General features: G+C 37.6%; 1 protein-coding gene across 1 annotated transcript; it reads left to right on the forward strand.

The window, feature by feature from the left end:
- The first annotated feature begins 43,718 nt into the window (after positions 1–43,718).
- Positions 43,719–88,900, forward strand: Npffr2 (neuropeptide FF receptor 2). The gene is made up of 4 exons (XM_042678330.1): positions 43,719–43,821; positions 79,277–79,611; positions 83,699–83,798; positions 88,098–88,900. Exons 2-4 carry the CDS (start codon positions 79,284–79,286, stop codon positions 88,876–88,878), a joined length of 1,209 nt encoding a protein of 402 aa, XP_042534264.1. The 5' UTR covers positions 43,719–43,821; positions 79,277–79,283; the 3' UTR covers positions 88,879–88,900.
- The last annotated feature ends 41,315 nt before the right edge of the window (positions 88,901–130,215 follow it).

A 130,215-nucleotide genomic window follows, 5' to 3' on the forward strand; every position in this document is an offset into this window, starting at 1 on the left:
GGGTTATACTGTGGGGGAGGGACATACAAAGCAACAAAGAAATAATCTTATAATTGCGTTAGAAGCAAATGCATGAAAGAAAAAAACATTAAAATACATATCTAAGGGTTCATTTTCCTGACATCACATTATCTGACCTTTTCCGCTTGACTCATACCTATACTAGATATTGCAAATAAGGGAAACCATGGGACCTATGTTTCTTTGGGCCTGGCTTACTTCACTTAATATAATTTTTTCCAAGCCTTTCCATTTCCTAACAAATGGGGCAATGTCATTCTTTCTGATGGAGGCATAGAATTCCATTGTGTATATATACCACATTTTCCTAATCCATTCATCTACTGAGGGGCATCTGGGTTGGTTCCATATCTTAGCTATGGTAAATAATGCTGCAATAAACATAGTTGTGCTGATAGCTTTAGTGTGGTCTTGTTTGTAAACATTTGGGTAAATGCCCAAAAGTGGGATTGCTGGGTCATAGGGGAGCTCTATGTGAAGTCTTTTGAGGAACCTCCATACTGCTTTCCAAAGTGGTTGAACAAGTTTACACTCCCACCAACAATGAAGTAAGGTTCCCTTCTGTCCACATTTTTATGGATAGCTTGGTTCCAGTGTTTTAAAAGTAAATTACCGCATTGCTATGATTGGGATTCTTTCTCAAAATTCATCCTTTGAAGTCCTTCCTCCCCATGTGATGGTACTTGAAGATGAAACTTTCTTTGGATGGTCATTAATTTTAGAGGAGATTATGAGAGTGGGGCTCTGGTAATGGGATTAGTGCCCTTAGAAAACAGAGATGGGGATTGCTTGATTGCTCTCTCTGCTTTTTGAGGGAACAGCAAGATAGCCATCTTCAAGATTGGACAAAAGCCTTTAGCAGAGTCCAAGCATGCCAATACTATATTCTTAGACTTTGCATACCTACAACTGTGGGAAAATAGGTTTCTGTGGTTTGAGCTACATAGCCTATTATTTTGTTATGGCAGCCTGGGCAGACCAAGGCATATATGGATAATCCATTAAAGGATCACATAGGTTTCTATTTGGCTCAACTATTTGAAATCTGTAAAAATAGAAACCTATGCATACATTTCTTACTGCTTCTAGAATTATAAAACACTATTGAATAAGAAAGGAAGAATTTAAAATGCACATACATTGAAACCTGACACGATTTAAAATTAATGTGATTTAAACTGAAAAAGGACATGGTTTCACTCCAATGGCAATAACTGCCTGCAATGCGAATTCTTTTCAATGCCATTTGTTATAATTTGGATCTTGAATGGCCCCCCAAAACTCATGTTGAAGGCTTGGTTCCCAAGCTTTGGCCCTATTGGGAGGTGGTGAGACCTTTGAGAGGCAGGGCCCAGAGGAAGGAAATTAGAGCCCTAAGGACAGGTTCTTTATTTGGGGGGGGGGGGGGCAGATTTCAGATTTTTTTTTGTAAAAATACCATACAGAGGGGTTACAATTACATGGGCAAAGTAATGAGTACATTTCTTATCAAGCATTGTTGCCTCCTCCTTTGTTTCCCCTTCCCATCCCTTCCCATTTCCCCCCCCCTCCCAAAGTTGTAAAGTTCGTTTTTCGACATAACGACTTGTACGTCTCATTGTTGCAATGGATCCACCTGTATCCCTATTTAAACGATATGTTTTTTCCCTTCCCCTCCATATGCACATCAAATACAGTGAAAGCAGGGGTTATACTGTGGGGGAGGGACATACAATGCAACAAAGAAATCATCTTATAAATATGTTAGAAACAACCGCAAGAAAAAAAAACATTTGAATCCTTATATTAAGTGAAGTAAGCCAGGCCCAAAGAAACATAGGTTTCATGGTTTCCCTTATTTGCAATAACTAGTGTATGTCTGAGATAAGCAGAAATGGTCAGATAAGTTGATGTTAGGCAAAATGAACCCCAAGATGAGGACAGGTTCTTGGCCAATCCTGTATCCACTGTTACCTTGTGCCGCCACAGGCCCAAAGCAGCAGGGCCAAGAAAACAGTGCATGAAACTTGGGGAACCACAAGCCAAACCATATCTTTCTTCCTTGTAAAAGGATCATCTCAAGACTTTGTTATAGCAACAAAAAACTGACTACATACTGTATGTGTTTGTTTAAAATTGCTTTGTGGTACTGGATACTGAATCTAGGGTCTTAAGCATTCTGGTAAAATGCTCTGCTAATTGAACCTCACCCCAGCCCTTGGTTTTGTAAGGTCCACACAGGGATACCTCCTTACCTCTTGGCTAAGTTTCCGCCCAGTGTCTGTTACTCAGATGGGGTTTTTGAGTTGGAAATGTTAGAATTTCCTAACCACCTCTTTTCCAAGAACCAAACTGCCTTGAGACACCACACAAGACTTTTCACCAATACCATTGCTGGCCTTCACATCCACGTCCACACCACTTCTCTACTCTGGCGAGTGAAACCATTCTCTATGGTTCTCTGTTGCTCAGTCTCTGTTTAGATGTGGCGCTATGCCAGAGAGCTCCTACGGCCTTTAGCCGAAAGGCTGGTCCCCTCTGGAGCCAAGGACGCTTGGTTTTGGGGGCTTGGCCATTTCTCTCTAGAGGGCTTTGGGGAAAGTCAGGACGCCGCTGCTGCCTGGTCAGCTCTCCTTCATTTACCAGACTGACTCTCCTACACATTTAATGGGGTGCTGCGAGTCACGCCTGAGCCGTGAAACCTCTTTGAAATGCCTCCTGCGCTCCCTGGAAAACCAGATTGCCTAATTTTTATGGCATTCACAGTTTTAAACAGTTTTTGCCACTGCACTGGTAAATGGTCAGAAGTCTGTTTACTTTCAGTTCTCTTTGCTCTCTCTCTCTGCCAATCATGTCTAACTTTCCCTATCTCTCCCTTTCTCTTTTCTACAACATTTTGGCTTGTGACACAGGCTGGGCCCTGGGGAGCCCCTTCTAGGTTCCCTCTCAAAGCTAGCTACTCTAGTTTTGTTCAGGTTTTCTTTGCACTTTTTCAGAAATTCGCCATCTTGAGTTTGACATCTTGGCCACCTTCGGGGTTAAGGGTTTGGTCTAATCTGACCCTTAACCTTCCACCAAGCTTAATGAGTTTGTCATTGCAGAATACTTGTTGGTCAACTCTTGATAAGGACCAGGTAAGTTCTAGTTATTCTATTTGATCTCCTAGTTGCTTTAATTGGAAATAATAAAGGGGTTTTGTGGCAGAGATTGCAGTTCAAAGCCAGCCTGGGCCAAAAAAATCCCTGAGACTCCATCTCCTAACTAACTGCAAAGAGCCAGGCTGGAAGCTTGGCTCAAGACTTTTATCTCCAACCAGCAAACACTGCAAGTGGTACTATAACTGACAGTGGTAGAGCGTTAGCCTTGAGCAGAAGTGCTCAGGAACAATGCCCAGGCCTTGAGTTCAAACTTCCTTGAATACCAACTGGGACAAACCATCCCAGCAATGAGCACCTAGACTCAGCCAGTCTGGGGAACAAAGGACCATGGAGAGGAGTAAGAGGAGATGATGTCACATCAGCCACTTTGTGCCTGCCCTTTCAAAATTAACCAGAGCCGGGAGGTCAATAGAAGTAAGAAGCTTGCACATCTAATGTCCAACCTGTCTACCTTTTAACTGGACAGGAATTTACATTCTTGCCTTTGTTATCTGACATTCTCCCTACCTAGTTGCCAGATGTCAGAAGTAGCTATGGACATTTCCACCAACTCCAGGACAGCCTGGAATGCAAGAGATAAGAACTAGGCATTCCAGTCAAGTCATTCAATTTTTAATTTTCTGCTCTAAGCCCTTCCTCTTGCCATTTATTTGCTTTCTAGTATTTTTTTTTGTCCAGCCCCTCAATGCCTCATGAGACTTCCTCCAGACTTCATCCAAGAGACTTGCCTCCTCCAGACTTTATCTAAGAACTCACACCTACCAAGTGACAGCTGCTGCTTGCTGCCTTCTCCCAGAGGGGTCCACATCTCAGCCTTTTACCCCTACAGTCTATGCCCCTTGCCAGCAGGAAGTAGCCAGAGTGACTCTTCACCCTTTTTCATAATTATCAAAAGGCTGGAATGTAAGATCTGCACAGGGACACCTCCCTACCTCTTGGCTAAGTTTCTGCCCAGTATCTGTTACCTAGGTAACTGGCAGACCTGGAAGCAGTCACCTTCCCCTCCTGCTAGGTCACATCCTGGGCCACCTCTGGTCACATGCCTCCTATCTGACCCTCCTTAGGAGGGTCCAGACCCTGAGGTCACATCCAGATCCAGTGTGGCCACACATCTCCCCCACCTGGCCACACCTCTTCCGGTCCCTGGCCTAGGTAAGTCCTGGCCTGGGAGTGGGTCACCCCCTTCCTTTTCAGCCATGCTTCTCCACCATGCATGGCGGGAGCAGCAGTTCTGTAAACTTCTTTTCCTGCCTGAATAGCGCATGGTGTTCTCTTCATCGGCTACCTTATGAAACCTACCTCTTTATTATACCTTACAGTTTTATGTTGTTTTGAGATAGGATCTCTCTAACTTTGCTCAGGCTGGCCTTGAACTCATAATCCTCCTGCTTCCACTTCCTGAATAGCTAGACTCTATGTGTTCTTAAACTTGGCTTATTGATAGTCCTTTGTACTATTTTAATATATATTAAAATGTGCCTTCTACATTTTAATTCTTTTTTCCTTCCTTCCTTCCTTCCTTCCTTCCTTCCTTCCTTCCTTCCTTCCTTCCTTCCTTCCTTCCTTCCTTCCTTCCTTCCTTTCTTTCTTCCTTCCTTCCTTCCTTCCTTCCTTCCTTCCTTCCTCTCTCTCTCTCTCTCTCTCTCTCTCTCTCCTCTCTCTCTCTCTCCCTCTCTCTCTCTCTGTATTTATCTATTTTGTGTCTGGCCTGGGGCTTTTATTCCTTCAGTCTATGTTTACTTCTTCAGATTCCTCTAATAAATAACTGCTTTGCTTTTCCCTGTCTCTCAATCTGACCTCTTTGAAATACCTTGCTAAAAATAGTCTGTGAATATTTCTACCACAAGGCCTCTGTTTCTGTGTTCTTATTCAGCTTCCAAATATTAGCTTAAACTATACCTATCCAAGGAACCCTTTGCTGACCTCCCAGATTAGATCAAGTCTTCTAAATATCTCCATGAATTTTGTACTTCTTATTTATTATTGATCATAATTATTAATTAGATGTTTGTGTAATAATTTTATTGTTGCTTTCTTGAGGTCTGAGACTGTAGATTATGTGAACATTATATATATATGCATATATATGTATGTATATACCCATAGTGAGTAGTGGATCTTCATGTGTTTCATGGCTGATCAAGTGGATGAAGCAATCACAGATGTGTACTGGGGAGTTAGTGTGCTCATCTCTGTTACACCTGGCCATACAGGGAGAGAGATGGAAATAGCTCTTGTGGTCTTTTTCCCTTGTGAAGATTACAGGATACAAAGACAGCTGAACATAACAATCTACAAAAACATTTATTTATTTCTGCTGGGCTCAGGGATGCGAGAAGTACAGGTGTAACCAGAGAATATAGGCATATGTATGGAGCGGCAGGAGAAGTGGGGATGCTCTCTGAGGAAATGACTTTTAGCCTAAAATCAATTAAGCTAATTACAAGTTAACTAAGAAAGTGATTCAAAAATCAGGGTTCTGGGTCTTCTAGGATCAGAAAGAATGGCACTGCCCATTTGTTAGGAAATGGAAAGACTTGGAAAAAAATTATATTAAGTGAAGTAAGCCAGACCCAAAGAAACATAGGTCTCATGGTTTCTCTTATTTGCAATAATTAGCGTAAGTCTAGAATAACCTTATCAGTTAAGCAGAAAAGCTCAAAAGCTATGTACTTAGGACCATATAAGATGATGCTAAGTGAAATGAACCTAAGATATGGATACAAGAGGTTTTTCTTTGTTGTTGTTGTTTTTAATGTACTATGTGTTTTTTTTTTTCCTTTGGTATGTTCTTCCTTCCTCCTATGGTACATCCCCTGTTGTCACTCTATTTGATTTTGATTCCTTGAATCTCCTATATGCATTTACCTAAATTAGGGAGGGGAAGGGGAATAACAAAATGCTGAAACAAGGATACAGGATGACCAATGACAACAATGATACTCACAAGACACTAAGTTGGAAATGAACTTTATAACTTTGGGAAGGGGGAGAGAGAAAGTGGAGGATGGAAGGGATAGTAGGAGAAAAACAAAGGAGGGGTAACAATGCTTGACAAGAAATATACCCATTGCCTTACTCATGTCACGTAACCCCTCTGCACAGCATCTTTAAAATAAAATTAAATTAAAAAAATTAAGACCTACTTTTATATGACTGTATATTCATATGTACTGTCCATCCACATCTGTATCAAGGATGGCATAAATTTATACCACTTGCCCTATATCCCACTTGTTATTTATGCTTCAATTATATCACCAAGATGTTGCCTGGTCTCACAATGGGATCACAGATCTCAATTCAGTCCTAAGATGATGCTAGATAAACTAATTTTTCTAGTCAACCTACTTTCTAATCTTCCATGTCTTTTTCTCTCTCCTAAGTCTGAAACACTTCCTTTTCATCTGATAAATCTGTGTCCTTTTTCATCAGGGAAATAGAAATATCATGGAAGATATCATAGAAATGCAAATAATGCAAAGAGAATGCCCACTTCCCACCCCCCCCCCATTAACCCTCTCCCCTATCTCAGGCCATTACCCATAGCATCTATACTTAGAGGCTCTGCTCTCTTCCTGTTTTTCTGAGTGATATGCAGACATTCCTTGGACCATCTCCTCCCTGGATGTTCTTCCAATCTCCCTAGCCTACTTTCGTTTCCATCCCTTATCTCTGTGTATCCTCAGAAATGCCTGTCTCCAACGTATTGTTCTGTATATGCTAGCATAATGCAACTATCCTCATCATTTAAACGATAAGACCTTTCTGATTGACATCCTCTTTCAGCCAGTGCTTCATTTTTCCATTCCTCCTATACCCAAGCTCCCTAAGCCAGTTGTGTTTCCTTGCTCTCTGATTCTCTCCTTTCCATTCTCTTTTCTATTTCTATTTTTTTTTTTTTGTTGGTCGTGGGGCTTGAACTCTGGGCTTGGGCGCTGTCCCTCAGCTCTTCAGCTCAAGGCGAGCGCTCTACCACTTGAGCTACAGCGCCACTTCCGGTTTTCTGGTGGTTTATTGGAGATAGGAGTCTCAGGGTCTCTCCTGCCCGGGCTGGCTTTGAACCGCGATCCTCAGATCTCAGCCTCCTGAGTAGCTAGGATTACAGGCTTGAGCCACCGCGCCCGGCTCCTTTCCATTCTCTTGTGCTTCTATTCTAGTTGGACTTTTAAAGCCACAAGTCCTAAAGGCTCTGACCAAGGACACTATTCATTTTCAGCAAGACAAAACCTCTGAGTTCCGTTTGAGGAAGAGATCCATTAGAGTCATGAGATTGTCATATCTTTACCAATAAAGGGAGGAAAGGGGAATCTTGCAGTTCTTGTGGTTTAAAAGAATAGTCATTTTTAGTTTATATTTTGAAAAATAAATGACTTATTTTCATATAACTATAATGGCAAAAATTTATTTTAAAAAGAACACATAAGGAGTATAAAGTTTTATATATTATTTTATTTTGTCAGTTGTGGGGCTTGAACTCAGGGTCTAGACACGGTCCGTGAGCTTTTCCACTCAAGGCTAATGCTCTAGCCACAGTGCCACATCCTGTTTTCTGTTGGTTAATTGGAGATAAGAATCTCATGGATGTGGGCCAGGAAGGGATGGTAAGGGAAAAACAAAGGAGGGGTAATAATGCTCCATAGAAAATGTACTCATTGGCCCGGCACTGGTGGCTCACACCTGTAATCCTAGCTACTCAGGAGGCTGAGATCTGAGGATCGAGGTTCAAAGCCAGCCAGGCAGGAAACTCTGTGAGACTCTTATCTCCAATAAAAACCACCAGAAAACCAGAAGAGGTGCTGTAGCTCAAGCAGTAGAGTGTTGGCCTTGAGCTGAAGACTGCAGGGACAGCACCGAAGCCCAGAGTTCAAGCCCCATGACTGACCAAAAAAAAAAAAAGGAAAAATAAGAAAATGTACTCATTATTGTACTCATGTAACTGTAACCCCTCTGTACAGAAACTTTACAATAAAAAATATATATTAAACCACATTTTCTTGATCCATTCATCTACTGAGGGGCATCTGGGTTGCTTCCATATCTTAGCTATGGTAAATAATGCTGCAATAAACAGAGTTGTGCTGGTAGCTTTAGTATGGTCTTGTTTGTGATCATTTGGGTAAATGCCCAAAAGTGGGATTGCTGGGTCATAGGGGAGCTCTTTTGAGGAACCTCCATATTACTTTCCAAAGTGGTTGAACAAGTTTACACTACCACCAACAATGCAGTATGATTCCCTTCTGTCTACCTCCCCTCCTGCATCTGTTGTTATTAGAGTTCTTGATGATAGCCATTCTAACTGGGGTGAGGTGGTATCTCAATGTTGTTTTGATTTGCATTTCTTTTATGGCTAGGGAGGGCTAGGGAGGTTGAGCATTTCTTCGTGTGTCTATTGACCATTCTTATTTCCTCTTCAGAGAAATTTCTCTTTAAATTTTTAGCCTTCTTATTTATTCGGCAGTTGCTTCTATGAGGATTTGTTGTTGGGGGATTTAATTGTTTGAATTCCAAGTATATTTTAGATATGAGACCCTTGCCTTGTCCATTGTATGGCTAGTGATGTTAAGTGAAATGAACCCTAAGATAGGGACACAGTGGTTTTTTTCTTTCTTGCTATTGTTTTTAACATATTTATAAGGTACCATGTGATTTTTTGTTGCTTTTTATGTCCCTCCCTTATGGTATAACCCCTGTTTTCACTGTATTTGATGTTGGTATAATTTGGGGAAGGGAAGCGAAAAAACAAAATTGCAATAATGAGATGTACAAGACACTATATTGAAAAACAAACATTACAATATGCGAGGGAGCATTTGTTAGGAAATGGAAAGACTTGGAAAAAATTATATTAAGTAAAGTAAGCCAGGCCCAAAGAAACATAGGTCCTATGGTTTCCCTTATTTGCAATAATTAGTATATATCTGAGACAAGCAGAAAGGGTCAGATAAGTTGATGTTAGGCAAAATGAACCCCAAGATAAGGATTCAAATGGTTTTTCTTCCTTGCGATTGTTTCTAACATATTTATAAGATGATTTCTTTTTGCTTTGTATGTCCCTCCCCCTTGGTATAATCCTTGTTTTCACTGTATTTGATGTTGCTATACTTTGTGGAGGAGAAGGAAAAAAACAAATTATTTAAATAGGGATACAGGCAGACCCATTGCAACAATGAGATGACATGTGTAAGACATTATGTCGAAAAATGAACTTTACAACTTTGGTGGGGGGGGTGGAGGATGGGAAGTGTAAACAAAGGAGGCAACAATGCTTGATAAGAAATGTACTCATTACTTTGCTCATGTAACTGTAACCCCTGTGTACAATATTTTTCAGAATAAAAACTTATTAAAAATATATATTAAAAAAAATAATTTCATGGACTGTCCTTCCTGGGCTGGCTTTGAACCTGGGTCCTCAGATCTCAGCCTCCTGAGTAGCTAGGATTACAGGTGTGAGCCACTAGCATCCTATACTGTGTTAGAGATAAAAGGTTACATTCTCTCAACATGAGACTATTCTCTTCAGCAATATCTTGGAAAACTTTTCATATACTTTTGTGTGCTGCTTTGAAGGACAATTTTTAAAAATGCATAGCAAAATTATACATTCCTAACAGGATAAAAAGTAAGATTCATCAGTCTGTGGTGCTTTTCAAATGACTACTTTATCATAATTGCTCAGAATATGATCTGACTTCTCCTGGCACTAGGAGAAAAATAGAGCATTCTCTCCAAATCTTTTTAGAAATTTCTTTTATCATTTGGAAGGTCTGCAGTTTCAAGAGTGAGCACTGATTGAACTTAATGCAGTTCAAAATGAAGAAAAAGAAGTCCTAAGAATCTTAAAGTTTCAATATTGTAGAGAGTTTCTAGCAAGTGCAAGAAAAGGCTTGAAATGTAGTGATTTGAATGTATACTTACAAGCCCATCTTCAACTGGAAGTCTTCTTTTAACCTATGGGTAGCATTTGTGAAGTTCAATCCTTCTTCCTCCTTGATACTTGTTCTTCACCTCACCTTGGAGACCCACACCTTCTTCTACCCTCCCACATCCTGTCTTGCCATGGTGGCCATCCTTTATGTCCTTGCGTGATGATTTTCATCATCCTGACTTCAAACAGTTAAAATTCCTTAGCTGAGGGGCATCTGGGTTGCTTCTATATCTTAGCTATGGCAAATAATGCTGCGATAAACATAGTTGTGCTGGTAGCTTTAGTATGGCCTTGTTTGTGGTCCTTTGGGTACATGCCCAGAAGTGGGATTGCTGAGTCATAGGGAAGCTCTATGTGGAGTCTTTTGAGGGACCTCCATACTGCTTTCCAGAGTGGATGAACAAGTTTTAGACTCCCACCAACAGTTCAGTAGCGTTATCTTTTGGTCTTCCATCAGAAAGAATAACACCAGCCCATTTGTAAGGAAATGGAAGCACTTAGAAAAAAGTCATATTAAGTGAAGTAAGCCAGATCCAAAGAAACATTGATCCCATGATTTCCCTTATTTGCAAATAATTAGCATATGTCTAGCATAATCTTAACAGATGAGAAGAATAGCTAAATAGCTATATACATATGGCCACAGAAGACAATTCTAAGTGAAATGAACTCTAAGACACGGACACCAAAGGTTTTTCTTTGTTGTTGTTTTTAATGTACTACATGGTTTGTTTTTTCTTTAGTGTTTTTCCCCCTATGGTTTCCCATGTTGTCACTGTATTTGATTTTTGTCCCCTGGCTATTGTATATACGTTTATCTGAATTAGGGAAGGGAAGGGGAAAAACAGAATGGTGAGAGACAATGGACAAAGGGTGAACCACTGCAACAGTGCTACTCACAAGACAAGATGTTGGAAATGATCTGTACAACTTGGGTGGATAGGGGGAGGGAAAGAGGGAGAAAAATGAGGGAGGGGTAACAAGTTAGACAAGAAATGTACTCATTACCTTACTTACATAACTGTAACTCCTCTGTACATCAACTTGACAATAAAATTAAAATTAAGAAAAATTCCTCAGCCTTAGGACTGGACTTCGAATTTCCTTTTTCTCAATCTTCCTGAAACCCAGGGATCTCACTCCAGGCATTGGATGAACATCAGGCCACTCCCCTCTACTTTAATTCCCTTTATCTACCAGCCCACCCAAGACTCAATTTGATGTCTAAAGACTTGTCAAAACTGAACTAGCCCAATGTAAATTTGTAACATCCTCCCCAGCCTAAAGCTACTCTTTCTTTCAGTATGTGATAACTCCATTTTCCATTGTCTCTATTCATACTCTGGCTTTCTCTTATAACTATCTAGCACAAGAGAAAGTTCTATCAGCTGTGCCTTGTTCACAGATCTGAACATATCTAAAGCCATCTTTATCACTGGATTGAAATTTGACTATTTCTAACAGATATCCCTCAAAACTTTACTCCTAAAATCTGCTAGTAAAAATGCCTTGTTAATGATGCACCGGTGGCTTCCACCTCCTAATTACTCAAGAGGTTGAGGTGAAGGATTAGATTCAAAGCCAACTGAAGTAGAAAACTCTGTGAGACTTCATTTCCAAAGGAACCATCAAAACGTGTCCAGAGGTATAGCTCTAATAGTAGGGTACCAGCTCTTGAGAGAACTTGAGTTCAAATCCTAGTACCATCAACAAATATATCACCTTAGAATAAAAAAGATTAAAAAATTAATAACTTGAATATTTTCCATTTAGTACCTGGAACACATTAGAGATATTAAGAAGGAAATTAGAGAATGAAACATATCTACCTTAGATCTGTTTTTTTCTTGGACACATGAAGGATCAGGGCTGGCATTTTTTGTAGTGTGTATGTGTTTCTCTACAGAGGTAGCTTAATATGCACTAGGTATGCTGAGAAGGTAGCCAGAAACACCCTTCCCCATAAATGGCCTGTCTTCCAATTTTTGTGCCTGGGATTATGTTAGATGGTAGTGTTTTGTTTGTATACATTAGATAAGCATTCTCCTTCCTCTGTGATGTTTTAAAGGAATTATTACTGCTATGGAAATGCTCATGAAAGAAATATTTAAATCTGTTATCCAGTTGGCTTTCCTTCCTTCTGGAGGAGTCTTGTAAAGCATAGAAATGCTGGGTGGAGATAAAAGGGATCATGTTTATTGTTATTTTATGTTTTTTTCTCTATTTTACTAGTGTATATTAATTTTTCAGAGGGTGTCATTGTGATATTTTCATACATGCATGTAAGATACTACAATCAAATTCACCTTCTCTATTAATTCTTTTCTTTCCCTTCTATGAAAACTTTTTAATGGGTTTCATTTCTTTATTTTCTCACATGAATATGTCTCAGATTTTTATAACAATCTTAATCGGCTTAATCACCTTAATCAGCTAAGCATCGTGTGCATGCATGCGTGCGTGTGTGTGTGTGTGTGTGTGTGTGTGTGTGTGTGTGTGTGTGTGCGCGCGCGCGTGCCCACACGCATGCACACACGTGCTGCTTCTGAGGCTTGAACTGAGTGCCTGGATACTGTGCATGAGTATTTATGTTCAAGTCTAGTGTTCTACCACTTAGGCTATGGCTCCACTTCCGGCCTTTTGGGGTGGTTTATTGGAGATTTGAGTCTCACTGACTTTCCTTCCTACAATCCTTAGATCTCAGCTTCTTGAGTAGCTAGTGAGACTCTAGCATGAGTCACTAGTGCCCAGCTATCTAGGCACCTTTTATAGTAGTTTTATCATTTTATATATATATTTATATATATATATATAAATAAATATATATATATTTATTTATTTAAAATTTCAAAAGGTACTGGTTAATGTTTGTCTTCAATAGTATTATATGTACATATATATGATATACATTTAAAAGTCAAGATTTTTCCGTAAATACTTCTATATATTTTCAAGTAACTGAAAAATAACTTTATTTTTTATATTCTTACCTTTGTAAGTTTCTCTTTATTTCCTCATTAAAAAGATAAGTTTCCATTTAGCCTGAAGAATTGATTTTTAACATTTTTTAACTGACCAAGTTTTTTTTTTTTTTTTGGTGACTATGTATTGTCTTTTTATCTGAAATGTTCATTTTTTCTTTTGTTCCTTAGGAATATTATATCATTTATAAAATTATGGGCTGGCAGGTTTATTTCACTCTCTGATTTTATAGGTTTTAAGTTTTAATTTCTGATAGGAAATTGTTCAGTTGACTCAGTGTTCCTCTGTATACTGTGTCCATTCTTTGTCTTTAAGATTCTTTTTTAATCTTTCATTTTTAACAGCCATGATATAAGTAGAAAGGTTTTCTTCATTTTAACCCTGTTTTGGGTTTATCCAACTCCTTCATTATGTAAATAAATGTAAGTCTTCAAACAACTACAGCTATTATTTCTTCAAAAATTTCAACTATTACATTTTCAATAATTTTTCTTACATGATTATGTCTATGGTAGAGTTCTTGATTACCAGGCAGTTATTACAATGGGATTAACATAACTCTCCAGAAGAAATAAATCCATAACCACAGTGGACAATGAAATATTTTTCTCATGTGTATGCTAACTTCCCTCTGTCAATAAATTGCTCCCCTTAACACAGGAACTTTGATTATTAAGATTTTATATTTGTTGCTTTTGAAAAGAGAAATACTAGCCCATTCTCTGGTGAACTGATGATATTTCTGAGCTGCTTAGATAATGCTTCCTTACTGTGATTACTAGCCATCTCTCTTCTATGTGAGGAGACTAATTAATTTCCTGCTAATTACCAGTTCCTTTTCCCTTCTGCAAGGACTCTGAATTGGCCAATTCCTTCCCAGTTCCTTCTAATCACAGAAGATTCCTTCCTGTCTGTCTGAAGATTAGATACATGTGACTCCACATAATATGGAACTTATGTAACACTATAGACTTCTGAATGAGGCTGTTTTCTTTGATTTGCTTATTTTTATTTTATCATAAAGATTAATTGTTGTTTTTTTTTTTTTTTTTTTTGGTCCAGTCGTGGGCCTGAACTCTGGGCCTGGGCACTGTCCCTCAGCTCTTCAGCTCAAGGCTAGTGCTCTACCACTTGAGCCACAGTGCCACTTCTGGCTTTTTTTCTTTTTGCTTATGTGGTGCTGGGGAATGGAACCCAGGGCTTCAGGCATGCAAGGCAAGCACTCTACCACTGAGCCACCTTCCCAGCCCCTAATTGTTGTTTTTATAGATCTTTTTTTTTTTTTTTTTGGTCATGGGGCTTGAACACTGGGCCTGGGTGCTGTCCCTGTGCTCTTCAGCTCAAGGTGAGCGCTCTACTGCTTGAGCCAAGGCGCCACTTTAGGTTTTCTAGTGGTTTTCTTGGAGATGAGTCTCATGGACTTTCCTGCCTGGGCTGGCTTTGAACTGTGATCCTCAGATCTCAGCCTTCTGAGAAGCTAGGATTACAGGCTTGAGCCACTGGTGCCCTTAATTGTTGTTTTTATCTCTAAGTTGTACAAAGAAGTTGTCATTAAACAAAGCAGTTTATGAATACTATCTATTTTGGTCAATGACACCCATTTTAAAATCTTTACTCATCCCTTCCTACCCAACCTCTTCCCTCACTCTACTTAATTTTATAGGATATACATTGATTTTATACTGCATTCTCCTTTCTTCTCTTCATTTGTCTGCCCCTTTCTTACCCAACCCCTTTCCAATACGCACTTCCTGGTATTTTATTTTGGTGAACTTTGATTTTGCCTTTCTAAGGAATTACCCTATTTGAATTCTCCCTTGAATCTATCATATTTCAGTTAATACATTTGTGCACACTTGCACACCACTCAATGTATTTACATATAAGTTTATAAGCTAAATCTAGCTTCCATATATAAGGGAAAACATTCATCCTTTGTCTCTCTTTGACTCTTTGTCAGTAACAACATGAAACCAGCTGATTATAATCCTGTTTAGGATTTAGTAGACATTAGAACATTTTAGTTAGTTCTTATTGCATACCATCTAAAAGCTAAGCACATTATAAACATTTTCTAATTTATTTATATTGAAGGTCAAGTTAAAACAACAGGTAAGATATGGAAACTCATATTTGTAACTACAAATACCCAGGGTGCTGAGATCAGGTTGTTTTATTTCCATAAAATTTCCAAATTTGTACACAAAAGGCAAATGAAACTCTGGAGAGAGTAAAATATAATAGTTTCTAACAATAAGGGATGTAGATGGGATTTCTCTTGTATAAAAGATTTCTGTGTTTAGTTAAACACTAAAATCCTTCAAGAAGTACTGAGTATTAAAAATATAGGCAACTAAAGACAGATGCAAAGGGCTAGAAATCACTCCCAAATATAGGCACCTCTTCCATCAAAAATACAGGACAGACTGAGAATCATTTATGTGTATACTCTGGATCTCACTTTCCTTATAGCTGACAACCTCAGCAGTAAATCATGTCTTGCTGATTATGTGGTAATAAGTCTACAATAATGTAGAGTTCAGCCAGAGATAGTCAGTGGCATGTCTATGTTTAGGGTTTTTGTGGATCCCCCTACCTTGCCTTGTTTGCTTCCCTTGTGTTCAGAGACTTTTTAAGTTCTAGCATATTTTGATTTCTGACCTTGTGAATTCATGTCATAAAGCTATATAATAGTGCAGGCACAGCAAAAAAAATGGCCAACCTCTCAGCAACTTTACATGGTTTTAGAGGTAAAAGACATAAATATTTCAAGGCTGTGTTGAATATTAATACCAACTGATTTATTACATCTCCTAAACTATTTGACACAAAAGGGAAGGTATCCTTAGAAGTATAAAAATATCCTTTGTACTTATCTCACAGAAATCAACTCTGTAACTCAGTTTGAAAAATCTGCACTCCATCCATCTTCCACTTCTTGTGAAAACAGAACTTCAATGAATAGTTTAGCTTACCTGTTTCTTTTTTTTTCATTCCTCTAATTTCTCTCTCCATTTTTTTTTCTTAGCAGTGTTGATGGCCCTTTTTGTTTGACTAATTCTTCAGACAGGGTCTTGGGTTTCTGCTTTGGACTGTTATCCTCCTACCTATGTTTCCTGGGATTATTGATATGAGCCACTACAACTGGATCACACACCAAGTGAGATATGATCTCTTTGTTTCCCTTTGGTTGGGCCTGAGTTGAGATCTTCCTATATCCACTTCCCAAGTAATTGGGATTATAGGCATGGGCTATCATACCAGGCCAGAGCCATAGTTTCTTACCAATAAAATAGAAATACATACTCCTCAATTTATGCTGGCTAGTTAACAGCTTTTAAACTTTAGGATGATAAAAACTCTACTTTGAAGTTTGCATGTTGGTGTTTTCTCAGATGAGAGGTCTGCTACGTGAAGCTCTCTGATGAATCTGGACAATGTGGTGAATCATGGCTCCCAGTCAGCTACGGGGTCACAAGGGCAAACTACCAATGCTCTCCAGACTGAGCACAACTTTGAATATCATAATCTAAGCAGCAGTAAGTCTATCTAATTTTGATTTCTGAGTCCTCTAATTAGAGTTGAATGGCAAATATCATCACTGACTATTATCATCCTGACAAGAGTCAGTGTTGGGAACACTTTGGCAAAACAAACTCCAGTTTCATTTAATCAATAGAAAAAAAAATAACCTGAGAAATTCTAATCCTGGAAGCTTTTGAGTGGTATGATTCAGCACAAAATCAATTTGATTCTAGAAACTAGGTCAGAGAGAGAGAGACAATTTTAGGGCAAGTACAATAAAGGAGACACAAGTACTGGGTTTATGATTAAAATAGATGACAGAATTTCTACAGAAACTCTACATCACTCATGAATATTCAATTTCCTATCTAGCCTTTCCCGGCCAGTACTGATTCTGTTTATTTGACATTATGTCAGAATGTATTTTCAAATTTGCTAGAGTGCTCCTTAAAATGTTTACATAGGGGATTTGTGCAGTCACTTATTAAATATGGATTTTGTAAATCAGTATAGGAAATTAGGGTAATGTTTGTGAGCATAGTGATTTTCCAGAGGTGTACTGAGAAGGGTGGATCAAAACCTAGCTCTATCACTAACAAAACAAAGTGACAGGGACTTATTAATTGTAGAACTAGAACCAAATCACCAAAATCAGTCTCCTCACCTGACACCTCCTCATCCTACTGGGGAACCTCTGGGGGTCCTAGGGGATGAGAACTTCTCACTCTATCCACAGACCTGCAGGTCACGGCATGGGGAGTATAGAGCTTTGGTAGTTTCTAAATTCCCATGCAGATATACATTTATTTCATTCGCTTTCCTGGTTCATGAACAAATCTTTATTTTATGTCCTTGGCAATATTGGATTTTGCTTCTATCTACTGATGAATTGTATCCAAAAGATAATGCTATGTATTGGAATCCAAATTTTTGCTTTTGTAAAAAAGGAACTTAAGATTCCTATGTTGTTCTGGTTGATTCAAAGTAAGTAAATATGCTCAGAATGGAAAAAATTGAAGTCTTTTGGACTGATAAGACAGTAGTTTATGGTAGATGACACAATGAGTATATATATATATATATATATATATAGTGTGTGTGTGTGTGTGTGTGTGTGTGTGTGTGTGGTGTATGCACACTCTGTGTGTGTGTGTGTGTGTGTGTGTGTGTTGTGCGTATGCCCACACTGATACTGAGCTTGACTATAAGGTCTCATGCTCTCCTGAAGGCTACTGCATACCTCTAGTCCCGATTTTTTTTTTTTTTTTTTTTTACCATGGACTCAATCTATTTCTGTTCTTGCTGCCCCCTTTAGTGTGACAGTTTTACTTATAGCCCAGATTTGCCACTGCAGTCTTTAATCTGTTCCCAGTTAAATCTGTTGAAGTACTTGCCTTACTGCCTTTGTTGCCAAACCTCAGCCTCTGGAAGGAATTTTTTTTTTCTCTACACATTTGCCAGTTCCTATACGGTTTCAAGTTCCTACGAGCCAGTCACTAGTCACCACTTCCATTAACTCTTCAATCATCAATCAAATAATCTTCCTGCCCTTAGATGATGATGGAATTTTTCCACCAGTCACATGTGATTTAAATCCTGTTTTGATTTTATTATGAGACTACCTTTTTATTTTGGCATCATTGGGGTTTGAAGTCAGGGTTTTATGCCCTCTACCTCTTGATCTATGTCCTTAGCCCTTTTATACTTCACTTATTTTTTTTTAGATAAAGTTTAGTTTTTTTCCCAGGGGCTGGTCTTGAGCCATGATCCTTTTACTTCTCTGTCTCCTTCATGGGTGGATTTCAGGCATTCATTGTCACACCTCGCTTGAGATAAGGTCTTGCTAAGTTTTTCTCAGGTCAGCTTGAACCTGGATCCTTTCATTATTACCTCCTTGGTAGCTGAAATTACAAGCATGAGTCACCACCCAGCTTGTCATTTTACTTGCTTCCCTTATAAATTGTAAGGTCTCAGAGAAAAGGGGCTACCTATTTGTTTATAACACCCAGTGGACTACTGAAGCTGAAAAAATATTTTATTTGTTGAATAAGCAAATAATCATATTATACCCAGTATTTTCTCCTGCATTTTAAATTATAAAACAGTAGTAACTTAAATGATTTTTACACTGAGGGAAAAAAAAAAACAGAAAAAATCTATAAAATTTGGGTTACTCTAGAGATGTGAACATTTTTATTTGTTTACATATTAGAAAAATAAAAAATTTTAAAATGTTCAACATGTTCTGGCTCAAAGGAACTGTTAACCAAATATACTACAACTGTCATCTTAGGTCAATAGATATTTTCCTTTTTCTTTGGCCCAGACCAGGACTCAAACTCAGTATCTGATTCTTTCATTTGTTGGCTGGTACTTTCTGAGCCATGCCTCCAAACCTAAGTGGATATTTTTCTTTTTTTTTATTTATAATTTTTAAATAAGTTTTTTATTGTGAAAATATCATACAGAGGGGTTACAACTACATGAGCAAGGTAATAAGTACGTTTCTTTTTTTTTTTTTAATTTAATTTTATTTTATTTGAGACCATACTGTACAGAGGGGTTACAATTACATGGGCAGGATAATGCATACATTTCTTACCAAGCATTGCAGCCTCCTCCTTTGTTTACCCTTCACCTCCCTTCCCAGCCTCCCCTCTCCCCCTCACCCAATCCTCCCCCCCTACACACACCGACATTGTAAAGCTCGTTTTTGACACGACATTTTGTACTTCTCATTGTTGCAACAGGTCCACCTGAATCCTTAAACGACTTGTTTGTCCCCATCTCCTCCACAAGTTATACTGACATCAAATATAGTAAAAGCGGGGGTTATACTGTGGGGGAGGGACATACAAAGCAACAAAGAAATAATCTTATAAATGCGTTAGAAACACATGCATGAAAGAAAAAAAAACATTAAAATACACATCTAAGGGTTCATTTTCCTGACATCACATTATCTGATCTTTTCCGCTTGACTCATACATATACTAGATATTGCAAATAAGGGAAACCATGGGACCTATGTTTCTTTGGGCCTGGCTTACTTCACTTAATATAATTTTTTCCAAGCCTTTCCATTTCCTAACAAATGGGGCAATGTCATTCTTTCTGATGGAGGCATAGAATTCCATTGTGTATATATACCACATTTGGACTACACATAGAACTCCCCTATGACCCAGCAATCCCACTTTTGGGCATTTACCCAAATGTTTACAAACAAGACCACACTAAAGCTACCAGCACAACTATGTTTATTGCAGCATTATTTACCATAGATAAGTACGTTTCTTATCAAGCATTGTTGCCTCCTCCTTTGTTTTTCCCCTATGATCCCTTCCCTCCCATCTCCTCAACTACACTCTCCACCCCCACCCCTAAATTGTAAAGTTCATTTTTCAACATAATATCTTGCACATCTCATTGTTGCAATGGGTCAACCTGTATCCCTATTTAAACAATTTTTTCCCTTCACCTCCCCAAATTATACCAACATCAAATAAAGTGAAAACAGGGGTTATACTGTGGGGGAGGGACATACAGAGCAACAAAAAATCACCTTATAAATACGTTAGAAACAAAGCAAGCAAGAAAAAAACCACTTGTGTCCTTATCTTGGGGTTCACTTCATCTTATCTGACTGTTTCTGTTGGTCTCAGATATATACTAGTTATTGCAAATAAGGGAAACCATGGGACCTATGTTTCTTTGGGCCTGGCTTACTTCGCTTAATATGATTTTTCCAAGTCTTTCCATTTCCTAACAAATGGGGCAATGTTATTCTTTCTAATGAGGCATAAAATTCCATTGTGTCTATATACCACATTTTCTAGATCCATTCATCTACTGATGAGCATCTGGGTTGTTTCCATATCTTAGCTATGGTAAACAATGCTGCAATAAACATAGTTGTGCTGGTAGCTTTTTTATGGTCTTATTTTTCAATCTTAAGATGACTGTTTTTCAGCTACGCTAAAGCCAGACATGGTTTACATTGATTACATTCAACAATATCTAAATTTAAAAGGAGAACAGTATATAATACCAGCTTATCTTTCTAAACCCAGAAATGTTTTTCTTCCACAGAAATAAGTAGGATTCATTTGCAACAGGACAAATGGACTTCCTAGTTTCCCAGATTTTCTAGGGAGAAAAATTACTCCTAAGGAGAGATTCAGAAGATGACTTAGAGACTTCCCAAGGCAGCTGTGTGAAACATTTATTTGACAAGTATTTACTGAGTGTATATCTTGCTGGTCCTTTCCAGGCTGGGAGCTATATTGAATGTGGAGAATTGAGGTAGACAAGTCCTTATTAACTATATGAAAAACAGATGGACATTCATATTCACTAGTAAATCAGTTGGTTCAGATCAAAAGTGCTCTGAGGGGAAACATAGAGGGTTCTATTAGAGCACCATAGCTGACTTGTTAACAAAAACCAAAGCACAAAGTAGATTCTGATGAGGACATCACTGCAAGGGAAGCCAGTAAAATTTGAAAGTCAAGTACATATTTTTCAATTCAGTAGGAATAAAGCTCACAGGATACATATGGCTCATACCTATAATGCTAGCCAGCTAGAAGAATGAGATCTAAGGACCAAGATTGAAAGCCAGCCCAGGCAGGAAAGCCCAAGTGACTCTTCTCTTCAATTAACCTCCTAAATGCTGCAAGTGGAGCTACAGTTCAAGTGGTAGGGCAGCAGCCTTGAGCAAAATGGCTAAGCGACAGGTTCAAGCTTGAATACTGGCACACAAGTACACACACACACACACACACACCACACACAAAGAAATAAAGCTAACAAATACTGAGAATTTTTAGATTATGTATATTCCTATATTGAATATATATTACTCCAGTAAAAGATAATATTGCTTTTTAAGAAATCTGTGTGTCCTCAAATTCTATGTGACTCATGAAAGCTGGTTATATTTTAATAGTTTTACTTCAAACGTAACTACATTTCTTTAGTCTTATGTATCCTTCGTTCAACTATTCATTATTCATTCAATAAATGTACATTTGGAGGGAAGGGAGGTACTGGGGTTTGCACTCGGGGCCTTTCACTTGCTAGCTAGACACTCTTCTTGCAGAGTTTTTGTTTCTGTTTATTCATTTTATTTATTTAGTTTTTTGTTGGTCATGGGGCCTGAATTCTAGGTCTGGATACTGTCCCTCAGTTGTTTAGCTCAAGGCTAGCGCTCTACCACTTGAGCACAGCACCACTTCTGGCATTTTCTGCTTATGTGGTGCTCAGGAATCGAACCCAGGGCCTCAGGCATGCAAGGCAAGCACTCTACCACTGAGCTACCTTCCCAGCCCCTCTGTTTGTTTTTTTAAATATTAGTTTTGAGACAGTCTTGCTCTCTTAGGAACAATCTACCAATATTAGCTGTTATTATCATATCCAACTCTTCATTGAGAAGGTATCTTGTGAACTTAATGTTCCTGCTTGACCTTGAAGGGCAATCTACCAAATCTCAGTCTCCCAAGTAGTTAGGATTACTGAGCCTAGCCCACTGAAGAAATATTTTAGTGTCTCCTGTATTCTAAAATGTATTTAATAGCTGCTAAAAAGATTTTGGCATCCTGGGAGGACTCAAGGCAATTGGTTTCAGGGAAGGTGCCATTTTCCAAGACATGTATAAGAAAATCAGGAGATAAGCTTAGTAGATTTGTAACATTGTAATTTTCATAGGTGCTTGACTTGTGCCCGTCATGTATAATATTAGTAAATTGTTCCTTCAGTTTGCTGAAATAAACCTCACAATGAGCTCACTTCTCTATAACCAGAACTGAGTGCCAAAGCAGTTCTGTTTGGGACCACAATGGACTGCCAGGGTGTATAATGATGATCTAACTGTATTCAATTACATAACTGCATAAAATAAACAATAGCAACTGTTGTCCAATACTAAAGAGCAGGAGTGGCAAGACTAATCTCTTAGAGAAGGCAAACAACAAAGATAGTCATTGGTAAGTTGAGGGGATATGTGGGGGTAAGGATAAATAAGGGGGAGAATGATAGAAGGGTGACACTGGTCAAAATGCATTGTACTCATAAATTGACATGTTAACTCCAAACCCCTTTATACACCTAAAGATAATAAAATAAATTATATAAAAAAGTGAAATCTAAATTCACCCTAGCTTTTTGTCCAAACTCAACTCTCTGAACTCTAGTGTAGAGAGGAAGACTGTAAGTACAGCAAAATAGTCTAATTTGTTAACAGAGACTGGATCTGGGGAATATCCAGAATTTGTGGGTAAAGAACTATAAAGGCAAGAAGCTTAGATTAAGTACACTAAAAATCACAAGAAGGATCTTATTACATCCTTGAGCTAATACAAATCTACTTGTAAACTCCACAGCAAATATCAAACAAGGAACACTTAAAATCAAATTTAAATCTGAAAAAAATTGACCTCACATTATTCCTAGGAAATATTAAAAATCCTATCATACCAGAAAACCCACTGAATTTAGAAGCAAATCCTGCATGTTTATGCTTTCATCATAAAGGAAAACTAATCCTGTAGACAATGACTAAGACTACAACAAGCCCTGAAAAGACAAACATGGAGATAACTCATGAAAATATACTTTAATACTATTAAAAGCAAGACAACACAATCCAAAATTCAAGAATATAACATTCATAATATTTGGCTTCCAACCAAAAGTTACATGACAACAAAAACAAGTTACAAAAATAAACTACAAGCAAACAAAATATGAAATATAACCCAAAACAATATTGCAAATAGAAATCGAGATGAGAGGCATAATGAGTTTGGGAGGCACAGAGTTCAATAGGATACATGCACATTAAACACAGTGCACCTCTGTTTACAATAGCCAAGATATGGAAACAATGCAGATGCCCCAACAGATGAATAGATCAAAATATTATGGTGCCTATATACAATGGAATATCATGCAGCCATTAGAAAGGACAAAACAATGGCATTCACAGAGAAATGGATGGAAGTAGAAAAAAATCATTTTGAGTGAGTTAAGCCAAGAGCAAAGAGACAAACGGCATATGGTCTCTCTGATATGTGGATGTTAAATCCAAAATGCAAGGAGATACAACAAAGTAAACAGGACTCGGGAAACAAAGGACCTCCACTCATCCTGTTGTATCATTACTAAATGACCCCATGTTGTTGACCACAAATATGGTATATATATGCCCACATCTGAGGGAAGCTAGGAGGAGGACACGGAATCAGAGGGAAACAGGGGAAAACACAACAGAGGGACCTATCAGCTGCACTGGACATTGATGGAAACAAACTAAGCAGCTCAAGGGCAGCAATGGAAGGAGGGAATGAGGGGGAAGCAAAAGGAAAGAAACTTACATACCACCTGATGTGGAAGAAATAACTGTATTGTCAAAGCTCATAGAATTCACAAACTTTATAGACCATGATAATGACAATTTGCTTCATGAAGGTTAGAATGTGTTTGTGACTTTAAGTATCACTATCTCACAATGCTATGATATTTCTGAAATTTAGGTAATCATGTAATTACAATAAGAATTATTTAAAAAAAAACAGTGCATTTCTGACAAACAAAGGGATAGGCTCAGAATAATGAAAATAGTCTCATGAACTTCCATGCTCACGAAACATACAAAAGATTACATGAGCTCTGGTTGTAATTTGAGGGAGCTATAAAAATAATGTCCTAGAAATTACAGGATCAAATTTGCAAACAGTCTTAGGATAGAAGCAGATTGAACATACACTATTATAGATGATAAAGGACAGGGCACTGAGTGGATACAGGCCCAAAGAAACATAGGTCCCATGGTTTCCCTTATTTGCAATATCTAGTATATGTCTGAGACAAGCAGAAAAGGTCAGATAAGGTGATGCTAGGTGAAATGAACCCTAAGATATGTATTCAAATGTTTTTTTCTTTCATGTGATTGTTTCTAACACATTTATAAGATTATTTCTTTGTTGCTTTGTATGTCCCTCCCCCACGGTATAACCCCTGCTTTCACTGTATTTGATGTCGGTATAGTTTGTGGAGGGGAAGGGAAAAAACAAATAGTTTAAATAGGGATACAGGTGGACCCATTGCAACAATGAGACATACAAGTCGTATGTCGAAAACGAACTTTACAACTTTGGTAGGGCCGGGGGAGGAGGGCTGGGTGGGTGGGGGGGCAGGGAGTAGGGGGAGTATGGGAAGGGATGTGAAGGGTAAACAAAGGAGGAGGCTGCAATGCTTGATAAGAAATGTACTCATTATCTTGCCCATGTAATTGTAACCCCTCTGTACAGTATTTTCACAATAAAAATAAAAAGAAGTAAGTTATTTCTTTCCATGTTTTGGGAAGACAAAGTGGATGATTGTCTAGATTAAAATGGGAGAACATTATTGGCACGCAATTCTCTTTCTGTTTCCTTCTTATGAGAGTAATCAGAAGTAATTTCTACCTTAATAATTCTATCATTTTAAGAAATCCCTAAAAGGTGACTTCCCTGAAATACTAACAAGTTTCTCAGTCTCATAAATTTCCAAGCAGAGATAATCAAAGCACACACTGTTGGAATATCTCTAAGTATTTAAATGCTTTTATCAACACTTTGTAAAGCAATATGAAGTGTTGATAAAAGCATTTATCATAGAACTAAGTTTTTACTGTTAAAAAGATTAGATACATCTATGATTTTTAGTACACATTAAATTCATATTTTATTTTGGATGTCAAAATAATTCTCTAACAGGCTTATTACTGAAACAAATACAAATATAAATTTATATGTGTGCAAAAGAGGACATTGGAAAGCCAGTTACTTTCATAGAACATGAATAATTTGAGACTCCTATTAAATATACAAGTAGCAACACATCAAATAAAGCCACTCTGAAGCTTAGAAAAAATTTTACAGTGATAGTTGGGAATCATCAGAACAGATATTTTGGTTTGTACACTGATTTCAGTAAGAGAAATGAAGGATGAAGAGATGATCAGATGCAAGTTCTTGAATTATTCAATGTTTAGAAGTCAGGAAGAATAGAAGGAAAACACAGAAAGAGAACACTTCAGTGAGATAAGATGTAAAGTAAAGCTTAATTATATTTCAAAAGCCAAGAATGAGAAAAAAAGAATTTCAATAAGTGGAAATGTAAATAGAGAATTTATAAAGGAATATAGGAAAACAACTATGTGAAAATTTGCTAAACCATACTAATTATAGAAATGGAAACTTTACTAATACGATTTGAAGTGGGGATGGAATTGAATTGATTTAAACCCAGAACCTCACCATTGACAGTTGGATATTCTACCAACTGAGCCATACAAGCTAGCCATTGGTACTCTAGTCATTTTTTAGATAGGGGCTTAGATTTTTTTTCTGGGCTGACCTGAGTGGTAATTCTCCTATTTCCTGTATTGCTAAGATGACAAATGCACACTGTCTGTCCCTCCTAGCATACTGGTTGGGATGAGGTCTAACAAACTCATTACTGGAGATAACCTCAATCCATGATCTTTCTGTCTCTACCTTACAGCTATCTAGGATTACAGACATAAGTCATCATGACAATGCAATAGAAATATTACTTTTCACTGATAGTATTTAAAGTTTAAAATTCATATGTACTAGATGGGTCCCTGCAAGCTGACCTTCCATGAAGTACCAATGTCTACTCATAGTGGAAAACTTTTAAGGCCCAGTGCTATGGCAGTAAGTTCTAATCAACCCTAGACCTGGATCCCAATCCTACATAAATTAGTCAGAGGTAATAGAGACTAATAGCTATAGAGACTGGTGTGGTGAATCTTATTGCTTGATACTTACCTGTTCTGCAAATGTTCAACCCCACACTTGTGCATACACAAGGAAAGGCCAGGAAAAGGATAGAGCTAAGGTTCTGGTACATCAAATTGTTATACCCAGTTCATAATCCCAGTGAGGGTAGAGGCTGATGAGTCCTCTCAGCCTTGACTTCAAGGCCACATCATCTATGGGCCGGGAGTCTCTGTGCAAGCTGATATTCTGTCCCACCAGATCACTTTCCAGACTGTGACAGGGCCACCAAGTACCCAGGCTTCCTGGCTGAAAACAGATATGGTAGATGACAGTGCATGTGCTCAAGCACCATTCAACTTCATTGGGATGCAAATATGAAAGGCAGGAAAGAAGGAAGGAAGGAAGGAAAAAAGAGGAAGAAAGAGAGGGGAGGAAGGAAAGAAGGAAGGGAAGGAGGGAGGGAAAAAGAAAGACAGCAATCTGTGCAAAAGCTGGCTAGAACACACTTATTCTGTCATTGCTACAGCAATTGTCCCCACAGGTAGGTCTTGTATACCTTTGGTCACTCACCATTTCCCACATCTCTGATCAGACACAGTCACTCTGGGGCTATGATGAATCTAAATCACAGAGACCAGGTGTTAGGCAAACCCTAAATATTGTCCAAACTGAAAAAGGATCAATCTAACCTCCCTGTGCTCCAGTAAGCTTCTTCATCTCTTGTGACTTTAACTTCCTTCTGCTGTCCTTAGCTTCTAGATAAGGAGTGTTAGGATAATCCAAGCCAGCATTGTTTTTTCATTTCCAATCCAGAGCAAATCCCTCCTTCTGCATCCTCCACAAAAGCAGCCAAGACAAAACCCAGATCCTAAAATAAACCTCCTTTATTCTTTCTCACTAAACTGCCATAGGACTCCATGTTGTACATTTCCCTTACTGCAGCAGAAATAAACCTAACTGTGGATGTGGTCTTGATGGTATTTGCCTGCAGAGCACTAACGATGTCACCAGTTCTTTGCATAGATAAATTTGTTTCTGTGGTCCCTTTTAGCTCTAAGACTTTTTTATTGTTGTTGTTCATATGGGCACATTAATGTCAAATCTAAGCCATTCTTTTCTTAGTGTGTGTGTGTGTGTGTGTGTGTGAGTGTGTGTGTATGAGAGAGAGAGAGAGAGACAGACAGACAGACAGATAGACAGAGAGAGAGGGAGAGGGAGAGGGAGACAGAGAGAGAGTATATGTGTGTGCATTTACATTGGTTCTGGGGCTTGAACTCAGGGCTATCCCTAAGCTTTTTTGCCCAAGGCTGTTGGGCTACCACTTGAGCCACAGCTCCACTTCTAACTTTTTGATGAGCATTTCCTGCTCAAGCTGGCTTTGAACTGTGATCCTCAAATTAGTCTTCTGAATAGCTAGGATTACAGGTGTGAGCTAACTACACTTGGACAAAGCCATTTCTTTTCAATCTTTTTTTTTTAAATGTAATATTATTGTTAAGGTGATGTACAAAGGGGTTACACTTACATACATAAATAAGGTAGTGAGGAAATTTCTTGTTCAACTTGTTTACCCCCTCCCTCATTTTTCTCCCACTTTTCTTCACCCTCAATTCCCCCCATCCCCCAATCATCACTATACCACCAACGCTTGGCTTTGCTCACTGTCGAATTCTATAGTTTCACTTCCAGACAACTCTAGAAGACATAGCATTGGAACCACTGGAGACTGAGCATGCGCACACACCCAGCCTCTCATGGATTCAATTAAGCACTATTAGACCCTGAAGATCCAAGTTTCTACTTAGAGGACAAAGCCATTTTTAAGTAGCTGGTTCGTGGTATTTTTCTGGTGATTGATACCTCCATGTTCTTAGATTAAACAGCTATGTAGTCTTGAAGAAATTATTTAATCACTTAAGTTTTAATTTGTTAAACTGAAACATCTGTGAAATAATATCTCCCTGGGAAGATATGTTAGGGATGAAATGAAGTAATATGTAGAATGTACTATACAGTATTCCTGAAATAGAGTAATTCTCAGTGCCTGGTGCTTGAATAGATTATTACTGCCCTGATGGCTACCTCCTTGTGTTACTGTAATTATATTCTGTTCTTTGTGCAGAATAACCTTTTCTTGATTATAAAACAATTTTATTAACACATATTATTTTACAAGAGTTTTCTTTTATGAAATTTCCACACATGCATACCATGACCTCTGATCAAACTCTCCCCCATAACTCTCCCTCCTCTCCCCTCCCCACCTAAAATCCTTCCAGCAGAGCAATTTCATTGTTTTATATTCATACATTTGACCACATTCACCCCCAATTACCTTTTATTGACTCCCCATTCCCAGAGTTGCTTGCTCCCCAACAGAGACTGTTTTGGTTTCCTGATACCAATTTTTTTGATGATTATTAATTGTGCAAAGGGTTTTCACTATGGTATTTCACACAGAATAATATTTTAATGACTTCTCTATATAGATACACTATTTTGAATAAAAGTTGACTAATTTCTATCTCATCCATTTTTTTTAACAAAGATAGGCTTCCTTGTATTACATTTAGTTTGTATTAAGTTTACTTTATCCTCAAGCTGACCACTTTTAATTGTTTCTATCTCTTTAATAACTTTTCTAATAATTCACATATATAATTTCCATTTCCACATTTCCCTTTTATATTTCAGTATGTAGTAATGATCAGAATATGCTCAGAAAGAATAAAATACTAAATTTAGGGGGATGGGAAGATGGCTCAGTGGTAGACCGCTTGCCTTGCATGCCTGAGGCCCTGGGTTCGATTCATCAGCACCACATAAGCAAAATGAAAAAAGCCGGAAGTGGCACTGTGGCTCAAATGGTAGAGTGCTCGCCTTGAGCTGAACTACTGAGGGACAGCGCCCAGGCCCAGAGTTCAGGCCCCACAACCGGACTCCCCCCCCCAAAAAATACTAAATTTAGGAAGGGTGACTTTGAACTTGGCCTCTATCACACTTCATTGTCTGCTTTATAATTCACTGGGTTTTTTTTTTATTGTTGTTGTTTTATTTTATTTTTGCAGCTAACTTGCTTCCATCTTTCTATAATGATAGAATCAAAATCTAATTCTTCTTTCCTCATTTTTAACACAGAGAGACCAGTGTCATCCATTCTCTTAGTACAGTTCTTACAAAATGAGAGCTGGGAAGAATTATCACAATGAAAAGTGATAAAACAAAGGAACATGCTCTGATTTCACTCCATGTCCTTGTCATAACTTGTATAAATTAATCTAGAGAGAACAGAATAACATGGCCTTGCTGATTAATGCAGTCCAAATGGCAGTTGGCTAGATCTCTATGCTCACAAGGAAGGAAGTACTATCACCTAGAAACTGGCCAAAAATCTCTCAGCCTGCCAATCCACAGTGATCCTGGGAGCCCTGCCATAGGAATGCAGGGAATGGCAGGTCATTAGTGAAATGTATCATTTGTTCACTCTCTGTGGAGACTGTGAAACTCTCATTCTAAATTCTGATCCATCCTTAAGGAAGAATACAAAAAAATTATTGCTGGGTACCTGTAATCCTCTCTACTCAAAAGGCTGAAATTTCAGAAATACAGTTTGAAGTCAGCCCAAGAAAGTCAGTGAGACTTACCTTTGATTAACCAGCAAAAATCCTGGAAGTGGAGCTGTAACTCAAGTGGTGGAGTACTAGCTTTGAATGAAAAAAGCCCATTCCCTGAATTCAAATCCCAGTACTGGTATGCACACACACACACACACACACACACACACACACACACACACACACACACACACACACACACACACACACACACACACACACACACACACACACACAGAGTTACTGTGTGCTACCTTACTTCACAGTCTCTTGTTTAAAGATTATCTTGCCTATTCTATCAGGCAGAGGACACTTTAGCCAATGATCTCCACATTATAGCACTTTAGGTTGGGAGGGAAAGACCATCCTTGTTTCAGTTTTGCAAATACAATGCAGCAAGATGAGGAAAAAATAAATCAGAGTGAGGCAAAAGAAAATAGCAGCATTAGAAAGTATGTCTGACTGTGCTGTTGGCCTTGAAGTACAACGGTACACAGTCAAGTTCTCAAAGACATTTCTCTAACTACCTGATGGCCTAGAACTCATGTTCATCTTCCTCTTGCCTCTGGCTTCTGAGCAGCAGGGATTACAAGCATGCCTCCTCATGCCCCAAGTCGTTAAGATAGTCTTGAATAAATTTTTTCTTACTGTTCTAACTAGTGTCAGAATCACTTTTTTCTTTCAAGCTTTTTTGTTGTTGTCTTGCTGTTTTGTTTTAGATCCTAGATTGAAATTCCTAATATGGGATGTTTCATTCAAGCCCAGAGGTGGTAGTAAGCATGGATAAATCAATCTGACTGTACTAGAGGCTTTCACATTTAATCATTATTCTGTCTCTCATTTATTAGCCACTTTCTCTTGGCTATTCTCTTGTATTTGAATTGTACGCTCCTCCCGTATTTCTGGTTAAAACCAGTCAAGGCTCCACACAGCTTATTCCTGTCCTTAGGTAGATTCCAGCTCCTAGACTTTCTAAACCTCATTCTTGCTTATTCCCTTCTCTAATATCCATTCGGGGTTTATTTTCTTGCTTTTAGAAATTCAGATAGGACCTCAACCTACAAATACAATCACAGTTCCAATGCCCCATATGAGAAAATAAAAAGGTAATGAAATACATGCAACAGAGATTGAAAGCGTTGGTTTTCCTCCGAATTTTGGGTGTTTTGAATAATTTATGCAAACATTTTGTTGTTGTTGGCTTGCTTTTTGGGTAGATTAATCTGGAAGCAGTATGCAGACTGGATGAAAAAGTTGAAGAGATCTGAAGTTCTTCATGGGTTTAGTCTAACATACTTTGAGATGCAGAGGGTAATTAATAAATATTCATTATAAAGTTCTGTCTATAGAATTTAAGTTTTTCTTCTCATTTTAGATCTTCAAGAAATTTCTAGATCTTCAAGTATTTCAAATAAAGTTGCCAACAACTCTGATTCACGCAAAAAGCAACAATCTATCAATTATCAGTGGCACTGTTATTTATTTTCTTTTGTCACTTCTTTGTCCCTTCACACTTCCCTATTCAGACACTTGTCAAAGGAATAGCTTAGCTGGGTGCCAATGGCTCATGCTTGTAATTCTAGCTGTTCAGGAGGCTGAGATCTGGGGATTGCAGTTTGAAACCAGTCGGAGGAAGGAAAGTCTATGAGACTCTTATCTCCAATTAACCACCAGAAAACTGGAAGTGGTGCTGTGGCTCAAAGTGGTAGAGCACCAGCCTTGAGCAGAAACCTTCAGGGACAGCACCCAGGCCCTGAGTTCAACTGATAGAACCCCCCAAAACAATAAGAAGTAGCTTAGCTTAGTCACTTTTAGTACTGAAAGAAACCAAAACAAACAAACAAAAAAAAACCCATGAAATTTAGCATTAGATGTCTTCATTTTTTTTTCTCTCTAACCATGATATGAACATGGTCAACTTTAAGAGCATCTCTGAGGTTTAAATCTTTCATATCCACAAAATACAGGAATAATACCCTGCTTCATTATCTCAGTTAGTAGGAGTCTCGGATAGATTTACAAAGTACTTTAGATGATCCCAAACCTGGCTAATCATCTAGTGAAGGCCTCATTTCCAGAGATTATCTTTCTTATGGTTCTGCAGTAAATACCATTTGGAAATCACATTATTACAAAGCATAAAATTCTATATGGGAAGGGTTAGTGCAATGCTAATGACTGCAGTCTCTGACCTGAATAATCATTAATCAGAATCATTACTGAATACCAAGCATTATAGGTCATCTTTAGATTGCTTGTAGTTCTAGGCTTTATGTAAGCTCAAAACCTTTGGTAAGAAAAGGTCTGGTCTTTTCCCTGAAGAAAATCATTCCTTTAGGCAGATGGCTGATAAATAGGTGTAGTCGTTTTTTATTATGATTAGATTATTTTGTATTTTGAATTGACACCACGAATCTACTTTTCTTTAGTAGATTAAGCTGAATTCTCAAATTTATGAGAACATCAGAAAACCCAGAAACCAATATTTCAGAGTTAATAAAATGTAGTGAATGAAAGCTGCACATTGTAATGTTCCTGTGTTGTTCAAATATCCCTTTATGGGGACTATTATGAGAACTCATTCTTTAAGCATTTGCTGTTATATCATGCATTTTTCCCAGAGGCATCTCATTTAATTTTATCTTTCATATTATTATTATTGCAGTAAACCATGTTTTCTTTAAGGCAGCAGCTGAAATAGTTTAAAATGAACTACTGAAAAAGAAATTTAGCATGTAACTAAACATTTTAGTAATTAGAAATGACTAGACATTACTGTTATATTATATGCAACTGGAAATTGCAGAAAAATTATCACATAGTCCAATACAAAAGGGAAGCTAATGAGGGAAGAAGATCAGTAATAACTTTCTTTGATTTATTAACATTATTCCATGCTATTTGCATTACATTGTGGGGACATAAAAAACAAGGTCAAATATATTTTATTTAGAAGTTATTTGACCGACTGACTCTTTACTATGTATGTAGAAGTGAAACAACTTGAGTGTTCGGAAGTAAACCTGCTCTTAAGTGCTTAAGTTACCTATTGTCTGGGAGTCTTAGCTCAGACATTCATGATAAAGCCTTACTTAGCTACCATGCCATTCATCAAAGACCCCTGGTCTTTCTATGAACTAGCTATAGTTTACTTGTATAGAATTAGCAAGGCATAAAGGACCATCACAATGTCTTGGGGCTCAAATATATTTGGAGGCCAAATACTGTCCCTATTCACTTACTAGCTGTATAACCTTGGGTCAAATGGCTCCCTTCCATTAGATCTCATTACTCAAAGTATGGTCTCTACAACAGCAACGTCATATTACCTGGGGACTTGGGAGGAAAAGATGCTCTCAGCCCACCATAGAATTGCTGTGTCAGACTAGCAGTTTTGAAAGGAATATTGGATTTAAGATGACATTAAGATTTTCAAGTGTTATTGACCACATATATGGTATATATATATATATGCACAATGGAGGGAAGGTAGGAGGAGGACACAGAATCAGTGGGAAATGGGAAAACATACAACAGAGGGGCCCATCAGCTGCAGTGGACATAGAAGAAAAAGAATTAAGCAACCCAAAGACAGCAATGGGAAGGGAGGAATGAGAGGGAAAAAAGGAACAGCCTACATTAAGCAAAAGGAAAGAAATGTAAACATCGCCTGATGTGGAAGAAATGATTGTATTGTCAAAGCTCACAGAATTCACAAACTTTATAGACCATGATAATGACAATTTGCCTGGTGAAGATTAAAATGTGTGTGTGACTTTAAGTATCACTATTCCACAATACTGTGAAATATATGAAATTTGTGTAATCACCTAATCTCAATTTAAAAAAAAGAAGAAAAGAAAAGTGGGAGAAGGGGTGGGTTAGGAGCCGATGGGTGACAGTGTTATCAGACACATTGTATTTATATACTGTTTTGTAGAATGGGAACTTCTTTGTACAACCCCTTAAAGATAATAAAATATTTTTAAAAAAAGAAAAAAAAAGATTTGCAAATCACTTATCATTTTGTGCTATAAGGATCAAATAAACTGTTACAAGATATTCTTCATAATTTGAACAAAAGATTTCTCACTTGTAAAAATAAGGTAAAATAACTAGGTGCCAGAAGCTCATACATAGAGTCCTAGCTATTCAGGAGGCTGAGATTGGAGAATGGCAGTTTGAAGCCAGCCCAAAGCAGTCAAATCAGAGAGACTATTTCTTACCTCCAATTAACCAGCAAAAAGCTGGAAGTGGAGGCATGGTTCAAGTGGTAGGGCACTAGCCATCGACAGAAAAAGCTAAGCGAGAGCATGGCCTCCTCCTCAAAAAGGGCAAAAGGTAATAAAGTAGTTCCAAAAGAATATTTTGAATACTTTTTATGGTTCTGATGATCATTAAATGAGGGTAGTTATTATAAAGGGATCAGTATAGTGAATAAAATAAGCAAAATTAGTGTTTATAATTTTAAAGCACCTTTTGAAATACTTTCCCTCTTCTTTTTTTTTTTTTTTATTGTGAGAATACCATACAGAGGAGATACAATTACATGGGTAAGATAATGAGTACATTTCTTACCAACATTGTTGCCTCCTCCTTGTTTCCCCTTCCCATCCCTTCCCATACTCCTCCCCTCCCCCCCACCCACTTTCCCTCTTCTTTTATGGTGCTGGTCCTGAGACTTGAGCTCAGGGCCCAGGTACTGACCCTGAGCATTTGTGCTCAAGGCTAGCAATCTACCAGTTGAGCCACAGCTCCACTTCCAACGTTAATTGAAGATAAGGATTCCATGGGCTTTCCTGCCCGGTCTGGCTTTCAGCCAGCTGGATTCGAACTTCAATCCTCAGATTTCTGCCTCTGGAATAACTAGAATTACCAGCATGTGCCACTGGTATCCACCTTGAAAATTCCCCATTTTAAGATATACTATTGGAAATAATATTTAAGAAACTTGGGTACATCTTTGTGACTGCATACTAGTAAACAAAGCAATCAAGGCATCTCAGAGTTACATACCTGTATAATGTACTATACTCTCATGTACAACATAACATAGTTTCCTTATTTTCTGTAACCAGTTGATATGATTCACCATATGAAGGGATGCAGAGACCAAATCTCGTGTATTTATAATCTCTTTTGTTTAGAAACTCCAAATCTTATCTTAAATGTGTTCTTTTAAGCTGCTCTGCTGTCTCCTCAGATGACATCTCAAATTTGGAAGTGAAAAAGGAAAGGCTTTCCTGCCTGGCAGTGATGATTAGGTCTGACCCCTTGAACTAATATCAACCACCTGTGGCCATTTGGAGTAGGGTGCTATCTCCTTGGGCTGATTGTTGCAGAGCTCTTGTGCATAGCTTTGATCCGGAGCCATGCTCTCTCAGCATCTTAGTGTTTCAATGGAGAACACAGACTGCTTTGGCTCTGCTGTATTCCTCACGGAGCTCCCAAGGAATATGAAACAAGACTAGGTCTGGCCACCTCACTCCTCCAAGGCATTTTTGTGTTCTTTGTGTCATGTTGTCTGTGTGAGCTTTGGTTCTGGCATGCTACTAGGATTCCTTAACAAGCAAATGCAAAGCCCCTCCTTTATGTGACCAATTGCACATGCTATTTCCTAGTCCACAATGGCCCAGCCCTAAGAAGTCTTCAAAGACTAAATTTGTACTTCCTCACATAGCCTATGCATTTGCCAAACTAAGCAAAACATTTTCTATGGAATCTTTAGTGTTCCCTACCTGCATTTTTGCCCATGGTGTATCCTTGGCTAGGGATTACTAGGCCACATTTTACCTACCGTTCTGCATGTCCAAGTGGTTCTAATTATTTGAGACACAGATCAAATGTCTCTCACTAATTGTCTTTCCTCTTAATTGTTTTAATCTCTTCATTTGGACTCTGTAGAATCCTAACCATGTGTCTTACAGACAAAACTGAAAGTTTTCTGAGTTAAGATAGTATTTTAAGGTGCTGGGCATGGTGATAAGTGTCGGTAGTCCTAGCACTCAATAGATTAACGTGGTTAGTCTATTGTGAGTTTGAGACCTACCTAGGATACATAGTGAGTGAAGGCCAGCTGGGTCTACACAGTGAGACCCTGTCTTACAAGTGAAACAAAAGGAAGTAAGGAAGGAAAGATGGAAGGAAGATAATAGTGTTTTATTTATTTTTCTAAGTTATATCCATTTACCCACCCCTATGAAAACTTTACCCAGTATAGTCAGTGAATATTGTTGAGTGAATTATTCACTCTTAGACTAGAAATGGTTGAGTATGGAAAGGGAGAAAGACAGTTTGCTAAACTGGAAGTTAGATCATATATTCTTTTCAACTAGAAAAATAATAGTTTAATGCCTTCATATTATATTTACAAAATTGAAGCACATGAAAGTAAGTAAACATTTCTGAATGAGAGAAGTATGGGACATAAATAATTTTTTGAGAGTTGAATGAAGCTATTTAATCATAATATATAGACTTTTTCTTATTCAAATGCTCACCTGAACACGGCCCAGAAGCAGTTATAATTTTGCACATCTTCCTAATTTACCTAAAATAGCGTATTTATTTCACTCACTATTACTCTGTAGTTATTTCTCCTTGTTGGCACTGCCATCAAAACTAACTAAAACTCTTTTTACCTGGTGCCTTTACTGGGGCTTGGATTCAGACACTGGTTACTGTCCCTTGGCTTTTTTTCTTAGGGCTACTACTCTACCATTTGGGCTGCAGCTTGCTTGATTCCTTCTTTCCTTCTTTCCTTCCTTTCTTCCTTCCTTCCTGCCTTCTTTTCCTTCTTTCTCTCTTTCTTTCTCTCTCTCTTTTTTGTACTTTTTTATTGTCAAAATGCTGTACCTCAGAGGGGTTACAGTTACATGAGCAAGGTAATGAGTACATTTCTTAATGAGCATTGTTGCTGCCTCCTTTGTTTTCCCCCTACCATCCTTTCCCTCCCAGCTCCACAAATACTCCCCCCACAAAGTTGTAAAGTTCATTTTCAACATAGTGTCTTGTACATCTCATTGTTACAATGGGTCAACCTGTATCCTTATTTAAGTATTTTGTTCTTTCCCTTCCTCTCCCCGAATTAGAGAAGTGTATATACAAGATGCATGCAGGGCACTGACATCAAATACAGTGAAAACAGGGGTTATACCTTGGTGGAGGAACAAAGAAACAAAAAAAAATCACATAGTACATTATAAATACACTAGAAACAATAACAAGAAAGAAAAAAGATATTTGTGTCCCTATCTTGGGGTTCATTTCACTTAGCATCATCTTATATGGGAAAGCAGTATGGAGGTTCCTCAAAAGACTCCACATAGAGCTCCCCTCTGACCCAGCAATACCACTTTTGGGCATTTACCCAAATGATCACAAACAAGACCACACTAAAGCTACCAGCACAACAATGTTTATTGTAGCATTATTTACCATAGCTAAGATATGGAACCAACCCAGATGCCCCTCAGTAGATGAATGGATCAAGAAAATGTGATACACACACACACACACACACACACACACACACACACACACACACACACACACACACACACACACTGGAATTCTATGCCTCCGTCAGAAAGAATGACATTACCCCATATATTAGGAAATAGAAAGACTTGGAAAAATTTATATTAAGTGAAGTAAGCCAAGCCCAAAGAAACATAGGGCCCATGGTTTCCCCTGTTTGCAATAGCTACTACATGTGTAGGACAAGCAGAAAAGGCCAGAAGCTATATATGATCTTTCTCTCTTTCTTTCTTTCACTGGTCATGGGGCTTGAATTCAGGGCGTGGGCACTATCCCTGAGCTTTTTCACTCAAAACAGAGTTCTACAACTTTGAGTGAAAGCACCACATCCATTTTTTCTGGTAGTTAATTGGAGGTAAGAGTCTCACAGACTTTCCTGCCTGGGCTGGCTTTGAACTGAGATCCTCAGATCTCAGCCTCCTGAGTAATTAGGATTACAGGCGTGAGCCACCAGCACTTGGCTTCAGCTTTAGTTCTCAATTAAACTTTTACAGCCATATAAATGCTATTAACATTCCACACAGTTCTTGTCTTCCTTCTGCTCAATTAAAATTAATACATTTCTGTTCTTAATATTTATTTTTAGCTGCACTTCAAGAATGAGCTTACTATATAAACATCTATGAAGTATTTTCTTTTAATATATACAGTCAAATTGTTTTTCAAAAGTATTATGCCATTTCAAATGGACTATGCTACATTTCACACCACTTACAAAAGCACATACTTGTTACTTTAAATAAGAAAATTGTACTTCGATCTTATTTTAATCTGTATTTTCCTGATTATTGGGAATACTCAATTTTATCTTTACAATTCTGTACATTAGTTATATTCTGTACATTAGTTATTCATGTTTTTTACCCTTGTGAATTCTTAACAGATATATTATTTGTCTTTGATATATTCAACAAAAAAATGTAACCCTTGCATTTTAAGAAAAATGTCACCAGTTAAAAGTAAAAATATGAAACAGTATCAAAATGATAAAAGTAATGGTGATAGGAACTTTTATGCTTCAGTATTATTTTACGCTTCAGTATTATCTTAGAGGATGTTTGATATGTTTGCAGTCATTGTTGACCAAAGCATCTTTACTATGTGTGTATGACCCTGGATATTGAAAGGTGCATGATGCTTGGCAACTTTTTCCTTTTTGTTCAAAAAAAAAAGACAGAAAGAGAGAGAGAAAAAGAGAGAAAGAAGGAAAGGAAGGAAGGAAGGAAGAAGGAAGGAAGGAAGAAAGAAGGAAGGAAAGAAGAAAAGAAGGAAAGAAGGAATCAAGCAAGCTGCGCCTCGAATGGTAGAGTAGAAGCCCTAAGAAATATTGAAGAGACTTGCAAGTCAGTAAAGGGGAGTAAACTACACAAATCTACTGAGAGAGGGCAGGAGAAGTGTGCATTTCATCTGGGCAACCAAGAGGAATGGCAATTGGTTCCTAGAGAGAGAAAATAAATCAGTGATTCAAATTTCCAAGCCTTGAAGTCAAAGCATACACCTCCATAGAAGCGTATGGAGAATGTCCGCTGCCTGACTTCCCAGTGGCTGATAGGCTTCTACCTTGGAAATAAAGCACGGGCTCCATCATAAGCCAAAGCCAGGCTACTCAAAAGGCAGCCAGGGACCCATTTTCATTCTATCCTGTGAACCACGAGAAATCTATCTTCAGGCATAAAGCCCAGAGTTGGCATTTATAATACTTTTTCAATAGAACAGTGTAGTTTTATTTTGCTTTGCTTTGTTCTTATGTGCCAGGACTAGGCTTGAACTCAGGGCTGATACTCTGCCACTTGAGCCACAACTCCACTTCCAGCTTTTGGTAGTTAATTGGTGGTAAGACTCTCACAGAGTTTCCTGCCCTGGCTGGTTTAGAATCATAATTCTCAGATTGCAGCTGTCTGAGTGGCCAGAACTACAAGTATCAGATACCAGCATCCATGCAGAACAGGGTTAAATCTTAATTAATTAAAAAAAAATTTGAACTTGAGAGCAAGGTGCCAGTAGCTAATACATATAATCTCAGCCACTCAGGAGACTGAGACTGAGGTTCAGAGCCAACCCAGGCAGGCAAATTTGTGAGACTCCTGTCTTCAATTATCCAACACAAAGCTGAAAGTGAAGGTGTGGCTCAAATGGTAGAGCACCATCCTGAGGAGCCTTGAGTTTAAGATCCAATACTAACACAAAAATAAAAATAAGGCTTTTGTGTTTTTCGTGTCTATTTATTTATTTATACGGCAAAAGTGAGATCTTGATGGCTAATAGTGGCCTTACAAGATTGAGTCTAGTGAGCAGGCACCTCAGCTTTTTGCTAGTTAATTAAAGGGTCTCACAGGCTTTCCTGCCTGGGCTGGCTTTGAACCACTGCCCTTGGATCTCACCCTCCTGAATCAATTAAGCTAAGCATGAATCATCTAAGCCACTGATTCTTCCTCCTCCTCCTCCTTCCCCCTTCTGTCCCCTTCCCTCCCTTCTTTCAACAAGCAGTACAGAGGTAATCAAAATGGAGAGGAAAAGCCATCACGGTTCAAGTTCTTATTGTCCTCCTCCATCTCCTTTAACTATAATTTTTACCTAATAGTGAACTTAGTAGTTCAGATAGTAATGAAATGAATGAACTACAGAACACATTTTAGGAAAGAGACCAGACTTCTCCATTTAGTTCTGTTGAGATAGCCACTGGTAATTTAAGTAGGGCTGCTACTCAGAGTAGAAAAGGATTGTAGATGGGTCTGTGCGAATCTTCAACTTGAACATGGTAATTAGTCAGTGCCACTGAGAAGGATGAGAATGCTCAAAAAATCAATTCAGAGGAAGAAGAGAACTCCAGCACTGAGCAGTAAAGAAAAACCCCTGTAGTGTTAATGGTATAGGAAAAGCTGAAACTGTGATAGAAAAAGGAAATAACCAGAGATGTAGAGTAATAAATGAAAAACCAAACAGAGTATTATTAATTAGATAACATGAGAAGATCTGCTCAGGAAATCAAGCTGCTCAATGTCAAGTAAGAAGTGGAGTGAAAAATCTCTACCATACTAACTCACCTAGAGGATGCGGATGATCTTTGTGACACTGAAGGCTATGAGGGCCAGAAACTTGACTGGATCGGGTGAGTGAGCAGGAAGCGAGGAAACAAAAAAACCTCAGAATCGGGTTGTGGTTTATAGTGTGCTTACTCCCAAGAAGGCTGCTATGGGTGTCGTTTTTAATGTTTCCAAGAAAGCAATCAAGATTTTGTTACGTTTCTAATGGGAGAGACTGAATCTGTCTTTTTTATTGTTGTTGCTGTTGTTTTTTGGTACATATTTTTATTGTAAAAATACTGTACAGAGGGGTTACAGTTATGAGTAAGGTAATGAGTACATATCCTATTGCGTATTGTTACCTCCTCCTTTGTTTTTCCCCTACCATCCCCAACATTTACCCACCTCCCCAACACCCCCTCCGAGTTGTAAAGTTCATTTTCAACATAGTGTCTTATACACCTCATTGTCACAATGGGTCAACATGCATCCTTATTTCAGCATTTTGCTATTTCTCCTCCCCTCCTCAAATTAGAAAAATGTATATACAAGATGCAGGGCACCAGAATCAAATACAGTGGAAACAGGGGTTATACCATGGGAGAAGAACATACAAAAGAAACAAAAATATCACATGGTACATTATAAATACATTAAAAACAACAGCAAGGAAGATAAAAGATACATTAAAAAGATAAAAGAAAGATAAAACCACTTGTGTCTCTATCTTGGGTTTCATTTTGCTTAGTTCATTTCATCTTATATGGTCATATATACATAGCTTTTGAGCTTTTCTGCTTGTCCTAGACATATACTAGCTATTGCAAATAAGGGAAACCATGGGACCTATGTTTCTTTGAGCCTGGCTTACTTCACTTACTATAATTTTTTCCAAGTCTTTCCATTTCTGAGTCTGTCTTAAAGCTAGTGAGAATCAATCATTTGATCGCAGTAAGAGAACTATGAAAGAGAGGGGTGCAGGGAGAGAGAGAGGGAGACAGAGGGAGACAGTGAGAGACAGAAAGAGAAAGATCTGAAACTCTGGGAGCAAATAGGAAGCTGTAGCTGTAAAGATAGGCTTTGGGAGGGAGGTGAGCTCTTCTAAGCAAGTCAGGGAAGAAAGCACATGTAATGAAAGGGTGGAAATTAAATCCATGTGTACCAGCAATGTTTAAAGACACAGTCAGGTACGGGTGCATTTTAGGGCCTTCCCTAGTATTTCAGACTCTTTTCCTGTTTAATACACATGCAATATTTTCAGTAGTTTAATACACATGCAATATTTTCAGTACTGAGTACAGGGGAACAATAAAGAGAATGATTCTTGTAGTGCTTTGGTTTATAACTTACAGAAGTTAACTCATAATACCTAACAATTTTTTCATATTTCTTCTAAAATGTATAATAACAAGCTAGACATTACCTCACTGTCTCATTGCTATTGCCATTCATCTCAATACCTTTTATGTTTTCAGTGCTAAGAAGGATCATATGGGGGTAATTATCTTCATTTTTTAACATCTTGATTTAAGTCTCAGATTATTCTTAGATCTATTTTTTTCTTCAAAGCTCTGGCTGCTCTTTTCTTCTCAAAGACATTTTCTGAGGGGGGGGGGACTGTGAACAAGTGGAAGGGCACCAAGGCTTGAACTCAGGCCCTTGTGCTTGACATAAACTTTCTTGCTCTGAGCAGGTGCTCTACCACTCGAGCCATCCCTCCAGCCCATCATTATGCTCTTAGTGACAGAGTCTCTTACACTTTTAATATTCAGTGGCTGCTTTCACACTGTGATCCTCCAGGTGTTAGTCTCCTGAATAGCTAGGAGTTCAGGCATGAGCCACTGGGACTTGGCTTGCTCAATATCGATGTCTTTTTATCCCCTACTGGTTTTTGGTGCCTGGAATTGACTAATAAATGTTAGAGAAGAGGAACTGGTATGAACTAAGACTTACATCTTAGGAATGATACTCTTTATGGGTGGGGGGAGGAAGGAGTGAGGGAGAGAAGGAAAGGGGGAGAAAAGGGAGGTGAGAGAGAGAGCAAGTGAGAGCAATCCAAAATCAAGGCATTCTATTTAAAAAGGGACTCTCAACGGGAAGCTGCGATAGTGAGACACATGAATTTGGCTTTGCCACTTTGTCTATTTAATGCAAACCTTGTGGTCTTCGACAGGTCCCGGAACCTCAGTGCCTGACTGTGGATTACAAATAATTACAGATACTTGGTAAGGAAATGTTTTACAAGTTCCCTGCCCTTGACTCTAGCCTTGCACTCTTCTTACTCATTGGGTAAACTCTAAGTTAATGTATTAAAATTTAAGTATGATCAGGTCTTACTAGCAAATTCCTTCTAGGAAAGTCATGATGCGGTCGAATCATTGTGTGTCATCCTTTGATTCTTTCTTTCCAGTTCTGATTAATATCAGAGTTCCAAAATCCCAGAGGTTTTCTTGCAAGCTGAGAGATGTTTTTGCAAGACCTCAACACAGTCTGCTTCTGGGCTGAGGGAGGTGGCTCAAGTCTGTCATCTATCGTAGACTTCATATCCCTTTTCCTCCTCTCCTTGCTCTTCCTTTTCCCCCTCCCCCCTTTTTGGTCCCAGACTAGGACTTGAACTCGGGACCTGACACTTTCACTCATCAGCTAGCGTTCTATCCACTGAGCCACAAGCTTTATTTAAAAAAAAAAAAAAAGGATTTAGTGAACTCTTACTCTGCTTCGCGACCATTCTAGGCACTCTTGCCTGTGGAGAATCTTAGATCATCTACTTACTGACGTTATCTACATTTCTATTTTGCTAACGAGAAGCAGACGTAGGAGAGCGAAATGGGCTGTGCAGGTTTGTGGAACAAGCAATCAAGGACGCCCGCGGATCCTAGCTGGCTTTCTTTGCTTTGCTAATAATCTCCGCCTTTCCCGCAGGGGAGCTAGACGCCTTTAGCAGGACGTGCTTTGCTTCTCTAGTTTTCCTCCCGCAGCTGCCTGGTACCTTCCTGACAGTGCAGGGGACGAGGCGGGAGGGAGCCCGCGCCTCCACCGCCCAGCCCCGCCAGCTGCGCAGCCCTGGACCCCGGGAAAACGGCTAGAGAGTGTGGCTGGGCTGCAGTAGACACAGGCAAGCGCTGGTCTGGTCTGAGACGCCCTGGGAGAAGGGGAAAGTAGCATGAGCCAGGAGAGGGACAGAACCTGTTGCTAAAGTTCTGTTTGGTGGTTGCTGGTTCCAGCCTGTCCAGAGATCTTTCCCTTCGCCAAGATCAGGTAAGGATACTGGTCGGGCAGGTGGGCGTGGGGTTGGGTGTGAGACCCTTTCGCATGTCTCCACCCCCTTGCTGGCTTTCATGATGCACTTTCGCGATCCACTGAGGCTGTTCGCCTTGGAATTTGCCAGTGTTTCCTCTTTTGGCCTTTTCAGCTCCCTTTCTAATTCCACTGGCACTAGGTGGAGTCACCTCATCCCCAGAGCGGGGATCTGGTTCTGGGGGCTTCCCCGCACCCTGGCTGTGAGCCCCCTAGGATCCCAGGATCCCAGGTTTGGGGGCAAGGTCCTGAAGTACCACCACGTTCTCTCTAGAGCTATATTGCTGTAACTTTGTTGAGCCTCCTTGGAGAAGGTGTTCATTGGGGAAAGTTTTCTAAGCTGTTCATTTCCTGCATTTGTGATGATTCCAAACAGAGATTAGTGTGTGTCAGAGACTTCCCTTTGTGTGTTTCCTTTTGCCAGGAAAGAGAAAATATGGTTTCTTGTCTGGGTGCATGGACACCACCGAGCTCCCAGTGAAGGCACTGGGCGAGGTCTCAGCGTTCTCTAAGCATGACAGATTTCTTTTCAGTTCTAGTACATACTCCTCTTTCAAATTACCAGGCTTTTCCCAAAAGGGCAGCTTTTGGTCAGATATGGTGACTGGTGTTGAAGAAGAGGAAATTGATTTCCACTCTGACACATTATTATATTTTATTATTATGAAAGATGAAACTCCAAACTAAGAAATAAAAAAAATACTTAATTTCCATCAATGTTGTTGTACTTATTTCAAAGATTTAAAAGATCTTTAATGTAAAATGAACTATGAGGTGATTTATTTTTCATCAATTCATTCAAACTTGTTTGAATTATTCAAACTTGTTTCAATTATAATCCAGATCATTAATGAGAAGAAAGTGTGAATAAGACAATGGTCTTTGAATTAAGGACCTAGTTCTGTTTCAGCTGGAATCCAAATTAAAACAAAATACTTGGAGTAAAGCTAAATGATACCTTAGGATGTGGTTGAAATTTGAAAATTGATATGAAATGCTCATGGAGAGTACCAGTTACCAACAAAGTTGAGTGACAATTGTACACAAAGTTCACTTCCCATTTATTAAAAACTACTATAGGCTGATTCATTAAATAGCAACACTATTCACTTCATTATCTTTAAAGGTACATGTTAGTAACAAAGACTGGTATTATAGCAAGCAATCTAAAATACATTATCATTATTTCCTGATAACAACATAAAACATGAAGTTACATTATATATGTATGTGTGTATATTCTATGATATTGCTGATACTTATCTATCAGATTTATAGATTTCAATATCATTCCATCATCCACTTTTCCTTGATGTCTATAGGCAACTTCAGGAGTATTTGAGGGTTATATTATGTTGTTTCATCTATATATGTCTATTGTAGCTGGCATGTTTGATATATTTTATTTTATCTCATAGGTGTTTATCATACTATTTAGCAATATTCCCTTTTATTCATGTCAAAGGCTATAGAATGGATAGGTTTAAATTCTTTGTTATCCTGTGAATGGATTGTCCTTGAAAAATTAATTCATTTGTTGTAGATTATTGTTCTTGATTATGTGTGGTGTATGTATAAGCTTAATATTTAAAAGTCACAGCTCTGTACAATACCACTCTCTTTTAATGGAGATAAGATTGATTTTAGGTAAATGCTATCATGTGTATTCTGAAATATTAAATGTAATCTCATATTTTATAACACCTCTTATACTGCATGTTAATAATCTTAACATGTATGTTGGGAGACCCCCAAAATACATGAATTTATTCCTACCATTAACCTGATATTAACCATCGATTTTTCTTTCTCTTTGGTTTTAAGTTCTAGTTTTGTCAAATGAACTGGCTCTAAAGTGAGTTTTCCAATTACCTAGAAGCTGAACATCAGAGATCTGAAGAGTCTCTCACCTAAAAGGCAGTTGAAAATGTACTGGCCCTGCAGTGAGTTGCACTGGCCACTGCAGCAATAGCTCTTCAGGATGGCTCTCCAGTGATTCATAGACATTAGAGAATTTTGTAGAGATCAAATTCTTTTCCCAGTCAAGCCTCCAACTGGTTTTTCTACTTCAGGCAAATTACTTAACTTTAAGCAGGCTTGAAAGTAAAAGGGTGAATTAAATTGTTGTTTCTAAAATCTCTTCATTCTCCTAGGTCTTCCACTTCTATGGTAGAAAAGCAGAGAATCTGGAATGTAAAGGCTGGTATGTCCTTTGTGTGCCACTGGAGAGCCATTGCCCTTAGGCGAGGTCCTGAAATTCTGCACCATCAGTGTTTCCTTTATGATATGACCTATGGGAAGCATGGGTAGGATGAACTATTGGCTGTGCCTGGTATAGTATCTGGCACAGGTGAGACGCACTGGAGCGTTTTTTGAGATGCCCATCTTTGACATATTTAATTAGATTTCTGGCTGTGGCAGGGGAGACAATAAGCTGATTACAGTATCCCTCTGGCAATCTGTGGGTAGCCAATCACCAGGCCACTTAATATACTATGCCACAGGATCCAGGCAAAAAGAAGATCAAAGCCTGTTTTGGAATGCTGTGTTTGTTATCGCACCCAGCCTTGACCACCTCCTCCTGAAATGAAAGTAGTTAGGAAAACGCAAAAAAGCAAATGTGTTTCAATGACAGATAAGACTGAGAAAACTCATCCTATTCTACTTCCCATGTCACACTAGGTGCAGCTTTGGTTACTGATAAGAAACCAGTCAGGTTATATAATAGCCATGAGACTAACAGCACAATTGAATCATACCACACCAGCAATTTAAAAAAAAAAAAATAGAAAGAAGGAAGGCTAACTTGAGAACTATCAAATAGTGGGTTCTCCATAACTGCACATATGAAAATTTGGAAGTTTCCAAATATTATGGTTGTCATTTCTTATTTTCTCCTTGAGTTATATAGAAAGGGTCTCAACCAGGTGTGTGCATGGAGTCTGGGCTTCACTGTGGCAGCAGGAGACTAAAGCATGTTCCATCAGAATCCAGGCCTCTTTTTCTAGTCATTCACGGAAGTCTCGTTTGGCTCATGTTTTCAGAACTCCAGAGGATCTAGGAAGCATATAAAATGTTACCACTCTGCTTGCTCTCTCTTAAAATTTAGGAAACACCATAGTTTGAGAAACTATGGTTTAACATTGTATATGCAATCTCACTTAATCCCTGTGACTTTAGAAACCACACACACACACACACACACACACACACACACACACACACACACACACACACACACACACACACTCCTTATTTGGATGATAAACTAAGGTTTAGGAATAATTTTTTCCCAAAGTAAACTCACCAGTTTAGGAAATCCGGCTAATCCCTGATGTCTTCCAACATGCATGCTTAAGTTCTACACTGCAGAGTTAGAGAAGCTCACAAGCAAGTTAAAGCTATATATCCAGGAAAAAAATACAGCTATCTTAAAGCAAGTTCTAGAAGCAGAAGTAAGGAGCATTAAAGTCCACTATAAAGCCTACAGCTCAGTCTCACAAGGAAGATAGTGGGCTGGAAGTCAGTCTGGATATGTTTTCATGGTTTCATTTCTCACAGTGAAAAAATAATTAGTCCCCATCCACATTGTTTTGCAGACATTGTCTCTGGGTCTTCAGTGTTTTCTGATGTTGATATTTTGTAGGAGATCACAGAATTGTACTGGACGTGTGGCACATGTCCAGACTAAACTAATATAAAGCTTAATCACAATAACTGGATTTGGTTCATGGTAGATAGTCCTGTAGTTAATTCCATCCAATTGACTAGTTGATTGTCAGACTGCCAATTAAGTTTCCTTTTTTTGTCTGTGTGTAGCTCACTTGTTTTCCTGTAAATGAAGTCTGAGGATGATGAAGATGATGATGATGATGTTGATGATGATGGGAATTCTCTGCACCTGCTGTGATTCTGAGAGTTTTCTGACTCATAAACCAATTTCATTTTGCTCAAACATAACTTTATTAAACTCAACCAGTCTAGGGAATTTTTCTTTAAAACTCTAGGAAGAAGAGTATTTAGAGAAACATTTCTTCAACGTAGCCCCAGCAGAATCCAGTTAAATTGAATCATTATCTATGTTCAAATTTTTATTTCCTCAGAACCTGAAAGTCAATGAGGAAAAATTTGAAGGCTGGAGATTGGTTATGACCTTGTGATTCTTCTATCCTAGTGGAATTAGAGGGGAGTCTGTTACTTACGTAGACTAACACTGCTTTCAGGAGGCTGGCTCATCTCCTCGCCAAGCGGACATTTAAACAGGTGGCACTTGGACTTGGGATTTCTTAGACGCTCACTGCTTTCCCTTAAAGAAGGAGATATCGCTTGAAATCTGCATATTGCTCATTTAAAGTGTCAGTATTTTCCTTTCCCTTTTACTTCCTATCCCTGAATTCCTGGCATAGGAAAAACCTTAATGTGGGCTTACTCTAAGAGTGTGGCTTCTACTCCTGGTCAGAAGCATGTGTCGCATTTATAATAAACTACTCTTGGCATCACCTTTTGGGCCTTTTCATTTTTTGTAAGCACTGGGATTTGAACTAAGGACCTTTTCTGTATTTTCTATTGTTTAACTTTTAAAAACTAATTTTGTAATTATTTGGCCACTGAAGGTTATGGTATATCCTCTGAACCATACTATAACTTTTACATTTTTTGGATCATTTTTGCCATTTAACATTTATTTCTGCTAATACTGAAGCATTTGGGTAAATTCAAATTTAAACCATACATCCAGGCATTTGTTACAGTATACATACAAGTAATAAGAAATATAGTGCAATCATTTCTCTGTAACTTTGTGTTGACATTCCTAATTCAACCAAATACAAATAAAAAATATTCAGAAAAACAATTACATCACTACTTTTACATTATTACCTAAGCAATCTAGTACAACAATGAAATCAATGGGATAAAACATTAAGACACTTTTATCTATCATATTATCTTTTAGAAAAATCAGTCTTACAACAACTAAGCCAATTTTTAATTTTTAATTTCAATACATTATCATTTCACATAAGAAATAAACCTTAAATTATGTCAAAAATAAAGTAGAAAAAATATGAAACTCAAGAAAATTAAAAATAAAGTCATTTAATATATTATTTAAATTGTTTTCAAAAAATAAAGTAGAAAAATATTAAAAGAATAGAAGAATATTAAATAATAGAAGAATATTAAAACTAAAAAGTCAGTATATTATGTTATATATTATTAAGACTTTTCCTTACTTTAATTGCTAAGTATATTTGTAGGTGCAATTGTTTACATGTGCTCTCAAAATTTCTTTAAAGTCAATATCTGTTAGTTACACTGGCAGTTTATGGTCATCTATTTCAGAAATATTGTTAACAGCAAATAATGCTTTTTGTGTGCTAGGCCTAGGGCTTGAATTCAGGACCTAGGAGCTGTCCTTCAGCATTTTTTGCTTGGGGCTAGTGCTCTACCATTTGAGCCACAGCTGTACTTCCAGCTGTTTTTGGTGGTTAATTAGAGAAAAGAGACTCCAGGGCTTTCCTGCCTGGGCTGCCTCCAAATTTAATCCTCAGATCTCAGCCTCCTAAGTAGGAAAGATTATAGGCATAAGCTACCCATATTAGCTACATATGCCTTTGGAACAAGTGCATTTAATAAATAAGTAGCTTTTGTTTCTAAAAAATGAAAAGTCAAATATGGAAAATTTTTTATAAGATAGTAAGAGGATTAATGTGTTTAATAACGATATCATAAAACTTACTAAGAAAAACACTAAGATCTCCTATGTTCACAAAAGAAAACCATGATAAAGATTCTGTCATTTCACCAGTTCGTAATTACTTTGATCAAAACAATGTAAACTGGTGATTTAAAAGAAATAAACTAGTGATAACATGGCTGAAAGTGAGCACTTGAACGTTTCTGGAGTGAAATTGTAAAGATTTCAAAATAACTTAATATCCATAAACTGTAAAATTTAAAGATAGCACTGTTAGGAACTATTCCTACCTATAGTTTTCATTTAGATGATTACATTTATGTCATTGCTAGCACATGAAAAAATTGTGGAAAATTTAAAAGTATAAACAGTGATGTTTGGTCATGTTTCTATAGATTTAAAATCTGTTACTTCTAGGATACTATCCGAGTTCTTATTGTTCTTATTGTGGACCAAATCATGCTGTGTCACAGCTTTCATTGTACTACACTAGTTCTTCATCTTCAGGCTGTAGCCATTGGGAACTTCTTCCAGGCTCTCTTTCCTCCAGATTATTTTGCTATGTGCTGATTCCTGCAGCCCACATACTCACCTCCCTTCCCACCTCCCTAACTGCAGTTCTTCCTTCCTGTTTGATTTTCTCCAAGAAGGCTTACCCTGTCAAGGTTAGATCACCTTGGTGTACTTAGCCCGACTGCCCAGATTCTCCAGTCATTTAATTCATACCTACATGGTGAATATTTGCTAGTCCTTTACCCAGGGTTGTTAGCCTGGTGTAAGCAGCAAGCTTAAATTCACAACAGATGCTGAATCGGTGAATAAATAAAAATATTGGAGATACATGCTATGTTAATAATGGTTAATTTTTTTACAAGATTTTACGATTAGTAGTTATTAACAGTTCATCCACCTCAATTTGGAACTGTTTCGAGATAGATGCATTTTGTAAGGCAAAAAGTCACCACATTAGTTTTGTTACTAATGAAACTATTATTTGAAAATGGGGCTAGGGGTTGTGGGCAAGGGTATTTGCTATAAAGTCTCTATAGTAGACAGATTTCTTGTTTAAACCTTTAAATTCAGGTGAAAGCTCAGTTTCCATTTTGTCTTTTCCTGCTATTTCCTTCTTTCCTTGATTCTTTCTTTCTTTCTTTCTTTCTTTTTTTCCTTTTTTCCTTCTATTCTTTCTTTCTCTCCTTTCCTTTCCCCCTCCCCTTCCTTCTTTCCTTCCTTCCTTCTTTCCTTCCTTCCTTCTTTCCTTCCTTCCTTCTTTCCTTCCTTCCTTCTTCCCTTCCTTCCTTCCTTCCTTCCTTTCTTCCTTCCTTCCTTCTTTCCTTCCTTCCTTCTTTCCTTCCTTCCTTCTTTCTTTCCTTCCTTTCTCTCTCCTTCTTTCTTTCTTTCTATCTTTCTTTCTCTCTTTTTTATTTCACCCATTTGTTTTATTTATTTTTATAGCAAGCTGGTTTTTTAATTTTTTTATTGTCAAGGTGATGTACAGAAGGGTTACAGTTACATCAATAAGGTAATAAGTACATTTCTTGTCAAACTTGTTACCCCTTCCCTCATTTTTCTCCTTCTTTCCCTCCCTCCCACATCCCCCTCCCAAGCTGTATAGATAATTTTCAACATAGTGTCTTGTGTATATTGACGTTGCGTTGGTTCCCCCGTTGTCCTTTGTTTCACCATTCTGTTATTCCCCTTCCCTTCCCTAATTCAAATAAATGTATATATAATACCAGAGTACCAAAATCAAATACAGTGGCAACAGAGGAGATACCATAGGGGGTATATCACATAGCATTTCACTCATGTTGTTAGGACTTGTTGATGGAGGAATAGCACATCCTAGGTGACTCATTTGGGAGAGACCTCTTGGGAGAGGCCACTAATGCTTTTGTAACTTAAGGTTTGCCTTTCTACATTTTAAATATCTGTGCTATTAATACTCAAGAGAGGATGTTATAGGGAGGATACATTTCTTTTTCTTTTTCTTATTTTGCTGGTCCTATGGCTTTAACTCTGGGCCTGGGCACTGTCCCTGAGGTTCTTTTGCTCAAGGCTAGTTCTCTGCCACATGAGCTACATTGCCATGTCTAGGTTTTTGAGTAGTTTATTGCAGATGAGAGTCTCACAGACTTTCCTGTCTAGGCTGGTTTCAAATTTAGATATTCAGGTCTCAGCCTTCTGAGTCGCTAGGATGACAGGTGTGAGCCAGAACAACTATGTTTATCACAACATCTTTCTTTTCTTGTGCCAGTTCTGGGGATTGAACTTTCATTTGGCTTTTTTCACTCAAGGATACCACTTGAACCACAGCTCCACTTCCAACTTTTTGGTAATTAATTGGAAATAGGAGTCTCTTGAATTTGTCTTCCCGGAATGGCTTAGAACAGTTATCCTCAGATCTCAGCCCCCTGAGTAGTTAGAATTAGAGGTGTCAGCCTCTGGCACCTCACTCTCTTTCATTTTTAAACAATAAGAGAGATATGCATTTTATAATCAGGAAGATCCAACATGGAACAATGAAAAATTTTATAGATGTCAAACTCTGTTTCTTCTCCCAACCTCCTTGATTCTTACAGGCATGAGTAAAGAACCCGGCTGTTTACCCAAAGCTCTCTCCAAGTGAAAACAACAGTAGCTCTCCAGCAGGTGCTAATTGGAGCTTTTAATTTTTTTTTTTGGTTTTATATTCTATGCTTTCTAATAGTTGTGTGCTATTTTTAATCAGAAAAAAAGATTCTTAATATGTAAGTGGCAAGTTTAATGTTTCTCAACTGCTTCTGTTCTCATAAGTGTTAATTGAATCAACTTGGGATACACTTTGTCCTTGTAAACCAAAAGATTTCATGCGTGGGAAAGAATTACCTGGTGGGGATTGCTTTTAAGGCTTTAAAAAGTGTGAAATAAAAAAAAAAATCATAGAAAACCATTTGCCACCACATTGGGACTCCTGTGTGAGAAAGCTGTACTTCAAATGTAGTACTTCAAATGTAGTACATTTGATGTCAGGTGATGAGAGTGGAACTTCTTCCCTTATCTTTCCTAACATTTTCCAAGTAACAGCCAGTACCCTTCTCTTCTTTGTGTACTACAGGCCACTGCTGACTGTACAGTGGTTTGTAGTCTATGTGACAGGTGTGTAACATCTCAACAGCCAGTGAGCGCTTGGGACTGAACAACTTTGGGCACATTTATGCCTCCTGGGACAGCACACAGGCAACCTGTTGTGAGTCCCCTACATGGAAGACAAACGGGGAACCAAGGGGTCCGGGCACTCTGCCTTTGGGTCTTGGTTCTTTCCGTCCCTGCCCAGCAGTTTGTCACCTTATGAAAGGGAATGGTTTGTGGGATTTTGCCTGAGCTCTGACCTGTGCTCAGAGCTCTGACAGCAGCAAGCCCTAACAGCCAGGCAGCAGCTGCTGAAATCTGAACACTGTGCTAGCGGAGGGCTCGGGTGATAACCTAACTGTTCTCCACTGACCAGAGCCCTTCACTGCTTCCTGAGCTCCTGCTGGGGGCTCTCTGCTCACCTGAGTCAACACCTCTCTCTTTACTACACCTGTGGTAACTATCTGACAACCAAAGTCTAAAGACTGTCAACAGGTGGCCCAACACTCCTTGAGTTGTAATTCTTTGTTATTTTGTTTTGTTTGTATTTTTAAACCCCTGGTAGCTTAGTTTCAACAACCTGCCTTGCTGTGGATTCCTGAAGCCCCATAATGGCTGAGCTCAAACTGTAATCTCCTGTAATCTGAACTTCAGAGCTTCGTAGCCCTTTGCTTTGCTTCTGGAATGGGCTTCAGACAATGAAATTGTTGTTGACACATAAGAGTAGGACTGCCAACCATGTCATTGCCAGTAGCTTCTGGCCACCAGTTTTTTTGTGGCCATATCTGAAAGACACCCTGAGATACAGTTGTCCCTTGTTTTCAATACTCCCAGGAACCTGATCCTAGGAAACCCTGTTCCAAGATGATGCCTAGTCACAAGTCTCCGAAGACATGGAGAATGAGAGATGGTCTTGTCTGATGCTGGCCTGTCATGGTGGGAAGGTCATTCTGGAGGAGTGGGTTTGTCCCTCAGCAAGGTCTGTCAGTCTGTTACAGTGGGCACCTGGCCTACCTTGTGGTAGAGGCTTCAGCCCCCTCCCCTACTCAAGCCAGTGTTGCTGTGTAAACTGGTTCCTGATTTATTCTGTGGGTCTTCTGATTTATGCACTTTTTTGTCTGTCCTATTCCTGTGTTGTGGTTCTCAGTGCTCTTCTCTCTGTTGCTCTTCCAAAGGTAGTCTCTCCTTCTTACCTTGACTCTCCTTCAGAGCCCAAATCATGGAGAGAAATTTTTAAAATAGATTCTATCTAGATAGCCTACTTATTACTTATGATCACTGTTCTGTCTCCTGACAAGTCCTTCCTCTTTCTTTTTCTCCTGAGCCCTACAATTCTCCACAGCAGTGTTCAAGCCCATGTCATTCTCTCTTTCCTCATATGATCTTGAATGGTGTTAATGTCTGAAGAAATTTGTGTCCAGGGCTTGTGATAGATTGTTATGTGCCCTTAAAGGTTAGAAGATGATGGCTAGGTTGCTTACGGGAGAAGTTCCTTACAGTGGGATCTGTGTTTCTGTTTCTCATTGTGTAATTTTGGGACAGTAAGAATTATCATAGACAGCTGATACACTGGCAATATGACTCAAGGTGTCAATAGGTATGATTTGGATAGAATGCAGTTGCCATATTTAAGCTAGGGAGAGTGCTATGGGGAACTGTTCAGAACTTGTCTGTGATCAGGCTACCCTAATAGAAAGGTCTTAGTAATCTGTGAGTCATTACTGGTGATCTGTCCTTCAAGGTAGAGTCCTGTGGTAGAGCCACGCAGCTTCAGAAGCTTATCAGCTGCCTTTTCTGTCTTCTGTAAATTTCAAGACAACTTATACATGTATATTCACAAAGTTCACCAATTTGCTTAAATTTTTTAAAGATCATTTCTTTCTCCAACAGCTATTATTCTTGGCAGGTAGTCATAAACTTTAACACGATAAAGTGTACTGATTTATTTTCCTCTTAACCAGAAAGGACTCCTCTCTGTCTCTGACAGTGGAAAAAGGTCAACCTGATATAGAAATGCTATCATTTCAAACATATTTTTCAACTAAAACAAAATCAGTTTTCTGCAAAGACAGTCTTCTGATGAATAATAAATATACAACCACATGACAATATTTATACCCACGCAGAAGGAAAACAAAATGTATTTTTAATTTTCAGAAAAGAACTATGGTATTAGTCTTATGCCATAACTGATTTAAATGTTTCCCTATATTTTGAGTTTCACATTATATAAATAAAGTCTTACTTTAAAAAATTAGAATAAGACAGTCTTTCTTAGGCTGAACTATTTCCTCTCCTTTGCTTATATGAGGCACGAAGGACAGAAGATAGAGAACAATATTCAGGGGTAACAAGATGATAACTGTTAGGAATTTCCACAGTTAACCAGCCTGTAAATAACAAAATATTTTCCTTCAGTCTTTGTGATGGAGGATCATATTTCAAAGGACTGGACATATTCCAAAGGACTTTTATGTTTTAGTTGATAAGTTGCAGAGAAGACACCAAGTGCTAAAGTATGATACATAGCCTGTCACCAATGGCTCATACCTGTAATCCTAGCTACTCAGGAGGCAGAGATCTGCGGATCATGGTTCAAAGCCAGCCCACACAGGAAAATCTGTGAGGCTCTTATCGCTAATTAATCACCAAAAACCCAGAAGTGGAGCTATGGCTCAAAGTGGTAGAGAACTAGCCTTAAGGGGAAAAAAACAACACTAAATGGCAAAAAATTAATACAACTTCTTTTCACATCACATTCATACTTCTTTTTCTTTGTCATCTCAATGAAAATATCACCACAATGAAATATGATACATGGGTCTAAAGAATTATGGGTCTAGGATTATGTGGGTTGTATAGGGTTTTTTTAAGAATTGAAAGGAATTAGAGGCCTATTAGGTTGTCTGTTACTGTCTTCTAGGAAAGAACAACACAAAAGACGGAAAGAACAACACAAAAGACACTGCAAACTAATGTAGAACTCCATTTTTCATTTTCCTGCTCATATTCCTGTGATCATGACAGATGGCTTTTGTTAGTAACAGAAAAAATTACATATAAATATTGTTTTAACATGGTTTTTCTTCAGCTCAACTTTTGTAGGTTATCTTAAGATGTAAATACACACACACACACACACACACAGCTGAACACTGTGGCTCATGCCTGTAATCCTAGCTACTCAAGCAGCCTGTGCAGGAAAATCTGTGAGACTTTTATCTCCAATTAACCACCAAAAAGCTAGAAGTGGAACTAAGGCTCATGTAATAGATTGCTAGCCTTGAGTACAAAATCTCAAGGAGAGCACCCAGGTTTTGAGACACATACATGTGCAAATACACATACACATACACATGCCCACATATACATATACATATGTATACATATATACAGGATACCAAAAATATATCTTGAAATGATATTAAATAGAGATTCTACAAGCACTGATTTTAAAGGTACTGGAACATTTTAATTTACCCATTTCTTTTAGTCGTGGTTTTAAAAGTTGGTCATGTTAAAGTATCTACTAAAATAGATGTAGATATTTTCCCAGATTTTTTTTATGGATAATGCCCAGAAATATTATAAGTTTCTGTAAATGCAATTTTGGAAGCTAGAACTATCTAAGTTATTACGGCAAATATTCAAACTTTTGTATGAATTACATGGTCTGCAAGTTATTATTCCGTGATAACTGAATGATGAACTTAAAAGGCACACCATTATTTTGAGATAAATTATCTAATATAAAATCTTAAATTATAGAGGCAGTAAGGCAATAGGTTTGAGCCATAAAGTTATCAGCCCTTCAGTTAGAAATGTCAAAATCATTCTATTTGAGTAATGAGAGATCTGACTGAAATGATTAGATTAGGTGCTTACACAATCTTCAGAAGGAGTGGAGGAATGATGACAGAAGAAACTATTGCCAAGTCTCAGATTTCTTGAAATAAGTTAGAGAATCATAAATTGCAGGACAGGTGAGCGGCCACTGTGATGAAGATTTCAAGAAATCTTAAGGCCCTGAGGATGGTGCAATGTCTCATTTCTACGGAAGCCCATGCAACCTCCTGCTGCTGCCAAGGGCAATAACCTTGCTTCAATATCTCTCCTGCCATCCATGCCTCTTCCAAGTGCCACCTCTTGTCAGTTTCTTACATGCAACAATGGCAAACAATAAACTGCACTGAAGGAAATGGAACTGATAAACTGGGAGCAACAATATGGAATAGTCTCTCTCTTTGGCTGCTCAGCCTTTTGACCTGACTTTCTGTACATACATAATATCCATTAGCCTTTAACAGCTTTTAACAGGCTAATGAGAATGTCTCTTATGGAAATGAAGATATGGTCATTTGACCAAATTTAGAAAACTCGTGAAACATTGTATCTCCTATTGTTGCCATTCATTCATCTGGGAACTAAGCCACACTCTCTCCTGGAGAAACTAATTAAAGGCCTAACCACTGCTAATAAGAAGAGAGAGAAAGTTATGAAAAACCAGATGGATTCCTACAAGTGTATGCACATAGATATATAACAAACATGTATTGTCTACAAAAAGCAAGACGAAAATACTTATAGTTAATAGAGCCAGCCTTCCCTCTGTACTTGGTCATTAATCAAGTGTTCATAATTCATTCACTATTATTCAATCCAACTGCTCTCCATAGAAATGTTTGCTCTTTTTGTTTATATGTCATATTTTTTTACTAGATTGATTTTCCCAAATCCTCATTGGTTGGGGTTCCATAACTTCCATGCAGTTTTACTAATGCCCTGGTGTAAGTAGTAAGATCCTTCCTTATTTCCACACATACCCTCATGATATGTGTAATAAGCCTATTACCCTTTTGAAAACTAGCAAATCAACTGAACCGAATCTCCTTTCTTGTTGGCCTAATGACATTATAATCCCAAGAATGTTAACTACCCCTGAACTGGAGCACTTTTTATGTCCCTGCTAGTGGAACCAAAACGTTAAATGATTAACAACTAAAAGACAAGAGCTAGAATTTAAAAAAACATGTAGCAATTGATGCCTGGCATCAATGATTCAAACCTGTAGTCTTAGCTACTCAGGAAGCTGAGATCTGAGGATCACAAGTTGAAGCCAGACCACACTGGAAAGTCCATAAGAACCTATCTCCAATTAGACACACACACACACACACACACACACACACACACACACACACACACACACACACACACACACACACACGGGAAGTAGATCCCTGTGACTCAAAAGGAGAGTGCTAGCCATGAGCAAAACGCTCAGGGACTGTGCCTAGACCTTGAATTCAAGCCCCAGGACAGGAACATACACACAAAAATAAGTTTAGAAATTGATCAGTTGTGTTATTATGAGTACAAGAGATTGGAGCAATTCCTACTTTTACCCTCAAGTATCTAGGAATGTTACAAAGAGTAAATTCTAATACCTACTATTGGAAAAGGAGAATTTATTGATTGTGTGTGTGTGTGCGTGCGTGCGTGTGTGTGTGTGTGTGTGTGTGTGTGTGTGTGTGCCTTCACTTTCCTTAAATTTTGGCTCAGTTTAGTTTGGGACCCTCTTCATTTTTTAAACTTTCATTTTATTATTTAAGTAGTTTTATAAAGAGGTTTCAGTTTAACATGTTTACCTTTATGGGCAATGTATCTTGCTCAGTGTCAGCCCTTCTTATTTATCCCATTCCCTATCTCTTTAAGTTTCCTAGTTTATTGATTGTGTGTTGTGAGTGACTGAATCAGTACCACTGGCAAAAGTCAAGTTTGTTTCCATTTTGACTCATTGTCTCATTTATCAAACCCCATTCCTTAGCTTCTGTTTTATCTTCCTCAACATATTAAGATTTATTTGGCTCTAAGTCTAATTGTGATATGGAGGATGGAAGTCACAAGGGATTGCTTCCATTAGGCAGCCCACTTTAGATGCCTTATGAGCAGCCTCATTCCCTTTGGTAATGTAAGTTTCTAAATTTTGGAGGCCAGGAAATATGTAAGCACTGTGTGCTTGAGTTTAGGCATGGCTTGTATTAGGGATTTGATTTTACAGACATATTCTATTCTTTTACCTGGAAAAGCTCATTTTCTTAATATATGGATACATGAGCACATGCCAGAATGAAGGAACATTTTGTGTCTGTGTATATGCCTACTGTTTTTTATTCTTGAGGTATGCTGTTTTATTTAAGACAAAAGTTGATCTAACTGCAAATTCCATGTCTGTTGATAGACTTTTTTAACCAAACAGAGTAAAAGAGTTTTTAAGTCCTATGGAAAAACTGTCCAACAATATTGTATAATAAATATAAGGATCTTTCCATTTAAATGAGATGTTTTTCATTAAAGGAATATAAGAAAAGACATCCTTTATACTCAATGGCACAACCCATTCATAGTTCCTGGCACAGCAGTTTGAAGGCTGGAGGGATTAGGTCTGTCAGGTGGAATTACCCAGTATATTTGTCATATCACTCTAGTAATTCTTCAATTGCTTGAAAGTTTCTAATTCAACATTTTCAACAAATAATGCTGAAACAACAGGATGTATATGTAAAAAATCTTAACACTCCTCAGCACCACATATATAGAAAAAGTCTGAAGTGACGCTGTGGCTCAAGTGGTAGAGCACTAGCCTGTGCTGAAGAGCTGAGGGACAGTGTCCAGGCCCAGAATTCAAGCCCCATGACTGACCAAAAAAAAAAAAAACCAGAAAAAAAAAAGGGCTGGGAAGGTGGCTCAGTGGTAGAGCGCTTGCCTTGCATGCATGAGGCTCTAGGTTCGATTACTCAGCACCACATAAGCAAAGAGAAAAAAGCCAGAAGTGGTGCTGTGGCTCAAGTGGTAGAGTGCTAGCCTTGAGCTGAAGAGCTGAGGGACAGCGCCCAGGCCCAGAGTTTAGGCCCCATGACTGGACCCAACCCCCCCCCCCCCAAAAAATCTTAACACATGTCATAGTTGGTATAAAAATTCACAACTTGGATCTTATGAAAAGAAATAACTTCTACCCTTTAAAAAATCAGTTTTGAAAGAAAAGAGAAACCACAAATTAGATTATTTTCAAAGTACATATCTGATAAGTGACTTGTATTCAGAATATTGTTCAAAACTCAATATTGAATTTCAGAAAAAAACAATGGGAAATGATTTAGTCAAACATTTTACTGAAGACATACAAATGTCAAGGAAGTATATGTGAAAAGAGGAAGGGTAAGTAAATACAGTCATAATAATCAATGTACATAGATGAAAACAGAACCAGGTAATGGAAGGAAATGAGTGGGGATTATAATGGAAGAGGTAACATTGATCGAGATGCATTGTACCCATACACCAGCAGGTTGAAATCCCTTTGGACAACTACTTAATTAAAACAAATTAAAAGAAGTTAAAAAAATAAGATAAGCCAGGAACCTTAAGAGGTTAATTGGGGTTGAGGAAGATGGAGAATAGTATAAGGGGTGACATTGATCAAGATGCCTTGTGCTCATAAATTAACATGTTGAATGGAAACCTTTTTGTACAACTGCATAAAAAATAATAACAAATAAAAAATTTTAAATACCACCATTATTCATTAAGGGATTTCCAATGAACACTACAATGATATACTACTTAAAAGCTATTAAAATGAGGGCAAAATTTGTATAAAGCTAAGGCTAAGTGCTGACAAAAATCTGAAGCGACTAACGCTTTTATGTACTGTGGATGTGTATACACATAGTGCGTTCCCTTTGGACAGTAATTGCTTCTTAGAGTGATGTATACACTTATCACATGGTAAGTAACCCCACGTCTAGGGGTTTATCCAAGTAAAATAATAACATCAGGGAATAGAGCTTTATTTGTTATTGCAACAACAGCTTAGGACATATCCTGCACCCTTGTCATATTTAATCTGGTGCTCAAAAGCAAGAGGGAAAAAATAAGGTCTTTCTGTCCTTACAAGGGGCAACAAAACCGATTTTCCTACTTCCCTTCTGAGGGAATCTACTGGATAATATAATGGAAGGGGTGTGTACTCTAGCTATGTGACACACTAATCCATTTTGGAACCAAGTTAAGTCTACTATTTCCAGATTTCACAACCTATAAGTGTCTTCCAAGTTCAGGGATTCATTTCTTCTGAAATAAAAACACCTAGGAGAGTAACACTAAAGTCTTTCTGGGTTATTTATTTACTTCTGGAGCTAAGCTAGTAGCTTGAAATAGGATACAACCATTTGGATCTTGGATTAATTATAGAAGGTATGACTAGTCAGCACAGAAACAAATAATTGCAGATGTAATAAAAAATGTTTCCAGGAAAAGTAAAAATAAGCAATCTCTATCTTATATAGTTTGATATTTTAGGAAGTTGGGTCTTTATTACGGAATCTTGAGCAGCCCAGGTTATTTTACTATAATCACATTATGCTAAAATGAACACCTTGAAGTCTTTAAGCTTAAGAGTGTGAACAATAAAATGACTGGATCAGAAATGACCCAGGCATTTTCTTAAAAACCATTAGATTATCACTAAATTACTTTTATCTCAAAGCTAAATTACTAAATTACTTTTATCTCAATGGTTGCAATTCATCTTTTCAGAAAATGTTCTACATGGGTGACCCACTCCTTCCAACAGCTGTCAGTTGGTTTCAGCAACAGCTGCAGTGGACAGTTCCTATAATGGCAGCTTCCCATCTCAAAGGCAGCCAGCTCTCAGCTTTTCTGCTTCATGAGGAAGTAGCAGCAGATCTAGCAACCTGGAATTCTGCACACTTAATGCCCTGACCGTGGATGTCTGGAGCCAGTAGATAAATGTCCTGGTAACTCATCATGATTTGGGCACTCTTCCTCAGAGAACTGTCTTTTTGCCAACAGTGTTTATACACGTGATAGCTTGCCTTTATTGGTTTTCCTCCCTTCACTTCCTTCCTCCACCCTGCCCCCTCACTCTTGCTATCAGAATTGCCTTTTAAAGAAACTACCTGTACCTCACATCCTTGGCTTTTGGCTCTGCTTTAGGTAGAATTTTTAAATGATACATATTTATTTCTTTATTCAACAGTCATTAAGAAAAATCATGCCATATGAAAAAGTCATTAAGATCTGATAAAATATTGTTTCTGACAGTATAATTAGAAATCTATGGGGTGGAAAAATCACAGCAGCAAATGTGAATACTGTTGCCACATTTCCTTACATATTCACAGCTGACATGATCATTGGATTATCACTCAATGAAATTTGGTCATGACAATTGGCCAAGTTTTATTTTTTATGCCATTGCTAGCTCAGACTGTGAAAATAAATATTCAAGCTATGAAAAAGAAGAAAAAATCTATAGAAAAAATATTTAGAACTTAGATTCTTGCAATTACATATTTTCCATGTCAAAGATTCATTCATCCCTGGCATTTTCCCGTCATAGATTTTAGATTTCCTTTATCTAACATGCCTTATTCTAATTTTTGCTCAATTAAATGTATCCCTTGTCCTTTGTGGAGATCATCATAGCATAACACAGTTTATTTCAGAGTTGTGTTGATACATAATTGCCTGGAAAATAATGCTCCATTACTAAATTGTTTTACTACGGAGGACTAATGTCAGGTCCAATTTTTTGGGTTGATGAGGAAATCTAAAATCTTGATATGAGAAGTGCTAATTAATTTTCAAATGCCTCAACAATCTTCTATAGCGACCTCCTTCCTATTCTCTGTAGCACAGGTGTTTTCAGTCAACTGAAACTTTACAAGGGAATTAATGTCTAACAAAGGACCTTGTTAGTAATTTCTAAACATACAGTATAGACATTTGTACATGTTGTCACAGCAAGACAAAATCTAAGAGGAAACAGTGGGATCTAATGTAAGTTCTTCATGTTTGAGAGACACCCGGAGCTATGTCTGAGTGCTTGATAAATTCTAAAGGTACTCAGGAATGACTTGCAGCTATTAATGTGCCCGCACAAGTTCCATAACAGCATGCTTTTCATTTAATAACTATGACTACTGAATGCCCAACACAAAGCAAGTACAACACAGATGTCTTCCTGCTATCCTCCACTCATATTTAAGAGAATTAAAAGTAATTTAAAGTATAGTTTATGAACCAGCTCTAAAAGGACAGAAAAGTCTTGACAATACTTTGGCTTTGTATTGTGGTTAGCATTTCTGTTCTTCAAGTCTTTCCTTAGTCTGCTAATTTAGGATGTAGTCTTAGAATGTAGGAATCACAAACAATTCTGTATTTCTGTCTAAGTGCAGACAGGCAATATTTTAAAGCTATTTTTACTGTTTATAGTAATATTCTGTTTAGAGCCTCTTAGCACAGAAGTAACAACCTGATAAGTAGTTAGATTTTAAATAACATGGAAATTCAGATAATAGGAAAAGTATATCTGTTAACTTTCTTACTGATAACAAGGAAGTAAGCCTTAGATTTACTTAATTGAACATTTCAAAGTATTTAAAATTAGGAGGGGAGGGTGAGTTGCCATTGATGATTTACATTAGTTAGTTCTGTTTAGTGTCCTGAGTATTTGGAAATCACAGTACTTATGTTGTATGCGATTTTCATTAATGGATTAATTTAAAGACAGATGTTTTATAATAGTATTAGCATTTGTTACTAATGCAGAATAAATAGCAAAATGGTGGTAGATATTGAATTGGGTATAAGCAGTATAAGACAAAACTGGGTTTGATAATGAGTTCCACATCATGTGGGAAGACAAAATATTTGTTATAGGTAATGGGATTGTTGATAAACTTAGTGATAACCAAATTGATAGCATTTTTCTAGTCTATAATTTTCCAATAATCATTCAAGAAAAATTGAGAAAGAAAGAGATACAAGGGAGCCCGAGGGGGAAAAAAAACAGTATTAGAAGAGTGTTAGTCTCTGTCAGAAATATAGAAATATCAGCTGGAGTTGAAAGATCTTTTATGCTAACATTATTTCAGTGCTATATGTTAGTATTTTGATGGGGGGATTTTGCACTAAGGATACATGTCATCTTAGAAGAGCTAGATTTAACATCTCTGAGTTACAAAATAAAATCTGAGTTATAGTCCAGCACAGCAGTTTGCTAGAAATACATTTAAGACTCGCTAGAGTCACTAAAAGCCTGGTTGCTTAACTTGGGGGTGACATTCCAAATAAACCATGCAGAAAGAACTTTGGCTGATTTCTCTCTCTTTCCCCTATAAGTTTAATAACAGTCATTTATGATGGCCTTGCAAGTACAGGAGGGTATATCTGACTAGAAATAATGACCTAGGAGACTCAGAATTTAGTTAGCCATTTGAGTTGCTACCAAGGTATTACCAGATGACACTTGAGTGTGTATTTGGATAATGTTTATTTCAGCTGCTATGAGTGAAGACCTTGTAAAGATCTGGAATGATTCCGATAAATGGTTTGAATTTCTGAGCAATAAACTGGAGGAAGTTGAGAATTTCCTTCCGTAAGATGAAGGATAAAAGGGAGTCTGGTTTCTTTGGGGAAGAGAGTGGCTAGGGCTGATGGCTAAGAGAGAACATTGAAGAGACAAGAGAGTAAGAAAGCAAGCCATTTCTGTAGGCTGAAATGAAAGGAATTCTACTCTGAGGAAAACATTTCTTCTTGATAGCAATGCTGCTTGAGAGCAAACAGGAGAGCTGGTGGTGTGGTGTGGTTCAAGAGGGAGAGCACCAGCCTACAAATACTAGGCTAGTACTGCCAACAAAAAACAATCCCATATTACTAAAGGCTTCTCTCAAAAATACGTGTGAGCCAGGCACTGGTGGCTCACGCCTGTAATCCTAACTACTCAGGAGGCTGAGTTCTGAGGATCATGGTTCAAAGCCAGCCTGGGCAGCAAAGTCTGTGAGACTCTTATTTCCAATAAACCACCAGAAACCTGGAAGTGGTACTGTGGCTCAAGTGGTAGAGAGCTAGTCTTGAGCTGAAGAGCTGAGGAACAGCGCCCAGGCCCAGAGTTCAAGCCCCATGACCGACAATATGTATGTATGTATGTATGTATGTGTGTGTGTGTAAAAGGTGAATGTTTTGTATATATATATATATCTATTTCATTATTGGCATATATTAAGTAAATAATAGATTTCATGGTGGCATTTTCATACAGGTCTATAAAATACTTTGATCATCTTCACTCCTCTTTCCTCTCTCTTACCCACCCTCTGACCAAACCTCCACTGTGTTTATATACCACCTGGTTAATTTCATAATTTGGCTATTGTGAATAGTGCCACAATAAACATAGGTGTTCAAGTAACTCCATAATAAGATAGCTTTAACTACTCTAACTAGAAGTGTTGTTGCTGGATGTTAGTTCTATTTTTAATTTTTTGAAAAATCTCCATACTGGTTATGATAAGTCTAACTTCTATTGCCACCAACAGTGAATAAATGGTTCTTTTCTTGTCCCTACATACTCATCATGTTTTCATTCTTAAAAGATGAGATGAAATATCAATATGGTTTTGGTTTTTATTTCCCTAATGGCTAAAGATAATATAGAAAAGCTGACCTGCTATCTTTATTCTTTGCATATGTATTTTTTTTTTGTTTGAAAAATGGTTGAACTTTGGCAAGTAGTTTTCTCTTTAACTTCTTAAAGTTGTTGGAGAAATATAACAACCTATATCTGCTGAACTTATGATTTTATAATTGAATACATCACTGAGCATGGAAATGGAAGAGATGTGGATATTAGAAATTTATAGTGTGTGTGGTTAGAAAACTTCTGCTGAATAAATGCCACGAAGTTGATTAATTTTAGGACTCTTATCATCTTAAATCACCTTGGTGGATAGTATAGGAAGTCTGTGAATTTTCTATTACTCTAGCTTCATATCGACAAAAATAGCTCAATTTTCTTTTATGATCGAATCTAGTGCTAGAATACAATTACATGAAAACAGTCTGAAATGCTAAACTTTACTTTAGATAAAAAAGAAAATACTAATGCTATTTCTATTTACATATTAAATATGAAAGTTTTACTAAAATTCCAAATAATTTGCTGCAAAACTACATCTTTGTTTCACACATATTTTTTGTATATAAGAAATACTTTTTATTCTTCTTTTATTGTCAAGGTGATGTACAGAGGGGTTACAGTTACATGAGTAAGGTAATAAGTACATTTATTGTCAAATTGTTACCTTTTCCCTCATTTTTCTCTTACTTTCCATCCCCCAACCCTCCCCCAGAGTTGTACACATCAATTCCAACATATTGTCTTGTGAATGGTGCTGTTGTATTTGTTTCCCCCTTGTCCTTTGTTTCACCATTCTGTTGTTCCCCTTCCTTCCCTAATTCAGATAAACACATATACAATACCCAGAGTATCAAAATCAAGTACAGTGACTACAGGGGATAAACCATAGGGGGAAGAACATACAAAAGAAACAAGAGGAGGCAACAATACTTGATAGGAAATGTACTCATTACATTGCTCATGTAATTGTAATCCCTCTGTACAGTATTTTCACAATAAAAAACTTATTTAAAAAAAAGAAACAAGAAATCACATTTAAAACAATAACAACAACAACAAAGAAAAGCCTCTTGTATCCATGTCTTGGAGTTCATTTCACTTAGCGTCATTTTATATGGTCATATATAGATAGCTAGTGAACTGTTCTGATCATTTGCTAAGATTATCCTAGACTTATACTAATTATTGCAAATAAGGGAAACCATGGGATCTATGTTTCTTTGGGCTTGGTTTACTTCACTTAATATATTTTTTTTACAAAGCTTTCCATTTCCTAACAAATGGGGTGGTGTCATTCTTTCTAATGGAAGCATAGAATTCCATTATACACACACACACACACACACACACACACACACACACACATATGTGGTATATGTATATATACATATATACATATATATATATATATACATATATATATATATATATATATATGTCACATTTTCTTGATCCATTCATCTGAGAGACAGGGTTGGTTCCATATCTTAGCTATGCTGAATAATGCTGTGATGAACATAGTTGTGCTGGTAGCTTGGTATGACCTTGTTTGTGATCATTTGGGTAAATGCCCAGGAATGAGATTGCTAGGTCATAAGGTAGCTCTATGTGTAGTCTTTTGAGGAATCTCCAAACTGCTTTCCAGAGTGGTTGAACAAGTTTACACTCCCACCAACAATGCAGTATGGTTCCCTTTTGGCCACATCTCCAGCATCTGTTGTTATTAGATTTCTTGATTATAGACATTCTAATTGGGGTGAGGTAGAGTCTCAATGTTATTTTGATTTGCATTTCTTTTATGGTCAGAAAAGTTGATCATTTCTTCATGTGTCTATTGGCTATTCTTATTTCCTCTTCAGAGAAGTCTCTCTTTAAGTATTTCACCCACTTCTTGATGGGATGGTTGTTTCTTTGAGGATTTGTTGTTGGAGGATTTAAGTTTTTGAGTTCTAAGTATATTTTAGATATGAGACCCCTGTCCATTGTATGTCTAGTGAAGATCTTCTCCCAATCTATGGGCTTTCTATAGATCTTGCTAGTTATGTCCTTTGCCATGCAGAAGCTCTACAGTTTAATGCAATCCCATTTGTCTAAACTTTCTTTGATTTGTTGTCACACATAATTTTTAAAGACAGGTAATTCATGTACAGTACAATTCATTTATTTCTGCAGGCACATTACAACATAATCAAGATATACTGAAGCCTAGACATCTAAAGTTCCTAAGCTAAATCAGCATAAAATACTAATATTGAAAATGAACTATATATAATAGACTAAGTTACTCTTCAGACAGATAAGTTTTTCTCCTCAATATATTGACATTCAAATGAGAGGATTTGAATATAGATGTAAAGATAAGATTTAGATGATAATCACAATATATTATAATATATTTAATGCCTATTATAATATATCTAATATTGAATAATCTCTCTAATATTTAATCATTATATAATATTGTAGATGAGATATAAGATAACTGATGGTGAATAATCAAACATGTGCAATAAAGTAGAGGTGATTTAGGAGTTAAAAGCACACATTTTTTTTATTGTGAAAATACCGTACAGAGGGGTTACAATTACATGGGCAAGGTAATGAGTACATTTCTTATCAAGCATTGTTGCCTGCTCCTTTGTTTCCCCTTCCCATCCCTTCCCCTATCCCATCCCCCCTCTCCCCTACCTCCCGGCCAAAGTTGTAAAGTTCTGATGTCAGTATAATTGTGGAAGGGAAGGGAAAATAAAACAAATCATTTAAATAGGGATACAGGTGGACCTATTGCAACAATGAGATGTACAAGTCGTTATGTCGAAAAACAAACTTTACAATTTTTTTTCTAATAAAAACACATCAACACAGATGATTAAAAGGTCATTTCTTTATAATTGTAATTTAGAAATGACATATAACTAAAATGAATTTCTGTTTTTCATGGTGATTAGTCAGTGAAAATTTCCTAAACAACATAGAATTTATGCTGTACTTAAAGAAGTCCAAGAAGAAAAAGGAAATGGATAAAAATGAGGAAAGGGTCAAACATGAACCAAATCAAGAAGTAAAAAATCATGAGATAGCCTGAAGGAACAACATTGGAAACCAGCTCCTTTGAGAAGAGCTGTAGTATCTTCCCCAGCTCAGAGAGTCGTAGCAAGCTTGTTGCTCTCCAGAAGTTTCCCAAAGCCCTAGAATCTATATCATAGCTTTCTGAAGTACTATATACATTAATGACTGTAAATAAGATTTTGTTTTTGAAAAACTTAAATGTATTCTTAAGCTGGAATCCTATATATGTCATCATAAGTTTTTGCTTTTTTTTTTTTTTGTAGAAAAATAAATTGTCAGGAATTAAAGAAAACAAGATTGGTGAGATCAGTTGAGTTGAGCTTGTGAATGACCTTGAATGTCAGAATAATATGTTTTGACTTCATAGTAGGAATGACAAGCCATTGAAGAATACTATGGAATGGGAAAATAGAGAAACACAGTATTCTAGGAAAATACTCTCAGCTTGATCATACAGGAAGTCTGGGTGAGAGAGATGGTAGGCTGGTCCAGCTTAAAAGATGCACACCCAGTGATTTATTAAGGGGATTGCTTCATTTTAGGAGCCAGGTCTAACGTCTGATCCTCTTTCCTTTGTCAGTTTTTTAAAGGTTAGAGTCTTCATTCCCTCAGGCTGACAATTGCTGTTTTAACTTCTAAGAATTGTTGATAAGACTATGAAGTCATTAGATTTGTCTTAGGGACATTAAAAAAAGCACTAAATTAGTTTTAGTTCTATGTCATTTCTAAACTATAATAATAATGAACATGACCTTTTAATCATCTGTGTTGGCTTGATTGTATTAGGAAAAAAGTATGCTTTCAAAATAAATCATATTAAAAACTCATTTAAAATATACATCTCATTTTATGGAGGAAATTAAAGCAGACCTTCTATAAATGTTGATCTTGAAATTTGCTTTCTAAAGAAAAAAACATAAAATTTTGATACTGATTTTTTTTATTTTTAAACTTTATTTTGTTAGTATTTGAAAATTGAGGAATATGCATTAATATGTCCCTTGTGTAATTAGGAAATCAATTTTGTGGCATAATAAACAAAGGTAAAATGTTATTATAACAAAGATTTATGATCATTTGCTTGCTGCAGGACTTCTGGCTACTTAAGACTTTAGCCCTACAAACTCTGGAGCCTTTAGAATGCTTGGCTGCACACATTTCATGTATCTTACTTGGCTCACTCCACAAAGCTTGTATCTTCCTAAGAGATATAACCAAACACCTGTGTCATAGACATTAGCTTCAACCCCTTAATGCTCTGTTCTCCATCAGCCAGCGTCTCCAACAGTAATTTAAGAAAGCTAACACCCCCCAAATGCAGGGCTAAATCAACAGTCATGCTGGGCCTGATATGCCATGCCTGTAATCCCAAACTCTCAGATTTGAGGCCAGTTTAGCTACACAATGAGACTGTGTCTCATGAAAAACAAAAATTAAAACAAGGAAACTCTACTTTTATCAACGAAGTCTTTGGCTCCAGTCTAGGGCTAGAGGTAGTTTCTGACAGGTCACAGGTGTGTCTTGAATTTCTTGGACCAGCAGTCTCACCTGACTTGTCCTTCACATTGCGAAAGTAAGAGTTTAAGGGAAACAATCAGGAGTTTGCTATGCCTCTGCAGGAGATACTCAGTATAATAACCTCATCACTGTGTTCATGTTTCTTTCATAATAAGCAAATGGAATGACCAAAGCTAACATTAATAGGGTGGAGAAACCTCTACCTAAGAAGAGGAACTGCAAATCCACATTTCCCACATAAATGGAGCCATGTAAAGCTATCCATTACTCTAATTCACCTGGGACTTCCCAGCTCACATCTCATTGGCAATGGAAGTACATTAAAATTGTTCTCAAAAGGTTACTGTTCAAAATGTAGTAATCTTTTTGAGAGTTAGTATTCTTGGTGAGATATTTTGTGGACAATTTAGTTATGGTTCATTAGCAGAATGAAGAAGTCTAGGAATAAATTAAAAAAAAAAAACATGAGAGGTAAGTGGTGAACTTCCTATTTCTCAACTAGCTATTTCTCTGCCAAAGCTGCATTGTCCTTCAGCCATATTTGGTCAATTCTATTTCTGCAAGATACACGGTCAGATCTAAATTCCCATAAAAATTATGTTTTTTAAGCTTTTATTGATCTTATTTTGGCTATGAAACTTTGTCTAATAATCAGTTTTATAATCTGTATTTCTTGAAGCTGCCAGGACCACTATATTGGATCTGTCTAATGCTTACAAGATGATATCTAGTATAGTGAAAACTCTGGTTGGTAATACAAGATGTTTTAACATATTTCTGAAATTTTAAATTATTAAATTAACTTCAAATAATGCAATTAAAGGGTCAACAGAACAAAATGTGGTTGCTTTTATGATTCATCTCAACAATCCATGTTTTATCAGTGCAAATACCGTATACAGATAAATGTTGTCTTAACACCCGGGACTCTAGGAAGTGAGCATCCACTATTGTTTCCCAAGATAGTATTTTTGGGGATTCTTGGGGTATATTCAATTCTCTCCATTTCCTTTCTCATCCCTTTGAACTGTTGCTTTTCCATAGTTAGGTCAAGTTGCCCACTCTTGAGATATGTTTCTGACCTTCACACTGTATGAGATTCTTTCATATATTTCTCAATCTTCCTCACTATTAGTTGTAAGTATTGAGTCTGGTTATTTAGTATCTACCTATCTATCTCCTATCTGTTCAATCTGAAACACTTTTAGTAGCAACTTTTTGGGATTACTGGGAAGATAAAATGGATTGAAACATATAAAGGAATTCACATTGCCTATTACAGACCAGGTATTTATTCAAGTGCTCAAATTAGTCTTTGGTTCTTTTACTCATAGTTTTGCCCTGGAAGAAAGGAAGGATGAAGCAGTCTCATTCTTAAACGAAGTGATCTCTTCAAAATATACCTTCCCAAGTTGTATGTGTTCACTCCTTGAAAAGAAGGCTGGTTTACATCTCCATGACTTTTTTAAAATTTAATTTTATTGTCAAGGTTACAGTTACATAGTAAGGTAGTGGTACATTTCTTGCTAAACTTGTTACCCCTCCCTCATTCTTCTACCGCTTTTCCTCCCCCAACCCTCCCACCAAGCTGTAAAGTTCATTTTCAACATATTGTCTTGTGAGTATTGCTGTTGCATTAGTTTGCTTTTTTTTTTGTCCATTATCACGCCATTTTCTCCATGATGTTTATGTCAAAATATAAAGAAAAGTTCAGATAGGAAATAGACTCAAATTTTAGGCATATGTATTTATAGGTATAAGGTATTTAAAAGTTGTCTATGCCTATTGTATTTTATAAATAAAGCCTGAATTATTTTTTTTTAATTTGGAGATCTTACACATGCTTGAACTTTACTAATAATTTCAAGAATTTAGACAGTTAAGGAACTCAGTCAAAGATTATCTGGGTCATTAAGGCTAGTCTCAGACATTGACAGAAAAAAACATATCAAATGAACTTTCAAGAAACTAGGCTCCCTCTTTCTTGTATCATATGCTCACTTCTTGCCTGAATTTTGAGGTAAGGTTTTGTGGTATTGGCTAACAAAACAAGTGAGTGTTCAGTTTATAACATATTTCCATTTTATATTACAATGGCAGGATACTTTTTACGGAGTCATTAATCCCCCTAAATCCATAGTTTATGTGTTTATTTATAATAATCAATATTTATACAAGGATACCATATTAAAGTATTAAATGCATTAGTCTCTTTGTCCAGTTAAGATTCATAAGAACATTACTTGGAGTCACCAATATTTCTTTCTCTGGATACATTCTTCAGATATATGTGGGAGAAGTAGATTTCTGACCAGATATTTAAAACCTTTAAGGGATGTCTTGTTTGAACTTTATCAATGTCTCCTTGCATTACATTTCTCAAGTTGTTATTGGACTTACTATATTTTAAATAAAGCATAAGACATTTAAAACCAGCCAATATTTGAACTAGCCCAGTGAGGACTGGGCGCAAAATGAAGTTATTTCTTTCAAAAGCATTTGGTGAATTTTTTTTTTTATTTTAATTTAATTTTATTTGTGAACATACTGTACAGATGAGTTACAGTTACATGGGCAGGATAATGTGTACATTTCTTACCAAGCATTGCAGCCTCCTCCTTTGTTTACCCTTCACATCCCTTCCCAGCCTCCCCCCTCCCCCCCTAATCCCAATCCTTCTCCTTCCTCCCCCCCCCCAGCCCCCCCCCCCCCCCCCCCCCCCCGCACCAAAGTGTTAAAGTTCGTTTTGGACATGACAACTGGTGAATTTTTTTTTATTTCAGTAGAAAATATTTAACTTCAATTATATGAAATTCTTTGGAATTTAAAATATACAATTAGATGAAGACATTTAATTATGAAATTAAAAATTTTTTTGATTCACTCTCTCCTCTGGATAATCCATTTTCACATGTTTTATTTCAATAAGAAATTTCAGCTCAAGTTCCTTAAAGTATTTCTTATCTTGGAGAGCACCATTTGTTTAAATAAGGACTTCAGTTAATCCTATCAATAAAATTATAGACTCTAAATGTCCTATAGCTGTGGCAGGCCGATGGATGCACATTTGACACATCACATGGATGGGATCATCTGGGCAATATCTCTTACGCCCTGCTGCTTCCAGATTAAGGAGAACAGAATATTTTTTCTCTAGAGCAAAGAAACACCCAGGTTTTCTTACAGTATTTGCCACCAGTGGAAACCAGGTCTTAGAAAGATGTCCAGGAGATTCCCCTGCTGTGATGTGTTGCCAGGAAAAGTACATGATTTCCTAGGGCTAGCAAATCAATTGGTTTGCTTCACCCACATTTTTCCACCAGGCTGCTTGAGCTTTTGAATTTAAAGGTATGTTATTTGCCACAGAACCAACAATAACAGCTTGGCCACTAAAAATCTTTCCCGACCATGGCAATAGGTAGATGTGGAAAGTTCTAGGGAATAAATCATCATGAAACTTTCCTGTTCCTTGGTTATAAAGCCACAAAGAAGCAATAAGAAAAGCCTGACAAGATTTATAGGAGGTCATATGTTTTATCAGTTAGTCCATTTGGACTGATATAACTAAATACCTTAGATTAGGAACCTTGCAGGTAACAGAAATGTCTTCTTCCTTGTCCTCAAGGCTGGGAAGTCCAAAATGAAGGCACCAGCTGATGGAAAAAAAGACTTAAATGGAATACATTCCTGACAGCCATCTCTTAGAACTGTCTTTGCTGCTAACTCCACTGAGTCATCTTCCACCGCTTCCCACTGAACAAATGCAATGGGCTGGCCGGTCTTCGAAGAGAGCCGGAGACCAAGACTACATCTGATACTGACACTCCTGAGGAATAGAGATACTGTTGATCCTTGATCAAAATGACGTTTCTCACTCAGCCCACCTCCATCTCACTCTGCTTCTATCTGCCCCCCACTTCACCTTTTCTGCCTAATATTTAAAGACTTACAACTAGGATTGCAAGTAGGGTATACCATTTCCTCTTCAGCCACGTTGAAGGAGACTTGGCTGCCCTTCTCAGGCTTTCCTCCCAAATAAAACCTGCTGGTCTGTTGAGTTTGGTCTTTCTGCTCTATTTCTATTCTTACCCTAGCAGACTCATTGTCAAGTGAAGGGCCTCTTTTCCATGGTTGGCACCTCTAGCAATGTTCTCACATGGTAGAAGGAATAAAGAAGCTTATTCCTACCTGTTTTGTAAAGGGCACGAATCCAACTTATAAGGACTGATTGCCTCTTAAATGTCCTACTCCTTGCTTTTACCCAAAGCACTGGAAATGTCTGAATTCCTAGAGGAAGTTGGACAGGCATAGCTCAACCTCTCAGCCATTCTATTTTCAAACTCATTGGCTGTATCCAGGCGAACACATTTCAGTTTCTCAGATACTTTCACTTTAATTTTGACTCCTTTAGGCTCATTTGATTTGATTTCTTGTAGTCTAATACTTAGAGTGAACCTGGAAGTGGCAATTTAAGAGATAGAAGGGAAGCTCCTTACCTTGTAAAAGCTGATACTATTTACCAACTTCTTCCAAGAAGCTGTTCTAGTGAGATGTTGGTGTTATTTAGTGATGCAGCATTTAAATCTGCTTCTAACTGATGTGATCTTTAGTTATTGTGAAGATTTCCTAGCTGGCAGTCCTATTGTAAGAATATAATTAACATAGGAATATAAAACTTCTTAGCACTGAGCATGACACACAGTATGCACAAAATAAATTCTAGCTCCAACTATTTTATGAAAACCAGATAACATTATAAAGTTTGTATAATTACTATTTATTTGCTTTTGAGATGAGGAATCTGAAGCACAAAGCAATTAAATAATTTACCTAGAGTTACACAGCTACCATAGACAAATACTTGTAATCCTAGTAACTCAAAAGAAGAGATCTGGTGAATCACAGTTTAAGGTCAGCCTGGGTAAAACTGTAGTGAGAAATACATCTCAAAATGAAAACAAAGGCCACAACAAAAACTGGGCAGAGTGTTGTGTACTTGTCATTACAGCTATGTATGGAAATGTAAATAGGAGGATCACTGGGTGGCCCAGGCAAATATGACTCTAGCTCAAAAGTCAGAAGAGCAGAAAAGAAGGGGGATGTAGGTACTCAGGCATGGCTCAAGCTACAAAGTACTTGCCTCGCTGTGAAACCCTGAGTTCAAATTCCATTACTATTTTTTTAAAAAGAAAAAATACAAGCTATAACCATTTATGTTTACTTTTTGTTTAAAATTACGCATTCAACTAGTGTTTTCCACCTACTAGTTCTATTCAATCGTGCTTTTAGGTCCTAAGATTTTGGTTGTGAACCACCTTCTAATGCAGTGTAAAATGATGAGGGAGAGAGAAAAAGATGCATCATCTATAACAGAAAAAGTAAATATAATCTAAAACCTGTAGTTTTGTTATAAACATAATTTAGGTTATACAAGAAAATTTAGGACATGACATGTTCTTGTAAGATAGGTACTTGTAGTACAATTTAGAAATGCTAATGTGAATATTTTAAAGCAGTACTTGACAGGTTTCCACTGAAAAGTTATCATTTTTACTTTGTTATTAGTAATTATAATATGGGGAGATCATTTCAGATTATGTTTCTCTTTTAAGATATAAATTGATGATTTATGATCTATGAACATTTTTCTTTCTGCTTCTGTAAGTCTGATTGTTTTAGATTCCACGCATAATGAGAACAGTCAATATTTGTCTTCCTGTACTTGGCTTATTTCATTTTTGCACAATGTTTTTGGATTCTAACTACATATTGACATAATTTCATTTTTTCTTGAAGCCGAATAATGTTCCATTGTATAATTTTCTTTACCCATTTTTCTTTTTGTGGGTATTTATCTCATTTCCTTAACTTGGCTATTGTGAATAATGCTGCAATAAACATGGGAAATAATACATCTTTTCAGAAAATTGCATTTAAATTTTTGGTGAGTACCCCAAGGTGGAATTTCTGGTGATATGATAATCCTATTTTCAGTTTTCTGAGGAATCATTAGTTCTCACCATGGTTTTCCAATTTATATTCTTACTAGCAGCATACAAGACTTCCATTTTGCTCACATTTTAGCTAATATTTGTTGTCTTTTGTCTATTTGATAACAGCCATTTTGACAGGTATCCAATGATATCTTACTGACTTGAATATGCATTTCCCTAAAGATTAGTTAGGTTGAACATTTTTATGTATCCATGGGCTATATGTATATCTTGGAGAAATATTTATGTTCTTTATCCAATTTTAATTTGGGTGTTTTATTCTTGCTGAATTCTCTGTGTATTTTGGATGTTAGTCTTCTATTGGCTATTAGCTCTCAATCTGTAGGCTTGCTAAATATATTCTTATTTTCTTTGCTATGCAGAAGCTTTTAGGTTAATATATTCCATTTTTCTTAGATTTATGTCATCTGTACTTCAAGAGTTGAATCCAAAGGAATCAGTGTCAAAATCAATAGCTTTTCCCTATGCTTTGTTATAGTGACTTTGTAATCTCTGGTCTTACATGTAAGCCATTGTGAGTTGTATTTGCCCATTACCAACAAAAACCACCTTCCTTCCAGTAACAGGTAGAAAGATTAGTTAAGGAGTAGTAGGAAAAAATGTCAAATAAGTAGGTATCAAGAGAGTTGCAACTTCTAATTACACGTTTCAAGAATCTGTTTTTTCTGATAAGCAGCCTGCTGTTATATGTCAGTCCTTGGACGGTCTAGGTTCTGTAAATCTAAAGAAAAGCTATTGATTAGAAAACCATATAACTAAGGTATTTTAGTTCCTTTGTCCTCGAATAGTTACTTCTGTAGTTCAATTTTAGTATACAAAAGGCATCTTTTCCCTGGAGAAGGGAGAAGATACCAGAAAGCTACCTTCTAAAAACCTGGGTGATAGAGAAAAGTAACTTTACCCCCAGAGGTCAAATACAGAGGATATTTGCTGAGAGAATAATTTGTATCCCATTAGGTGACTTCAGTTAGAGGTATCTTCCACAGCAAGGGTAGTGAGCTTTGTGATTAGTGAAATAGACTTTAAGTCAACTAAGAGCAAGCGAATCTAGGTTACTTGGGATTTTTCTCTATGATACTCACAAGACATTATGTTGGAAATGAACCTTACACCTTTGGGGTGAGAGTGGGAGAGATAAGGGAGCGAAGGGATAGTGGAAGAAAAACAAAGGAGGGGGTAACCATGTCCAACAAGAAATGCACTCATTACCTTACTGGTGTAACTGTAACCTCTCTGTACAACATTTTTACAAGAAAATAAAATTTAAAATATAAATTAAAAAAATAAAGCCACCCAAAGTCAATTAAGTGATTAATGCATAATTTTATAACACTTACAGACCAAAATGAGTTTTTAAAAACCCACATAGTTGCAAAAGTGGGAGGGAAGGGATGGTAGGGGGAAAACAAAAGAGGAGGCAACAATGCTTGATAAGAAATGTACTCATTACCTTGCTCATGTAATTGTAACCCCTCTGTACAGTATTTCCACATTAAAAAACTTATTTAAAAAAAGATAAGAAAATGCTGAATAAGGAGGATGAGTCACTTAATGCCTCAGAGGTCTTATATTTAATTTCTTTATTGTAAAGGTACTGTATAGAAGGGTTACAGTTACGTGAGTAAGGTAATGAGTACCTTTCCTATTGAGCATTGTCACCCCCTCCTTTGTTTTTCCTCTGCTATCCCTTCCCTCCCCCCCTCCCCAACTCTCCCCCCACTTCTCCAGAGTTGTAAAGTTTGTTTTCAACATAGTGACAATAGGTCAACCTGTACCCTTGTTTCAGCATTTTGTTATTTCCCCTCCCCTCCCCAAATTAGAAAAACTAGGATCTGATTAGCTACCAACACCATTCTCCTGTAAATTCATTTTTACTGATTAAATTGTATAAAATTATTCCAAGCAGTAAATATGGAGACTAGCTGTACAAGACCACTGTCAGATTTATTTTCAATTATGGGCACATATAACCATCTGTCTAATCAATTAACAAAGATTTTAAGATTTTAATGGAACTAAAACATTATCTTTTAAAGCGCTTTTTTTTTTTTTTTTTTTTTTTTTTTTTTTTTACAAAATCCTTGGTTGGAATCTGGAATGTAAAGTAGATAGGATAGTTCTTTATAATGATACATTCATCACTGAAGTAATAAAAGTGGCTAAAGTGGCTTATTGTGCCTGTTGTTTATATGTTCTGTGTGATGGTTTCTGTGTTCTGCCTGGAAGTGAGGAATCGTGTCTGCAGGTATAGACCTGAGATCCTTTCCAGGAAAATAGTTACCACTTGAGCTTTCTTCTGCGAACACCTGGGGTGTTGAGTCTATAAGGAGCTTCCCAGGGAGACACCAATTTACACATAGTGTTATAGCAAGTCACTAGAAGTATTAAAAAATGTCCTGTGTAGTTCCATTGAGAAAGGACTCTTGGGAGCTTGTATCTAGTTTCCTATAGATTTTTCCCCTTGAAACTTTTTACTTCCTAATAAATCACTGATCCTGGGAGTTATCTTGGATACATCTGGAATACAAAGTACGACTTTATTATACAGAGAATCAATAATAATTTGTTCTATGTAAATAGAATTATATGAAATGAAGCTCAACAAGTAGCCTAGATTGATTTTAAGAGACTTGTACTATGGTAGCTATGGTAGCTATTTAGAAGTATGTGATAAAAGAGCCTAGCATTGTGGTACATACCTGTAATTCCCATCCTCTTAGGAGGCAGAAACAAGAGAATCAAAGTTTAAAGACAGCCAAGACAAAAGTTTACAATAGCCTATCTCAATAATAAGCTACACATGGCTTGGTCCAATTACTAGGAGGCAGTGGTAGGAGAATTGTGTTTAAGCAAACTGGAGAAAAGTTAGTCTGAGATAATATCTGAAAAGTGAACTAAAAGCTTACCTAGTTCAAGTCCCTGAATTCTATTCTTAGCACTACAAAACAGATAGATAGATAGATAGATAGATAGATAGATAGATAGATAGATAGATAGATAATTAGAAAAGGTATACAAAGAACATTTGGTTCACAGAGACAAAACAGTAACTGCAAGAAGCTTTATGTGGGTTTTGAAGATGCAGACACCTTAACTTATTCAGACTCCAGAAGAACTAGAGGCATATAAGCTAGCCTTCTAAGAAGAATTATGTTTTAATTAGGTTTTGATAGGTTAAAATACCTGAAGGCAAGGGTTAGGAGGTTCTGAAATAAAGTTGCAAATGGATGGATGGTATGTCTGTAAAAGTAAAATATAAAGCACATTAGAAAAGAAAATATATTTTTTGCACCTGGTACAAAGTGGTAGTATCTAATGCTTAGTTAAAATCTAATAGAATGTTTTATTTATAATTCAGTTTCATGCAAAGCGATAGATTTTGTCACAGGCCAATTAAAATTCCGTGCTGCTTCCAGAGTGCTCTTCTGACTAAACTCAAGCATCCAGCTTTTATTCTACTAGTTTCTAATTATACTTTTCTCCCTCTCCTTTGTTAAGCTCCATCATGAATGAAGGATGGGACCCAGACTCTTCAGAAAACTGGTATCACCTCTGGCATGACAATGACACACTGCATCACCTTTCCACAGACATTAATATTACCTATGTGAACTACTATCTCCACCAGCCTCAAGTAGCAACCATCTTCATTATTTCCTACTTCCTGATCTTCGTCCTGTGCATGGTGGGAAATACCATGGTTTGCTTGATCGTAATAAGGAACAGACACATGCACACAGTCACTAATCTCTTCATCTTTAACCTGGCAGTAAGTGATTTACTAGTTGGCATATTCTGTATGCCTATAACGCTGCTGGACAATATCATAGCAGGTATGTTGGCTTATGATGTGTGTGCAATGTAAAGATGAATGTTGCTCTGTATCCTTGAGCCAGGGCAGGATCATTCATTCATGCATTTACCACATGGCAAGGACATTCATGTAACACAGGAAGGGTTTTTCATTCATCAAGGGCAAGGGCCATTCTTTCAGTCATCATAGGGGAAAATCATTCATTTATTCTCCAAGGGCAGAGTCATTTATTCTTTATAGGACAGAGTCATTCATTCATTCATTCATCAGAGTCTAGAGCCTGGAGTCATGGCTTCTTTTTCTCAGGACTTAGAGCTATAAATTCTGAGTCCGGAAGCCTTTGGTCCTCGTATCTGCTACAAGCAGTAGAGCTATTGTTCAGCTACTCTCACTGTCAGAGTATTAGAAAAAGAACCCATGCTAACTGACTGGCAACAAGGTTAATGAAGAATAGGAAAACTGGTTACTCTTCCTCCATCTACTTCCTTTCTCTGGAGTAGAAGCCAAGATGAACAGAGTGCTTATTCTAACCATTCTATATTGCATAAATTCTGTTTGCGGTATTTATCACTAAGCAAATGTTTAATGAGAATACAACATGGTAAATATCTTGTGGTAGACAAAAGAAGGACGAAAGTATTCATTAAAATTTACTGTTACTCTCAGGTAAGTTGCTTTTCTTGAAGTATTTTCTCCTATAAGTGTTTGTACATCGAATTATTACTTTAAGTTTTGCATACCAATCACTGCACCATAGTTCATAATGTCCAGCCCCACCAGGCAGCCACTCCGCATTTTTGCATTTGTTTTCGGTAATTGTTAACAAATTTCTAGTTCACAGGTTGTCTTTAAACTGTAGATGTCGAGTTCATCCTCACACTGCAATTTCACCACATAAACACAAGGTAACACACATTCTTTGTTTTTCTTAGTCTCCCCAAATAACAAAGTCATTTTTTCTTTAAATCAATATCCAGAGTATATATCGCTATTTTACTTGTGTGTTACCTATGCTGAACCATAGAAAGAGATAGAATACCAGTTCTCAGAAAACTATTGTTTTCCTAAGGATATAGCACACTGATTTGTTTAGTATTACTGTGCACATTAGTAAGCTGTCCTCTAGTTCTCTTCCCAGAGGATAACTGTTGAGGTAATAATTCAAACATCTGTATCATGTCAATAGCATCTTTTTCATGGAGCTACTATTCTGGTGTCCTCAGATTTCCTTTTACTGTCTGAATACATTGCTTTCTGTTTTCTTTTTTTATGCCAATCCTATGCTTGAATTCAGGACCTGGGCACTATCCTTGAGCTTCTTTTGCTCAGGCTAGCACTTTACCCCTTGAGCCACAGTGTCACTTCTAAGTTTTTCTGAGTACTTTATTGGAGACAAGTGTCTCATGGACTTTCCTACTTGGGCTGGCTTTGAACTGCAGTCCTCTGATTTCAGCCTCCTGAGTAGCTAGGATTACAGGCATGAACCACTTGCACCCAGCTAACACATTGCTTTCTAAGTGTGTAGTTCAGTGATTACTCTGAGATAAGTACTTAGAATTCTTGGTACCTCTCGGTGTGTTCAGCCCCTGAAATTTCTGGTTCCATGCTTTCTATTTTCTTGGTGTAGCCCTTCCTGAGAGATGAAATATTGACACAAATATATTTGAGATCTTCATATGTGTGCAAACACCTTTGTTTTCTTCCACTCTTAATTATAGTTAGCTGCAAGAAAATCCTGGTAGAAATTTCTTTCCTTTGACTGTAAGGGATTACTTTCTAGTTAATAAAGAGAGATGTGTAATTGCTCATACTATTCCACTCTTGTTTTAATCATTCTTCTTCTTGAAAGCCTTTTGGATTTCTGTTTATCTTTGGTGCTCTGAATTTTATAAAAGTAAAGCCTTGCAGTAAGTATTGCTGCTTTTCATTCATTGTATTGGATATGCATTAGATATTTCAGTCAAAAAATGAATGCTTTTCAACCTGAGGCAATATCTTCTTGAAAAGTTCATTTTCCTGTCTTCGACTTGTATTAAGCTAGAGAGTCATCATTGCTATTAAAAATCTTTTCTATTCTATTTTACGTCCCTTATTGTTTTATTTTCAATACTTTTCTTAGCACCAGGTGTGGTGGTACAAACCTATATTCCTAGCCCTCGGGAGGTAGAGGCAGGGGCAGAGGCAAGAGGAATAGAAGTATGAAGCTAGCTTGTGCCATATAGTGAGACTTAGTCTCAGAAACAAAGCTGGAGATACTAAAGCTTGGAGGAAGAACACTTGCATTACATCTGCAAGGCCCTGGGTTTGATTCCTCAAACCAAATAAGAAAAAGAAAAGATTTCCTTAGCTTCCTTCTAACTTTTATGTTGAGTGCATCAATTTTCTTCACATCTTTAATTCTCTTAGTATCGGTGTTTCTTATAGTCCCTTATATATGTTGGATGACTAAAATGCATTTCTGATGTTATTAATATAGTTTTATTTTCCATTTTAAGCACTTATTAGTGTGTGTTTTCATCCTTTCTTTTATAGTTGAAGCTTACTAGTACTAACAGGTATTTAAGGGACTGTTTTAGAGGAAAGCATTACATGGTTTACTGCTAGTTTCCTGTTGCTGGAACTTGAGATTGCATCAACCCCAGCTTCAGTAAACTGGACATTAATTGGGAAATCAAGTCTATATGTTGACATTCTTGGACAGGTCACTTTCCTTCAAGGAAATTCTGATTTCCCCCACATGAACATAAGGCTGGTCCACTGCATTTCCGAGCTGAAAGGGGCTCTGTACCAGCAGAATGTCTACACAGTGGCATGCCGTCACTCAGTCCTACTGCATCATTGTGGCACCCACTGTTTGTGCACCTGCTCACTTAGAATTAGGACAACCTGTTCTTCTGTCTCCTCAGCAGGCAGACTGCCATTCTGGTAGCCTGGGGGAAAGCTGGAGGCCACTGGTTGGATTTATACACAGTTTCTCCCAATCATGTTTTCCCCAAATCCCACTTAGTAGTGTTCCGCACTTCAATTTCTATGAACTTAGACTCTTCTTGATTTGGTGCTCTCATTTCAATAGAGTGAGTAATATAAAATAAAACTTGCAATATAAAATAAAATGAGCATTATTCTTTCATGTTCAATCAATGGCTACATAATTACATCTGTATACTTTCAAAAGTAATAACCTAATACATTTTAGGAATGGCTATATATGTTCTCTTCTTAGTGAGTGATTCAAGAATCTAGTTTAAGGTAATCTAGACTGGTCTGGAGGCTGAGGTGGGAGAATTGTGTGTTTGAGACCAGTAAGAGCAACATATCAAGAGCCTGTCTTAAAATAAAACAAGAAATAGTCTATCAAATGTTTATATATGTAATGTATGAGTTATTTAGGCTATCTAAAATTAGATAATAATATTTTGTTTTGGAAAAATGAACTATGGGATTTTTAAGGTAAAATTTAAAAATCTGAATGACATGTATAGAATATTTGCAAGTCAAAGAATATTACTTCCTTTTAATACCAGATAAGTATTTAGAAAATCAAACTGCTTTAACAATTTTATTAGTACCTTTTCCCCAGACTTCCTAGGAGTTAATGTTAAGTTAAATAGTTAAAATAAACTAATCTGGTTTATGCAAAAGTTCTCTTAATTTTGGAGTAGCTATAATGTAAACTGTTTCACTACTTTATATATAAACAAAGTGTTAATGGTTCAGACTCTATAAACCTGTAGTCTTAGTTCAAGTCCTTAATGTGCTGCTAACTGTCATTGACATAAAATGTGATATTTGTGCTGTTTACTTCTCTATACATATATTAGGAAAATATAAGTAATAAACAATAAAATTGTTATATAAGTAAATAAAATCTTCAAATTCTTGTTATGGGAATTATATGTTAATAGATGTAAAATAGTTATTTCAATGCCTTGAATGTAGTGATTACTATCCTTAAAAATGTTCTGGAGAAACCAGTAAAAATATTGGGAGGCATTGAGCATAGTTGTCATGATGAAAACAATACATTCATCTTGAATTCACTTTTCTATTTGTTCCTTCAATGCAGTAAGATGATCTTCTGAAAGATTGTTCTACTTCCCTTTCAGGATGGCCATTTGGAAATAGCATGTGTAAGATCAGTGGATTGATCCAGGGGATATCAGTCTCGGCTTCAGTTTTTACGTTAGTTGCTATAGCAGTGGACAGGTAAGTCAACACAAAACTCTGAATCTAGATAAATGGATGTGCCCATGATGTGCACCAGAAAAATATGTAATCTAGTTTTGGCCAAGTCTTCCCTCAATACTATTCTTGATACTTAACCTTTTAAGAACAAGGCATATATCCAGTAATGGTGTGATAATAAGAATACAAAGCTATTTGAATTCTCTGTATTTAAAAAAATGACAAAATTATAGGTGCTGTAATTTTATTTTCATAGTAGAATCCAGAAATTTTAAGGAAGCAAATATGAATATTCTGAAATCTAAAATCTAGGCTTTAGGATTAAATTATTTATCATGATTAAATAATTTAACCAGTTTGTTGACTGTCAGATAGTGGGTAGTATAATCTCTGTAAGAAATAAGATCGTATTCTGTCTCAGGAAGTCTATAAGCTGGTAGAAGAGAGACAAACCTATCAAAAATCCCTATAAATAATGCTCTCTATCATGATATGGAGAACATGATTAATTCTACCTGTTAGGGGAAGAACTTGTGGATTCAAAGAAGAGACAAAGCTTGTCTAAATCTCAAGGTATTATACATTTGCCTTAGGAAGATACTAGGGAAAGAATGACTTTTAAGCCTTAACATCTACCTACATAGAGCTCTTGAAAGAAGCTTGTTTAGGTAATAAAGACAGTTCAGTGGGAATAGGAAGGAGGGTGAATATTAGGGAACACCAGTTGATTTTCATAGACCCATTTTACATTTTAAGGAGTGAAAACTTGTCCCAAAGACGTACAGATTTATTAGTCTCTTGCTTAAGCGACACAAATAAATATTTGTCTATCATTCTAGACTCTTCAGCAGCTAGTGAGATGGACTGGAGTAATGTGATATGGAAAGAGAATAGTTAAGAAACTTTTACAAGGAACCAGCTGGGAGGGGTCACATGCCTCCATTTAGGCAGCAGCAGTAGGCATGAAGAAATATTGACAAACTATATAAACAGTGATCTAGAAGACAAACTGTCCAACCAAGTGAAACTGCCAACTAGTAGCAGCAGTGTGTGTGTGTGTGTGTGTGTGTGTGTGTGTATGTAAAGAGAAAGCAAGCGAGGTTAAAAGTCTGAAATACAATGGAATTGGTTTTATTTTTTGTTTTTTGTTTTATTGGGGGTCCGGTCGTGGGGCCTGAACTCTGGGCCTGGGCGCTGTCCCTCAGCTCTTCAGCTCAAGGCTAGCACTCTACCACTTGAACCATAGTACCACTTCCGGCTTTTTTTTCTTTTTGCTTATGTGGTGCTGAGGAGTTGAACCCAGGGCCTCATGCATGCAAGGCAAGCGTTCTACCACTGAGCCACCTTCCCAGCCCCTACAATGGAATTGTTGATATCAAAAGAACAAACTGGTTAGATTTTATTTCTAATATTGATCTATTATTTATATCATTATTTGAATGATGTTTTACCCAATTCCCAAGGACCTATCAGGTAATCATTTTATTTGGTATATAGGTAAATAGGTAAATAGAATAAAATTTAAACCTTTATTAATCATCGTGAAATTTGAGCCTTAATGTTTTCCCAAGTCACTATACCCTGAAACTGCTCCTATAATTATGCTAAATTATGTTAATTATACACCTTTTATTTATGTACTACTACTACTAAGTAGTGGTTCTACTAAATTATTGTTTTGTTGAATATTTGTAATAATGGAATACTTTAGTTGTATAATTGCATAAATTCAGAGTGAATAAATATCTGTACTATTACTTGTATTTCAGCATAGATCCTGAGACTATCTTAGTATTTAAGTATTCAATTCTTTTTTTTTACTCTTTCTATTACTCTCCTGAACATATTTAGAAAGAAATATTGATCTTCATCTTAAAAAGTAAATGAGAATAAAATTAATGCATGCGCTACATCTTTCAAAAGATGTATTGTGACTAAAACGAAATAGATCAACATGCAAACATTTCAAAAGCATAAGCCCTCAATGAAGGAGGTTATGTAATGAGATATACAACATGGTACCACTAAATTTTAAGGCACTAAAGATGAAGACTAATAATTGAAAAGCATAAAAATATAGGTAGCAGGGCTGGGAAGGTGGCTCTGTGGTAGAGTGCTTGCCTTGCATGCAAGAGGCCCTGGGTTCAATTCCTCAGCACCACATAAGCAGAAAAAGACAGATGTGGTGCTGTGGCTCAAGTGGTAGAGCACTAGCCTTGAGCTGAAGAGCTCAGGTACAGTGTCCAGGCCCAAAATTCAGGCCCCACAACTGACAAAAAAAAAAAAAAACAACCAAAAAACTGTGTGTGTGTGTGTGTGTGTGTGTGTGTGTGTGTGTGTGTGTGTGTGTGTGTGTGTGCAGCAACTTCTGAACTCCTAGGCAAAGAGGAAGAAGTTTATCTGCCAACAGGATTTCCACTGGGTTGCTAATGCTTAAGTTGTGGTTAGCACCAAAAGTTTGTTAAATTTGGGTAAAAAAGTAAGGAGATATTTTTCTCCTCATCTTTATGTTAGAAAAACTTAAATGAGGTTAATTAATAAATAAACATACAGATTAATTTGTCCTGTACGTGGTGTAATGCTTTGATTTCCAGAGAGAGCGTGAGTTTTAAATTGCATTTTACATACTTTTGTCAAGTAAGTAAATTTAATTTGACTCATTCTGTTTTTAATTTTTCAGAGGTAGCACCAATAACACCAAAACAATAATGACTTATCATTTAATATATGTTTATTTATAAATAATAAATTACAAAAAGTAAATAACCATAATAAAAATAGTAATCTTCCACTTAGCCATGTAAAATCCTTCAATGAATCTCCCTTTTCTCTGGATAAAGTCCAAACCCTAGTCCAACTTTAGTGCTTGTTGGATAATTTTTCCACTAACTATTTCTCAACCTAGACTATCCTCTCTTCTTTCTGCCTATGCCTTAATAAATGATAAAACAATATTTTAAACTCAATAGTTGATCTTCATAAAATCAAAATACTTAGAATTGTGCTTTTGAAATTACTCACAGTTTCAAAGTGGAAGAAGACTCACTGATTAGGAGACTAGAAGGACTCTTGGTTATTAGAGAGAAGACCTGGCAAAGGAAAGATTTATGAAAGATGACAACAGAGAAGTCAGATTCCAAGCTAACTGGGTATTGTCTGAAGATATCCCACATGAATTAATTGGAAGTTTCTGCTCTCCCACTTAAATCTCTAAATTTCTTTACTTGCAGATCTGAAAGATAATTTTGATAAAATTTCATTTTGTAGAGTAATCAAGAAAAATCAAAGATGAAAAAAGTAATAGCACTTGGAACACATATAAAATGCTAGTAATGCTTCATAGTATGGGTTGATTATAATCAATATAATAATTATCAATATAGTTGTAGGAAGCTCCATAATAACTAAAGTAATGAAATGAATTACACATTACTCTACATGCTGATGCTGGATTTTCATGTTCACTAGATGACATAGAATATCTAAAAGGCTCATAAATTTGTTATAGAAACTCTTAGACCCAAAGCTCTAAAATCAATCATCAAAATAGTGGCTTAAAACAAATAATGCTGTATTGCTCCTCATGGTTCTGTTGGTTGCTGGCGCCTCGGGGTGGCTCTCCTGCTCTGCATGTTATAGTGGTGTTACCCTGGGACTTAAGCAGAGGCTGCAACAGCCAAGATGGGCAGCCTGCCATCCCCTAGGGCCTTTCCTTACATGCCTCTCACCTAATTCAAGCGTCTTGAATTAGGAATATGGAAGATGCAAGTTGGAAACATTCCAAAAGGACAAGCCAATGTGCATACAAAGCTTCTGCCTACTATTGGCCAAAGCAGGTTTCATGGTCAAGTACAGAGATAGTGTTTTGGGGAACACCAAGAAAGTGAAGGAGATTGCCTGTAACAGCCTAGTAGAGCTCACGGTCTACTGGGCACACTGTCAGGTGGACAGCACCAAGCCAACAAACCTGTGCTAAAACGCTAAAACAGGCAACATGTTTACCTTTTCTGTATCTGCGTCCTCGTGTTTTAAGTAGTGAGGCTTAAAGTGATAACTCATGCAAACCAATGGAACGGTCTGTATATGCCAGTTACCAATATTATTATTATTATTGTGCCTGAAATGCTTGACTTGTTCAAATTTTGTGCTCAAACACATATCAAATACAAAAATGACAGTGCGGACTTCACTGCTACAGATAACTTGCTATGCTTTGGAGGTGAATATGGATGGAGAACTTAGCTACTTGAATAGACATGATTCACAACCTGAGCAGACATTGGGAGGTAGTGGCTCATACATATTTGCTTTTCATTGCAGATTCCGATGTGTGGTCTACCCTTTTAAACCCAAATTCACTCTCAAAGTAGCCTTTGTCATTATTGTGATCATCTGGGTCTTGGCGATCACTATCATGGCTCCATCTGCAATCATGTTGCACGTACAGGAAGAAAAATACTACCGAGTGAGACTCAGTTCCCAGAATAAAACCATCCCAGTCTACTGGTGCCATGAGGACTGGCCAAATCAGGGAATGAGAAAGTTCTACACCACTGTGCTCTTTGCCACCATCTACTTGGCTCCCCTGTCTCTCATTGTCATCATGTATGGCAGGATTGGAATGGTACTCCTCAATACAGCCCTGTCCCTCCCAGGCAAGCAGAGCCAGGAGCAATTGCACATGGTGTCCAAGAAGAAGCAGAAGGTCATCAAGATGCTGCTGACGGTGGCCTTGCTCTTCATTCTCTCCTGGCTGCCCCTGTGGACCCTGATGATGCTGTCTGATTATGCTGACCTCTCTCCAGAGGCACTGCGGGTCATCAACATCTACATCTACCCGTTTGCCCACTGGCTTGCCTTTTGCAATAGCAGCATCAACCCCATCATTTATGGTTTCTTCAATGAAAATTTTCGTAGCGGTTTCCAAGATGCTTTCCAGATCCAGCTCTGCCAGAAAGGGGCAAAGCCCACAGAAGCTTATGCCCTAAGATGTCAAAACAATGTGGCCATACATACGTCTGAGCAGCTCACCCAGGAACCTGCATTCCAAAACCAGCACAGGGAAAATTTGCTGTATGGAGAAAGTGCTGAAAATCTCTAATGGGGAATTAATGATGGAAGAATTGGAAGAAGTTACCAAAAGTAATGAGACTTTAAAAGCCCCACTACGTCACCTGGTGCTGGTGGCTAAACCCTGTAAGCCTAACTATGCAGGAGACTGAGATCTGAGGATTGCAGTTCAAAATCAGCCTGAGTAGGAAAGTTTGTGAGACTCTTATCTCAAATTAACTGCCAAAAAGTTGGAGGTGGAGCTGTGGCTTAGGTGTTAGCATTGAGAAAAACAGCTCAGGGACAATACTTATACCCTGAGTTCAAGCCCCAGGACTAGCACGCACGCGCGCGCGCACACACACACACACACACACACACACACACACACACACACACACACACACACACACACACACAGGCCTGCTCTGGTAACCCTAATGCTGCTGTGCATTACATAGCTAAATACTGTTGCTTTATGGCTTTGTCCATCATTTCTTTCTGATGTTCTAAAGAAAAGATCTACTAAAGCCTTTTCATGTAATAACTTTTAAAGCATACAAAATGGCTACATTTGTTTGGATAAGTCCATTCCACACAAAATTTTCAAAGCCTGACCTCTCTGCTTCCTGCTGGCCTTAGCTGCTTGAGTGTGAGTGAAATGAATCAAGCACGTATATCTTGTAAATTTATATATACATAAACACCTGTTTCTCCACATAGTAATAGATTAGCAATATTTTGCATGAAAATGCTTTCTGTCAATTCTCCCTCTGATTTTGAATTTGAAAATGTAGCTGGGTTAATACCCAGAATATATAAGGAACCCAAACAACTCAATTGCAACACATCAGAAAAAGCCCTGGCTAAGAAGACCAGAAAAAAAAAGTTCGACATCATTCATGTGGAATGTGGATGAAAACCACAATGAGATACCACCTGACTCCTCATTACCAGAAAGACAGAGGACAGCAGTGCTGGGAGGAGAGTAAAGGGAACTTTTTCGCATTGTTGGTAGAAATCTGAATTTGTGCAGTCACTGTGGAAAATAGTATGGACCAACCAACTAGAGATAACATGTTGAATTGAAACCCCTTGGTACAACGACTTAAAGATAATTTTAAAAATGAAATAAAATGTTGACTACAGACTTACTGACATGCTTGTCTTTAAAGTGTATTATATTTTCTAAGATGTGTTATATCCTTTTGAATTTGGTTCTTCAATTTTTTCTAATCATTATTTGGATGAGTCTAGAAGCAAGTCATTGTACGTCCATGTATAAGATGTCACAGGGGATTCATCTTGTGTATTAGAACTGTGGTACCCAACAAAAGGAGACACATTTCTTCATGCTTCATAGATGGCTTTCCTTGTAAAGAGCATAAACTTGGGAAATGATCATATGGTTCCATAAAAGTTGCTATTAGACTTTTAGTATTTTCACTGTTTATTTTCTCATTGGACCAAAATGTGATATAGAGGTGATTCAGGATTCCAGACATTCTTTCTAACAGAATCTCCAAATAAAGAAGCAAATACAACAGGTGTCTGTGGAACAACTACCCCCACCACCACACACACTTTTAAAGTGCTTTGTCAGAGATGTTCAGTTGTCATCTTAAGACTCTTAGAAAGTATACAGACTGTAAAAACAATCATTCCAAATTTCCTACTGGGCACAGTATTTAAAACCAGAACCTATGGTTTACAAATTTGTACTCTGGTTAAAAGGAAAATTGGCAAGCCCCGAATTCTGCTATGTTATAATTATGTAAAAGATTGTAAATGATAGCTTTTTCTAAGGAAGATATATCCCTAGAAAACAATCAATTGCTTGACAATGAGAATAAATCTCCAGCTTTGAAAGGATCACATTTTTCCAGTCCTTTATATGGTTCAAACTGAAAGGTAGCACCAAGCTTTTGAGGTGTAATTATTAAGTTTTTATATGAATTGAACTGTGTAGTATTATTTCTTGTAATTAGGGAAAGCAACTCTTTGAATTTTAGTGAACTATTATTTAGTTTGTGTACTTAGGTGTTGAGGATTATCTGATGGAGATGATACTTGCTCATGAGCATCCTTCCATTTGAAGGAGCAGTACTCAGAGCTCACATCATGGTCTTAACTCTCAACTCCCTGCCTTACATCACCTTTGTTCTCCCATTACTGCTTAATGATTGTGAAAGTCTCCTCATTGAATCAAATCCTTATATTTAGTCTTGGATCTTTTAGTTCTTTTGATAGTCAGCACTCAGTCTCCAGAAAGAGATAGCAAATTTTCTCTTCTTTGTAAAATTCATACAGAAGCTTGCTTTCTGCCTACTAAAACATGTGCACACACTTTAAAAAAAATTGCTCATTTTCTTCACAGCAATTCTTATCTCTTCTCTTGATTTACTTATTTCTTTGTTTACTGTCTATATCCCTTCTTCCCTCTCTTTCTTTTCCTTTTCCTCCCTCCCTCCCTCCTTTCTTCCTCCCTTCCTCCCTTCCTCCCTCCCTCTCTCCCTCCCTCCCTCCCTCCCTCCCTCCCTCCCTCCCTCCCTCCCTTCCTTCCTTCCTTCCTTCCTTCCTTCCTTCCTTCTTTCCTTCCTTCCTTCCTTCCTTCCTTCCTTCCTCGCTTCCTTCTTTTGAGAAAAGTCTCACTATATAGCCCAGGTAAAGCTTGAACTTGGAATTATCCTACTTTATCCTCCTGAATATTGGGACTATATGGTTATGAGCTAGTCATACTAGATACATGACAGATATCTGTTAAATAAATTAGATAGTTGCAAATGCTTTTAGTTTTAAATTCATTTAAAATATAAATGATTCACATTTTATTTTCAGATATTCAAGATAATTCAAAATACAATGAGATATTTGACATTATGGCAAAGCTGTTGAAGTAAATGAAAATCATTTCTTATCCTGCTGTCCTCTCTTAATAGCAATCCCTGCTGTCCTTTTGGGTGCGTGTGCATGCTTTATTTAATAAGATTATGATTCTGGGGGATATATTTTATAACTGTCATTTAGTATGTCAAGAACATGTTTCCATCTTGTTTGAAAATCTTTATTTTTTTCTTTTCAATGCTATTTTATTGAACTTCTACATAGCTACAACGGGATTTCTTATGTTTTATAAGATGAAGCAATTATGTATACTGCATAATAGGTGTATTTACAGTCATCTTGGAATACACTTCTGAGAAATTTTATTGCTTAGACAAAATGCATGGTTTTAATATCTACTGTCAGATATTTCTTAGATTTTTTTTTAACAGTTTGTGCCTCTGTGGTGTAAGTTTTTTTCATGCACTCCATAAAAGTCATTTTTTCTTGCTGGTTTCATAAGTGAAAACCTACATCCTGGTGTTGCTTTTATTTCAGTTGTTGAACAATTGCACTTAATAAAACCTTTATTCAACTTTGTTTCTATCTTATTATTATTTGAATTCACTCATGTTTCCTCTTTGATTTCCTGTCACTCTCCTTTGCCTACATTTCCATTAGATTATTTGATTTTTTTTCCTTAGTTATTTGTAACAGTATTTCTTCATTCACAACACTAATTCTTGACTTCAGAGTTCAATACTTTTCTTGATTCGATGTGTATGTCTAGGTAAATATAAGAATAAATATTTAGGGCTGGGAAGGTGGCTCAGTGGTAGAGCACTTGCCTTGCATGCATGAGGCCCTGGGTTCAATTCCTCAGCACCACATAAGCAAAAAGAAAAAAGCCGGAAGTGGTGCTGTGGCTCAAGTGGTAGAGCGCTAGCCTTGAGCTGAAGAGCTGAGGGACAGCACCCAGGCCCAGAGTTCAGGCCCCACGACAAGACCCCCCCCCCCCAAAAAAAAGAATAAATATTAAGCCATTATGGCAAAATTTCAAAGTCACTATGGCAAAGTTCCAAAATACCCAGTGGTTTAAAGAAAATAGTTATTTGTATCTTTCTCATGAAATTGTCTGTGAAGTCAGTAATCAAGATTATTGGAGACTTGATGTAAAACCCAGATCTTTTCCTGCCCCTAGAGCAGATTTGAGAAAACAGCCATCAAATGTGGCTTGCCATGTGTTGTGATAAATAAAATTATATTACAGCACAGTTCTGCTCACATCTGTTACTGTATTGTCTATGACTGCCTTTGTTAAACAGTTCAAGAGTAGAGCAGTTGAGATAGAGACCAAATAGGTCACAGAGCCAAAATAGATATATTATCTGAACAATTCTAGAAATTTTTGCCAACTTCTACCTTAGGATATTGCCTGTCTCATGGTCAGAACTGACAGGTGAGCACATCTATGGATAAGAAATAGGAGTAAGAAAGGAAGTCAGGGTAGATGGCTTGTCTTTAAGTTAGAGATACCCAGAGGGTATGTAGTTGCTGCTTCTTACATCAGGCAGGACAAAGCCCTCACATAACCACACTAAGTTGCTAGGGAGCTAGGAAATGGAGTCAGTTGAGCGGGTATATGTCCAAGCTAAATTTCCACCAGGAAGAGAAAATGGACTAAGGTTTACACTATTGAAACCACAATTTTTTATTTCTCTCTCTTTTTCTTTACACTAATATTAGTTTTGACTCTAGGGAGTACTTTCAGGTGTTAACCCATCTATGCCTGAATTTCTGGTGCCTGTGAATATGACACTATATTTGTCAAAAGGAAGTTTTGAATAAGGTAGGAATCTAGAGATAAGGCATCATCCTGAATTATGCAGGAAGTGTCAATGCACTCCTAATGACAATTATAAGCAGAAGAGAGGTGCAGAAGGAGAGGCGGAGGAAGATGTGACTATAGAAGATATTAGAATGGTATAGTATAAGAACCACTGCATTCAGAAGCATTCCCGCACCTGTTTACTTAATGGAATCTGGCTGGCTGGATTTCTTGACTCATTATTTCCTCCTGTTTCCTCCCTCTGGGGACAGAAATATCTACATCTATGTCTTCTATGCCTGACCCATCTACTTTTTTTTTTTTTTTTTTTACTTCCAAAGGTTTACAGATGGAGAATAGTTATTCCATTAACTGCCATGAAGTGTTTGGGATTTATGGCAGCAATGTGAACATAAATAGGCTTCATTTTTGGAAATTATGTCTTGAGTTTGGTTAATGTGTAGTTTTGTACAAAAATATAGTTTGTAAAATATATTTAATCAGATTTCTTCCTTTAGTGATTGTTCTGCTTGATTTGTGTTCTAATAGTTCTGGAATTCTAGTCATGTCATGTCAACATCCTCCCCCCCCCCCCCTGCCCGCTGCTCACATGATTGAGCATCCAGAAACCCCAGATTTGCCTGGTGCTTGCTTCTTCGCTGTCTTCCTGAAGGATTGTGCTGGTGGGGCATTTCCTTTCTCTGAATAGTGAGCATGAGGTATGGGAGACAAGGTAGGTTACTGAAAAAGAAAATGGAAAAAAAATGTACATGGAAGCTTTTAATCCTGCAAGATGTCCAGTGGGTATAGAACAGGAAAGTAAGGTGTGTTTTCATGTATTAATTTCCTTTTAATATTGTGAGCTTGGGCTGGGAAGGTGGCTCAGTGGTAGAGTATTTGCCTTTCAAGCATGAGGTCCTGGGATCGATTCCTCAGTACCACATAAGCAGAAAAAGCCAGAAGTGGTGCTGTGGCTCCAGTGATAGAGCACTCACCTTGAGCTGAAGAGCTGAGGGACAGTGTCCAGGCCCAGAGTTCAAGCCCCACGACCGACAAAAAAAAATATTGTGAACTTTTAGACCAAAGAATTTGTTTTTTAATCTCTGTCTCTTTAGGGTTCAGTATGTTATCCTTCACTCTAGATAAATTCATTGTAAGTGAATTGAATTTCAGAACAAGTGCTTTTATGTCTGCATGCATTGTTCTCCTTTTATTGCCTCTTCGATAACACCTTGATCAGTGATTATAAATTAGAATAAAAAGAAACCATTTTTCCAAAATCCTTGGTTTTCCACAGAATACTTCTTATAAACAAATAAATGTGTATCATTGAAGGACTAGAACAGTGCATTCTTTTTACTGTGAAAATCTAAGTATCATGACAATGAGTAATAATTCAGGGAAAGAACTTGGAACCAAAAATTATATTACTATTATTTTTAGTTTTTTTTTATTTCATATGGATTTAAATTTATTGAAAGTATATTATAAAAACTTAAAATCTATCCAGGTGTCAGTGGTGCCTAGCTACTCAGGAGGACGAGATCTGAGGATCATGGTTTGAAGCTACCCTGGGCAGGAAAGCCCATGACACTCTTTTTTCCAATTAATCACCAAAAAGCCAGGAGTGGAGCTGTGGTTCAAGTGGTAGAGTACTATCTGTGAGCAAAAAAATCTCAGGGACAGCACCAAGGTCCTGAGTTCAAGCCCTAGAACTGACACAAAAATAACAGCAGCAATAAATAAATAACCCGTAAACTTTCTATTTGGAAAATTATATTTTAAATACTACAACATAATATTTGTTCACTTAAAAATCATACTCATATATCATCTATTCAATATAAAATCTATTCACAAGGTCAAGCAATTCTTAAGTTTCCTGAACTAGGGAAATTGAGTTATACATTTTCAGTGGCACCACACTTAAGAATGATGACTCTAGATGCTATAGATATCTCCCCAGTATGACCATGTGGTAGCCATTAGCAGCCTCATTTTACCTATGAGGAACTGACTTCACACATGTATGCCAAAGTTGTCCAAGATCACATAATACATTAAAAATGGAGCCACACATAATACATTAAAAATGGAGCCACATCCTAACCCATAGCAGCCTATAATGAGAAGTTTGGGGTTTTTTTTGTTTGTTTGTTCTGTTTTCAGTTATGGGGCTTGAACTCAGGGCCTGGGCACTGCTCCTGAGCTCTTTTGGTCAAAGCTAGCTCTCTTCCATTTTGAGCCACAGCTCTTCTGGTTCTTGAGTGGTTAATTGGAGATAAGAGTCTCATGTGGACTTTTCTGTTTTTCTTCAATCCATGATCCTTAGATTTCAGCCTCCTGAATAGCTAGGATTACAGGTGTGAGCCACTGGCACCTGGCATAATGAGACTTTTATGTATCAGCAGCACTGTGCTATGCTGTTATAACCATTATATATATTTTCAAAACACATAAAACCTAAATTGTAGAGATACCAAGTTTGAACAAAGAGAAGCAATTAAACTGGCTCTGCCACGTGGATACCAGTTGCTAAAACTCTCAATGCCATGCGGTTTCTTTGTCTGTGATGCAATCATAATAATGGGATGACTTGAAGAGTCAATGGAATACTACATGTGATCTCCTCAGAGCTGTATCTAGTGCTTTTCCAGTTGCAAAGAGGAAGCACATTTTATTCTATCCACGATCTGTTATTACCAGGCACAGTACTATTTAGTTGAAATAGGGCTATTCTAAAATAGCCATTTGAACAATGGCCATAACAAGCAAACAACAACAAAATCCCCCAATCTATTATTGATACTTATGTGTAATAAGCTTATATGACTGTGTAGTTGACCTCAAACTATCAGGTAAGTATTGTGAATCTCCATTTAATAGGTATTAAACTGGAATTCAGAAATATTAAACCATTTGTTTAAAATTGCACGAACTCTGAAGAAGCTCTAAACTGAAAACTGGTTTACAGTCCCAGAGCCAAGCCCCTTCATTAGACCCTACTTCTAAGAGTGCTTCTTTAATTTGCCAACATCAAACAATTTTCAGCCTAAATTTCTCTTACAAGCACCAACTAATAACAGAGCTGTCAGGGAAAGAAATCAAGCAATGTTTTATCATCAAAACTACAGGGGAGAGAACACAAAATCAACAAGTCATATCCAATCTCAGATCATTTTTACATTTCATTTTAAAGCACATATTTTAGCAAAACTTTTTCCACACAGCACTTTACTGAGAAGAAATGACAGAAAATGAAATGAATATATTTTCAATGGAGATACAGATATAATTAAATTCTAGGCATACTTTCTTTCTCTTTTCCTTCCCCTCCCCATCCAATTCTCATTTTTCCTTCCTTCCTTCCTCCTTCCTCCCTCCCTCCCTCTCTTCCTCATTCCCTTATTCCCTTGCCCCCCCCTCCCGCCCTGAATACATCTCCTTCCTTTTGGCAAAACTCAGAATTATCTATAGCATAAATATGTACAACAGTGTGGTAATCCAATTCTCATTTTTCCTTTCTTCCTTCTTCTTCCCTCTCTCCTTCCCTCCCTCTCTCTCTTCCTCACTCCCTTATTCCCTTGCCCCCTCCCCTCTGAATACATCTCCTTCCTTTTGGCAAAACTCAGAATTATCTATAGCATAAATATGTACAACAGCATGGTAATCCTTAATAATTCTCTGAAGCAATGCTATATATGAATAATATGTTTGACACCTCTAAACAAAATATGTGTGACAGCAGAAAAGACTAGATTATTATTTTTGTTTTCCTTAATGTTGGAACCATCTCTTCTTACAACGAATACAACCTCATCAAGACATAACGCTAACCTCCAAACACTAACTGTGCCAGCCCATTCTCTTTCCCCCAGGACATTTTTGTCATCTCCAGAGTATCATTTGCAAACCAAAGTCTTCTCTTTCAGTAACACTGAATTATTCTTACTATTCTTTTCACCATAAAATTTAAAAGTCTCATTAATGTCTGCCAAACATAAGGAACAGAATGTTCCCATACTTCAAAATGGGGTAAATTCATTTATATTCTTGTCCTTATTCACTTCACAGTAGGTATTCGTGTGTGTGTGTATGTGTGTGTGTGTGTTTGTGCGTGTGTGTGTGTATGTGCATGTGCACGTGCATTTGTCCGTGTATGTGCATGCCTATGAGTTTGCCAGTCCTAAGAATGAAATTCATGGCCTAGGCACTGTTCCTGAGCTTTTTCATTCAAGGCTTGTGCTTTACCATTTGAGCCACAATTCTACTTCTGGCTTTCTGATGATTAATTGGAGATAAGAGTCTCATGGACTTTCCTTCCCAGTCTGGCTTCAAACCACAATTTTCAGATCTCAGCCTCCTGTGTAGGTAGAATTGAATGTGTAGACCATTAGCACCAAGCTTTTATTAGGCTGAATTTCAATCTACTGTTTTTATAATAATCCCCACCCCAAAATGTTAGACCATTAATTTTTCCTTGTATGTGGTGAAAGGGCTTTAATATGGCTTCTATGATTCTTATCTGCTGTTGCTCACAACTATCTGTAATTTCCTCCCCGTGAGGGTAGATGAGTCTTAGCATTTACTTCTCATCAAATCAGTATAACCAAGGGAAGTGGCCATTCCTCCTGTGCTTCTACGCTTCAATAAAACTGTCTTGCTAGCTGCTGAGTTGTATCTTTTCTTCTAGGCAGTGAATAAGCAAGCAGAATTGAATCCTACACTCTCAAGGAACTGAGTATTTCAGAATGAATTGGTTTCTATAATTAAAATTCAGTGATGAGTATAAATGCATGTGCTCATGCTGAGATGATGTCTTTTTCTCTTTCATTAATCTGCATTCTTCAGATTTTGCTTTCTTCTTACTCAGGCTCTACGTCATGACAAGATTGCTTCTGAGAGCCCAACCTTGCTTTTTCATAGGTTACAGAGGTGTAAGTTTAGAAGCCCCAGAAATGAGTCGCATTCCTATCACTGAAGGTAATGGCTAAGATAATGGTCCTTTAGCCACATCTGAAAAACAGGCAGTTTGGTTCCACACAAGTCAGATAAGGAATTTCTAGACAGAAAACTGAGGCATGAAAGTATGGTTACTCAAAAGGGAATCATGGATATCTGGTAAGCAAAATTGAATAAACTCTCTATACCATGGCTGTGAAATCATCAGCGTTCTTCCCAAATACTAGATGGTGAAAATTCCTCCAAATCATCAGATAAAACCTAATGCATAGACACAAAAGTAGCCTTAAGCAACTGCCAAGATAAGACAGCACAAATTCACATTCATCTTCTAAAATCTACTTGTGGGTCCTTATCTCATAGGAATGTGATTAAATTTTGATCATGGATTTTTCATGTCATACAATGAATCCCTACTCAACAATCTCCCAATCAGAAAGTATAGAAAAATGAGAGGAAAAGGATAAATCATGATAAAATTACTGGATGGTGAACATACAATAATTTCTGTCTTCAGTATACTCAGTGGCCAAATGTAGAATATTCTTCTCATCAAAGGGATGCATGATTAAAAAAAACAACAAAAAACAGCCCAACTTTTTTGACAAAGATTGGAGAGAGTGCTCTGGGAATTATGTCAATATTAAATCCTTATTTATTAAGCACAAAATTTTTATTGGCTTATATTCTTAGAACATGTTGGATTAGTAAACAAGGCCATAGATCTTCTCAACTCAGGGATCTTGGGCTCATCTGCAAACATTATAGTATTTTTGTTCTGTCCACTTGCAACATCTCTATTCCACAAATGTCTTTCATAGTAGTTGGTCTCTTTGGATTGCAAATGATAGAAACTGAATTTAAACCAGCTTTTGAAAAGAAGGAAGTGTATTAATTCATGTAGGCAACTCGGGGGTAATATGATCTAATTGCTGACAAACCAGAATCTTTATTCTTCCTTTACTCTGATATTCCTTTGTTGGCTGGATTTCCAGGTGCATTCTCTTCTAGCATCTACAACTCCTGTCTTAATAGTTTAAGATACTTCAGTGGAAAGAGAGCTTTGCATCATTCCTCAATAGTTTTAATAGAAATATGAAGGTTAGATTTTTTTGTTATGGATTTAGGCACAAGTACACATCATGGTGAATTATTTTGTCTAGGGAGATAAAACGTATTGATAGTTCAGTCTATAGCTTCATTCTTATCCCTGAGTAGTGAGACTCTTTCCACATAAATTTTAGCTAGTGTCTTTCCCTCTCCTTCTTTTTCTTTCTCTCTTCCTCCCTCTTTCTCTCTCCCTTATCCCTCCCTCTCTCCCTCTTCCACACACAAACACACAATTATGAAAGTGAACACAAATGCAAACAGGCACAAGAAATATACACGTGTGACATATAGCTTCTTCATTTTAACCTCATACCCTCCTCAGGATAATGATCCTGAAGAGATATTAAATGATGATGGTAAATAATAATTCATTATTAAAAGGTTGTGTTCCTATACAGCCATCTGCCCATATGTCACAAAATAGTTTTCTTTCCAGTCACTGAACAATGAACATTATCTCAACAGTTGGATTCCAGCAGTGGTCATGGCTTTAATTCATCTGGTGCTCTCCACAACGCTGATAGACCAATGTGTCTCACCTGCCCTTCTCTTTTCAGAAGGTACACATTTAGGGAGAAGGAAATATTAGATACTGTAGACTAAAGCTGATAATAATGAGGGTGGCAAAATCCAAAATGACAGCCAAGCCCTGTGAGGCACAAAGCTGCTCAGGCTGAGTTGCTTTTGACTTCCTGGAGACAAGAACACACAATGAAATCCTGTAGACTCATATTATCATTCCAAAGAATCCATTCAAGCTCCACTTGGTGGCTCATTTCCACAATCCCAGCTACTCAGAAGTAGATCATAGCTACTCCAAAAGTGATAGGTACGAGAATCAGGGTCGTAGGGGACCCTGGGCAAACAACAACAACAACAAGACAAGATCCTACCTAAAAATAACTAAACAGCAAAAAAGGGCTGGGAGTGTGGTTCAAATACAAAGTACCTGCTTAGGCACCACTGGGCCCTAAGTTCAAGACCCAGGACCACCCTCTCTCACCTGCAAGATAATATAGTAAACTATGTTATTATCTTAGTTAAATGTTAGTCTAAGATTGGTACTGAAGGAAATTCTTCCAATTTAAATCAATTGATTTTTGAAAGAACATTTAAGAAAAATCTCAAAGGCCAATCTGAATAATAACTGGAACCTTAGGTTGTGTTGAGCTCTTTACATTCCTTAGTGCATCCCATCCTCCCAATAAATTCTAGTCACCCCAAAATTGCCTAAGTGAGAAACACGAAGCATAGAGAGGCCAAGTAAGGTCACTTCAACATAAATTAAAAACTTGTAAGTTCACAGACATTTTCTGAGGAAACCTGTGGAAATAATCAATTTATTGAAAGGTCCTTTAGAGAATTGTTGCTTGCAGGAGAATCTATCTCCAGAATTTAAAAAACAACATTATTTCTCCCTCCTGGCAGTATGGTATTGAAAAGGAATAACACACACACACACATACACACACACACACACACACACACACACACACACACACACTTTTGCCTTTGAAGCTTTGAGATTTTAAGCGTTTGAGATGAACTGTTCTAGCTGTACAATTACTGGACTCCCTCCAAGCTATTTGTCCCACATTTCCCTTATGAGAAAAGAGAACAAATACAATTATCAATAAAATTATGAATATAGCAAACAACTTTAAGATGTTTGAGGTCACATGTGTATACCACAGTAATAATTATTTAAAACCAGAGATGGACAGAACATTAAATCTATCAATGCTGAAAAGTCTTAAGTAGGATTACTGGAACGTACAGAATGTTTTCTCTTCTTTTGTTTGGTTGTTTTTGTGTTACTTGGATTTGAACTCAGGGCCTTGTGCTTATTGGGGGGCATTCTACTTTTTTGCTTTAGTTTTTAGGATAGAGTTTCCTGGTTTTATCTGGGGCCTTGGACTGTAAGCTTCCTACCTATTTCTACTGTGACTATAGTGCCCACTGCCGTGCCTGGCTTCTTTATTGAGATGTAGATATCACTAACTTTTTCCTAGAATGTCCACTGTATTCCTTCAGATCTCTACCTTCTGAAGAGCTGGGATTACAGGCATTGGCACATGTCTCATTTCTGGTCTGAGCGCTTAAAATCAGTCATGTTCTTACTGGAACTCATTCTTATAATTATTCAAAGTTTTCTTCTATTTATGAAATTTTAGTTTTTAAAGATAACTGGATTTGTATGCTCCAATGATTCCTTTTCTGTTTAGACTTAGTTTCTTATATCCCATTGTTATTGTAAGATTCATATTAATGACCTACAAAAAGTATACAGGTCATGGGAGGCTGCAAAATTATAGATTATCTCCATGAAACAATATTTTTTGAGCAAATACATTATTGGCAGAGCATTTGAATACAAGTTTTAACTTATCCAAACAGAAGTAAAACTATATAAATTACTCTAATCCTGAGATCTAATATAATAGAAAATAAATAGTCTGTTTAAAAGGGAAAAAGTCACATAATAAAATATGGATGTATTCAACCATCAAATAAGATATAACTACAGGAAATGAGGTTCAAAGATTTAATATAGCTTTGTATAATACATAATAATTAAATTGGTTACATTTGTTGTCGACAACATTGATTGATATTTGTGTTGTTTGTAGCAAAAGGGTATCAGTTTCAGATGTGTATATATAAATAATTCACTTTTAGAAAAAAAGAGCATGTTCTTGTTTACAAGGTCCAGAGCAAATAGAAAAATAATGGAATGAAAATATCCCAGTGGTATGTCATAAAGAGTATATTTTAGGGAGACTGAATTCAGGTATCAGCATTGACATGGATAGATTGTAAGATATTTTAACAAATTACTCAACCCTGACCCTAGGGCTGTTTATCACTTTCATATACAATCAGTGTCTCTCTCTGGTGAAAGATAGAAACAGTCACAGAATCTTAAAACTTAAAGAAATCAAGTGGGCACCAAATATAGCTTCTTTGGGTTCTTTTGTTGTTGTTAATTTTTTTGTTGTTGTTGGTCATGGTGCCTGGGTGTATGCTTGAGCTCTTTTGCTCAAGGCTAGTGCTCTACCACTTTGAACCATAGAGCCACTTTGGGTTTTCTGATGGTTAATTGGAGATAAGTCTCACAGACTTTCCCACCCAGGCTGACTTCAAACAGTGATTTTCAGCCTAGGATTATAGATGTGAGCCACCAGGGCCCGCTTGTTTTTTTGTTTTTTTTTTTTTTAATATTAACGAAATGCTTCTTAGTTCAGAAAGGCTATAATGTTAAATATAATTTAATTTCCTCTAGCATTTGGTTATCATGTTTATACAAAAAAAATCTGATTTTCATGAAGAGGAAAAAATTTGGTTAAATGAAGCATAGATAGCCAGAATTGTTGTATCTATAGTTTAAACTCTAGGCAGACCCTAAGGATAGGAGAGAGAGCAAAAAAACACAATGTAAGATTTCAACAAAGATTATTTAAGTTAAATAAAATCTCTTCAACTACTGAGGAGAAATTCGAATACAAAAGATGATTCTTCTATTAACAGCTTTATATTAGTGCTAGACCTAATATAATTTTCCCAAAGTTTTCCATGTTTTAATTTGTCAGCATGTTACTATTTACAGTTCTGAGCAGTGGGCAGATAAGCAACAGAGCTTGTATGTAGAGCTTTTCAAGCGTGATCATGAAGAGGAAGGGGAGATGGACTGAGAATTATAGAGGCCACACAGCCTGGTGCTCAATGAAAACATGGAGCTAGGAAACATAAGCATCCTGGCCTCACCCAGGTGTCCCAGTTCAGACTCAAAGGCATCCAAACTTGTAGAAAAGAGCTTGCAAATTAGGTCTCTGATTAAATCACCCATATCCTTTGGGGGGGAAAAATAGCTTTGATTTTAAAGGGTAAAATGTCAATAATAAAGATAATTTCTGTAAAATAGACAGGAATGTGAAGAGGAGAAAGTAAAAGTAGAAGTATTTCTCTAAAGAACACTTTTTTAAAAATGGAGAGTTCCTTGATTATCAGATAAGGCTTTGCTGTAAGGCACCTGCTCTCATGACTGGAGATAAGTTGCAGTGCGTGAAGTCTTTGTGTGTGCATCTCTGCTAGTATTTCTGCATCTTTATCCTTTGGTAAAGCAGTTTTCACGGAGAAAGAGACCTTATCAACTCTTAGCTGCCTCTCCTATGGGTTGAGCTGCAGGGAGGGAAAAGGTGTAGTACTATTGTCTCTGTGTTTTATAGAACCCCAAAACAACTAATAAATAGAGGTTTACATTACATCAATGTCAATAAACTTAATGACACATCAACAATATTAATTTCTTCCTTATAAAGTCACTAGCCAGATACCAAAAGGTAATTGTTCATTTTCTAAAATAAACATTTCTGACCACCTAATATATGAGTAGAATTAAGCCAGATTCTGGAGACAAAGATAAAATAAACAAAGCTCCACAGAAGCACTCAGGAGTGTGGTGGAGAAAATCAGCAAGCTGACAAATGGTGCAAAGAGCAGTGGAAAGGATTGTAAAGTGAAGTAGATAAAGAACAGTAATAACTCAGAGGAAGGGATAGTTCAGGACATCCTACTTAGCCTGAAGGAGACAAAGTATCAGTCTCATTAATAATCTCTATTAGTCACCTTTTGTTTCTTCTTCTTTTCTTATTCTCCTATATTATATCTCTTTCCCCTCCTGCCTTCTTTCTCTAGATATCTTTGCAAGAAACTGCTTGGCTACATCACATCACATTGTTTCGTCTCTTTTGGTGCTTTTTGCTAGATGGGTTTGGCCAAATAAATACACACACATGGTCATTGCATCACCAGTCTTGATAATTGTTTTTCCTTTGGAGTTTCCGGCTCATCTCACTATTATACAGGTGATCACCATCATTTGTACCAAGAATTGGGAGTTAAAAGATAATGAAATAGCTTTAATGAGCCCGGCTCAGCAGCGTGCAAATTCTAGTTAGACTCAGCCTGTGAGCACTTTCCTCTGTGCATTGATTGTGTCTCTCAGAGATTCTACATTCTCCAGGCATTCTCATTGAAGACCTGACCTGTATTTCCAGGTATTAAAGTCTTAGTCCAACCAAATATCATTTTAAACCCCTTTTCTGCCACTCACAAACATGTACTGCTTCCTTTCTTGGATTTACTCCTCTACTTCTCATACAACATAAGTTGCTTACCTGTTCTTTAATGGATTATATCCTTAGATTCAACCATGAGGAACTATTTGCAGTCCTAGAAAACAAACAAAAACATTCTCGCGACCTCTCATCTCTTTCCAGAACCATTTCTTCATTCAGCAAAATCCCTATGAATGTTTTTCAAAGTCAGAATCTCCTTTTTCTCTAGTCATTCTCCATGGAGATGTCTTCAATGAATCATCAAGAGGGACCACTTCCCCTAAAGTGCTTGGTCTAGGTCAGTTCTAACCACCATGTTGCCATCACTGGTCAATCTGGAGGTATTATTTCCTCAGAATATCATCTCATTCGTTTATTGACATGACTTCATTTTAAAAGTACATGCCTTGGACATTATTATTCTAAGGAATTTTGCCCCCTGCTTGATTACCAACTGTTCTCTCTTTTCTTGGAACTTTGTCCTGTTGAAAATCAGGAACTCCAAACCTTTGTTGCTGAGACTTAAACTTCAGATTGCAAACCATCAAAAATTCACTTGGGAATGAACAGGGTGTCATGGTAGACAATGATCTGGGTAGAAGTGGGAGATTATCCAGCTAATATGGAAGTAATAGGCAAAGATCCAATTCAGAATACAAGAATTTTGAAACTGTGTGGTGGCTGCCATTAAAATAAGGAGATACTACTTGAAATCTTGCAGAAAGAATGCATAATGTTTGGGGATCAGAGGTTACTGAGACAAAAGACGAGAATAACTCAAAATATTTAAATTGCCAATTGAAAAAAAATGAGTCCAATTTGAACACTTTCCTTTGCATGACATAGACTTTATTTTGGGCAGTACTGGGTTTCAAACTCTGGACTTTTCACTTGTTAAGTAGGTACTCGACTGCTTTAGCCTTGCATACAGCCTCCCCCCGCCCCCCCATGCTATTTTTGATACAGAGTATCATTTTTGCCCAGGCTGTGCAGGACCATTGATCCTTCAACATACACTTTCTGGCATCATTGGAATGACAGACATGTGCCAACAGGCCCAGATTTCCTGTGGAGACAAGGTCTCACGAACTTGTTTTTGCCTAAGCTGGCCTAGAACCATGATGTTCCCATCTTAGCCTCACATGTAGCTCAGATCACAGGCAAGTGGTGATACCATACCCAACTTTTTTTTTCCTAGGAGAGTCTCAGAGAGTGATCAGATTGAGAGTGAACCTCTCAATCTCTGCCAAATTAGGGTTAGGCATTTTCTAAATGAAACTTAAAAAAAAATTTAACTACATTATTTAACTGTCTTCCAACAACTTTCTAGGAAAATAATTTTAGAGAAAAATTTCTTAGTCATGGAAGATGGGAGTAAAAAATTAAATGTAACTTAAGAAACATAGGTGTGTACATGTTTGCAAATGACCCTGCTAAATAAATTGGGCCGAAAGAGAATGAAATGTATTTTATAGAAGCACACATTTTGTATTTTTAAAAGTATTCATTTGGGTTTGTTACTACTCCTGGCATTTGAAGCATAGCACAACATGCAGGTTGTAAATTTGCTTGCTCCGGTAGCATGGCTGTCTCCTACATTTGAGAGAGCTCCAAGATGACACAGAAGAGATACCACAGCTGTTCTTTTCTGTTTTCTGAAGTCAATAATTAAAAGCTATCTTGCATTATGTCTCCATTAGAGATAAATGATGAAAGAAGTCATTCTGACAGAAAATACTGTGTTACAACATAGGGAAAAAATAAGATTACAGGACATTGCAGAAATAATTAGAGGGGGGCCTTGCAGTCTAGAGTGGAGTCAGGAATTAAAATTTTAAAGGACAGGGTAATAGGAGTATTGGGGTCTTTTCTAAAATCACTACACTTGTTTTTACTACCTTTGTTTAGTACAGTAAGTTGACATCTTTGTCTCTACGTCATGGAATAAGGGAACAGAGTTGCCTTTCAATCACTCCTCATTATTTCCAGAGAGATGGGTTCTGAGTTCTATTAGATTTCCAGTTCAGCACTTTACCTGCATCAATCAGTGTCTCTTTACCTCTCTTGAAATTTTGATGCTACCAAGTATATAAATGAGCATGGGGTGGCTGGGAAGGTAGCTCAGTGGTAGAGCGCTTGCCTTGCATGCCTGAGGCCCTGGGTTCGATTCCTCAGCACCACATAAGCAAAAAGAAAAAAAGCCGGAAGTGGTGCTGTGGCTCAAGTGGTAGAGCACTAGCCTTGAGCTGAAGAGCTGAGGGACAGCGCCCAGGCCCAGAGTTTACGCCCCACGACCGGAGCCCCCCCCTAAAAAAAGAATAAATGAGCATGGAACTACTGAATTATATGAGAATAAATTGTGGGTAACTGACAGCCCTGCTTTATGAGTCCACATTCCTTTTCAAAGCAGCCTCCCTGCTGATGGCCTAATCAAATTGGCCTTCTCCAGAGCCAGTTGAGTCTGAAATCTCACTGCAGACTGAGAAACAAAAGATCCTGGCATTTTGTAAAATCTTACAGCCAGGTACTGTATGTATTGGGTTCATCAGAATTTTATTGTATGATGACATGTGCTGTTTCCTAATCCATCTATGGATTCTTTGTGTTTCCCTAGTGGAATCATAAGCTGTTGCTGTTCACGCAGCTTGGACAGCTGCCATTCCCCAACCCTGTACTGAGCATTTAGTGGAGAATCAACGTGTGCTGAATTGCCTTATGAGCAACAACTTGATCTCAGAACAGAATCTGGTCAAATCACGGAAATACAAACATCTCTTAGGTTTCCCGTGGAATGGAATCTTGACATTGTCTAGTTTGATTAAGTAAATGCTATACAACTATCAATGGTTTTAAGGACTGATTTCACACAAGAAAAGCATTCAATGGACAGAAAGTTTCTTGGAATTATGAGTTCAATGTGGCAAAGGCTGCTGGAGCTGGCAGCGCAAAGATACCAAGGGTTGCCAACAGAATTAACAATATGCAATCTAATCAAAGAAAAGGGGGGGGGTTGCCTGGGTGTCTTGTTTCAGGCTAGTATGCTAGCACAGGTGTTGGGAAATAGGTGCAGTTTTCTTCTATTTCTCAGCTGGGGGGAAAATGTCACTTTTCACATGAAATTTCACACCCAATGATTTTTTTTATGTGATTTTCTCATTGCAGTAGTGAGGTGACATGGCACTATGTTGAAAATGAGCTATACCACTTATAGATGGGGATGAGAGTGAAAACCTAGGAGAGAGCGAGGAAAGGGTGACAATGCCCCCAAAGAAATATCAACTCTTTGCATGACTTATGTAACTACCGCCTCGCCCCCCCCCATCACCTTTATAATAACAATGAAGTGGCTTGAGAGACTTCTGTGTCTTTGCTATGCCTTTAGTGAGTAATCTGGGGTGAGCTTTTCATACTGGTGAGGTGAGGTTTTTTTGTTTTTGTTTTGTTTTGTTTTTAGCATGAGATAGTGAGTCTAGTTGTATATTTCTAATCTGGCAAAGAAAATTGGATGTATCTGACAGTTTCTAAATGGGGTAGACAATTGAAATTACTACACCCACACAATCAGGAAAGAAACTCTAAATTGTAGTAAGTTCCCCTTTAAATTCTCTTCTTATTTGGAATGCTAGTCAGAAAAGTAATTTTCTCCCAATTCAATTTTTTTTTCTGCTATGTAGGAATCCTTCCCGACCATCCCAGGGGACCACACAGAAGCAGGCAGGCACAGGAGAAAGATAATCGTAAGATTTATTAGAGGGGCCATAGCTCTCCAGGAGCAGGAGCATGTGGTGTCTGCCTCTACCCCAGTGGCAGGCAGGTCTGGGTGGGTGGAAGTGAGGGCCAAAGTGCCTGCCTGGGAGGAAAGAGGGAGTGGCCAGCTGCACTGTGGGAACTCCAGGGCAGGCTAGAGCTCAAGTGTGGGTGGAGCTGAGGACCAGAGGTGGGGAGAATGCTAACCATTTAACCAGGCTGTCATAATATAGACTTCGACATTTCAAAAATCTCAGCAGTTAGATACTGTGGGAAGCAAGAAATGTTGCCTGTAGTTCTTTCTCTTAAACAGCTAACACCTTTCTGTCATTTCTGGAAGGGGGTACTAAAAAAAAACAAAACAAAAAAAGAAAACCACCTTCTTGGGAGGCTAAGATCTGAGAATTACAGTTAAGGAAAGTCCAAGAGGCTCTTTTTTTTTTTTTCAATTGTGAAAATACTGTACAGAGGAGTTACAAATACATGGACAAGATAACGAGTACATTTCTTATCAAGCGTTGTTGCCTCCTCTTTGTTTCTCCTTCCCATCCCTTCCCATACTCCTCCCACCTCCCGATCCTCCCCCCCCCCCCACCAAAGTTGTAAAGTTCGTTTTTCGACATAAGGACTTGTACATCTCATTGTTGCAATGTGTCCACCTGACTCTTATCTCCAATTAACCACCAGAAAACTGGATGTGGCGCTATGGCTCAGGTGGAAGAGCACTTGCCTTGAGCTGAAGAGCTCACGGACAGTGCCCAGGCCCAGAATTCAAGCCCAACAACCCACCAAACAAAAAACAGAAAACAGAAAAGGCTTCTTGGAGTTGAGGAGCTTTCTTTTGATTTGGGTTTTGTGCTAGTTCTCAGCTCCAGAGACACTGAAATTTGAGGAAATGGAAAGACTTGGAAAATATTATATTAAGCAAAGACAGATCCAATGAAACATAGGCTGCATGGTGTCCCTCATTTGTAATAACTAGAATATGCCTAGGTTATTCTTAGCCGAGGATCATAATAGCTCAATAGCCATGTGCATATGACCATATAAAATGATGCTTATCAAAACGAACTCCAAGAAATGGAAACAAGAGGTTTTACTAGTGTACTGTTTGCAGTTATTTCTTTTTTTCCCTTTGGTTGAGTCCCTGTTGTCACTGTTTTTGATTTCTGTGCCCTTTGTTTTGTGTATAAGTTTATCTGATTTGGGGCAGGGGACTCATGGAAATGATGGGACAATGGGTGAACCAATGCAACAGCGATACTCACTAGACACTATGTTGGAAATGAACTGTACAGCTTGCAGGGGGGAGGGGAGGGAGGGGGAGGGACAGCAGAAGAAAATGAGGCAGGGGGTAACACGTCAAAAAGAAATGTACTCATTACCTGACTTACGTAACTGAAACCCCTCTGTACATCACCTTTACAATACAATACAATAAATACTGGGGTGGGGGGAGTAAAAGACGATTCAGGCAAGCAGAAGAAAGTGCATGATAGGAATAGTGGGCATGTCTCATCATGGGCAGAAACAACAGGCACAGGCCCCGTCCATCCGCATCACCTGGGCATGCCTTCATTGTCCTGTTTAAGGCCTCACACACGCACCCTGAGTCTCACAGCTAACTACAGGACTACCTCAGGAAGCGCATGCGTACAAATGTTGATTCACTCAGGAAGTGATAGGCCAAGGCCCTCTGAAGTGTGGGCTCAAGACCTGCCCCTCCAGAAACTACCGAGAGGAAGCCTGGCGTACTCCATTTTTCTCCATTGGGTCCTGAGACATCCCAAGCAAGTGAGCTCCAGGTATTTATGGGATAAATATCAGTTCAAGAAACAATGTGAAATACTTTGGAGAGCCCGAACAAAAGGACAGAGGAGAAAATTAAAGAGGAAAAGCAGGAGTTCCCTCTATGCTACAGAACTCCCATTCTGACTGGTCCTGCTGCAGGCCTGTCTCCAGGCCGCCATCTGAAGGTCTGTGAGGTTGCTTTCCTTCCTTCACAAGTGGATTTCCCTACTGAGGACCAGGAGGGCGCAGCTGCTCACTGGGGGACAGATTTCCTGTGCCAAGGATACAGGACAGACAGCCTGGCCCAGCTTCATCTCTCAACCCAGTTTCAATCTCCTAGAAGTCCCTTCTCATCTGCTAACCGCGTAGTAAGAAACTGGACATAGTGTGACGTGGTTAGGAAACACTTGAGAATTTGGATAGATGACCGCCTTTGATGAAGACAACAGGACAAAGAGTGGCTGGCTGCTTTAGTCACTTGACAAGGGCGAACAAGCAAGATTTTAAGTTCTTGGAGTTAGAAACGGAACTTCCCTGTGGATATTTATTTTACCTCTATGGGAGGGGGAAGAAAAACAACCGTTGCAATTTAGATCACGAGAAAAATCTGAGACTATTCAGGGTTCTCAAGTAATTCACATGACTCTCGGAGCAGCTGCCAGCACTCAGACTTCTTTGCCCTAGTAGTTGGCTGAAGTAAACTCTGCAGCTTGTTTTCAGTTTGTATCCCCACCCAAGGGATATGATGACTAATCAAAGCTGACTCTGTGTACCCCCCTCCCCCCCACACACATTATGGAAGATCTAAGGTGCTTCAAACACTTGGATTTGGGGTGAGCAGAAGGTGTAGCAGCATGCGCAGGAAATGGGTAAGTGTCCAATGGATTTCCTTTATTAGTTTGCTGGACGTGTTTTAAAATATATTGTCATGAACTCGCGGGCAGATCAGAAAAGTTTGAGACCAAGTTGGTAGCTGCAAAGACAGGCTCTTATGCAAAGCCTAACACAAGCTATGCTAGAAACTAGAGAAAGCCGAAAACAATTAGTAGTCATGATGGCAATCAAAATGGAGATTTTTACTGAAAAGAAATAATATTTGCTCTGAAAATCCTGGAAAGGGAAAGGTGGGGAGCAGGGGGGTATGATATTATTACAAGAAGCCAGGCTATTGGAAGAGGAATTACAGAAACTCTGGAAAATGCAAATGTTGCAAGGAAAAACTAAACCAGGAGAACAAAGCTCCCAGTTTGCAATGGTTTTCAGATGGCTCCAGTTTGACTGAAAGAATTTCAGGTGTGGGACCTAGTGACCATTAATTTCTGCTCATGCTAATCTATCATTACATTTTCTAATAGATACTTCTATTAGAAGTACCATTGTGTTTTGCAATAGAAACATCAAATAGAAGTGTCTGGAATTTTTCTTGGAACTCTCTTGCTTTTCATTTTGTGGTACACGGACATAGGAATTTGGGCTCAGATGTGATTTTTTTTTCCTTTATGGTTTCTTTAGTGTCTTTTCCTGAATAACTTGTTGGAGTTGTTGTTGTTTGTTTAGATTTTGTGGTAGCTGCTGTTTGGCTGGTTTTTTTTCAGGGACAGGGTCTCACTATGTAGGCAAGGCTGACTTCTGATTTTGCCTCAATCTCTCAGTGATGGGATTATATGTGTTCTGATTATGCTAAAAGTTTTTATTGGGGGAGACAGGAGACAGCTGTACAACTTAAAAGGTACCATATTCTGTACTCTGGAATGTCTGTGGAACTCTTGGGGAAAAAATTGCTTAATTTTTGGCTACAGTATACTCTTAAAGAAAAAGGGGATGGCAGGAAAGGGACTTCTTCGTTTGTGTTTATGAAGGTGCCCAATATTTATGCCAAAGGATTCTTTAAAAGTGTCAGAACATTTCTACTTTTTCTAGTCATTAAAAACAGTTGAGAAATTTGACCCAACAGACTGAAAATGTAGGCGTATTTCTTTCAGCCTCAGAAAGTAGAAAAGAATGTGAATTGATACTTTGGCTTTGTCACGATTCCTTGCTTCACAGGGACTTACTACCTTCACTAGACACTTTGTATAGTTGAACTGAGGTGAAATATTTAGGTTTCTGTCTCTAGCTGTGGGCCACAGGATGTTACATCTCTGAGTGAATCCCTTGCACAGATAAAAATAACACAAGTAGAAACATTTTGGGCAACTGGTAAGGAAACAGTAGGCAGGAGTTCCTAGCTTTTGCAGACAGAATAAGACCTCCAGTTTAGCAATTGTATAGTAATCCCAGATTCAGTCACTGGACTCTGAAGAGGCTTCTAAACAACGACACTGGCTATAGTTTCTTCCTCCACACTTTGAAAAGCCAAACGGATTTATTTGATGCTTCTATTCGTACTGCTTATTTTTTTTTATCATGTTTATTGATGGCTCATGGACCTACTTGAGGTTGGCCACGGTGATGCAAATAGAGGCCTAGAAACCTTGGAAATTAAACCGCTAAAATTTACAGCTCTTGGTTCTCTAGGTTTAAATTTATGTGTATGTATGATGATAAATATATCTGGCATCTGTCATGCAACAAAGAAATCTTTCAGTCTCAGAAAAATGCCTGTTTTTTTTTTGTTTGTTTTTATTTGGCCAGTCCAGGGGCTTGACCTCAGGGCCTAGGTGCTGTTCCTGAGCCTCTTTGTGCTCAAGGCAAGTGTTCTACCATTTGAGCCACAGTGCTACTTCCAGCTTTTTCTGAGTATTTTATTGGAGACAAGAGTCTCACAGACTTTCTTGTCCTGGCTAGCTTCAAACTGCAGTCCTCAGATCTCAGCCTCCTAAGCAGCTAGGATTACAGGTGTGAGCCACTGGTGCCCAGAAATGCCTGTTTTGAGTTGTTTTTAAAATTAGTTTTATAAATTCTCAGGTGGATATTAGCAATTCATGTGTAATTTAAGTTATGTAGGAAGCATCGTGTTCTCAATAAATGAATAATACGGAGTACCTGCTCTGGGTTAGTCACAGCTCAAGGGAGCCTTCAGTATCAAAATTAATCAAAATCTCTACACTAGAGCTGGAAGTATGGCTCAAGTGGTTAGAGCACAAAGTCCTAATAAGGACAAAGTCCTGAGTTCAAACACTACAGTTACCAAAGCAAGTATATCCTAAGGTTATTATTAGTACATTACATTATATAATATATACATATAATATTAGCATATTACATACTTTATATTAAACACATACACATACCTACCTTTAGTCACAACCTAGATTTAGAAACTCAAATTTGGAAAAAGAGAAAAATAGATTGCAATGGGGTAATGTAATAGAAATAATACCTTTCTGTCTTTTTCACCATTCCCTAGTTCATGACTTGGTTATTCCTGGTCTTCAGCCCGCCCGCATAGCATCTAAGGAATCTCCATTGCTTGCCCTTCAGTTCTTTAAGGATAGAGGAAGAAAAGCTGCTTTTTCCCACTGGATATTCAGCATCTCAGGACAGTCTTTGGGTATCTGGGCACAAGGCACATGTTAGGTTTCTCAGGGACATGGTGTTACCTATGAAAGAGATACTATCCTTTTTCTAAAGAAATATTTTCTCCCAACATACATAGTTTTAGGATAAATGGGATTTTCCCCCCACAAAGGTAGTAGCTCTATATAAAGTAATATTTATGGTGTTTTCTAGAAAGATTTGGTCCTACAGCAAAATTTGGCTGCCTAACTTAGAGCTGTTTGGTATGTGCTTTCCTATAAAGAGCAGATAGTATTCAACAGACATCTAAGGAAAATGCATATAGTTCACCCCTTCACTTTTCAATTTTATACACCTCTCAACATCTAAAATTTCTCTTTTATTCAGAATGCTCTGACATACTCAACATTGCAATTGGGATTACATTGAGCTGTCCAGTGGTAAAAATACTATGTACTAATTCATGTGAACATTTATTTGTTGTGTTGGTTTGCTATTTGAAAGTTTTCTTAAGCAATCGGAATGTAGAATATTACATGTTGGTGTTTTATCAGAATGCAACAAAAGTATTCATGTGGGTCTGGATAAATTTGACTAAAAACAGCTCACCTGAAAGCAATTTACCAAAAAAAGAATAGAACATAATTATAATTTTATCTACAGTGAATATGCAGAATAGTAGAAGACATAATAAATGTATATAAATAATAGGACAAAATATTTCCAGAAGAAAGTACAATTGATTTTAGTACAGAGAAAGTTTACTTTCAATTCAGTCAAATGAGGTGATTCATAGGAACAAATTCTCAAATGTATAAAACTGCATAATCACTGGCTCACAATAAGAAAGTGAAAGACATATTTTTTAAAAAACAGTGAACATTTTAGCTGATATAAAGAATGCCAGTGGGAAATAAAATTAGAAATTTTGGACACAGATTGTAGAAGTTTTGAATGTCAGATTGGGAAGTCTGACTACTTTTCCTAGTATGAATATTCTTTCCTAGCCCTGGTGAGCCACGATGGTGTTTGAACAGGCCGGTGACACCCTCCTTTGTGTCAATTAACTGATATCAAAACATAAAACCAGATACAATTCAGATTGGCAAGAATTCCCTATGGAATACAGAAAAATTCAAATATGTACTAATGATTACTTAAGGGGGAAGGTTAAGCTCTTGGTTTCTTGAACTTGTTGAGTTCTGGGCTCACATTCATCAGGAATTAGCTATGTGATCTTGGGACCCTACAATCTCTGAGTATTGTGTTTTTGGTATAATCATTTTCCTCCTCTTCCCTCCCTCTCCTTTTCCTTCTCCTCTTCCTCCTCCACTGCTACCTTTTTTCATAGTACTTATACCAGACCTCAAAATGTTTTCTGTACGTTAAATCATTTAATAGTGACTCATAATAACATTAGGTAGGAATTGTCATTGTTCCCATTTACAGATTAAGAATGCTAAGGCACAAAGTTGCCCAGGTCACACACTTTATGTGGAGAGTAGAGATTTGCACAGGCCATTCCAGATCTGAGATCATGTTCAGAACATGAACCCAAGGTGGCTGTTTATCACTATGTATTACATTAATTTACAGACACTACAAATAATCACACCAAGAGTCCTGGCATTTGTTTATGCTTCTGTGCATCTTCTGCTTGCCCCTGTGAAAAATTACCCTAAATTGTGGCATTATGCAGTATAACTTCACTCTTGTGATTTGGGAGACCAAAAGTCTAAATTCAACAGAGGTACATTCCTTCCAAAAGTGTTAGGGGAGAATCTGTCTCCTTGTGTTTTCCAGCTTTGTAAATGGAAGAAGGGGCTGTGGAAAAATTTATTCTGCCAAGGAATTTAGGAAATAACTTCTAAAGACTTATTGACATAACGACTTGTACATCTTATTGCTGCAATGGGTCCACCTGTATCCCTATTTAAAAGATTTGTTGGATGGGGGTGGGGGGGAAGATGGGAAGGGATGGGAAAGGGAAACAAAGGAGGAGGTAACAATGCTTGATAAGAAATGTACTCATTACCTTGCCCATGTAATTGTAACCCCTCTGTACGGTATTTTCACAATTAAAAAAAAGACTTATTGAATTGAAAAGCTTAAAACAACCAAATTACGAATCATTTAGGCATTGTATAGAAGAATTTGTGTGTAAAACTGTCATGAAAATGTAGTGTGAGAAAATATTTTCATTGATAAAGTACTCAGTTTGAAAAATATTTCATGAATTTCTCCATTACATATCTAATAATATGTAAAATAGGCAATGAATCATTTTTATCAAAGTTAGTTAATTCAGTTTGCCTAATTAAAAAAATCTATAAAAATCACTTTCTTTTGAATCTGTACACTTTTCCCCAAAATATGTGTATGGTGTATATTCTGAGACCACAATAAAAACTTTAAGTGGTCTAATTAAATATATGTCTAAAAGATCTATGGAATAGACTGTATTCATAGATCCAAACATTCATTTTTTTGTGCAAGTTCTGAGGCCTGGTGTTTTCCATGAGCTGTTTTACTCAAGACTGGTGCTCTATTACTTGAGCCACAGCTTCACTTCCAGCTTTTTATTGGTCTCATGGAATTTTTTAATGTTTTAATGTTTTTTATTGTAAAAATACTGCACAGAGGGGTTACAATTACATGAGTAAGGTAATGAGTACATTTCCTATTGACCATTGTTACCTTATCCTTAGTTTTTCCCCTACCATCCCATCCCTTCCCCCACCCAGTACCTCCCTCCCTCCTCCCCCCAAGTTGTAAAGTTTGTTTTCAACATAGTGTCTTGTACATCTCATTGTTACAATGGCCCAACCTGTATCCTTATTTCAGCATTTTGTTATTCCTCTTCCTCTCCCCAAATTAGAAAAATGTATATACAAGATGCAGGGCACCTGAATCAAATATAGTGAAAGCAAGGGTTATACCATGGAGGGTAAGCCAGGCTCAAAGAAACATAGATCCCATGGTTTCCCTTATTTGCAATAGCAAGTATAAGTCTAGGACAAGCAGAAAAGGTCAAAAGCTATGTACATATGACCATATACAATGAAATGAACCCCAACATAGGGACAAGTGGTTTTTTTCTTGCTATTTTTAATGTATTTAAAATGTACTGTGTGATTTTTTTGTTTGTTTCTCTTGTATGGTCTCATATTTTTGTCTGCTTGTTCTGGCTTCGAACCATGATCCTTAGATTTCAGCCTCCTGGGTACTTTGAGTTTTGAGCCTGTGAGTCTATCTGGTAGGGTTATCTCCTAGCCTGGGGTTTCATATAGCTATTTAGCAAATAAGAATTTAGCATTTAGATGTAAAAGGCACTGTTACAGGCTGTGAAGACAGTGGAGTGAGAGGACCATGCAGAGAGGTTCTCTTCTGTCATGAAACCTGCATGCCAGTGGGAGATGAAGTCAATGCATAATTATGAAAGCAAAACAACATGTGGTTGATTGAACAATATTCTGTAAGCCCCTGAGAGGTAATGTTTGGGGGTAGTCTTGCATATAATCTAGTGACATCTATGCCCCTAAAACACTTAAGAGAAGAATACAGCAGGTCAAGGAAACAATACAGAGGACAGACTGGAAAACAAATCCAGGATGTAGCTTGGACAGGTAGAGTAGGAAAGAAGAAAGAATGAAAATGGTTAGCTTTAGACTATCTTTTGGAGACAAATCTATCATGAATGAATAGAATGGAGAAAATAGCTTATTTTGGGTCTGGGAAGGTGGCTCAGTGGTAGAGTGCTTGCCTTGCATGCCTGAGGCCCTGGGTTCAATTCCTCAGCACCACATAAGCAAAAAGAAAAAAGCCAGAAGTGGCGCTGTGGCTCAAGTGGTAGAGTGCTAGCCTTGAGCTGAAGAGCTGAGGGACAGCGCCCAGGCCCAGAGTTCAGGCCCCACGACCGGACCCCCCCAAAAAAAAGAAAAAAAAAGAAAATAGCTTATTTTGTCTTAGAAAATCACCTTATGGAGTTTGTATTCTGGTGCTACTTGCAAACAATGCCTTTGCTAAAATTGAGATGTAAAAACACAAAAGAGCAATATAGCAATAAAAAATGGAATCCTAATTAACTACTGGAATACTTAGTAATTGTTTTAAACAGTTAATTTGCCAGAAATAAATCTTTTGTTCATGGTCATTAGACTGAAATGAAAAGTCTCAAAGTTCTTTTAATTAACTAGTCAAAATTATCACAACAAGTGAAGTGCATTGATATTTTAATATTTCATATTATGTGAATTTAAACTTGATGGTTAAGTATGTGTTCATTATTTAAAATAATCTAGTGGATAAAATAGATGGGAGGTTCCAAAGGCTACATAAATATTTCCTGGTGGTTGTTCCTTAATTTTTTTCCAATAGGGATTAGAAAAAAAAGGCACTTGCCTTTTGTGTGTAAATCCTGGGTCCAATCTCCAGTATCAAGGTTTCCTACAGTCAAAACAATTCCTTTTCCAATGTGTTCTATAGATAAAGACCCAATTAACTCTTTCATGAGTAACAGAGTTAAGTATATTCAGAAGGAAATGTTTCATTTTAACTAATTCTAGAATTAACCAAATTGTGAGAAAATAAGGGACGTAAGATTAGAGAGAAGCAGGAAAGTATTGAAGGAACTTTTCCCCTGGGATTGATTCTGCTTAATTGAGTGATTATCTGAATTTGAAGTATATTTGTCTCAACTGTTTGTTCTGTACAAACCAATAATGGTGCTTCCTCTGGCACATACACTTCCTCTGATCTCACTTAACAAGATGGCAAAAGCCATATTTCTCTTGCCTCTAAGCCTGCTCCCTACTTTCAAATCATTTTCCTTACCTCTTCCTTTCTCTTTTATCTTGTTGATGCCAAGATAATTCCAAGTCTTATTTATTAGGATTATTCTAGAGGAATATTTTTTTAAATCACTATTTATAAGACAGCTTGGCTATTTCTACATATTCCTGTAATTGGTTTCTATCTATAATTTTTTTAAATCAAGTCTGCCATCTCTCTGTGGACAGGAACTGTCCATCCATTCCAATATCCCACAGAGAACAATGCTAGCATGTAGCATATTTGATGAATAAATCTATGGCTCAATAAATCAATGATTGAAAACATGTACTTTAATGAGACATTTTCTTTCTTGGTAGTAATGGAGTTTTAAACTCAAGATCTTTCATCAAAGACATTTTCTATTACAATTAAAAATAATTATTGGCTCCTCTTCTGAATAACTTACCATACATTTGTTCTTGTTTTAAAAGTATCATGACTCATTTACACATCAGCCAGACAGGTGTGCTATTGTTTGTCAACATGGATGGACTTTCTTTGCACTAAGCTAATTATTCTGATTTGACAGCTGACAGTCCAGTGCATAACATCAAAATATCCAGGCTTGTCATGAGCTCAGTCATACTTTTCCTTTCACTTCAGCATTTAGCAATGCAGACAACTTTTGTTAAATATTAAGTGAATGATAGTTATTTCATTTTCTAATCTGCAATAGATATAGCAGAAATGCAGGCTAAGTAACCGTGCTATGGCGTGTGAAGAAGGCCTAGATCATTTGCCCAGCCCTACTGGTAAGGATGAGTCATTGAGCAATTTCCTAGAGATTAAAAAAGGACAACAACCCAGAATGGGTTGTGACTCTCACAGTAACTAATAAGTGCTAGAAGTGTTTTTGTTTTTTTAAATAATTATCCCACCTATTTCTGATGTTATACACTTAATTAATCTCCCCCCAAAAAGAGATTTTTTTAACTTGGTAGTGAATAAATGTGAGCTAAAACACCCAGTAAGGACAACAAACTTCCTTAGCTAGTACTTGAGATCAAGCCAGTCTTTTTTAAAGAAGGATCTGTGAACAAGAACAGCTCTGGAAAGATTGGTTTCATTGACATCTTTAAAGGATTTATGTAGCTCTCTTGAGAGTACAGCGGGAGAAATAGGAGAGAAATACTAGTGCTAAAACATCCAGGTATTCAACTCCCATTTTCTGCCCACAGAGTGATCATTACTAACACAAAATAATACCTACAGTACCATGGTTATGAAGTAGAATGAGTAAAAGATAAACAAAGCATTCTTTCCTTACACATATCGTGGACTCTGATCACTGACTTGGTTACCAGTTTTTCTAAGGTGAAACATTTGGTCAATTTGTACATGAAGTCCTGTGTTCATTAAGAGCCTCTGGTTGCTTTCTAAAATGAAATTATCAGTTGCCTCAGCCATAAACAGCACATCTAGATTCCTCTTTCTTCACTAAATGTGTCAATATTTGGTGTTTACATTTCTTATTTTTGCCAATGATAATAATCCAGGGTCATAATCATTCAGAGTCATATTAGTTTGATGATCTCAAGAAATGGGGAGTTATGTTGCATTTGTAGGTGGGATGAATTCACATAGTATACAAAATATGAATTGCTGTCTTCTAATATTTATATGAATTTGATATAAATGAACACATTACTTCTCTACATCCCCATTCAAAAATTCATGTGTTTTTTTTATTACAAGGAAATTTATAGAGACAAATTAACATGGAAGAGTTAGGGGTTTGAAAGATGAGTTTGCTTTTGTGAAAAAGTAGCAAAGAAAGAGGATGTACCAAAGCATGAAAACTAAAACAGGACAAATCTGCCTTATCAACAGTACAGAACTAGCTCTTTCATTGATGATGATCAAAGCAAACCTGTCTATCAGAGGAGAAAGAACTAATTGCAGTAGGTACATAATGTTGAGAAAATTCTAGAGTGGTAGGTAGAAAGAAGAGCTGAGGCTGAATTCATATTAAGTTAGACAGCACAATATCTGACATCTCAACTATGGAAGAAGCCATAATAAGATCAGGTTGCCCTGGGGAAGATTCCATCTTGTAAGATTCCATCTTGTAAGATTCCATCTTGATCAAAAGAACAAGGGTTCTGTATCAGATATACATGTGTCATTTCACTTAGCCTTCACAGCAACCCTACAAAGCAAATTTTATTACTCTTTATGGATGAAATGGCAAAGCACAGTTTTAAAAACCCAACAAGTGATAGATGTAGAAGTGTGTCCCAATCAGAATGACTGTGAAGTCTCTTTCCCATTTGACCAAACCACTTCCCAAGTCAAGTGAGAACGTAAAGGGAGAGCAGGTTAGCTTTCAGTGTGCACCCTCACAACTACCACAATGTTAATTCTCGAGGCAGTACTGATCCATTCATAAAAACGTCTTAAGTCTGCTGTCTTTAAAAATGTTGTGGGAATCATATCTCTCACCAAGGGAGAGATGAAACTGGTAAGAATAAGAACAAAACCAATAACATACATAATTCTCTTTTTAATCCCTTGAGATATCTTCTAGTAATTATATCTGTTTAAAGATAACTCTTTTCCTTTTGCTAATAAAAATATTGCTGCAATAAACAACCTTGTAAATATATGCAGAAAGAACCCTGAGGCTTGAGGTGAGCCTTTTGAGATATAAAGTGAGGCATTAATATTAATCAGTTGAATAAATATTTTAATGGCTCCTGCTGATTAATATCCAGGGAGGCGCTATTTTCTGCTGATTTAGAATTTGCGATTACTTAATTTTTGTTATGACAAGAATATTTGGTTTTGTTCTTTCAAATATATAAAAATGAGCATGAGCACTTGTTAGCTATGCCTGAAGAAGCTATAACTGTATGGGCATATACATGTGTAGCGTTTCTTCAGACCATCTTTCTCCCAGCTTTGCGCATTTGTGTCATCTATAAAGAAAACAAGAAAGACTATAGGATCGATTGCTTGAGTAGTTTGGCCAACCTAACTTGCTCAACTCTATCTTGCCTAAGGTCTTTGTAACTCCTCACCTTTCCTATAAACCAATTTTATCTGGTGTTGTTATTTACCTCTCCCTGAGGACTGGGGAGATATGAGGTAGTTGGGGGATTGGGTTAAGTTGTTTGTTGTTTGTTTTTTTTCCCCCAGAGAATATACATCTCTACCTAGCTTCTGCCTCTCTTGAGTGACACCAGATTATTGGAGCCATTGGAACATGAGGTGTGAAATATAATCCCAAATGAAATATTATCTGAGACTATTTATTTCTCCAATTGATATGGAATGTATTTATGTATGGAAGGAATTCTTTGGGGTAAGGGGAAAAATAATATCCAGAACTTTATTCCCTCCAACAGCACTAGGATGTAGTTTATGTGCTCATACTGAAAGGAGGACCAACTTTTTTGTTTCTGTAACATTAAAGGACCTACTTCTTGTTGCATATGAGTTTGTAAATCTGTATCACCCATTACGTAGATGAAATTGACAAGTCTGTGTAGAAATAAAAGGGGATCGAAACAAATTTAGCTCCTGTCCCCCTGGGGAATATGTTCTAGTGCTAGACTCATAGGAGTAATAAAAGCAAGACCAAGAATACTAAAATGACTTGAAAGTACTATGTAAAATATTATAATCAAGGGGTTATATAATGCAAGGAAAGACCTTTCATTACAGCTAGCATTCTCTCATATCGAGAGAGAAAAATATTAGAAGTAAATAATCATATAAGGAACCTGAGAAAGAGAAATCCAAGCACAAGGCAGCTAGCTGAGTACTAGCATTATGTGAGGATTGAATCGTGAACAATTAGCGGGGAGTGTTACAGACCATGGAGGTCTTTACAGGCCATACTTGGAGACTGGTTTCAAGATGCATTGAGAAGTAACTGGCATAACCTAAAGCAAGAGTAAACACTATTTCAATGTGAGGTATATGTAAGTGAGTTGTGGAATAGGTATTATTAAGAGGTTATTTCACAATCCAAGTGAGTGGTAGTGGTAACCAAGACTCAGATAGCATAAGTCAATTAGGAATTCAATAAATGATGAGGAATTGCTGAGTGGATTGTTACACGATCTAATAAACAAGTTGAACTTAGCCAAATGTAAAGATCACTTGGGAAGATGTATGCTAGTAGCAGGAAGATAATTTGAGGCTAAACTCTTGGTTGGTTTAGTGGAAACCCACATATTTGAGAGAACATACAGTGATGTCTAAATGTCTTAGTAAAAATAAGTGGTTTCAATTACTTCATATTACTGTAGTAGTCCTCATGTGATAACTGTTGAACCTGTTATTTATAGTTAACCTCTCATGGTGTGACATGCTAGTTGCTGGCATGAAGTCCTACTGTGATTGAATGTGTCCTGACTCCTTAGAAACAAAATCAGCATTCAATGAGATGCCTGCAAGGAACTCACCAGTTCTGTCAAGTAGACAAAACATCTTCATCTTATAGACAGGGAAATGAATATTCAAGGACCTTAGGTAAATAGTCTCCAAAAACAGTATACATTTTGTCCTTGATTTGACTGACTAGAAAGGCTGCCAATTTGCTACCATTTACAGACTCTTTATTGCTGTTAGCTACAACGTGAGAGATACTCCACAGGAAAAAAATAAGTTTATATATATATATTATATAAAACAGATTTATTTGAATCCATGCTTTATTTTCTAGTTGATATAAATGGGTCTATTAAATATCTAACTCTTCAGCTACCATATCTCCTGAGCGAGCCTTATCTCTGAGTAGTGATGACAATTCATTTGGAGTCAATGAGCTGAGTTAATATATCTCAAAGTTCATAGGCAGCACATCCAGATGTTTAAATAAACCTCAGGAACAGAAATTTTAAGGAGCATCTGGGAATATTAATGAAATTTCCATTAAGTAACTTGAAATAAGGAAAGTCACTCTTTTTTAAATTTAATTTTATTGTAAAGATGATGTATAGAGTGGTAACAGTTAGTGTAAGGTAATGAATACATTTCTTGTCAAACATTGTTACCCCCTCCCTCCTTTTTCTCCCACTTCCCCTCCCAACTCCTCCCCTCCCTAAGTTGTAAACTTCATTTCCAACATAGTGTCTTGTGAGTATCGCTGTTGCATTGGTTCACCTTTTGTCCTTTAGCTCACCATTTTGTTGTTCCCCTTTCCTTCCCCCAAATCAGATAAACCTATATACAAGACACAGAGCACCAAAATAAAAAAACAGTCACACAGGAGATAAACGAAAGGGACAAGAAAATGAAAGAAAAAGAAATAACTTCACACAGTACATTAAAATCAACAACAAAGAAAAGCCTCTTGTTTCCATATCTTGGAGTTCATTTTGATTAGCATCATTTTATATGGTCATATGTACACAGCTATTGAACACTCTGCTAAGAGTGTCCTAGACATATACTAATTATTACTAATGAGGGAAACCATGGAGCCTGTGTTTCTTTGGGTCTGGCTTACTTCACTTAATATGATTTTTTCCAAATCTTTCCATTTCCTTATGAATGGGGTAATGTCATTCTTTCTGATAGAAGTGTAGAATTCTATCGTGTATATATACCACATTTTTGTGATCCATTCTTCTATGGGGCATCTGGGTTGGTTCCATATCTTAACTATGGTAAATAATGCTGCAGTGAACATAGCTGTGCTGGTAGTTTTAGTGTGGCCTTGCTTGTGGTCATTTGGGTAAATGCCCAGGAGTGGGATTGCTGGGTCATAGGTTCGTGTTAAGTCCTTTGAGGAACCTCCATACTGAGGAAAGTCACTTTTGAGGCACTTTTCATTCTGATCCCTGGGATCTTTTTTTTTTTTAATATTTTCTACATTATTTTATTCTCCTTTTAAACAATTCCACTAGAAAACAGTAGTATAATTCAAATTTCTTTTTTTAATTAATAAGTTTTTTATTGTGAAAATGCCGTACAGAGGGGTTACAATTACATGAGAAGATAATGAGTACATTTCTTTTCTTTGGGGGGGGGGGGCGGGTCTGGTCGTGGGTCCTGAACTCTGGGCCTGGGCGCTGTCCCTCAGCTCTTCAGCTCAAGGCTAGCGCTCTACCACTTGAGCACAGCGCCACTTCTGGCTCTTTTCTTTTTGCTTATGTGGTGCTGAGGAATCAAACCCAGGGCCTCAGGCATGCAAGGCAAGTGCTCCACCTCTGAGCCACCTTCCCAGCCCAATGAGTACATTTCTTATCAAGCATTGTTGCCTCCTCGTTTCCCCTTATCATCCTTTCCCATCTCCCAATCCCCCTACCCCCCAGGCAACCCCCCCACCCACACACCAAAGTTGTAAAATTTGTTTTTTGACATAATGTCTTGTTCATTTCATTGTTGCAATGGGTCCACCTGTATCCCTATTTAAACAATTTGTTTTTTCCCTTCCCCTCCCCAAATTATACCAACATCAAATACAGTGAACGCATGGGTTATACCGTGGGGGAGGGACATGCAAAGCAACAAAAAAAAATCACCTTATAAATATGTTAGAAACAATAGCAAGAAAGAAAAACCACTTGAGTCCTTATCTTGGGGTTCATTTCGCCTAACATCAACTTATCTGACCTGTTCTGCTTGACTCAGACATATACTAGTTGTTGCAAATAAGGGAAACCATGGGGCCTATGTTTCTTTGGGCCTGGCTTACTTCACTTAATATAATTTAAAGATAAGCTTTTCATCCTTTAAAATATAGTGAAAAGCAAGAAGGACAGGGAAATTTCACGTAATTTCCCCTGACACCTGCCCAGAGTGCCATTTCTCTTTTTTTCCTGTACTGAAATAATTGAACTCAAAACATCAAGAACTCACTTGGATTACTTGCCCAAAGCTGGTATTCTACACCTGAAGTCATGTTTCCACTTTGGCATTTTGCTAATTAACTGGAGATAGAGTCGTGCAGACTTTCCTGTGAAAATTCTTGTGAGTAGCTAGGACTACAGGTCTGAGCCACTCTTCAATTTTTTTGTTTTAATTTTAGTCTAGTTGGAAGCTAATTCCATATTCTTAATAATCAGTCCTTCAGGATGTACTTTATAAATTATTGTTATTACACAGTTTGGGTTTTTTATGAAAAGACAAAGCCAAGGCCAGAATATTTATTGTGTTGAAATGTTTACGACTTTTAAGTGCATAAGATTTCATGGGATGAATTTTGTTTATAATTAGATATTTTGCCCCATTAAGATAAAACTTTAAGGGGCTGGGAAGGTGGCTCAGTGGTAGAGCACTTGCCTTGCATGCATGAGGCCGTGGGTTCGATTCCTCAGCACCACATAAGCAAAAAGAAAAAAGCCAGAAGTGGTGCTATGGCTCAAGTGGTAGAGCTGAAAAGCTGAGGGACAGCGCCCAGGCCCAGAGTTCAGGCCCCATGACCGGACCCCCCACCAAAAAAAAAAAAAAAAGATAAAACTTTAATTCATTTAAACAAAATTGCAATAATATAAAGTGCACATTTAAAATAAGTTATAATTGCTGTTGTTGAGTTTATTTCCAGTTTTTCTCAGTTTGCTTAGTTGAAATGTTTGTGATTTTGTCAATACTTTAGCGTAGAAATTGGAGTTAAACTTATAGGAGACTTTTAATGTATGTTTTCTACCAAAGCACCAATAGTCTTACACTTAATGGCTTTAAACTCATTCTTTGATTCTAAGTTCATGAAAAAAAATCAGATTTTATTGAAGGAAGAAGTGATGGATCTTTAATGCAAAAGTTCTAGTTTTTCTTTTTTTCTTTTGGTCTCACTTCCTTGCTTCACTTCAACCATCATTAATAAATTTGTGTCCTTCTTTATCTGCACTTGATCAGCCAATATCCAAAATAATAATCTTGTTAGAGTACTTCCAAAATATCCCAAATCACTAATGAACTCTCCCACTGAGAATACCTTACCATGCCTGATTCATCACTTCTAATATTCCAACTCTAGATAATAATTTCATAACTTCTTTTCAAAAGTCTTCCACAATAACCAGCTGGTGATCATATACAAAATAACAGGTACAATCCAATGTCAACTGGAGTGCCTCTTTACTCACATTATTTTTTATCTTGTTACCGGTTAAAGAAGGTCCCATGTCTGAGTTTACTCTCTTTATTAGAATTGTAGATCTCATTGAGTTTCTTCTTTCTTTTCTCTGAATCAAGCTTTAAGTGCTCTAATTCTACCCTGCTCTAATACCATCCATTAGAAAAGAAAAAAAAAGTCTTAGGGAGAAGGAATGACCTAAATAATAGAGTGCTTGTCTGGCATGCTGTAGGCTCTGAATTCAGTCCTCAGAACTGCAAATACATACATACATACATACATACATACATACACACATACATACATACATACATAAATACCATTTCCCCTTTTGAACATCCATTCTCATTGGTTTATCACACAATTCTTTCAAAAGAATGAAATTACTGATATCTTGAGGAAATCAATAGCCACATAATTTTTTCCTGTGGTCATCCATCTGTATTCATGAAGACTCTTTGAATAAGCAAAACCAATAAGTGTGTGATTATAGAATCTAGAAAGTCTAAAATGTGTAGGGTATAGAGCTAGGAAAACTGATACTGTAGTTCAAATTGAAAGCCTTCTGTGATCAGAGGAGCTGATGTTTCAGAGAAGTTCAAAGATAGTATGCAGGATTTTTTCTTGGTAAGGAAAAGATGATCTTCTTGTTCTACTCAGAATTTTGAAGCCCATTTATTTATATCATCTGGATGGAAGTCATAGCTCGGTGGTAGAGCACCTGCTTATTAGCTAGTATAAGGCTCTGAGCTCAAATCTATATTTAATATTACTATCATCCAAACACCCTCACAGCAGTTTCCAGAATTGTGTTTGAACAAATGTCTGGCACACCATAGTCTAACCAACTGACTCTTCAGTGGTTCTGTATATAGTACATTAAAATATACTAGAATTGGTTAGCAGAGCTAATAAAGAGAAGTCTTTGTTGTTCATGGCAAAAAGTATTGATGGAAAGAAAGAAAACCTTTGGAATTTTTAACAGAGGTGTTACATGAATCACTTCCTAGTTTAAAAAACCAAAACCTTTTCCTTTCTTTTTAAAAAATTTTTAATTGTTGTTATAAATGTGATGTACATAGGTATTACAGATACATAAATTGGGGGGTAGTGAGTACATTTCTTTTTGGACAATATCATCCCTTGCTCTCTTTTTCTCCCATCCCCTCCCACAAATCAAAACCTTTTTATTGATTTATAATATACACCTAGAAACTGTGTGTGAGTATATATATATATATGTATGAGTATGTATATATACATATGTATATTTGTATATGTATTCATACATGCATATTGTAAGCATCGGCAAAATGAATACTTCAAGGCAAACAGCCATGTACCCACAATTCTTGTAAAAGATGTAGAACTTGAGTTCTCAAGATGGCGACGGGGCAGTAGGGAAACGCCACAGCTCTCTCCAACCAAAAAGAGAGTTCGAGTTCCAACCTTTAATCTCCCCAAGGGACCGACAACAACAAAAAGACGAACACTCAGAGAAAAACCAGAGGTGGAAAATAACAAAAAAAGAAAGAGAGGAAAAGAAGAATTTCAGAACAGAGAAGAGCGAAGACCCCTCCCCCAACCTTTACTGGCCGCGCGGCAGTGCGCCAAGCCGCCGGCCAGCCGGCCCGGCGGGGGCTGCCTGAGCCACAGAGACACAGGGGGCTGCTTGCAGATCACCAGGTACCGGATTGCAGAACAGCGGATCGCCAGGAACAGAGAAACCTACCAGCCGGGAGTCTCCAGGAGGATCCCACCCCACCCATCACTCTCCACCGGAGCGGAGAGGCTCCATCCCGCCAAAGCCGCCCGGCACCAGCAGCGCCACAAAGGGACCTGTCGGCAGACCACCCGCCCAATCGCGATCGCAACAACCCGGCGGGGGGGCCGCCCAACCCAGCCCGCAACCACCCCAACTGAACTCGGACTGCAACAACAACTGACGGACTGCAACAACAACTGACGACCTACAGGGTGAGTACCCATCAGGGGACAGGGAATCCATCAAGGGAGACCAGAGCTGGAGGGAATCCCCAGACCCTGACCTAGACTCCCTACCCCAACACCCGGACCACAGGACCCACTAAAACTGGGAACTGTTCGAGAGCCCCACCAGCCGGTGGAGCACACTCTGCTGGCCAGGCCAGAGCAAGAGCGCCCCTGGAAGGGAGCTTAAATGCTCAAGCCAGGAACAGTGCCCCTGGGTCAAGACTACCAACAGTAGAAGAAATTTGAACTGTGTCCTCCAGGCTGCATAACCAAGGTGGTATACACATTAGCACAGGCCTAACGAGCGCGCTCCAGGCTGGGGCCGGAACCAGGCCAGGGGACCGGCGCCTGAACAAAGCAAAAAGGGTCAGAAGTGGGGCTGTGGCTCAAATGGTAGGGTGCCAGCCCTGAGCTGAAGAGCTGAGGGACAGCACCCAAACCTAGAGTTCAAGCCCACAACCAGCCCAAAACAAACAAACAAAAACACATCAGGAGCCCATAGCAGACTCCAGTATTTGGGAGAGTGCATCCAGAGCATCTGATCTTCCCAAGAGCACCCACAGGAGCAAACACAAGCAGTCTAGGCTGCTCAACCCTTCCAAAGGCGGGAATTGCTACAGCAGAGAGCTGAGAATCCTAAGTGAATAGCAGCTGGAAATAGGCTCCCAACAGAATCCAGATCAGGCACAGACTCTCTCTACCAATAGAGAATCAGCAACCAAGCAAAGACAGACACACCAAAACAAGATTGAAGAGCAGTCTCCTGAACCCCCATGCGAAAATCACAGAGAAAAATCACAAGGTTTACCACTACCCAGGACAGCAAGCTCACCTCAAAAGCCAGCAGCCACGCAGGGGAGAGCCCCAGTGGGAGCAAAGCAGGAATGGAAGACAAAAACTACATCCAAGGGTTGCTGGAGGCAATGACTCAAGAAATAAAGCGAGAAATGGATCAGAAATTGAAAGAGCACAAGGATGAACTATCAAAAGATATACAGGATATCAAACAAAAATTGGATGCAAAAATAGAAGCTGCACAAACCTCAGTAAGAAGTGAGATAAACGCCAAATTAGAGGTAATGCATACTGATATCACCTCATTGAGAGGTGAGATCAGTACTCTGAGAACCAACATTGAATCCATAAAGGGATCCATTTCCACCATGCAAACCACAATAGAAGCCACGGTCAACAGAGTGAATGAAATGGAAGGTAGAGTGTCAGATACAGAAGACAGAATACACCAACTGGACCAAAAAGTGACAGATATGGAAAAATCACTCAAATTAAACCAAAGGGAAATTCAAGAGCAAGCAGATAATGCTAAAAAATTTAACCTTCGCATAATCGGAGTGGACGAAGGTGAGGAATTCCAGAGCAAGGGAATGCAACACCTATTTAACAAGATAGTCAATGAAAATTTTCCCCACCTCAAAAACGACCATCTTAACTACATCACAAAAGCTTATCGAACACCCAACAAGCAAGATCCCAGGAGAAACACTTCTAGGCACATAATAGTAACAATGATGGATCTGAATAATAAGGAAACAATCCTGCATGCAGCAAAAATGAAGAAGGAGCTATACTACAACGGGAAAAAAATTAGAATCACTGCAGATCTCTCCACACAAACAATGAATGCAAGAAAAGCCTGGGAAAGCACCATACGAGCCCTGAGAGCCAATAACTGCCAAC

The sequence above is a fragment of the Dipodomys spectabilis genome, unplaced genomic scaffold (genome assembly GCF_019054845.1).
Source record: "Dipodomys spectabilis isolate Male_0828 unplaced genomic scaffold, ASM1905484v1 ptg000043l, whole genome shotgun sequence".
Classification (NCBI taxonomy): domain Eukaryota; kingdom Metazoa; phylum Chordata; class Mammalia; order Rodentia; family Heteromyidae; genus Dipodomys; species Dipodomys spectabilis.

Excerpts from the sequence above, each read along its gene's own strand:
- Npffr2 (XM_042678330.1), top strand. The coding sequence starts at position 79,284 with ATGAATGAAGGATGGGACCCAGACTCTTCAGAAAACTGGTATCACCTC. Across the intron at positions 79,612-83,698 it reads GCTGGACAATATCATAGCAG|GATGGCCATTTGGAAATAGC; the intron begins GTATGTTGGCTT and ends CTTCCCTTTCAG. Across the intron at positions 83,799-88,097 it reads GTTGCTATAGCAGTGGACAG|ATTCCGATGTGTGGTCTACC; the intron begins GTAAGTCAACAC and ends TTTTCATTGCAG.